The following is a 126,640-nucleotide window of genomic DNA, read 5'->3' as shown; positions in this document are numbered from 1 at the left end:
ATAGAAAGATTCCAGAGATCTTGCTTTTGCTGGCAAAATACAACTAACAGTTACTCACAACATCCTGATCTGTGAACTGCCTTTCACGTGGATCCTAACGAAGATGCCATCCATTATTGGCACTTCACTCATCACTAGCTACACACTGCATGCTGCACCACTGACCACAGTCCTCTGGGCCTGGCCGTTCAGTTTCTGATGCACCTCAATATCTGCTCATCCAGGCCATACTTCCAATGGTGTCATCAGGAGGATCTTAAGGAGGACAGCATCGAAGGCCTCACCGAAGGCTAGGACTGCAATATCCATTGTTCCCATTCATCCGTCAGGCAGACTTGTGTTGCGTTCTGTAGCTACCCTTACTTTAAGCAGAACAGCTTTTCCCTTCATGTTAAAGAGGATGCCTTCTCAGTTACAAGCTAGGTTTTAACTGATGCTCTCCCCATTAGGAAATGCTGAGCCCAGAACGCGCTCTGGGTGAGCAAAGGTACCTGGCAGTAACATTCAGCAGCCTCTCTATCCACAGTCTGAACAATACAGGAATACTTGTGTTTTCTTCAGTCTCTTACAATTGAAAAAGCAGGTATGCTTAGGATTATTTCACTTAGAACAGCATAACTTCAAACCCTGGAGGTGCACGTTTGTTATAAGACCACCCATTACTTTAAGACTGTCCACAGACTTTTTTCTAGTAAGTCTGGTAGTAATAACTGCAATACAAACGTATGATAGCTATTTCTCATCTCACGCGGGGAAAAGCATTCTTTATAGGCTGATACGCTGTACAAACTGAAATTAAAGACTTAAGGAGTCATTCTTAGTTCTTCCACATATGCTAAAGTGACCCCTCTCAAATGTTTTATTTTAAATAAACGGCTCATCACAAATGTTCTCTAAGAGAAACGTAGTTCTCAGTTCTCATCCGCATTCACTCGTGTTCTGGCATCCATCATCATCTCCCCCTGGTCCCTCATCAACACGTAGTCATTCTCACTCTCTTTAGGAATGGTGATTTTGTTTTCTACTCTTCATCCTGATTTAGGCAAGCTTAAACTCTCAGAATCGGATAGCTTTAAATGTGATTTCTTCTGAAAGCAATGCCAGGAAGAAGCAAACTAACAACAAGAACCCCCAAAGAATGTCTTAGCAGAAGAGCCTGTTGGATGCATAAAATCTTCCTGGATGCACCAAATTTGTCTGTTTCAACTGTGCATCTTTTCCCACAGCATGTTCTCCTTCACTTTCACCTTTGCCAATAAACCTTTAAGAAGAAGCAAGGAAGCATTCCTGTCCTGGTTGAAGCTGGGACAGTTGGTTTTCCTCAGAGTGTCTGGTACAATGCAACGTTTTGGCTTTAGGAGAAAAACACTGCTGATAACACACCAACGTTATAATTGTTGCTTAGCAGTGATGTGCAGAGCCAATGATGTTTCAGCTTCTTGTACTGTCTTGCCAGTGAGGGGACTGGGTGGAACCAAGAGCAAGGACTGAAATGGCTCAAGGCACATTCCATGCCATATGACATATAACACTACAGGGTGATGGAAAGCACAGCAGGAATAGCTACATGGCAAAGTGAGGATAAGCACAAGTGCAGAAGCTGCAGACACAGAAGCAAAGGAAAAAAGCTACTCACTCTTGGAAGGACTCAGGTAGGCGGGGATCTCTAACAAGAGACCCTCACCTCCACTGCCAACCCTTAAATGAGGTCTGGGAAGCGATGGATCCTGGCTCCACCCCTTCCACCATTCAGGTACATTGCATTGCATTGCATTGCATGCACCTGAGCTCCCCTGGGCTGGCTCTGCCTTCCCACCAGGTGCTCCATCACTGCTTCAAGCCATGAGTTAGCATTGCCATCACATGACATCATGCATAAACTATAGAACTGTGGGGATATGACCAGAGGGGGTAGCCACTGCTCAGGTACTGGCTGAGCATGTTGTCACTGCTGTTATTTATCATTTCCTAGTAAATTTTATCTCAACTTACGAGTGACCAAAATAATACAATTTTGAGGGACAATAAGGAGCTTTTCAAAAATATCCTGACATCAAAAGGAGAACCAGAGAGAACACTGGTTCGTTACTTGATGAAAATGGTTCTCTTACAAACAGGGACACAGACAGGGGCATTTAATAACTTCTTTGCATCTATCTTCAACACCAATGATAGATGCTATTTCAGTAGGATATAAAATAATGTGCTGAATACAGGAAAAAACAACAGTGAATTTTTGAACTATTGTCAGAAATAAGAAGAAGAAATGCTAGCATTTGTATGGCATGAGCACACTCAGAATGTGATGCGGTAAGCAGCTGTAAGAAAAGGCACAGCAGTACTTTGTCAGACACACGCTTCTCCAGTTAAATGTTTCTGAGTAAGAACTTACAGATTAGAACAAATTCACTCTAACTTCATGTGATCACAGACAAAAGAAACCTCTTATTTAAATAAACTCTGTTTGGAAATACACATTATGTGATGTTGAAGCAGCACCAGACAAGGACTCAGAGACACTGGAGACTACACATCCTCAGGTAGTGGACCACACAGACTTTGAACTCATATGTTAAATGCTGTGTGATTCCAAACACGAGTCCACAAAGCTGCAAGCCACCCCTTTCTGGAGAATTTCAGTCTCTCCCTGCTCTTACTGGTGAGTCTCCCTGACTCCAGCACATATGTTCACACACCGAAACTGCAGCAGAGATAGTATGGAAAACAGGGTAGGACAAAAGCAGACACACTTCCTTTATCTTAAAACTAGGATTAAACTGTATCACCTTGCAAGAGAGCTCCTGCAGAGTAGGTTCTGCAAAGGCCACCTGAGGAACTCAGAGACAGATCCCTGTCCACATTTTACTTTAAAGGTCTGTGAAAGCAGAGATGTGCAATGCAAAAACTCGGACACATTTAGATGGAGTCATGAGGGTCAGACCCAGCTTTTTGCATGTCAAGAATACGCACAACTCCAGCAAAAATCTGCTCCTCACATTGGAATGCGTTTCCATGTGATGGAAACAAAACCGTGAGGTTTCCAATAGCACTTTATTTCATGGGGCTAATTTATCTTCCTTATATTTTAATGAAAAGTTCATTCATCTCTCCCAAAATGTGATTTTAAGGAAGAAAAAAAGAAGTGGATGTATGATATGTATAATCAAATCTGTAGAAACCTTACTTTCCAGCATACACTTTGATCTTCTGTAAGTCTTCTGCAGGAAGCTGCATAGCCTTCTCGGCTGAGAACTGCAATAGTAAGACTTACTCCATGAGACACGCAGTTATTGGTTTCTTGTCATTAGTGCATGAAGCACTGCCACCTCTGGACGCCACAAACCAGTAATAATAAACATACAAACATCTACTTTTCTAAGCTCCTATGACCCTAGGGAGGTGATTGTCCCTCTCTACTCGGCTCTTGTGAGGCCCCACCTGGAGTACTGTGTCCAGGTGTGGAGCCCTCAGTACAAGAAAGACATTGAGATTTTGGAAAGGGTCCAGAGGAGGGCGACTAAGATGATCAGGGGGCTGGAGCACCTCCCCTATGAGGACAGGCTGAGGGAGTTGGGCTTGTTCAGCCTGGAGAAGAGAAGGCTGCGGGGTGACCTCATTGCAGCCTATCAGTACCTGAAGGGAACCTACACCCAGGAGGGGAGTAAACTCTTCAAAAGGGCTGACAACAGCAGGACTAGGGGAAATGGTTTTAAGTTGAAGGAGGGAAGATTTAGGTTGGATGTTAGGGGGAAGTTCTTTACTAGGAGAGTGGTTAGGCCCTGGAACGGGCTGCCCAGGGAGGTTGTGGATGCCCCGTCCTTGGACGTGTTTAAGGCCAGGTTGGACGGGGTCCTGGGCAACCTGATCTGAATGTGTATGTTTGGTGGCCCTGCTAGGCAGGGGGGTTGGAACTACATGATCCTTGGGGTCCCTTCCAACCCGGGTGATTCTGTGATTCTGTGATTCTGTGATTCTGTGACCCAGAACCCACACAGTTGGGAATTACATCACAAGCTGTTTAACTGTTTTGGACCACTGTTAGCATTCTCACAAAACAAAAGATTCGTGAAACACACCAGTACGAACTATGAAGCTCATGAGGTTTAAAAAGAAAGAAGTGAAACAAAAACAAACTGCAATATGTTTTTTTTTTTTAATTATCATTTGAAGCACATTAAATGCACAACTTTCTCCTGAGACTACTTGGATTATTTTCCAGATAGCAAGTCTGGGCTCTTAGGACTGCAGAATTAAAATAGATCACCCACAGAGCATAGCCAAAGCAAGAAAAATGAGAATTTGGGACTCGATGAAATGAAAGTTGATTCGACACAGGAAATTGAGTTGGTCAGATGCGTTGAAAATGATGGCAACCAGAAACTACATTATGAAGCACTGTATAAAACAGTCCCTTCCTTTCCAAGCCATCTGCAGCTGTGCGGATTTGCAGCAGCATGCCAGGTCTTACAAGAAAACACTCTAAGAGCAGTGTTCATCTGCAAAGTCAAATTGCAAAGACATCACAGATGGTATACATCAAACACTGGCCAAGACAAAGGGCAGAAAAATTTCGATCCCATGTTTATGGCCAGAGTCTGTTTTGCTACAGCAAGTCAATTATGGCATCATTTCCTTCTTCAGTAGAAATTTCAGTCAGTTTGAGCCACTCCTCCTGGCTGCATCACCACTCTGATCAGCGCAATTGCAGCACAGTTAGGATGCACCACACCCACAGCAAGGAGGGCAGCCAGGAGCCTTCTCCTCCCATTTCCCAGTGCAGCAGCCATTGCAGAAGTGCCCTGAGCAGAGCTCTGCACTTCCCCCAGCAGAACAGTACTGCCTGAAACCAAGAAGCCATGCTGTGTCCCACCCAGTGGCAACCCGGGTTACTGGCTGGCACCCCAAACCTACATTGTACGAAGCTAACCTTGAGAGGCAGCAGCTGGAAAGACTAACCACGAGCTTTGCAAAATAGGATCCCTGGAAAAGAGTGGAATCCTGGTACACTCCAGAAAACCAGGCTCCATTTTGAACTCATCTGGATGGAGGTTAAAGTTTCTATGGCCTGCAGCCGTTGGTAGATTTAAAGGTAATAGGAATGAAAAGAAAGTCTGTGAGATGTAAAACATGTCAGTCTGAAAGCACACTTTCAAGGAGGCAAAAGACAATTTTGTTAGTAAGCCTGACATTTTCTGAAGAACTACAAATATATAGTGTTCCAACAGATGATGTGTGTTAAAAGGAGATACTGATGTAGTTAAAGCAAATTTAATTAAAGTAACTATGTACATATGAGACACATAGTAAAAGTCCTCCCTTCTCCAACATTCCCTTAGAATAATGCGTATATCACAAGTGCATCTTTTGGCAGCTGAGTACACTGACAGGTTCTGCAGGGCTATACATCATCACCTGAACTCAGATAATGGTAGCGTGGCTTTAACAGACTAAATTGCATCTGATATAATATTAACCAAAAATAAGCACATTTTCCTTACTGTAGACTTACTGTAAAGCAACAGTGTCCTTTCCTCTTCTGAGCAGCAGAGAAGTCATCCTTTTCTGCAGGGCTCACTTCTCTGCCCATGTCGGCTCAGCTGCTAAACTGGGGTCAGGAAAAGCCAGTGTCCTTTAGGGGATGACTTTTAGAGTTCATCTTCTACTATATAGCTGGAACTGAACTTGAGCACATCCAAACTCGTGGGGCAGACTCACTCTCTTCTCCGTAAGCATTTGCCTTGTGACCACCTTCATTTCACTCTTTCCCTCTGAGAGTCGTAGAGCAGAGCAGGGTAGAACTGCTGCATGCTGTGCCATACCAGCACCGCTGCTCACCCACCACAGGTTCTGGCTGGCAAGGACTGCGCAACACCGACCCACTGACAGCCCCATTGGAACTGACAGCAGTTACCTCTCTAAGCAACCGTATCTCTTGCTGCGAGCCCTTATGCACCGAACGCGTAGCTTTAAATGACATAAGCTGCAACTATGAGAGGAACTCCTATGTACCCATGAATCTGCTGCCCAGTCGCCATGTTCTCGCTCACTTGCAGAGAAAGACGAACGCCTCCTGCCAGCACAGCCCCGCTCTGCAAGGTGCCAGCAATGCCCAGATGCCTGCAAGCATCGCTTCGTTTTTGTGTTAACTCAGAAACTCTACTGCGTGGTTTCATCGCAGCGACAGCTCGAGGCCAGAGCGCCCTCGGCTGCACGACGGCACACAGCAGCCTGCTGCGGCTGTCGGCACCCCGATGGAATTCTGCCTTTGTCCGCACAGCAGCTCCAGCGCTGCTGAGCCGCCTCTGCTGAAATTCGTCCTCACCTCTGAAACACTTTAGCACTTTTTCAAAGGAATTATTATTGTTTTAACTTAATTTCTCCCTTCAACCTGGAAACACTGCACTGCAGGCAGCAATGCTGTTCCTCTTCCTCCCCTTACAGCAAAGGCCGACACGGAACGCGGCACGCGCCCGCGCAGCTGCAGCCCTCAGCACCTCCTGCACGCGCCGAGCGCCCGGCGACCCGCCAACACGGGGCAGGAGGAAAGCACGGCTTTGGCCGAGTCTGCGGAAACCAAATCACAGGGCAGGACTGCGGCTGGTACAAACTCGTCCGGCAAAAAGGTTTCCGAACAGGTCCGACTAAAAAGCCGCGGTTGTTCCCTACGCAGTCGAAGAAACACAACGGCACCGCCAGCGCCCGGGCCGCCACCACAGCGCCAGCACTCCCGGCCGTTAAGCAGCAGCCGCGCGCCGCCCCGCCCCGCCCGCCCGCGCTCCCCTCACAGCGGCCGCCCCCCCCGCCCTCCATCCCGGCCCGGGGCCGCGCACAGCGCTGCACGAGCACACGCACTCTGCTTTGTATCTAAATCTTTATTAGAACAATCCCCAAGAGCTGTAAAACAGTGAGCAACAACAGAATTAAATATTAAACGCTTCAGTTACCAAAGGTGTTTAAACAATACGTTCCTATTTCTGCATAGCAGAAGCGAACAGGTTTTAGAGCTCAAGCTGCCATGCGCTCGTGTTAACTTGGTTTTGGCACGATAATAACACACCTTTACCAATCACATAATTATTGAAACAGACAGTAATTTCCATTTCTCAGTCCTTGCAGAGCCTTTCTGTGATCTTACACCTTGTTATATGGGACAAATGCCTGTGGGCTTTCTGTAACGTCACGTAACAGACAGCTGCAGTATTAGTGCTAGTAGTATTAACTAAACATGAAGAAACAGTTGTATTTCCCACTTGATTACAGCGCAGTACAAATTACTTATTACCTCAAAAAATCATCACCTGTATCAAAAGATAAAAAATCTAGAATCGTTTATAAAACACCTCCAGAATAGCAAACCATCAGTCTTAAAATGGAAACGACTTTACGCTCGTGAGCAACCAACGCTCTGCGGCAGAACCACGTGCATTTCCCAGCTGCTTTTACTCCAGCTGTGCCCCAATGCTCCCCGCAGCCATAGGGCACGGTGCTCGCAGACGCTGTCACGGGAGGCAGAATTGGCCGCACGTGGAAGTCCACTATCCATAAATCGAAGGTATAAAGAAGTCTACCGCTGAAAATTGAATGCTCTGACATCATTTTTATGTAATTGTTTGCAACAGCACAATTGCCATGTGTTTTCTCCTGGGCCAAACGGCATGCTCTCATGATCTGACAACAGCAACAGAAAAATTGTGCATGTTGCATTATGCAATTCAAATACATCTGACTTTTTTCCTACAATTAAGCTCTGTACCAGTTAATTTCAAATAGAGAGTACTGCTTCTCCTAGCTAGCCTTTTCCGTTGAGTCATTTATGTGACGCGAATCAACTTCAGGATATAAGCCAGGTAAAACAACAGCCAGGTAAGGCACTTCGTCAGAGGGCACAGGCGTCCAGGCTGAGCAACAAGCGACTGGTCGGAGGGACGTTCCACGTTACAGAGGACAGTCTCCTACAGTCACTGCCATGGCAACCGATTTTAGAACACTTACTGACCTCCCACAGGATAAGCCTGACATTATGGCTGCCAATCACCGCACCGGCCTACTGCAGGATGTGTAACAGCGAAACATTTCATACGTTTAAATACTGACGTTTGCAGGACTACTCAGCATCCTTACAGCACCCGACCCACAACAACCAACCGCTGGATACTACTTGGAAAAAAGCCTCAGTAAGGAAAATAATCTCACTTCACTTTTTTTTTTTTTTTTTTTTTTTTTTTTTTTTTTTTTTTGTGAGGGGGAGTTGGAGGGAGGAGGTTCCTTTTTTCGTTTGTTCTCTTTACAAAATTTGAAGGCTTGACATTAAAACTTTGGTATAAGACATGCAAATAAAAGCCATCCATTAATATATCACAGGGAGACACAATGAATTAAACCAGAACTAAAGCAAGCTTATTGCATGGATATGATACTGGCTATTTTCTAGTATCTCTTAGCTTCTACATTCTGCTTGTTCAAGAACTCCAAAGAAGTCTGATGCACTTAACAGGGCCTTTCTTCACAGCCATCCCACTTCTGCAGCTCTTCCACTGGCCAGAAAAACGCGCAGCCCGGGGCTGGGCAGGACGGCAGAAACCCCCCAGCACCGCTGGGTGCCTCGCACACAGCAGCAGCACCACGGGCTCCTGGGCTTCCAGGTCCCCAGCCGTCCCTGATTGCCTGCAGCACAGCCCCTCACCGCCCGGCGCCGCGCAGGGCTGCCCTGCCCTCATGAAATACTGAAAATTTCATCACTGACTCTGGTTGGCTCAGGATCAAGGAAAACATAACCTTTCACTGCCTTACACTCAGTCACACGTTCCACTCCACAGCAAAGAACGGAACTTCAAATTTGGTTCTAACTCAAGCAACAAGGCAGATGCCCAGATCCACAGACGCTGGCACTGGAAGCTGTGGTGCAAATCTCCGGACACGGCTCCACAGGACTAACTGGGCCATGCTCACCAGCCTAAAAACTCCTAAGTGAGTGTTTTCCAAGTAAATACTTGCAATAATTTCTACTTATTTTATTAACAGTAGTTTATTCTTTTTAAGCCAATGTTACTATTAAATCATTATTACTTATTTATTCAGTTTATTGATGACAAAATTAATATGGTATTGCTTTTATTTTCACAGTTCTCTTAGTTATATCATAAAGAAAATGGCTTTTAAGTTTTCTTCTCAGAAATGATGATCGCTTACATTCTAAATAATTTATTTTCACAAAATAGTGAGTGGAGCAATTTATAACATTTATATATATTTACTGTATATAAATAATAATGCAATTTAAAACTTTCGCTTTTAGAAATTCCTTTAGTAAATGCATAGGTTTGTTACAAAAGTCCTCTAATCAAATAACTGTATACTACTCTGTTACACTTCATTCCTAATAATCCCTACGGTTACATTCATATGATAAAAAAAGCACACCGTATTCAGAAATGAGCTTTTTCAGTTGAGGTCCCAGAAAGAGCCTGGGGTCCAGTAGCGACATACAGATTACCTAATGCAGTTTCTTTAGCTGCAAACTAATTGCATGGTAGTTAAAAGATGGTAATAAGCAGAGCATGGACCGTAAGCTCAAATCTCGCAGACAAGTGAGATTTCTATTAACAGTGACATATGCCCATGATGTTATTGGCTTAATTCTCTCGGACGACATCCGAGTAATAGGGGTTTCAATATTCACTGCCACACGTGTGATGAGAAAGGAAAGATGATGAGGACAGAAACCATAAGTCAGTTTTCAGAAGCTATATTTCTCAGCCCTTTCTGTAAGTCAAGTTTACAGTATCTCAAGTGAGGTTCTCAAAAACTGAAGGTGCCCAGTCACCAGTTCAGTTGGAAACTGTATGCCTTTATTTTACATTATCTAAGTCCAAAAGAGAACCACTCATTTATGCTTCAGGGGGAAGAGCTATGGTGCCTGCTGGATCACAGAACTCACACCAGCATCCTGCTACTCGTACTTCCACTCACAGGACTCCACGACCCCATCACGGCCATGACTCCAAGCAGGTGGGTGACAACACTCGTGCATTAGCTTCACCCCAGGCCTACTGCATAAAGGATAGTCTGTCTGTCCTTGTTGGGATTCAAGTGATCACAAGCTGAAGCCGTAAGTCAAAGAGCAAAAATCATCTTGGAATACGTGTTGTCAGTAAATTTTCCCCAGAAATAAGAATTCAGATCATTTGGAAAAGAATTTGCCTTTCTCTTTGTGATAGCAAGAGACTCTTTGGGCTAGCAAAGTATTTCCAGCGGCCAAATTCCTGCCATGGATTTAGAAGAGGTATGTCACATGCCAGCTCCTGAAAGTGGCAATGGAATACCTCATTTAGTACTGTGGAATCCGTGAAAACTAATGGCACGCCTCAGAACCTTTTTAGTTCAGCTCATGGCAGTAATGGACTCTGTAGACAGAGTATAAGATACTTTTTATGAGCAGAGCTGTAACTTGACCCAGTGACAGTTCTACTAAAGGGAGGTTCATAGGCCTGAACAGAATGTTAATATGCTTTTCCAAAAAAAAAAATAATAATAATTTCTAACAACCAACAATCTTAACGAGTCTCAAAGAGGACACCAAATCTTTTGGAGTTTCTTCCAGTAGCTAATTAATGCTGCATCATGAGGAGACTCCAGTCCAATATCTTATTTTTGAATCTTACTGTATAAGCCACTGAGAGACCAGAGACTGCAGGAGGTGCACGCCTTGGATCTCAGAACCCACGCTGCCATTGCAGTACCTACTGAGAAGCCTTTCTGAACTAGGCAGATGCAGCGGAGGTCCCGTGTACATATACAGCCAAAACTTCCTTGCAAGGAAAACAAAATATGGCATTCCATTTTCCTCTCAGCGCAGCTCAACTTCCTCATAATGTAGAATACAAAGACTCACTGAAGATGGGATATTAACACAAGCATCTGTCTTTTACACATCAGCTAGGAAATGATATCTTTGCCAACATGGATCAGACAGAACTTCGTCTGTGTGAACCACAGATCTCTCTTTGAAGCACCATAGGATCCTGTCTCAATTATATCATCTTTCAAGCACAACTCAAAGAAAACTTCACTTTAAGCAGCACCAACAGAGAGAGTAGTCTTCTCAGATTGCTTTCTTCAGGACTACACGTACCATCATTTCTTAGAACACACACTTGTCAACGGGATTAAAACGGTATTACATTTCAGTGTAGGGAACCATTAATGCATGTATAATCACAGTTTAAATAGCTGACAACCAGCATGTACAAAAAATACAATCATAGCACCATATTTACAGATTTAGTAGCATCTCTGGTTAACTAGAGACTCCCAAACTATCTTTTTTATGGCTAATTAGGTTACATTTAGTGCTTTCAAAAAATTGCCTGAATATCTTTTACAAATATACACTTATAAAAAGAAATGCTATCAAAACTGCTGTCATTTAAGGCAGCACCTTGTGTTAAAAAAGTTATTAAAACATTATTATAGACTTACAAAAGCTTCAAATTTACATTTTTTTCTTTCCATAGGCACTCTATAGACTAAAATGTGGCCTTGTTTCACAGCTGTTAGCTTAAGCTTTTAAACTAATAAAACATTATCAATGCTGCTGATTTTTTTAAAGATGTAAGCAAGAGGAAAAAAGAATCACCCATTAACTAGAAGCATCATTTACAGTATTTACTTGTGCCTAATTTACACACATTTTGCTTAAAAGTGACACTGTTTTGATGCTGAGGTTTATTGCATGTTATCCTATTGCCTTCTTAGGGCTTAGCTCCTTCTTCCCTAGAATTCGGTGGAGGCTAGCTGACATGAAGTAGGGTTTTGCTGTAGATCCATCATTTCTTTCCAGGTCTTCACCTGAATTTACACAGCAAAGCAGCAAACAGCAGCACACCAAAACACACACATGAGAGAAAGAGAGAGAGTTGAGGAAGGGAGAGAGCAAAAGAATCAACATTTTAAAAACTCTCAGGGAAAGTTCTGACTCGTTAAAATGCTGAAGGACACCACAAAACAACTTTTTTTCACAAGTCAGACATTGTTTTACATAAAGCAGAGGCATACACCTAATTATTTTAAAGTGACAGCCACGCATCCCTTTTGTTCTCCACTCCTTTGCTCTGGTGCTGTAAGTGAGGTTGTCAGGAACTCACAATGCCTCCACAATGCTGGTGGCCACATTTTTTCTAAAGCAGCCCGACATTTTGACCAGAGGTAGCTTTGGGTTTAAGCATTTTTTTCAACTGGACCTTTTTCACTGCTTGAGATGAAGCTCTCCAAAAAACCTAGTGCTGCCAGTGCACAACATCCTACAGTATTTCCTATTGTATGACAGCAAATGGAAGCATGGGAAGCAAAACAGAACATGGATTTAAAGTAACGAGATGGGCGTATTCCTTGTTTTCCTACAGAAGGTTGTGTGTACATCACTGGTCTGGGTTCAGCCCAGCGTTAATGCCTCGCACAGACAGGTGAACAATCTCACACTGAGGGGCAGTCTGGAAAGAGTGTGCAGTGGAGAAGGGTTACTGCAACTGCAGCCTTGCAAAGGCAGGCAGCTGCTTCTGCAAAGCCAAACAGAAAGCACTAGTTGCATGGAACGGCCACAGATGTCAGAGAACGCAAATCTTCACGACAGCATGTCGTGACATGACAGCATGTACTGCACATATAAATTAACTGTAGGCCTCTGGGGTAAACTAAAATGAAAATCTGATAGTTTTGAGTGTGCCAACCAACTTCCTAAACTTTATCAGTTTGATTAATTTGCATTTTATTCTCAACTTCTTAACTATAACTCAAGTTAATATTCTTAACTTGAGTAACCATTTACGTGCTTGTTTTCACTTTAACTTATTTACTGGATGATTATTAGTAGTGTTAGGTGGATATCTGCTTGTGCCTTTAGCGCTGACAAAATGTCTTAGGGCATACTAACTGCATGTCCATAAGCTCTTTTAAGAACCCCCTATTGTTTTACACTAGCCTGGTATTATCTCACACATAAAACAGAGATCTTTCAAATGTACAGGGATAATCAGTCATGAGAAAAGAAGGAAATTCCTACTATATTTTGTCTTTTGCATAAAACACTCTGCAACACATGCTGAGAAGAACCAATGGTATGGCCTCAGAATGACAGGGCTGCACAGAGTGTTGCTCATTTTATTTCAGCCTTCACTCAGTGAAGTTCGCAATAGTTAAAGAACATCTGAAGAAGAAAAGCCAGATATCCATGTGAGCTGCAACTCCCTTCTCTTTAAGACTGAGACACACTTCTGCACACAACCATGCATCGAAGAGTGAGTCTGAAAAGCAAAGTAATACTTTTCCTCACTCAATCTCCAAGCACGTGAACAGAATTCTGTAAGGAACAGAAAAGGTGCCTTTGTACTCCTCCTGTGACTCGCAGGTATTAATGAAAGAAAACTCAGTACTTACAAAAGCAGAGGAAAAGTGTATCAACACACATTGCATAGACACTGAAGAACCCGTGTGCCACTAGGTAGGAGCCAATAATGACAGTCTACAAAAGACAAACCACAATAAAACCCCAAATGTTAGCTCGACACCAATGTGGCGATGTTAACACAAGTCAGATGCCTACTCTGCTGAGCAAGTTTTGGAAGATTTAATTGCATCTCCTTAATTCTATCAGATGCTACTGATGTTGTGGAAAGGGATTAGACATTCAAGACACTGCATGCAGTAGCCACCAGTTTTTCAGCTGTCAAACTGAAGCCATTTCAACCTCCATGGAGAATATCTGTAAGCACATTCTGAGCTCCTTCAGAAGACAGTAATCTAAAGAATCACTCATCCTAGAGTTGTTTCACAGTCCACATGGGCTGCTCTGTAGCAAGAAAAGGGACATCACAGACTTTTTCCATTAGAAGCCACAGTGTCACTGGTGCTTCACCATCAGCCTTTGCTGTTTGGGAAGCCTGAGCAAAGAAAACCTGTAACCCTTTTTCCCCAGAAGGTGCAGAGTTACTGCAGTGTGACTTCTGTCTGAGCAACCCAGAGGAGCGGAATATAACAGATCACTCCTCACTGAAGAGCACGACAGCAGCTGTTACCAGAACGCACCCTGACTAATCTGAACACCTCAAACTGCCTTCTGTGTTCAGGGGGTTAGACAGTTGCCTTACCAACAATGGTACCCAGTAGTAGTTTAGTGCTGGTGCTTCCTGGGCAAAGACTGGTATTCTCTGTGTGAAGAAGAAGAACGCGAGAACACCTGCAAGAAGCACAAAAGATTAGCAATTCTTGGGTACCTGATTTCTGAACACCTAAAGGAGGGATGTGACAAGAGCAACATACAGTAGGCCCAAGGCTGGTTTATACAAGAGACTGTGAATAATACATTTCTCCATCCTAATTATCTCCTGGATCTGTATTCTGAACAGAAGAGAGATGTACATGCATCAGTTACCATAACGGTATTCATAGGTCCAGGAAGACTTCAAACAGTTGTTTTATTTCACCACTTTACTGGATTTAATTTCAAAATGATGATGAATAATAATGAAGACAATAATGCGGGATAATAACAAAGATGAGTGGGTGGATTTTTTTTCCTAAAATAAAAGCAGTCAGCAAAATCCAGCTTTAGATTCTATTGCTCGAAGAAATTCTTAACTATTTCACAATAAAATAAAAAGAAATGGCAGTGCTAGTGAAGTACACAACAGTAGATTTAGAACAGAACAGCTCAGAACAGCTCAATGGATTATGGCTGATCTATGGGGTATGAATTTGGTTTGATCCAGCTGCAATGCTTTGGCTGCAGAAGTCCTTCCATTAGCAACACCTGCCAGCCTAACAAAAGCAATTACAGAAAAGATGCTGTACAACCACACAGGGAATAAAGAGGGGGAAAAAGAAAAAAAAATAATAATTCAATAGTCAGACCAAAGAGAACCTCTTAACTGCTAAGTAAGCATACATGAACATGGGAGGCACACTTGTAGGTAACAGTAAATAGGAATTTGGAAAAAAATCAGTCATCTTACCTACACCACCAGCTACGAGAATTTTCCCCAGGAATAAAAGAAAGTCTGTGACTTTGTCCAGAACTGCAACTCTGTTCAGCAAAGGACAAAGGATACATAGTTATCACAAACCTTCAATTTGTGTTCTTCTTCATTACACCTACTGACAAAAGCTGGTTTCACAGACTGACAATGTAACAAAAGCAGCACTGAGACGAACTTCATTACAGCCTAATCCAACGAGGCAAAAAACAACCCAAAACACAAAAACAACCCGAGCACCTTGCTGAATTAGGCCTTGACAAGGCAGGCCCAGTGAATTAGGCCTGCAGACTGCCTATTGCCCTTGGTAAAAAAAAAAAAACAGAAATAAAAAAAATTTAAAAAGTGTCAAAATATCCTTGTTTCAAACTTTCCGCTAGGGTCACAGACAAGCTAGCCCCAAAGAGGCAAAATAAACACCACAACAAAAAGCAAAGTTTATGCAGACTGTTGGTAGGTTCTCTTCTCTCTTGGTCCCATCTGGCCACATTTCGTGACTCCATGACATGCCAAATCCACATCACTATTTTAAGATACATGGTAACACTGAAGGTAGGAGCTCTCAAAGCAGGGGGACAGTCACTGATGAACGAATGAAGGCAGGCAGACAGAAAAACAGTAAGTCTGCAGACTTCACTGAAAGCAACAGCTGCCACCTTCTGCTTGAAATCCTGCCAGCCTGTCTTATCAGAAACTGCAGGTAAATAACAGCATGGAAAACGAGCTTCGCATCATCAGCCTCATGCCAGCACTGACAGCTGTGCATATGGTAATATACTGTACTGACTGCCACGATGGATGAGCATTAACAAATATTAAAGAGAAGAAATCATTATTAGCCCACGGGAGATCAAGAACTGAAAACACACAAAATAAACAAAACAATAAAACTGAATGTCTGCATTTTAGCCATTACTCCTATTAAGAGCAGAAGCACAAAGGACAGTGAGGTGGTAGTTCTGAGAGGAAACAAAGGCACCTTCTTTTTCCTCCTGCAGAGGCAGTACCTGATACAGACACAGCACCACTGTTCTGATATTAATGCAGGGTAACAGAGTGGATGTATTCCATTTTCCCATGTCCAGTCCATTCCTCCTCTATTTTAAGCACTGGTTCCATTTCGCTCTCTTTCAACATCCCCTTCAATTCCTCTCTTCCTCCCAGTCCTTCACTAAATAACATAAACTACTTTCTGAGCTGTTTGAGCAGGTCCAAAGCAGGGACACGAGGGTGCTCAGAGGGCTGGAGCACCTCTCCCGGAGACAAGCTGAGGGAGATAGGCATGCTTCAGCCTGGAGAAAAGGCGGCTCTGGGGAGACCTCACTGTGGCCTTCCAGCACAGCAACAGGATGATATGCACTGGATGGGCTTTAGGCTCCCTCCCAACCCCAGTCATTCTATGATTCCATGATCATCCCATTGCTTTTTATGCACAGATCTTCTCACATAGGGCTTCCATCAGTTACTTACAGGCAGAATTACAATCTAGTATGTGCTTAGGATTCTAAAAGAGCAACCTAAACGGAACAGTTACATTAGATCAAATTTGCATAGGTTACTATGCCAGACAGCTCCCTTTTACAAACTGGCTACTAGAAGTGATGGCCATGTCCCTAGACAGATCCGTTAATGGTCGGAGCGGAGGTGGAAGAGGAAGGAAGTGTGTCTTCACAGAGCAACAGCAGCAAACACCGACATTTCCAAGGACTGGAGACGGCCCCTTACCTCACCACATTTCTCATGAGCAGAAAGAATGCCTCCTTTGCCGAGGTGCAGAAGTTTTTACCATATATGGCAATCTGCAAAACAACAGCGCTGGTAAGGACTCCAAAAGATCAGGGCGCCCCTGCACTGAGGATCACGCTCCCGTAACGCACAGCTCCCCCTAGCGCACGGCCCGGGAACGCTCCGTGAACACAGCGCTTCTCCCAGCCACCTCACGGCGCTTCCCGCCAGTGTGCGGCACAGCACCATTCATCTCTCTTCCAATCAGCTGACTTTGAGCATGCTACCCTCACAGATCTGAAAGGGCACAACTTAGTTTTCCAAAGACAGCAAAAAATGCTTCTTACTGAGGGATTCTTCTCCTTGCTAGCTACCCACGTGAGATTCATATCCTCCCCTAAGCATCTCATAATTCTTAGGTGGAAAAGGAACAGGTGCTTGAAGAGCAGAAGTGAGTTAAGCCACTTAGATAATGACTTGGACCTGACTGTCTCAAGAAGAAATCAGCAATATCAGTATCAAAGTCAGTGGATTTACGTCAGCATGAAGTATGGCCACTGAAGTTACAGAGGAACAAAACCATTTCATCTTTCTGGAATAACGTCTACAAAGCGGGTAGTGTTTAGAGAGCTCTTCTGGAGTGCAGCCAGTTTGCCAGCTGTAAACAGGATGTTCAAAAACAACAACATGGGTCAAAATGGACCTCTTAGTCCCACTTACTTTGAGATAATGCCTGCGACTAGCATTCAATCACTTAAATTATTTCAAGTCAGAACATCCTCAGGTGAAATACATAATCTATTTATTCAGATGACAATCTGGGATTTCTCTTTCAGAAGCCAAAATAACAGGATTTATTTTAGAGTAACATCACTGCTGCTGCTAATAGAATTTGTGCTTTTGTCTTCCTAGACAAATACAGACACCACACACCTCCTGACTTCCTTATTCAAACACTGCCTCCAAGCAGAAGTGTCACATCAACACGCAGTAAAAAACAAGTCTGCGTTCCTGTTGAAGTAGGACTCCTGCTGCTGAATCACAGGGGGAAATTAACCAGTGCTGCCATTCCCTTCCACTTCCTTTGTAGGGCAGGGAGAAAGGACAAGGACAGGCAAGAAAAGGAAAGAACTTAGAAGAAGAAAAAAAACCCTTACTTTTCCATTGTAGCACCACATGCACTTCCTGAAAACTCCCACAAATCACTTTATTTATTCAGCAGATTCTAGTACTGCTGGCTGTTTACCAACTAGTAGCTGCTAGGGTATTTTAGTGTCTCACACAGGGCAGACCACATGCAAAGACAGCACATACCATGATGTAGGCATTTCTGTTTATAAATTTTAAGAATCTTTCCAAACACCAGAAACAGCATTTGAGGCAGCAGAGTAGAAATCTAGTGAAGGAGTTCTGTGTACCTGAAAAAAGGAGAAAGCACATCATAGACGGAACTTAGGAACAGTCTCCAGAAAACAGAAACATGTTGAGAAGAAAATCTTAAAACTGTGGCGAAAGTAGAAATGTTCTTCTTTTCTCCTGGGTACAGACTCTGCTTCCTAACCAAATTTAGCTCAATAGCTTTCAGCTAGATGAGATTCATGCCCCACGTGAACTCCACATTGAAGATCCAACTCACTCAATTTCAGCAAATCATCACAAATTCCATGGCTGTCAAATAGAACTGCAATGGCTAGTGCTAATGTGGAAGTCATCTCTTTTCATTTCTGAAAAATCATCTGGAGAACGGAAGGAAATAATTTACCAAAGGAGCTTTTAATAACCCAGTGCCGATTCATAAATCCCACCTTTCAGTTTGTGATCCAAGTACTCCAGTATTACTCTGATCAGCTGGACAATTGCAAGAATTAAGGCTCCAAATGCCAGTGAACCAGTATGGTATCTAAAACAAAATAAATGCTATTTGATGGTTGCATTCACATTAGTTAGTTCTGTCAAAACTTTATCTTAATCACAGTGGCACCGAACACGCATTCCCTGTCAGCACAACCCTTTGAGCAGTGCTGGAGAAGACATAACTTTCAGAATAAAGTCAGCCCTAGTCTGGGCAGAGTATGCATAGGAGATGTAATTACAGCAACCTAGCTGTAAGCCGAACTGTCAGCCAGTTATCTCATCAAGTCAAGAGAGGCTCTGAGTATCAAAAGATTATTATGAGCTCACTAATCCTATACCCAGGTTTTTAAAATGTGCCTATTCCTTACTTTCTATTAGTCAGCTATGCACTTATTGACTCAGTGCATCCTCTGAGCTGACAGGAAGCATCATGCTTTTAATGAGAAGAACTAAGCCTATAATGACAGTAGTTAGGGCACGGGACACAACACAGAGCAAAAATAGTGGGATGCACATCCTGAACAATGCTCTGTCTTGCTTCACCCACACTCGTAACAGCAGAAGGATTGTCCTACCAAAAGCTCACCTCTGCAAGCACAGAGGCACAACTTCAGGGGGATCCCAAAGGAGGCACTCAGAGGAAAGGACAGCCAACCCCAAGAGAGCCATCAGTCCCTTAGCTCAGATGTAAAGCCCATCAAGGTAAGTCAACAAGAATTGACTTCTTGAGCACCTTTCAGACTGGAGAGTGTTAATGACTTGGGGTACTGGACACATTCTGGGTTGCAAGGGAAGAGAATTATGAGATGCTTAGGGGAGGAATTAAAGGCAAATGAAGGGAGGAATCAAGCTTGAGGAACAAGCATGGTTAAAAATGAGGGATACAGGTAGGTACAAAAAGGGCCAGCTGCATATAAATAGCTACAGGTCAGCAAAGTTCTCTGGCCATGCACTGCATTTGATCAGCACAGTCTGACCTATCTTATTAAATTCCACCTCCAGCTATTTTTCTTAGTGAGGGACCTGCATGCCAGAAGCTCAACTAAGACCACAGGTTAGAGTGCCTGTGCAACTGTGGTGCCAGTAATTGGAGCAAATGAGAGTATGTGAGTGTGACTGTCAGCAGATATTAAGGTTAATTAGCTGGTGAGTAGCTTAGGTAGCTTGGGAGCCAAGTATGTGCATATTTCCCTAAAGCTGAAACTACAGGATGAGCTGGCTACTAGAGGGACCTGAGGGTCCTGGTCAACTGCTGGAGAGATTGTAGCATCTGCGATCGGCTGAGACCTTTTTGTGTATTTGCCTCCAGGAGCAAGGCACCTGGAGAAAGAGGCTGCTGGAGGAACCAGGGGTTCTGAAAACTGCCAGAGACAGATGTCCAAGGGTTACTGAGAGGTATGTGTGCGTACGAGCGTGTGTGTTTGTCTGTCTGCCTGTCAGTGAGGAAAGGACTGTAGGAACAACTGGAGCAGGGCTGTGAGCCTCAGGGATTCGTACATCCAGCTGCGAGTAACTGGGGCGTTTGGGGATCCAAGCACCAGCTACTGCACTAACAAGTGTCTAAGGCTACTGGCGGGACATGCGCCTTAAACATCTGTGTGCATGTACAATTATATATTCATAAAATTGGATAAAAGTGTAGGGGATGGCGGGAGTTACATACACCAGCAAACCTTCAAACTGATCAGTAAGGGACTCCGTAGAGGGGAACAGGCTGATGCCACTAGGGATGTTGGTGTTCATGCAAACACTCTGTGCATGTGCAGGTCAACCTGCATGGCCGGCTGTGTATGTGTGTGCTGCATACATGCATTTGGGTGTGTGCGCCTACTGGGAATAGCTGCTCAGCTTTTGCAAGGCTGGACCTCGCAGCATCAAGATACAGCTGCCTTGCCCTGCTGGGCTACTGGATTCATGATCCCCCTAAAGAATACACTTCCTGGCTAATCATTTTCAGTTTATATTCTCCATCTGGCTTCCTTAACTTTAAAAAGAGCACTTGTTGAATAAGTTACAAGGCTCACACAGAGCTTCACAGTCTTACCGTATTGCCCGTCCAAATGAAGAGAAGAGCGGCCACAGTGGAATGTCAGCTGGTTTTCGAGAAGCCCAGTAGTAAGAGGCAAAGGCACCAGCAAGGGTACACTGACCCAGTGCAATTGCAAAGTTTACCAGCCACAGAAAGACAAAGGCATTGGCTAACTGAAAGATGAAGATGTACTTATGGTACAGGCTTTCTCCTCCATAAAAAGCAAATGTACATTGAGCACCTGGGCATAATTTTGTTACATTGGTTGTATTAAATGTCTGCATAGAAAGAAAAAGAAACAACACAGTGAATTCTGTATAGAGTATCTCTAGGTCAGTGGCAATACAGCATCGTATAATTCTGCTTGATGTTTCCTTAACTTATCCAGCACTGCGTTCCAATAGTACATGAGCTTTCTACATACTTCAGGATTTATGCTAATGTCTTATGCAAAAGCTTGACTTTAATGTAGTTAGCAAAAAGGGCTGTTGATCACTTGCCTGAAACAAAAATGAATGGAATTTGAATTTCAGGAGTATCCTTTTAAGATACATACATTGCTATGGTTTCATTAAGGAAAACACACCCAGGTACATACTATTTATTTGAAAACAGTAGACCAAATCAGCACCTTGGGTAAATCACTCATTTGAAATGAAATGAAGCAAAGACAATGAAATAGAAACTTTACAAATTCAAAAACAACTTTCCAAATAAATCTGTATTTTTCTCTCTTTCTCACCCTGTAAAATAGAACCACTAATATCCACCTGCCTTATAGCACAGTTTAGAAGAAAAATTAGTTTATGTTTGTAAACTGCTCTGAACAAAGGAGTGTTATCTGAAGTATACTAGTTGCAGATTTAACATAAAGAATAATTCTTTTAAAATATGCATGTTTCCTAGCATTGCATTTAATAGCAATTAAGAAATGCAATTAGTGTAATTTTTACTAAAGGTAAACACTAGTTACACTTACCTCTGGGTCACAAGTCAGGTTTGCATACTTGCAGAGTGTTTGATTAGCCATTACTTTATACACAGGTTCTCCTGATGTAGCTAGAAAACTTAATGAAGTGTTTTAAGGAGGAATCACAGAACTAGGCTTTGAGCAACTTAAGACTCTGCAGTGGGGAACAACTGGTATTAAAGAGCCTGTGTAGATAATAGGAACATTATTTTTGCTATGCAGATATGTACACAAGGGTCTGAAAAACATGACAGAATATTCTCATTACTCAGAGAACTAAGTCAACCTCTATCTCTGAACTATAAAGCCTGGCCAGAATGGGCAAGAGGAAGTGTAGGGGCTGACCTGCTGGAGAGGAGCTAGGCCTGCTGGGGGGCAACAGGTCGGCCATGAGCCAACAGTGTGCCCCTCTGGCCAAGAAGGCCAACGGTATCCTGGAGTGCATTAAAAAGAGCATGGCCAGCAAGTCAAGGGAGGTGATCCTCCCCCTCTACTCTGCCCTGGTGAGGCCACATTTGGAACACTAAGTACAGTTCTGGGCTCCCCAGCTTAAAAAAGACAAGGATCTCCTAAAATGGATTCAGCAGAGGGCCACAAAGATGAGACAGGATCTGGAGCATCTCCGCCACAAGGAAAGGCTGGGTGACCCGGGTCTGTTCAGCCTGGGGAAAAGAAGACTAAGAGGGGGATCTGACATGTTTGTAATTACCTAAAGAGAGGTGGGAAGCAAATGGATGAGGCCAGGCTCTTCTTGGTGGTGCATAGGGATAGGACAAGGAGTAATGGCCTAAAACTTCAACACAGGGAGTTCCATACTAACATGCAGAAGAAATTCTTTTCAGTAAGGATGAAGGAGCACTGGAAGAGGCTGCCCAGAGAGGCAGTGGAGTCCCCTTCTCAGGAGATATTCAGTACCCATCTGGACGCCCACCTGTGCAACCCACTGTAGGGTATCTGCTTAGCAGGGGGTTGGACTCAGTGGTTGGACTCAATGATCTCTTGAGGTTCCTTCCAACCCCTGCAATTCTATGAGTGTGATTCTGCAATGACCTTGAAGGTAGCCTCAGTCTCTCCTGCACACCTACTATGGCAAGGCCGTTTATGCAGTGGTTCTTTGACTACTCTGCTTTGATGAAAGTAGACACAGCACAAGGATAAATTCACATTGTCCTGAACAACCACGTCTGAACATTGTGGTATGCGAAAGAAGAAAACTTTGTTTTCAAAAAGCAATGCTCCTGTTTCCAATACCTTGTCAAATCCCTGCTTTTCCAGGAACAAACAGTGGTGGCTGAGAGAACTCCATGCACTGTAAGTTCTCATTCCTCTCCTACACTTCTCTGAATAAAGACCACTTGGAAATTCCCCAGCTAAGAGACCATGGGCCTGTAGAGCAAGCAGCACATTAAATGCCATATTCCTTCTTTGCTGAGGACTTTTTTTCAACTGTTAAAGTCAACCTTAAGTAGTACACAAGGCCTTACATGATCCTTACTGCCTTGGCAGAAATTAAGACCACTGTCCAAACTATACATTGCACCCAACTATGCAGTGAGAAACAATCTTGCATCAATGCAGCAACTGACAGGTGACTAAATAGGCTTCTTGATACTGGCTTGGTTAGGTGATATCACAGAGCACGATCTTCTCTTTTAGAGCAGAAAAACACTATCCACAGAGGTATACAGGCAGAAGGATACACAGCTGTCACAGCCCAGTAGGAAATGCAAATTGCAATGAGTATGAAGGTGACAATTGGGTAGAACAACGTAGACATTATATAGCCAATAGCCCTGTAAAAGAAATAAAATACATCAGTAAGTTACAACAATTTAAGAAACACGCTTTTTATCAGCTCCTAATATAACCCTTTTTAGTTTGAGCTACTTGTTGATGGTGGTAGCATAATCTGGAGCTAGGACCTCAGAACTCTGCAGGCACTGTGTTCACATCTTTACTTCAGCATTTCTACCACTCCACTTCATTGGCACCAGTTGAAGTCATCTATTTGCCACGTTCAAGCCTGTCTTCTACTTTCTCTTTCTTCACTTCTGCTTCACTGATCCTGCCCTTTCTGGGCTGCAGACATCTGAAGACATTACCCTCTACTGCCACATCCCATGCTGCTCAGATCCTATGCCTTCTCTTCAGACCCAGCATAGCCTGAAATCACTCCTTACTACTTTGTATTTGAGGACTTTGTTCACAGCCCCTTTCCCGGCTTAAGTATTAGCTTGTTTGGGTAGGCATTCAGCTTGTCTTCAGAATTCCAGGACATTCTGACACCTTCCTGTGCATGTGCCATAGGAGAGCTGAAGTTTGCTGAAGAACAGTAAGCCTTGCACTGTTGAGCCCTTGAGCCCCTTTTTACATCAGGCCTGTTAGAGACTAGTAATCTACCAACACTTCCTGAGGCTAGAATGAGCACAGCAGATGCTATTGCTTTTCTGGGAGTTAATGGATGCAGTCCCTCTGGGTAATGTGGTGTTCCACAGACAAATGCCTTCAGCTGGGCATGAGACACTGGATGCGATACTGCAGAACACATTTTTTGTTCACTTAAGCTTACAGACTGGTTAATTTTACACTTGCACACCTATTTCCACTCCTTCAAATCTTCTTTCACTGACTCCATAAGCTTATCACAAGCCTATTAGTCCCTACAGCCAGTCATTTTTCTTGTATGACAGGTGGTACTTCAGATCCATTTGTTCTAGAGGAGGCAGTTTTCAGAACATAAAAGGTGACAAATTTACTCAGCTTTTGCTGCCAAACCAGAAAATGCTGTGGGGGAATGCAATAGAGCTGTTTCATGCACTCAAGAGGTACATGCCAAGGTCTGAGTCTTTAAATACAGAAGTACATTAAGAGTCACAAAGGAGGACATAGCTTTATGCTGTCTGAGAAATAATCACTAGGTATTAGCAGAAGTTCAGTGCTGTATTGTTCAGTAGTTAATGGCAGCTCTGTTAGTTACTATTAAAACCACAGACTTATGCAAAAAAACTGCTAACTGTCTCCTACTTTGGATTTCAAGTCAATTATTAGTATTGTAATCGTTATACTTTTAAGAGAATAGTTAAAAGGTATTGAAAAACATAATTTGATTTCCAGTCATTAAAAAAATATATTCTTTTTCCTCCTGAATAAACTGCACGGTCAGTTACAGTAATTACAGAGTGCACCTTGTGTTCTGCATGAGAGCAAAACCATTGCCCTCCAGTGACCATGCTGCTGAAAAAGTGTAGAATGGTGCTACTTCTCAGCAGAAAGTTTATAACATTTCTGAAATCCTTGTAACTGTCATGGCTATGAAGAAATTGTTATAGACAGTTAAAAGCATTCCTGAGAAACTGATAAGTATAATTTAGTTCTGCCCATTTTAACTGCTATGCCCTACTTGTACAATGACATAAGAAAGAAATGAGCACGTGACTGAATGCAAAGCTTCAGCATTTCTTAATCACAAAAATCCCAAATTCTGATTCCTGAGGACCATAGTGCCAATAGGGGGGGCAGAAAGCGCACACAGATGCACTCAGAGCTAAGTTTATGAGCTCTAGTAACAGAGCTCTGCTGCCAAGGAAGATGTTTTCAGTAGTTGTCAGTCAGAGCGTAGGCCTACCTGTAATGAAATCCAAGGGTCTGATTTTTCAAGCCCTTTTCCCCTTTTATAACCAGTTTTAAAAGAACTAAGCCTAGGCGCTGTATGAAACAGCAACATTGCAAACAAAGTCTATGCAGATTTCAGGAAATGCAAAATGAAATCTCCCGGCCTTTCAGCTAACACATCCTGCTCTGCTTTCCCTTTGCTCAGAGTTGAAAAGAAGTGTCTTGGGCTGAGCCATTTTACAATGTCTGGTCACAGAAGTCTCTTCAGATTCATTCTTGTCCACTTAGAAGTTCCACTGAAGCCAAAGAATCCAGTCTTTCCAGAATAACAGCCACTGTAACACTCCACCACCAGTATGGCACTTTGGAGACAATCAGTGACAGAGCAAGGTTGGCAAATATAGGTTCCCAGGCTCCTATTAATACTGTACCACACTCAGCATTTCAACCGATGCACCCTTTTACACTGAGAACACATAGTACCACCGTGTATGTACTCCTAAGGCAAGGAACTGAGATAAGAAACATCCTATTGCAAAACAGAAAGCAAAATCTCACCAACAGAGAATGAACATTCCATATACTATCCATTATTCTCAACAAATCCAGTATTGCACATTCACTCCCAACATTGCAGTACAAGATGAAGCTCAAGAAGATTATACCCTAGAGATCATTTTAATAAATTTTAAAAGATTTTAAAGTCAGACAAACATACCTACTACCTTCCTTTAACAGTGCAATAGCAATCCGGATCCTATTTCTTAGGAAGATCAGCATCAATATGATTATGATCTCAACAACACAAAGTAATATCACTGTAGGTGACAACAACAAAAAAAGATCAAATTTGTCAAGAATCAAACGAACACACTGCCTTTGCAAATTGCTTTTTTCATCTCGTCTTCTATTTTACACTACTGCTCATGAATTCCATGAGCTTCTCTGCTAAAGCAGATCTCCTTTCGTGTCACTGCTGCTAATTGCCAATTTCACGTCACAGCTTTCTGTGTGGCAGCACAGGGCAATTCTACATGTAGGGAATTAGTCAGAATGTAGCACCCATTAGCATTTCTAGTTTTAGAGGAAAAATGGAAGATAGCATCCCAAGGCAAAGATAATCATCCACTTCAACATGACTGCAACATTTAACCTTAAAAACGGTTTATCCTTAGCAAATTATATTTTTCATAAACAAGCATTTTCCAAGTTAATGCTTTACTGCTACTAGTTTGCAGCATCTAGATGCAATAAAATAAAAAGATGAGTTAATTTTTTCATGTAGAGCATGTTTTTGTGACGCATATTGTCCTAGCATTTAAATGCACTTAAATCATTAGTTTTGTTTGTGTATTAACTTGGTAGGAGCTTCTTTCATTTCACACTAGAAAAAAAAAAGAAAATCAAAAAGAAAAAAAAAGAGGCTAGGATAGAACACTTGGGCAAATTATTTGCAGCTTCCAGTCATGCTGCTGGAATCTTACAAACTGCCTCTGAGTTCTGAAAGCAGAGTGGCATGTCCCAGAACGTTTCTTCTGTTAGCAATGTTTGAGTCATTAACTAGATCTGGTTCAAAGAGTCTGCTTCAGTCTAATTTCTATTTATGTCAGTTCAAAACCTACTTTTACAGTAAAAAGAAAAAAAATAAACCTGGACTGCATGTTGGGTAGTCTGTGTCCTGAAACACATCTCCTCTGACTCTGAGACACATCTGTAAGTTTGGGTGGTTTAAAGAGCTAGATGACATCTAAACCAGCCCTGTGGCTGTGAGAACTGCAGTTGGCAAATAATCACTGTGGTGCTCAGAGCAAAGTTTTTGTTACGTGCATTTCAGTATCTATTTCGATACAGGTTTCCATGAAATAAAAGATTATCAGGTTTCACTTCTCATTTCATTTCAGTTCTTTTAAGTTAATGAGACTTGTCCCATTGTAAAACAAAAAAGAAAGCAATGTTAATACATGATGAGCTCTAGACTAGGACTGAGAAGGCCCACATTTTCTTCAAGGATATTTAAACTGCTTTGCTGGGTGAAATAATTTAATTCCTGACCACCTCAGTTCACTAATCTGGAAGTGACATTGACCTCCAGATAGACTCCATACTAGCTGCTAAGAGTCAGGCAGGACAAGAGATAGGAGAACTACAAGAGGTTGGAGACATAATGACATAAGATCCTCCAGAGATAGCATACTAGAAGTATTTGCCTCAATAAATGCATAAAGAGATGCCTCACGATCTTGACAATCCACAAAACAGAGAGAGGAGATTAACCTCGACACTACCATTCTATTAGTTCAGCTACTCATAGGGAGAAGAAGAGTTTTATCTAGATTGTATTCCATTCATCATTCCAGCTAAAGAATCTGCACGCCTGTTAGTAGAGCAGTAACAGCAGTGGAATTTATATCTTCCACACATTTGTTCTCTCTTCTGTCCCTTCTTCCCCGGGGAGATGTGCATGCTGCAAGCTCTCTTACTCCAGTAGAATTTTGTTCTAAATATATGTGCACATGCTCCTGTAAGAGAAGGCAATGAAGCACTCCTGAAAACAAAGCTAATCTAATTTGTGAAGGGTCATTCCACAGTCTTAGAGCAGATTCCAAAAAAACCTGATCATAGTGAGCTCTACCAAGTTCTTCAATGACCTGATCATAAGGAGTTCTACCAAGATGTGCCGTTATTAATCTTATCTCTGGGGCTCTCAGAGAGAATAAGTGGATTGGGAGAGAAAAATGCCCTTTCGCAACTTCATCAGGACTAACTTCTTCTTGCTCATTATGAAGACAGAACATACGAGAAGTGTAATACACAAGTATGTTTTTCACTGCCATCAGCAGTGTAATTGCACCATCTTTTTTTCCAAATATACTATCTTCCTTGCAAAAAACAGATATTTAATACAATACAAAGAAAAAGAATTCTTCTTACCTCTCTGAGGGACGTTTAGAAGGCAGACACTGTAACAAGACACTGATTCATTTTCCTGAATATCCATTAAGTGATACCAGTTTTAAAGGGCACTTACTAAATGCTAGCCACGTCTGCCTCAGTTGTAGGTACACGCGGAAGTCTGTCTGGAATCCAATGTCGTAAACAGTGAGGTCAGATCCAGGTATGCCTTTGAGATGATCATACTCCCAGTAGCAGTGCCAGATGCCTTTTAAAAAGCAATCAATATAAAACGTGTATTTCTGAAGACTGCGAAGACAAGGTTTTTTTTAAATAATCTTCTACAAGCCAAGTGTTGTAAATGCATTACTGTGAGACCAGTAGACTATGAAATAACATATATAAAAAGAAATATCAGTACAAATGAATAGAAAGTGCACCACGGGTAGATAATTCATGTAAATATATCGGCTGTTGTGACAGCAGAGCTGAATTTTTACTAAGTTTTGCTGCCATTTAAGCCCTTCACTATGAACCATGTCCAAAACCATACATTACTTCCCCCTGTTGTAAAATTTATATAATTACTGACTTTCCTTGCCCAAGCGTAAGGAAAAACAGCCTCACAAGCTAGATTACACTTACCATAGCCTATAATTCCAATCACACCAAATATGAAAATCCAGAAGAGAACCCCAGCTGTGAACCTCAACAGCACAAGGAAGAGCAGGCTCACTATCATTGCAATGAACAGCCCGCTGCAGAGATACAGAGATAAGAGACAGAAACAAAAAGCAAGACAAGTGTGAGAATCTTCTCTATCACACACATCTGTGGTGCCAAACAAAGGTCACTTCAGACAAAAGTCCCAGGCTGGATGGGACTTGGAGCAACCTGGTCTAATGGGAGGCAATGATCTTAAAGATCCCTTCCAACCCAAACCATTCTATAACTGAATCCAATTATTTTAAAATTGCATTATATAAGCATCATATTTGAAATGTGGAAACTAGCTTTCAGAATGTATAATTTCTGTCCAAAAACCAGTCATTTCCCTCTCCAGCCTATCTATGACATATCCTATGAAAGAACATGCACCATAGACCTGATTTCAATACACGATTTAGATAGAAGTGAGCTTGCTGAACATCCGTCTGATTTTCTTGCCACTGATAATTGCGAGCACAAAATAAGACAATGAAAAGCTGTCCTCCCACCAGTGGTGAAAAATCTTTAAAAGCTGATAATTTATGTTTCTCAGTTGTTCTTCACATGCAGTTCATTAGCCAAAGTTTATGTATTTATTGTTTTACAAGAGGATTTTCATTTAGGTTTGAGTAATATGTGCTTAGGGAAAAAATTTAGCTCTTGTTTTGACAGACCCAAGTCCTTCAAAAATAGCATAAACAGGCTAAGAATGCACATTTACTGACACTTTTGCTTCAGACAAAACACCCACTTTTGTTTCGGTGCTATTTTTATTGATCAGTGAGTATGAATTGCAAGATAAAGCTAATGCTGTTCAATACTTTTTGTTCTTGGTTTTGCTGCACCTGTTGCATTGGCACTAGCAGATTTATAATAGACGTGGCCATATACTGTGAGCAAGAACTCACAAATAGTTCTTTCTCTCTCCCTCTCTCATATTGACACTTAGCAAGCATAATTGTTTTGAAAATCTTTAAGAGTTTCAGTTTTGAAATTACCACACAGTTCTTGCAACACAAGATGTCCCCCCCTGTTTTTCCTGGTAGGATAACAAAAGCTGATTCCAAATCAACTGACATTCTACGCATAGAATCATAGAATCACTAAGGTTGGAAAAGACCTAAAAGATCACCCAGTCCAACCGTTCACCTATTCCCAATAGCTCCTACTAAACCATGTCAACAGCCACAGCATGTGTGCTGTGCTGTCCTTCCCTCATGTCCAAAATCATCACATTGCTATAATGTGATGAAAGAAGTTACCGTTGCTCCTTGAGTTTAAATGTAGAATTGGCAACAAACACATCCATGATCTACTCTTTCATTTCTTCACACTCCCAAGTGGCTTTGGAAAATTTACAATCACTCATTAAAATCTTACATTAATATCCAATACCAAGAAATGGCATAGTCTTCAAAAACTTTCATTCCAACTGATCTTGCATCCAGGACATTGTTGATACCGCTGAGAAAAGACAAACCCAAGAAAAGGTTGCTTTGGGCAGACAAGCAGAATTGATTCAAACAACGGATAGCCTCCAGTAAACAGATCTGAAATATCGTTGCTAATCATATGACTATATGACTATTACTCAGCTTCAGTTCTGTAAGCAAGCCAACATCAATCTTAGGTATGTCAAAGAAGATTCTAAGTTTAAAAAACCTACAAAAAATTCAGAAAAAAAGTCTACACATCTCGTGATACAGCTTTATTTTAAAAGCTCAGTAAGTGCTAATTATTACTAGTCATAATTGCTTATTATGTCACAAGAAAATCATGTATTGTTAAGCATGTACTAAAAGACATCACTTGTGACTCCAGGAGAGTCTACCTGCAATGTTATCATACATCACTTTTTGACCATTAGGCACATATTAAAAACAGGAGTACTCTTATGAGATGAAATGCCTATAGCACTAGAACAGTCCATGTCAGCAGAAAGGCTAAGCACAGGAAATAGCACAGCACATTAGGGTTTCATTTTTAGCCTTCTTCAACTTTCTTTAATGCTTTCCTTTATTTCTTTTGCTAGGGAAAAACAAACAAACCAACCAACCAAAACATAAGAATTATTTAAAAGCTGACAATTACTTTGAGACAATCAAACTAAAACTTTTACTTCCCTGCTCATTTCTGTATTCCACGGTGTTAGTTTCCCGTGCTGGAACTGTGCAGTTGCTCAGGCACAAAGAGACCATCCATTAGCAAATCTTGCATTCTGAGATTGTGAAATAATTTAGGCTGAAGATGACCAGGCAACAAATGAGCAGTAAAGAATGGTAGAACCTACTTTGCAGCTTCCCTGAGATCAGTTACATTTCTTGTTTTCCCTCTTCCATCTTTGAATGTAGTCTGGTTTGCCACAGTTAAGACACCATTCTTTGTGGAGAAGTCTGGGAAGCATCTCTTGAGAACTATTCAAAATACCAAAACAAAGCATACACATCACATTTCATGACAAGCTTCACTTTCATCCTCTAAAAGCAGATGCAACAAATTCTACCATATTTAAATTGTTTCAATTTTATTATGTCCGTTGTTTTTCACTTTATGATCTATTGTTATGTTGGCTTTGAAAGATTTTGGAAGAGTCAGTATATACAATATGATATTTTTTCTACTCTGGGACATCTTGTCCTACGTTTGCACAAGTTCAGGCATAACGGAAGTATTGCTTTCAACAGGAGATTCTAGGTGCTATCAAAAAACAACAGTAGTGTTTGTAGTAGTTGCAAATTTTGTAAAAAATGCAGAATTACTCTGCCAGTATCTCAGCAGCTTACAAAAACTGCAATGTCTGAAATACGTCACTTACGTGGCAATAATCAAACCAGTCTGCAGGGACAGATTCAACAAAACTGGTCACTAATGGTATTGAGACCCAAACCAAAACATAACAGCAAGCATCAGTGCCTCATATGGAAACTGCAACAGCAGTTACTGTCACTAGACATTCTGGGAGAAGAGGCAATGGAAAATAAATACAGAAACAATTTGTTAGATGAAAGGAGGGGTGAGTTGTAAATCAGAATAAAAAGGAGAGATAGGCACATGCTTTGCTTTGTTGCCCGGCTTTTTCCTGCAAAATGTTCAGATTTTCATTTGGAAAAGGAAAGCAGATCACTCCTCCTACACATCCGTTTTTTATGTAACAATTCTGTGCTATCCTTATCTGGTTCCAACACAGAATGAGACCAGGGTTCAATATTCAGTCTGGAATATCTGTCCTACCAAATATTCTGAGAGTATAATCAATACGCCCCTCTTCCTCCCTCTGGAATCTTTGCTGCATAATGTAGTTTGATAGAAGATACTATCTCTACAAATCACTTCTCTGACTTTTGGGTCACTATATCAATTTTTTGTAAGAATTCTTAACCTTTTCCTAAGTGAATCTGTGTTTTTTTTGTGTGTTTTTTTTTTTTTTTTTATTAAACACCTGCCCCTGGTTTGCACAACGTCTACATGAAAAAGCAAACAGCAGTTTCTCATTTTCGTGCAGTGGCAGATACTCTTGGTACTCCACTCCTGCAGCTGAGACCAACTCTGAGGTCTATCAGAAATACCTGCTAGCCATAGAGACAAAAATGTCTTCAGGCCTCTTTATTACTGATCTCTATTCCTTACAGAGCCAGCATTACAAGTGAAAATTGAGCTGCACTGTAATCAGGCTCAAGTACCCTCTGAACTTTAACAGCTGTCCACATGATCCTTTGTGCATTCACGGTGTTTTCTTGGAGCCAATGGGGCTGCTTGCCCATGTGCTTAACTTGAATTGTAAATTTTTTCAGTATTAGTGGTGATTCATGAGGAAGAAAATGCTCAGCTTGACCGGAGCACAGACAGCAGTTAGAAAAAAACCATCTTTATACTTTTAGACTTCACAAATGATTGGCAGTCACTAACAGGTAACAGCTCCTAGAGACCTTGCCACAAAACATTCTTCAGATCGGAGCTGTGCTTTACTGTGAATACTAAAAATCATCTAAGATACGTGTAAGAAGTAGAACCACTCACAAGGCCTGCTTGGAATGATCATCGAAGGACAATCTTCATCACGTAGGACTTGAGCAACAGACTAAAAAGGGGAAAAATAGGAATGCTGAATACACAGCAGAATAACAAAATGCCTCCAATTTCTCACCCAGTCTGAAAAAATGTCCCAAAATGGGATTTGTAGCCTCCTCCCTGAATTTGACTGGTGGAGCTACAAGAATTATTAATGTTGTGAGAATCCGTACTGTCAATGTGATTTTGGAAAAGACTGTTCTTACTGCTTTTTCTATTAAAAAAATTAAAAATAAAAAACCTTCTCACGTTGGGTCTGCATCTGGGTCAGAGGTGACTGACAAATTGTTCCTTAACTCCTCTTGCTTTTTTCTCTTCAGGAGGAGTAAGAATTTAACACAATTAACTGAGTTGATTTGCAAAGTGTTTTAAAGATGAGAGAAACACCTACAGCACCATTCAATGCAAAATAAATTTTGTTAAAGACAGATCAATTTTTCTAGCTACAAAATAGACTAAGTAGCATTAAGAACTTGGTTGAGATACTCTGCTCTACTGCTGTGGTGCACCTGAGTACAGGAGAACACTGCCTGCCACAGTCCTGCATGCACACGGGTAGCTGCAGATATCTTTGTAAGCAGACAGCAATCACTGAAAGAGGGAACTCGGTGTGCACAAAAGATCTAAGCCGTGAGTAAACCAGTGCCCAACCTTATACATGGAAATGCTCCTAATACGGTGACACTGGAATAATCTAAAGCTCTAATATAGTTCAGTAAAATCAGGCACATTGCCTGAAGAATGAATGCATGCCATCACCTTTCGATACATACACACCTTGCGAGGATTGTTAAAACCAGGTTTGCAGTACTGCCTGAAGTAATTCCACTGATCTGGCCTGTATCTGTAGGAAGCTTGAACATCAATGTAGGTTGCAAACCTGTCTGGGCACTTTGAGACACAAAGCTGCAAAAAAAAGAAAAATGCATACATAGAATATCTCAAGTTGGAAGGGATCCCCAGGGATCACTAAGTCCAATCCCTAGCTCCAAACAGCACCATGCAAAACCCAAACCATGTCTGAGAGCGGTGTTATCTGTGGATCCCAGTGAGCTGCAATAGCAAGTTTGTAAACGCGCAGTCTTACTTTAAAACTGAGCCTCTTTACATGGTGGTTCTTGTTTTTCACTCAAACTAATTTGACATGAAAGGAGCAGGAATTAAAGATCTTATTTGCAGTTTAAAAGAGGCACTGTCAAACTAAAGTCTATTCAGCATTTTCACAAACAAGCAAACAAACCAAAAACAGGGAATTAAACCTCTGCAGCAGCAAACAGGATTTAAAAACATACTCAGTTTTGGAGATGTCTCAAATAAAGTAACTACACACCCTCCCCCAAACTCTGGTTCAACAAACTGTTTCATCTTTCTTGATCCACGACCACTGCCAGCTTGAACACAGTACCAGTCAAATCCCTCACAATGATCTCAGTATTTGTGAGCAGCCTGAACTGTTGCAATAATAAAGTCCAAGGACTGCAGGGCAACAGTTTCTGTGTCTTGAGTGTGAGTAGGTGGAAATTCCAGAAACAAATCTGCTGCTGATGAAGTTTCCATTCTATCAGCAACTGAACAGAATTACGACTCCTGCTCTCCCTTCCCAGAGATTTTCATCACATCAGCTGTGTCAAATAATCTGTGCAGTCACAGCAAATAGGTGAGACAGATCTGGCAAGAATAGGAATCGGGAGAAAGCACAAGTTGGAACGGGAACCACTTTTCAAAGACAGTGAAATAAATGGACAGTTGACATCTAGAATCAGTAAACTGGTCACCAAAAAGCAGCTCTCATCCAAAGTAAGACTATATTTCACCAAACATTCTCAAGATGACTGAGACCAAACTATCGTCTGATTATTTACACAGAACAAATACTCTGGTAGCAAGGGTGGATCAGAGCAGTCCTGCCCCAAACTCCTCTGACCCACCTCAGGCCATAATCTGTTGCTTTCCAAGATGAACTGACATCACTGTTTGCACAATTGCTCAGCAAACCAGACAATAAAATGGCCTCACGTACAGAAGATCAGAAGGGTAACTTTAATCCACATGAGTTCAGGAACTGGAGTTATTGCACAGCTTCACAATCAGTTGCAGCACAGATAAGGGAGATCTCAGATTTTGGCATTAGTCTGAAACAAGCTTTCTTCAATTTTGAAAGTGCCATAAAATCCAACCACACCCAGAAACTGCTGCCACTGGGGATATACACACTGCCATGTACATGCCCAGTTTGGAAAACCCTAGCTGTCAATTAAAATGATTGTTTGTATACACTTATTAGTACTGGACAGCTGCCTGCAATCAATTAATGAGTAACAAACTGCTGTATTAAACTAGACTTTTTTTTCAACTCTGACCTAAAATACACAATCTGATACGTTTCCATTTATTTTCTCTGATCATAACGGAACACAGATACTTTATGCTATGTATGTAATCTATAAAACAACTGTATGGTATTTAGCTGGAGATGAACAGTACTTTTAAAATCCAAACAAATGCACATCTAGTTCTTAAGCACTAAGTCTACAAGGCAGAGAAAATATCTCTGTATTTCACTCACCTGTGTTGTAGGGCACTGCAGGTTAATTAACACTACCGGACTGGCACATTTCAGAATGTTAAAGTAAAACAAAATGCTCTTGTTCCTACAGGAGTGGACATAAGATAATTAACGTTATAAGTATAGGTGCTTGCATATCCTACCACATCAAAATTCACAGCATGCATTGGTATTTTAATTCTATTATTTTAAAGTCTTAATACAAACAAGAAAAAAAATATCACAGATACTGAATGTTCTACAACAACATATCCTTTAAACCAGTTTTTGTTCTAAAGAATACTAACTTTGAGCAGTTCTTCCACAGCAAGGGTTTAAATCCTCGGCACTGTTACATGGTGTCTCAACTGTGCCCCTAAGAAATGCAAAGCTATCTAGTAAAACACCTGCAAAACACTGCAGCCCCTTTGCTTGCACTGAACATGCTGAGTACTGCATACAAAATTACTATCAACAAAATGTACATTGTAAAATCTGATTATTTTGCTGATCAGAAGGTGGCACCAAAATCATAAGCTTTTCATGGATGGAAACTGAAAGCAGCGAGCCAGGAAGCAGAATGATCATGTCATCTTACAATCCCAGCTCTCCCATGGTATCGATAAAGAGCAGTCTAAGGGGTTTGTGCCCATCATCCCACAGCTCCTGGAAATCGGGGCCCTAAGGTCCCGCACTGGGGGCCTCCTCTATTTGGATTTCTTGAGAACTGATGACTCCAAGATCGCCAGATTTAAACACCTACTGTTCAAAATGATCAAAGCGTGCTGGTAAAATTTTCTATCTCAAAATAATTATCAGCTATCTCCAGGGAGGATGGCATACCAGAAGTCCTGCCCTATCTATATGACTTCAAAGTCAGCCAGCCATGCCAGGACTGCTCGGTGCCCCCACGGACACAACAGAGCACGTATCCCATGGCCTGGGCTGCACAAGAGAAGACAGCACAGCAGCCCTGAGCTCGTGCAACTGGCACAGCACTGACACACCGCAGTAACACAAGTGAGTTCTGCCCTGGGAGGAGGATGGTTAAGCCAAAACCAAAGTGCTCTTGGAGTAGCCAGGCTGCTACTGTCGTAGCTCTCGAGCATCCCAGTGCAGGACACGTACTCTGATTAGCACTGGGATTCCACCAGCTGCTTAGTCTGGCTAGATCTTCAAGACCATTACATTCCCCTGTATATATAACAATTACATTTCATTTTCATATATTCATTTTCAAGCTCAACTGCCTGATATTTTAGAATGCACATTTCTTTTCACTGGGGTATGTTCTACTACGTGCTGTTTTACAAAAAACTCATACTGGCAAATACAATTCATTAACTGCTACTTCTTCAAATAAAAAATATAAAATTTTGGACTTAAATGTCACCTTTCTTCAACAGGTAGATTCCCAATATTTTTTTCCTCATGTCTTAGCACACTCACTCGCTGATATTAGAGCAGAAAATAAAGACTACACATGTAGCTAACACAAGAATAAATCTGTGTCCTTTATAGAGAAACTGTATCGTATTCCATGATTACAAGTATGTCCTGTAGAAGGCAAACAGGCTTAGAGATTACATGGAGATTAATGGATGGCTTACAGGGAGGCACAAAGTGAACTACAAGTGATTCTCATAACAACATAATCTCATTAAGTCTCCAGGGACTTTGGAAAATCATCACTGTGAGTTAGCCTTTCTCACTGTACACGGTATCCATTTAGGACATACAAGCACATTCCATACCTGCACTTTTTCTGACCAGAGGGATTTGTTTAGAGGTGCCTTCTGGCAGGCCCTAATGCTAATGTTGCCATGAACAATTCTGCCTGTACAGTGAATTTTATTATGTACCTTTTGACTAAATTTTTTGGTAAAAAACCTCCTCAATGGCAAATGAATGCCAAAATGCATCCTCAGTGGCTGTATTATTCCCTGGCAATGACAGGGACACTTCTACACACAAATTGGAAATTACGTTGTAAGAAATAACTGAAGACTTGTGTGACAAAGAGAAATCAAGAATGCGAGTGGGTGACAAGAATCAGACAGAATGATCTGCCTACGTGTCACACTCAATGAGCAGATGCTGTGTGTCTCTGATCCCCGAACCTATTGGCCAGTGCCAAATAGGAGGCAAATGGAGGAGTGGGTGAACAGCAGGTGAGTGTGCGCAGCGCCATGGAACACACAGCATTACAACTCTTCACAGAGAAAGAGGACTCCTAAGGCCTTGCCAATAGCTGCTGTCGGGAAGCACAGTCAGAGAGTGGAACAGATTTTGTCTTCTTACAGAGCCTAGCCTGCTTCCCCTGTAAAGAGTTTGAGAGTAAGCATTAGCTCTTCCTCTGCCCCCTTCTCCCTTCCTCTGAACTGTCCTTTGGGCAGTGGGTTCACCGTTTTTTGCCCCAGAAAATTAAATGCGAAAATAAAGCAGCAGCAAATACTAGCTCTTGTTTAGATTCCTGCACAATTTCCAACCTCATGTAGTCAGCAAGGGCACAAAAGCTACCAAACGATTACTTTTTGAAAGGGAAACAGTAAAAATATTTATTAATTCTTTTTTCATTAGACACTCTTAGATTTTCAGAGAAAACAATTATGTGACATCTGAATTCTCAAAAGTCCAAATATAAAATACTAGGAAAACAAGATAAGTAAATAGAGCACTTGGGGGCTGATATCCCCAAGAAAGGTATGGCTACAGCTGCCTGACCACGCCGTCTCCCCTCTACATACACTGGATAACCAGCAGAAGAAAATAGGAGCTTTACTGCGTTTTCTTTTATGGCATTTGTTTCATACAGAGGGAAACCAAGAAACTGCAATGCTCTAGAGACTACTGCTGCCCCAAGATGGATAGAAGAGCTTCCCTAGACTTTGCTGTTAGAAGATGTGCCAGCTAGTCACTTCCAATGCTATCAGTGATGCAACCTTATTTACGTTTATACTTAACTAAAAATGTTCTCTGAATGATGACAACTGCTCTACAGTAATAATCTGTGTTTAGATTTCCTCTGAGCAACTAATCTAGTTCTGAACTTTATTTGGAATACATGCAGTAAGAGGACGTCAAGTGTTGATGTCTCTTCAACTTTGCTCAAGAACCACTTGCAGGCAGAGGATGTGAAACCTCATTTTTTATTCATAGTGCACAAGTCATAAAGACAGGCGTTCAGGTTTAGTACTCACTCATTGAAGGTGTCCTTCTGACCACAGAACTGCCCATAGCTGTCAGTTGGATAAATCACTTTCCTGGGATCGCCATGTACCCAAGCTGCAAATATACAAATATTTTAACATTATAGTCAAGGAAACAGCAGTAATGGTAATAGTTGAAATTCACCTCTCACAAACAGTTTCAATTTTTGTTGATGGCTACTGAAGGACACTGGTTTGTATATTTCCTAATAAAAAGCAACAACACAAAACAAACAAACTGAACTACAATACAGATAAATCAGTAACAAAGGAAGTCAGTTCACTTTTTATCTTCAGGGCAAACATATCTGAGTTGGATCCAAAATCTGAAGTAACAGACTTTAAAAAACAATAGTTTTCAAAAGGTGAAAGAGGAAGTACTGCAAAAGTTCTGTTGGCTTACAGCCACAGAGAAACAGGGAGTTGACTAAGCAGACAGATCAGAGTGTTCACAAACAACTGCAGCGGTACTGGAATCCATGGGATTACCCAAGCATGACAGAAATACACCAGTTGTGACTGAATCCAATGGACTCCACTCGCAATAGGAATGTAAACAAAAGCACACTATTTAAATCAAAATATTTCCTGTTCTCTCACTTGGTAATTATCCCATTTTTCAGTTATTAGGTCCGTACCTGGCAACTTACACATATACATAGCTCATATGTACCATAGGCCTGAATGGGAAAAGAAGTTTATCTTGAACTTCCTTCCTCCAATTTAAAACGAGCCTTCTTTTTCAAGCCATTTTCACCCGCGTTGTTATTTCCGGCTGAGAATGAAGTGCACACCATGCACTAGTATCATCATTTCTAAGCTACAGTCTGCAGATCTGACTAAATTCCTTTTATGACTAGCCAATGACTGGTCTTTGAATTACTAACTACTAACTGCTGATCTGCAATTTAAGTAACAGAAACTTCATTTTTTGAAGTATCATCTGGAAGTGAAATATGTAGAACATACTTCCATATCAATACCCTGAGCTAAACTTCTAAAATCAGGTTGCTAAAGAAGTGTAAAAAGAGGCCACTGATCATCTTCAGGAAGCCAAGACTTCATAGCACAAGAACACGATTCAGCTAGAGACTTCCAGCGTTTCCTTTCTGTTTGTCCAGATACAAGCACTCCAGAACATCGCCTGTCTGCACAAAAGCAGGCCATCAGCCACTAAAGCATTTGTACCTTCAAGAAAACAACAAATGTTCCTCTGATCTGAGTCCAGCCCCTTCAGTTTTGGCTTTGTGTTTGAATCCTGACAGAAGGGCAGAGCAGAACATCAATGAAGAATCAATCAGACAGAAAGAGGACAACAGCACAGACACCTAGAACAGGTTGCCTAGGACCATATCCAAACAGTTTTCAATGTCCCCAAGAATTAAGACTGTGCAACCTCTTCTCTGTACTGAACAGAAAATGATAATACAGAATAGCGAAGAAAACTAACGGCTTTTCTTAAATCTAAGGCAGAGCTAAAATGATGTTTACAAGTAAACTGAAAAAGTTCAGGCACACATGCAGTTATGCAATTCTCTCACGCAAAAGGATTATTGTGGATTAATAAATGTTCTGACACGCAAGTAACTCTGGATCCCAAACTAAATGAAGTTATCACTACTCACTGCTCACATACGTTCTTTTGGTAATTAATCTTCAGAACAAAACCCTCTTAAATATCAAAGTATTCAGTTCTAACTTTTGCTGTCAGATTAATGGCAAATGAAAGGATTTTTCCACAACAGTTACTATGATTGTAAAATTATCAAATCATCTTTGTTTTTGGACACATTTCATTTCAAAGTTTCAAACATTTCATCAGTAAACACATCTTTTTGAACTTCTCTCTAATTATGGCAGACACTGAATGTTAATTCACAATTTGATTCTAGGCAAGGCAGTGTTTATTGATCTGAAAGCTTTATGTAGGTATAAGCAGAACGACATGCCAGTTAAAAGTATTCAGAGTTGCTCATCATTGGCATGAGAATGCACTACTGTATACTATACCTGTGTGTACTTACCTACAATTCCTAATGCAATGTAACCCAGAATGACAACTATGAAGATTACACAGCAAATAACATCTGTACAATGCCTAGGAACAGAAAGGAACACTGTTTAAAAATAAGGGGTCTAATACAATGCTTTGAAAACATTGAATGTCCCACTCTTCCCACATCTGAATATACCACATAAACATAGCTGCATCTGCACTTACTGTTTTCTGAAGTCTTCCACTAAGTCACATTTGAGATGCTAAGGTCCTGCTTTCACTGCAAGACGCTCATAAACATCCTCAGTGTGTCCTTTAAAACTGGTATCAAGTTTTAGAAACAATGTCTTGAGATGATGACTCAATACAGCTTACCTGTATTATAAGCAGGTTATGAACGGAAAAACAACAGTGAAACTAAGAAATACAGCCCATCTGCAACTATCCAATCCGTGCAGGAAATTCTTATCCAGCTGCTTGACCTCACCTAGTGCAATCAAAATAAGCTCTACAGAAGGAGAAAAAAAGACTTGTGGAGAGGCGTATCTCCATTTGCAGACAAGCAAAGAACAGCATTCTCTGGACTGAAAACTAAGACGCAAGTATCCAACTCAACTCATCCTACACTGAATATCTATTCAGCTTGTGCAGGCAGAGAAATAGAGATGTGGACTAACACACATTTTTCTCCAGTGTCGGACCTTGATGAGAGGCATTCCAACAAAGTAATTAATAGGAAACATGAACTCCTAAGAGGGTAGGAGAAAGGCAAGCATGCATTTACGGAGACAACAGGTTCTGGTGAGCAATTTTCTCCTTCACAAGCTAACATCACAAGCCTTTGCTTCTGAAGACAAGCAGCAGCATACCAGTTCATTTCTCATAAGACTCTGCAGGTCTCACTCATTAAGAAGTATTTGCGATTTCTGTCTCATGAGTCTACGTTATTTCATTAGCAAAGAAGCACATTATTCACAGAAGGATATACTATCTTCATCTCCCTCATCTGAAATACTTCGATCTCTGTTACTGACAACTTACTGCTTGGCACAGTTTTGGTGACGAGCATTATGGATAGGCTAAAGGTATGCAAACTTGGCAGCTACTCTGCCTGGGCAAGTTCTGTCTGCAGAGGCTGCTGCTCTCCGTTCTCCTCTGGTAGTAATAAATGGCTTCTGTACTGACCTGATCAAAGTTGTATTCCAGTTTTCCATGATATAAGACTGAGCAACAGTCACTCCAGAAAGTGTAATGCGTGCTTCATTATAAAGTGAAAGTAAAGGATTGCCTTCATAAACACAGCAGTGTTCAGCTCTCCTTGCAAGTCTATGCAAGGAGCCGAGAGAATGCAAGCTGAAGCCTGAGCATGAAATCTCATAATGCAATCTCCAATGAAAAACAGTAATTTTTAGTGTCTATCATTCTTTCCATTTTCCAATCTATGTTCTCCTCTTATAAATAACCATTATTCTGTAGTATAAAGGAGCTGACATTTGAAACAACTGCAGAGCTTTGGAAGTGTTTTCAGGTGTGGAAAATAAATGAAAAATCCTGTATCTCTAGGGAGATAGTTTCACCATCTCACCGAAATAAACGTGCAGTAAGGCAAAGCCGGTACAGATTCAGGGTCAGTATAACAGTTATCTAATGAAGGACAACTGCCTTGTTCAGACACTCTGTTGAAGCTTGGCTCTCACCCCATAAGAGAAATTTTTAAGAGACGGAAGATTTAACAGAAGAAATCTCAGGAGAAATGAGCCACCATAAATATTCTAATTACAACTTATAGTGTCTCAAAAATCTCTTCAAGTGTATTTCTCAGAGGTCTCATTTTACGATAACTAAATACAATTAACAGTTACATTTGTTTGTGCTGGATCTTACTTTGAAGTTTTGCAGACCCATCATGAACAAGTATCCATAAACAACCAGAATGCAGGACGTTCTGTTCTTCACAGAACATTTATAGGACACAAACTCTTGTACAGTTCCCAGCATGTCTTAAATGTGCTGGGGGCCCCAGATCTGGAATCTGACATAGTGCTCCAAATGGGGCCTCGTGAGGGCAGAGTAGAGGGAGACAGTTGCCTCCCTCACAGCCACTGCATTAATTCCATTTTAATAAAATGTTTGCATGAAATATAACCAAACTTCACACACAAACCCTTCAGAATTATGGTACCAGCAATGTACCATACGTACTGCCTCACTGAACACTCCTATTAACCCCACTGCTCAGTACTTCAACCACTGGCAACAGCTCTGTTCTCTTCAGAAAGAAAAATCAGTGCAGTCCATATAAGTGTTTCTCCTTGCAGAGTAAGACTTCGCTTTCTGTTCCTCAGGTTTTCAGATCTTTAGCGGTTTGGAGGATCATTTGGTGCTCAACAAATTGTGAACATTTATACTCCACCGTACCTTGAAAAGTACATTAACTTCAGCAGCCACTAGGATAGGATGTAACTGTTCTCCATGCACCTTCCATCACTGACATACACAGCTTGCAGCCTGCCCCTCTTGATATCCCTCTTCATTTTCAAAACTGAAGAGAAACTTAGTCCCTGATTACAGAAAGTTGGCAGTAAGGTTAAGAGCAGCTCAATTTATTTTATCAGCTGAAAGCAAAGATAGGTTTATCCGCACCCACACCATACACACCTAGTTGTCCTGGATTTGGCTGGGATATTTAAGCCATAGAGGTCTGTATGATGTTGCGTTTCAGATTTACGGTGAAAAATTGCAATGAGAGCATGTAGATGCTTTGGCTGCTGATGAGTAGTGCTTAAAGAATCAAAGACACCTCAGCTTCTCAGGGTCTGCTACAGATGAGGCCGGAGGCACACAAGAAATGAGCAGGGGCCACTGTCCCCAACTGATGAAAGGGACATCTGTATAACCAAGATGTTATAACCACAATATAATTGTGTATAATCAATAGATATCAAGGTGCTATAATCGCAATATAATCAAGAGAGTAAGGCAAAGCAGACAACGATCACAAAAAGAGAATAAGTGGAAGAGCTTACCCTTGGGTTGAGCTCACCAGAAGACACCAAAAGAGGGGATCTCCAGAAGAGATCCTTCCCCTCTGGTAGCCAGCTCTTAAATAGGTCCAGGAGGGGTGCAGCCTGGCTCCACCCCTTCCGGCAGCACAGGTGAATTGCCTTCACCTGTGCTCCTCTGGCTGACTCATGGCTCACCTCAGGTGATTAATCAGAGGTTCAGGCCATGACTCAGCAGTTCCCATACAGACATCCTACACTGTTTGATGCAGTGAAAAAGGGGGAGGAAGGAAAAGAGGATGTTACCAATGCCTTTGTTTTGTCTTGTGTGCGCGTGCAGCTTTTGCAGTACTTAACAAACTGTTTTCATCTCAAACCACAAGTTCTCAACTTCTAGCTGTCAGATTCTCTCTTCTGCCTTGCTGTGGGAAGTGAGTGAGTGATTGTGTGGTGCCAAGCTGTCTGGGGGTTACACACTCTAATGCCTCTCCTCCTACAGAAATCTCAAAGTCAGAAGCAAATTCAGTGCAGAAGATTATTTTTCTCCTCTTCAACTCTCGGGAATATATATTCTGAGAAAGCATTTCATTCATCAAAACTAGCTGATCCTTATGTATAATTGATGGATATCAAGATGTTACAATCACAAAATAAACAAGAGAGTTCGGCAAAGTGGACTATGATAACAAGAGAGAATAAATGGAAGGCTTACCCTTACACTGGGCTCACCACAAGACAGCAGAAGGAGGGATCTCCAGAAGAGATCCTTCCCCCTTGGCAGCCAGCTCTTCAATAGGTCTAGGAGGGGGGGGAGCCAGGCTCCACCCCTTCCAGCAGCACAGCTGAATTGCCTTCACCTGTGCTCCTCTGGCTGACTCATGGCTCGCCTCAGGTGATCAATCAGAGGTTCAGGCCGTGACTCAGCAGTTCCCATACATCCTTATTTACTTTATTTTACTTAATTGGGAAAAGGAAAGTAAAAAGAAACATTAATTGTCTTAAAAAAGTCTAAAACTGCTTCAGGGGTTCATGTACTGCGCTGAGTGCACTGATGACTCCACGTGGTTAGACAAGTCATTTGGGGATCTTGCAGCAGCAATAAGTTGAATCTGAACCCAGGTGCACCTTACTGCAAAGTAAGCTCTCTAAGCAACATTTTAGGAATCAGTGCCAGATGGCATACTGTACAGTGGAGCAACACCTTCAGTGTTTAGTGAACTGTTTCCAAGAACACTGTCTCACCAGACATTAAAAATGCACTTAACATATGTCGTATACCAGTTACGGGTCAGTTTTTACTTTACTTTGCTCTTAAGAAGCTGCTGTAGAATGTAGAATGTACAATTAAAACAGCACATACATACCTGAAAGTGCAGTCATCGTCACAGCAACTGTGCATTACTAACAGCAAGCCACAGCACAGAATGGTTTGGGACCTCTAAAGATCAACCACTTCTGAGCCCTGTGCCACAGATACACCCTCTCAACTCTGCCCCTGCGAGGCTCCATCCGGAGTACTGTGTCCAGATCTGGGGCCCCCAGCACAAGATGGGGCTATGGGAGCAGGTCCTGAGGAGGCCATGGGATGCTCAGAGGCTGCAGTACCTCTCCCATGGAGACAGACAGAGAGTTGGAAGTGTTCAGTCTGGAGAAGAGGTGGATCTGGGGAGACCTCATTGCAGCCTTCCAGTACTTTACAAACTTTATAAACTTCCAACACATTATAAACTCCAAGGGAGTTTATAAACATGAGGGAAGTGACTTTTTACTTGGTCTCATAGTAATAGGACAAGGGGGAATGGCTCTAAACTTAAAGAAGGGAGACTTACGCCATTTGTGAGGAGGAAGCTCTTAACCCAGAGCTGATGGGGCACTGGTATGGCTGCCCAGAGCTGTGGGTGCTCCATCCCAGGTGCTCAAGGCCATGGATGGGACTCTGGGCAGCCTGAGCTGGTGACTGGCAACTCTGCCAGGGGGTTTGGAACTAGATGATCTTTAAGGACTAGCCCAATCTAAGCCTTTCTATGATTGCATGATTCGATACAAACGATGTAAAGTTCACAAAACTGGCATTCACATTGAAAGAACTTAAAAGCACGCACGTAAGTGTGGGAAGCCTTTTGGATTAGGGAACTTCAGTATCAAATTCATATGTTTTATCAATCAATTTTTTTTCCCTTGCTCACTGCAAAACTAACAGAATAAAACAGAATGACTTAAGATATTTACCTGTTATGAATAGGTCCTCTGAACTTTGGGTCAAATTTCCTTGGTTCACCTGCATTTAAAATGAAACAACATAAAATCATGTCCTTATTAAAAATAAAATCTATACATAAGGGTTGTTAACAACAATCTTTGAAGAACATCTTCCATACACCCCCATTTACTCAATTGTGTGCAGGCATTAGCAGTAACTCACCAAAACAACTACCTGGTTTCAGTAGTCAGGATCAAAGTTGTTTTTCCTCAAGCTTAAGAAATTGGAGGGTGTCCCTTTTACCATGTGATGAAGTTAACATGCATCCTAACACTGCATCTATCCACAGTGTTGACAACATAAGTTGCTGATACTCGAGAGCCAACAACTGCATCTCACAGTCACACACTGAGAAACTTCTTGTTTGGCAGCAACAAGTGAGTGAAGTACCTCTGTGGAGCTGCAAGCTAAACCCTTCTGGTCTGATTCTTCTATCAAGAATCGCTCTGTATTCTAGAACAACGACGCCATTTTCCCCTTTATTTATAACTGGTGAAATCAGGTGTACAAAGCTTTCCCACAGACTGTCAGTGGAATGAAAACAACATTTTAAGAGATGTACTCCTGAAAATGTGTGGAGTTTACTAGTCAGACAATACTTTGCAAACTCTGCATTTTCCTGATATGGAGAGCACAGGTCAGCTAGTTTTGATGCATATTTTTGGATAAATGTACGCGATACTTTAATCATATCAAACATGATACTGTAGTAGTTTTAAGTATTCTCAAAGCGTTTAGATTCGGGCAATTAAATCTTTTTTTCTGCTTTTCTTTAAAAGCAGTGTGCTGAATTGCCTCAATATCCCACAGCAGTGTGCTGCAAGTGTTTCTAACAGGCATTTCTGGAGCACTTCCAACAAGTATGATATGGAAAAGCGGGTAGAGCGAACTGCCTTCCTATGTAAAAAGCTAAATTGCAAAAGAATAATATTTCCAGTTTGTTTTTTGAACATAATGAAGATAAAAGAAAAACACTAATTGTGACAAACACAAAGTCAGGGAAAATTGAAAGAGTCACTTTCAGCTTCTTTGGTGCTGTTTACAAAGGCGTGCCACCCAGCAACGCCCATACTTGCAATTCCAGGAGCTTCCATTAAAACAGCCACAACCTTCCCGAGGCACCCGTAAAGCACAGTCTCAAAAGAAATGATGTGGAACTGCTTTCTGTAACAGACGGGATCTGCCTTTCCCATTAGGGAGGAAAAAACTTTTATTATGTACATTTTTAAAAGATACAGAAACACGGAGAAAACACAAAAAGTCGTGGGCATTGTTTACTGAACACAGACACTGCTCTGACGATTTATGAACTAGCATTTGTGTCTACTACATCCAACCAAACAGAGCAAAATGAACCCCCTTTTCTGTGGCAATTCCTACCAAGAGTCCATGTTATTGCAGCAAACAGCCTAGTTAGACAGCTGAACACTGCAGCAATGCATGCTTCAGTCTAGTGTTTGTAAAGCATTACATTGGTAGCTCTCAGACAGAATTCAGCTTTTCCAACTTGACATGGAATAAAATGTCTCGCACCAGCACGGCGCAGCGCCTCCCGTGCCATACAGGATGGTTTGCTCACAGTAAGCCGTTACACTGCCAGCACTTCTACTGCTTCTGTAGCCTGTGCTGTTGTGACCGTAAACTGTCCTTACATTTCACAGCTGGCAAATCTTTCTTCCTCTATAGCCCTCCCACAGTACAAGTTATGCAAAGATGTTAAATAAGATTTCCTCTGCCAAGTCTCAGTCTGAAATATAAACTATCTGCTGTATACTGATTTTTCATTCTTGTCTAATGGGACATTTACCTGTGGAAGATGTAATCATTTACTAAATTATTTCCTCAATAAAATGTACGTTTCAGCTTTCTGCATAGCAGAGGTGCAGATGCGTCAGAGCCAAAAAGTCTTTGCATTGCTGCTTTAGACAGTATAATGCCTAAGTACTGAAAGGAAACACAAGCATTGCATTTACTGTGCAAAACCAAAACGCTGAAGCCTTTTTTCTTAATAAACCAACATCTCTCCTTTCATCTACAGACACACAGAATGCCCATGTGCTGATCTTCACCAGCATGAAACTTTCATTTCCTGAGCAATATGATTACGAAACCAATTACAGAATTCTGTAATGAGACATACATAGGCATTCCTATGGCAAATTTTAGAAACTAAACTACATGCTGGAATAACAAAGAGAATTTCTAAGTAAACCCTGCACTACACAGTGACAAAAAATACATATATCTAATATTACAACTCACAAATAATGCATGTCATACAAACATACAACTCACTTTGCTATTACAGAAAATCAGTGTCCTCCAACGTCTACTTCTTTGAGATACGTAGCATAATCAGTATCAGTAATACAATATGATGAAGACATGACGGATCATCTCTAAAATATGAGCCATCAGTTGTGCACTCAGCTACCTCCTGGGACGAGGCTTCCTATCACTGTACTGTGCTGAGGCTGGAGGAACGGCCTCCAGCTGCACCAGGGGAGATTTAGGTGGGACATGAGGAGAAGTTTCTTCTCCAAAAGAGCAGTTAGGCACTGGAACGGGCTGCCCAGGGAGGTGGTGTCCCTGCAGGTGCTCAAGGAACATTCAGAGGTGATACTAAGGGACGCGGCTTCGTGGGGAAACGTTGGTGGCAGGTGGATGGTTGGACTGCATGGTCTTGGAGGTCTTTTACAACCTTGGTGACCCTATAAGTATCTTCCATGTCAACGATTTGTTAAACATCTTTTTCAAACATGTTTACTCATTAAGTAAGATAGGATTTTTTGTATTTGATTACTAGTATCTGACATGATATTTTAATACCAAAATATCTGGTTATGCTTTAGACTGATTACAATGTTAGGCAAAAACAGATCTGTCTAGAAAACAACATCGAAATTAAAAAGCCTTGTGTTAATTCATGTGCTATTCTCTGTATAGAAACAAACACCCTGTAGCAGAATTCTTAAAGCAAAAAAAAAAAACCAAAGAGAAAACACCAAACAACCAGAAACCGTAAAAAATTATATGAAGAAAGCCATTCAAATAGAGATCTGGTGACTTGTGGCTATTGTTGCTTTACTAGAGACTAAAATTTGTCTATATGATTTGTATAACGCCATACATAAGATGATGATGAATGCCTGCTTACTTGAATGTAGCTAGTCTATAGTACGATGAAAGGAGCAGCAGCTCCCATGGCTGTTTTTGAACCATTAGATACACGGTTACAAATGGAGTTTGTAATATTATGCTAATTAGGCCCAGTGCTTCAATGGACTCATATTTTCAGTGCTTCTACCTTCAGCTCTGACACTGCTGCTATTTACTGTCAGACGTGCTCTGCCAGCAACGGCTCTGCATCCGGAACAACGAAGGCATTCACAAAATGATAACAGAGGCAGATTTAATTTAAGAATTTATTTAAACAAATAAATAACTTGCAGTTGACCAAAGGCAGTCAGAAGTGACCTCTGTTCTGAGCTTCTTCTTCTTAATACAGAACAGACTTCAAGTGCATTCTCTATTTTGTCTTTAAAAAAATCCCTCTTCAATCAAAATCTTGAGTTTAAAAAAGTAAAACGTGCCCTTAAACAAAAGAGGGCAACTGTCACTACTGATGTTTCTGTCTCTGGAGACCCCTACAGACCCCCTGTTGTAGTTTCCATGAAAATAACCAGGAGGCATTACTTTCACAGCAACCTATGTACATGAATGCCTCAAGAAATGCAATAACCAGCCTGCCTGAAGAAAAGAAATACATTACCAAAGTCACAGTCATTTCTATTCCCGTTACCTAACAGACAAAATTATTTAAACAGTCTGTTTCCCTCACTATGATTTGAATCTCTACCCTGCTAAGCCCTGTTTTAATCACTATCCAGCTAGTGATGGAACACCAAAGTAATTCTGTGTTCTCACAATTAGAATAAAAGACAGCATTCAGATTTAAGAGGGGGAGGAGAAAGGAATTAAAAAAAAAAACAAAACAACAACAACAAAAGAATGACAGAAAGAAAAGCTTTTTCATTATTTCTTTGCCCAGATTTTTCTCCCTTAAGTATTTCCCACTCTCTAGAGAATTTAAGCAAAAAATCTGGTCCAGAGTTCACATTCCATCCTACTTATACTCCCACTGTTGGAGCCATTTTGATTGCCTTCCACAGCTCATCACCAGCAATGAAGTGCCTCCCACAAAAAGTTCTGACCATGAAGTACTGGGACACTGTGGGATACCTCTGATATTTTGTCGGAGATGGCTGCATACACACAGCTGCATTTACAGTTACTTTGGGAGTATTACTTTTTCAACAGACTTACTGGAAAAATGGTCACGTTTATCTCCTGAAGTGTGATTTTCTTCTTATACTTTCTGTAAGTTTTTCAGTGTTAGCAACATACAACCCACTAAAAACTAACTGAAAGAAAACAAAAGACGTCCTTGATCTAGTAAATGTTTCCTGATCATTAACTGCACTGGCTTTATGTGGTGAGGTTTTGGCAGCAGGAGGGCTGCAGGGGTGAATTTGGCAAGATGAGCCCAGGCAGGTCGGTGTGTTAGGTAAGAGCCAGCTCCAGATGGAACCGCAGAGACTTTGTTGGCTGTGCCTCCAGTATAAGATATTTAAAAGAAAGGGAAAAAAAGAAAACAAAAACCACGCCGTTGAGCAGCATCAGTGGGACTGGTCAGAAGACGTCAGACAAACTGCCCCGCAGACACCGAGCTCCGTGCATTAGGAGGCTGAGGAGCTGCCCTGTGCTCTGCGGAAGCCCACGTGGGATCAGTTTGGTAAAGATGGCATCAACAGGAGGAACTCATGTGGAGCAGGGGAAGAATGAGGATGAAGGAGCAGCAGAAACAAAGCATCACAGACTGACCGCATTCCCATCACCTCGCACCACTCACGTAGGTGGTAGAAGGATAACGGAGAGGAAGGCAGGTTTGTTTGCTTTTGGCTCTGACTGCTTGACCATTATTAACTGCCAATAAACTGATCTTCCCCAAAGCCGAGTTCGTTCTGTCCGTGACTGTAACCGACCAGAGATTTCTCTGCTCGCCTCAGCCTGCAGCAGCTCCCGGTGCCTCTGCATGAGCTGAGGGAGGCGGCAGAGCTGCAGGCGGGCACCTGGCGGCCTGACAAGGCCAAGCGCCACAAGAAGCAGCGCAGCTGGGAGCGCCGGCAGCCGGGGACCGCGCCACTGAGCGGCGGAGCGGGAAGATTGCCTCCCGCACTGAGTGCTTGGTTTCACACACGCAGCATCCGTCACGAGTTGCGGATGAGATTCGCAATAACTCTGGAGCAGGTTTTCTGTACAGCTGAATGTGCCTTCCGCATACAAGTGAACAAAATCACCTCTAACGACTCGCTCGTCCATGTCTGTCAGCAGTGAAGTTCTGCCAAAAGTAAATGGCGGTTTTCCCTACAGGGAAACAAATGTGCATTGTAGAGAATTAACAGCTAGAAATCAAAGGCAAAGTCATGCTGATAGAAATATTTTATTCTTGCATTCACTCTGATCTGTGATGTTGAAACCACTACAGCAAGGGTCGGTAGGAAAACGTATAAAATTCCTCTACAAGGGAAGAAACAGTGAAAGAGCAGGCAATAAATTACAGCTGATCTTCAAAGCAAAATAATTCTTTGTAGCAAGAAGGTACAGAACATAGAGAGACAGAAAAGAATAAAAGACTGAGCAAACAATTCTGATTCAAGGTGCATAGCGGCTGCAAATTAAGCAAAAATTGGTATTCGTAAATGACAACTGCTACAGTACAGGAGCTTGTCGTCTATAACAATTTCACATAAACATTTATCTAATGCAGCAGCACAAACTCATGATTACGTAAAAACGTGTATACTCCTAACATAACCAGCACGTGATTGAAAGTTTTCAGCTCAAATGATCAGCAGGAAGCTGTAGGTAATCACAGTGCAACGCAGCTAATGAAGCTGAGAAAGATAACATACATAAGTGCACAGCAGCGCACAAAACTGCGAGTTACTTCATCTCCTAATCATGTAAGCACTCAGCTTTCATCTGCTTGCAAAAAGGAAAGTTCAGGACAAAGACAAAAACAAACCAATCCACTCTATGGAGCAATCATGTAAAATACAATACTGCAAAGTTGTACATGTGAGTGAGGGGAAGCATAGAGGTATTTGACTTTGCCCTTTATTATACTAACAATCTCTGATATCCAAGTTGAACTGCACTAACATGAGGAAAACATGTCTAGAGATACTGCCCAGCTGTCCTAAGGGCCTGCAAGTCCTTATCAGATTTATACGAGCAGGTGGGCAGACACAGCAATACCAACATGCTCAAAACAGCACAAAAAAGTACAGCTACATAGATTAGTCTTATTTTTTCCTCCAGTGTTCCAATCACACTGAAGAGCTTGCAGAATAAGAACAGAAACAATTTTCTCTTACAGTTTCACTTATTACACAATCTAGAAGTATCAGCTATATTTGCTAAATCTACAGTGACAAGCATAGAGAAGTTATTTATCTGTGGCACACTGTAGGCAATCTGCTTCTTCATCTTGCCTGAAATAACATTCTCAGAAGCGTCAAATCTAAGAAGTCCATTTTCAGTTTTGTGGGCTTTTAAGGAGAGCTTAAGAGGGTTTGAGACACTGGCTGGAATTCAGAAACTTCAAGTTGCAAATGTTGTTTTCTAATAGTTGCAAACTGAAGAGGTGTTATCAAAACACTGCTTCAAAAGCCATTCCTTCTTGTAGTTTAGTTCTCATTTCACTTTGGTAACTCTATACTTTTCTGTCTTACATAACTGTACTTCCACTGCCCTTGATTTTTCCTGTGCATTTTGAAGTAACGTGAGATGAGACATTTACAGTGCCATGCCACCTTTCAGTCTCAATGCAGTGAGCGGTCAGTATTAATGAAAGATATTTTTTTGTTCAGTTTGAATTGATGGAAACACAAGACCACTTCCACAAGACAGTGCCCGTGTTCAGCTGCTCATGTTTTCTGCTCTAGTACTGGAATTTTGTTTTGCAATGAACCCAAAACAAACCTAAATTCACTAAAATCCTGTTAGAGTGTAAAGAAAACCTGACGTCGTACCAGCTGTTATTAGAAAAACCTAGGATTGTCATATGCATTGTATTAGTACAGCAGGAGCAATGGCCTCAGCCCTGCCAAGCTGTTGTACATAATTCGCTACATAAACAAGTGAAAATGTTTTGAGTGTTTGGGTCCACAGCTTTAATTTCACTGCTATTTGCAACACAGTTGTGTAGTGAATATATGATTTAGAGAGCTATCAAAGAGTGGTTATAAGCAGGCTGCAGATCACTACTAACAGCTCAACCATAAATTGGTGAAAAAAAAGTATTCGTCTTGAGCTCAGTTCCCCCTTCATAGATGCATCACCCAAAGAATCGATTGCTATATTGACACAAATGCTTTGATATCTCTGATTCTGCAGAACATTTAAAAAAAAGGAAGATGGACTAACGCTCTTGGGTTCATCACTTCTGAGCACAGAGATGTGCCCTTCTTTTGAGAGAAGTACCGCACAATTAAGTTACTGCATTGACTTTTTGTTTTATTATATCACCATCTCCCTGGGAGATCAGTAAGCTGTTAGGACAAAAAATTCTTCATACAGAAGCTCCGTGTTTTGAATTTCTCAATTTGCTAGAAGCTAGCAACAACCTGTTGATTCAGTTCTAAGTTCTGATTAAGTTTCTAATGCAATCAGAACTATCTGAAAATATTATATATCTACATAGGAAAGATGATAATCTCGGAGTAGTCCACAGTATTGCTTTCCTAAACCACAGGTAAGTATTCAGAGACAGGAAGGCAATGTACAGACTAGGAAAAGCTTGGCAATGTCTTCTGAAGACAAAAACAGGTATGAGAATAAAATAACTAAGAGGCAGCTGGTATTTCACTACCATCTTTACCAGAACAGAATCACAACATGAAGCAGCTGTTTACTTCCCAAATTACTCCTCTTTTTGATCTGTATTGGAACGTGGTTTTTACAATGTTGGCACAGTTTTTACAGTGTTGCTAAATCTGTAGCGAATTGAGAGCTTTGCCCTTGGTATCACTCAAGCAAGACAGGTTTTCTCATCGCCCTTCTCCTGGCATCCTTACAATAGCCATGCTGGGCAGAAGTCAAGGAAAAGAGCTCTTGGCAGCTGCATGCTTTCATTCCTTTCACTTGCAAAGCCCCATTTCTAGGTATAACATGTAACTTCCTTGATCATTCTAGGGATTTCATTTGTTTGCTACACAAGAAAAGTGCAACAAGATTTACTTTTTGTGGACTAATGTTTGTTTTTTAAGAAAGTTTCATCGATTCCTCCTTCTTCACTACCGCAGGGTATGGCTTCACTACCTACACATTAAAAAAATACATTCCTTCCCTGCATGGGAAACCCTTCATTAATAGCGGATAAAAAGTAAATCCAGCACTTTTTAGTAGCTCAGCTTGTTTTTGATTTGTTCTTGTTTTCTTAGTAGGGGCTTCTGGTGGTTTTAGTAGGGCTTTTTTGTTTGTCAGCTTGCTTTTGTTCATTTTGTTTTGTTTTTAAGCTTTCTCAAGAAAACTTTTCTCATATGCATTAAACTTCACGACTTCTGCTTCAAGACTGCGCTCAGCTGCAAGTTCTCCTTCAGCCCGCAGCTCTTACACCGTGGCCTGCCTTGAGTTGTGGCAAAATCTGGGCTGGTCTTACAGTATAGAAATACAACGTATGCAAATGCTCCACTACTTGCTTTCCAAAGGAAGCTGTGTTCATGCCTACACTAATTCTGTTACTGATATTTTGTCTCATTTTAGTTTTCAATTTCCCAGAACCTAGACAGATGCCAGAAAAGTGTGAACGAGGAAATGTACATATACTATCTACATATTTTCGTAAAAAATGTAATTGTATAAACATTTTATTGCCACACAAATCTCCCTCAAACATTTCAGTTACTTAAGGGGATAAATAATGCGACGGTTCAAGAGCACTGGTCACAAGGACATCGTGCTCATTGCCATTTTTACTGCTTGTAGCAGTTGTCTGGATGCTAGCACAGATATTGTATTGTACTGGAAGCAACAGAACGGGGTATTCATGGATATAGCTCAGTGCCTTTCTTCAGCTACAAAGCCATAGCACTGGAGCGATTTATCATTCTCCTGGGGGGGAGAAGAGGAGGAACTGTGTTTTTCTATGCAGTTAATCAGCTGCTTTTTAGCAACTGTATCACGTCCGAGGAATTTTCGCATAGAAAAATACAAGTGATGAAGAAACAATTAGCTTTACTGTAGCATCCAGTACAAGTAACATTAAAGAACAAGAATCAGAGCTACTATTCAGCATATCCACTTATTTCAAAGGATAACAATTATGAAAAACAGTAATTCTATCACATTTCACGGTACACCAGCTTGTACAAGCATAGATGCTCTGCGTGCAGTTGACCCAGCAGGAATCTGCTAACCTGAAAAAGATAGTTGCTTTCTTCCAGATATTGGTCACTGTGCAAATAAACAAGTAAGGAGAATTCTGGCCAGCTCATGCGTTAGGGCTCTTCTTTCTACTGACATGCTCATCAGCCAGAACAAGTTCCCATCTTTTCCACGTCAGAAGCACATAGCAGTCGTGTACTTTAACATTATTGTCTAGCTTCTAATTTAAGAAACAGGTACAAGCAGTACCTCTTTCTGCTGGAGAGGTAACCCACCAAAATGCTTTTGAAAGCTCCAGTCATTGGTTCTTTTTAGGGGACAACTCCTTTACACCACGCTTTCTGAGATACTTTGGGGATTTGTTGCCAAAGATGACCTGAACACCCAAGACACAACTCCATCTAACTCAAACGGCTGCCAGGCATTTATTTCCTGTAATCTTTTACTTTTGTTAAAAGTAAAACACTGACATATAATAAATCTGCTTCTTCTCAGTAAGTACTTATGAGGCTCATCAGTGCTTCCCCAGCCTCGTGGAGTTTATATCATTTGCATGACACTGCCTTGAATGGGATCTCGTTTGCACCTTCATGTCACCATATTCCACCTAGTACTGAGGACAACTATTTCCCCTCCTGGCTTGACTACTAACTTTCTCCATCCAAGAGAAAATATGGAATGAATTTTTAAGCAGCTTCCCCTCAGGGCTGAATGCAGCCTACAGTGACTTCATCAGGAGCTGCTACAAACTCTCCCTAGGGTAACATCCCACAAAAACACTTTCTTTTATTACGAGTTCTGGCTCTCTCTTGGACCACCACTCAAGTAAGCGACCACAAAAAACAGAGCTGATACAAACTTTGAAGGGCTAGCCTTTGTCGTCTTCTTTTTTTTGGGTACTGCTGCTTCTTCAACCTCTGACTGAAACATCTTTAAAGTCCCAAACGAACCATTACAATTTAGCAGGAAAAGACCAAATGCAAAAACCTTACTGTCCAAGCTTGATTATATCTTGTACAAAGCACAGCCACTATATTCTGCTCAGCTTTCACTGTAAAAGAAACAGAAAACGTGGGCATCCTTAGAGTACTGAACAAAGCAGAGTCTCATACGCCACCATACGCTGCTTCCCTAACCTTGCAGATAAGATCTTACGTTCTTTGACAATTCTCAGTCAATTTCCATTATCCCACCAGATGTCTCTGCACTGCTGCATTAAGCTAATACAATAGCTAATACAAACACACTACTGCCTTCTTGTCACAATATGCAGATGCTGCAGAAAAAGCCATTCCATTACTTACACAGGCAGATTTTGTAAACATGACTGCCTCTGACACAGGTACTACAGCAAAAAACAGTAAATACAGCTAAGCAATCATGAATGTTACATGCTTTTGCACATCAGGAGTAAGTGGGGGAAAAAGTGTGTTCACATTCAAGTAACAATCAATTACCAAACAAGTAACTGTTGCAAGGTCTACAAAGTAATCAGTGACATCTACCTGTGCCAGCAGGGCGCTCACCACCTGCTGAGTCTTCCACTGACACAGAAGACACCCAGTCGTCTGGCGTGAACAGAAGCAGACTGCTTCACTGATGGAAAGAGGTGTAACAGAAAACCTCAGACCAGCAGAAAAAAATGTTTTTGTGTTTCGGAAGGTAGAATAAGTCTTTATCAAACTGAGTGCTCTCAGATACGCTCACGGAACACAGTTCTATAAATTATCACCAGTTATCACTAAGCACTGACTTCTGGGCCCCAGATGTCTACATGTAGCAGACATTGAATCTGTTTGGTTTTCGGTGTTGTCAGTCGATTCTATTACTTCGGTGACACTGTTTATTGCTTTGTTTCCAATAGCTCTTACACTAAGGTACACTTTGCGTAATTCAAGAGCTTTCCCGTCTCAGAAAGACAAAGGCCAGCCTGTCAGTGCAGCTCCTGGCCATGTCCTGAGAATGGACTTCTTCCTTTTTCAAACATGGTGATAAGCACTGTCTCTAAATGTCCTTGAAATTTATGTCTTGAAAAGATTCCCGGAGTAGCAGGCATACAGTGGCCCTCTTATACAAGTAGGCAGAAGTTTCCTTCTAGAATGGAAGCTCACTGCAGAAGACTTCTTACTTTCAGACTGTCAAATTTTTGCCATTTTACTTTTACAACAAGCACTTTTCCCTAAGTCTTCTACTCTTGGAGGTTTGCTCTTATTATGCTGAAGATAGATTATAAATTACGTTTTACTATTTCAGTTACACTGGAAGTACTTTCTGTTGCAGTAACACTAGTACTACGATCAACCCATCAGTGAATCAATGGGATTCATGGCCCTGCCACATTACTCTATTCTACAAAAAGGAAGCATTGGAAACAGTATCTCAAAAGCCTGGCCTAATTAGAAGAGTTAGTTCATAGTAATGTAAGATATGAATTGTAATGCGATACCATTGTATAATCAATGGATATTAAGATGTACAATTGTATAATCAATGGATATTAAGATGTATAATCAACGGATATTAAGATGTTATAATCACAAAAAGAACAAGAGAGTTAGGCAAAGTAGACTACGATAATAGGAGAGAATAAATGGAAGGCTTACCCTTATGCTGGGCTCACCTACAAAAAACACCAGAAGAGGGGACCTCCAGCAGAGATCCTTCTCCAATGGCAGCCAGCTCTTAAACAGCTCTAGGAGGGCTGGAGCCTGGCTGCACCCCTTCTTGCAGCACAGCTGCATTGCCCTCCCCTGTGCTCCTCTGGCCGACTCCTGGCTCGCCTCAGGTGCTCAACCAGGGGTTCAGCCGTGACTCAGCAGCTCCATGCAGCCACACACAGTGCTTCAGACTGACCACTTGCATGCACTCCTATTCTGCAGAGTATTATACTGGTTGGAATAACATCTTACTTCAAAAAAAGTGTATCCACATAGGAGGTTTGTGATAAAGGTTACTATTCATTATTCCACAATGCCTTTCTTTCTTTTTCTCTTCTACTCTTCCATGTAGACGCACTATGTTTCTGATTTAACTGAATGACCAGAAGGCTCTATTTGCATAGTGAATCTCAGATTACAGCACTGGCGTTGCTACTAACAGGTCTTTGTGCTGTTAGCAAAGGCCCAAGACAGAAGCACACCTGGTCTGTTTTGTCAGAAGTTTTATCAGAGTCCAAAAAATGCAGTATCTTCTGCTGTAACAGTATTTCATTCTTTAGAGACTTACGAAGAACGGTTCATTTATTTTGGACAAGGAAGATCACGCTTTGAAAATAAAGCACTGATTATACTGTAGGCATTCAGAGAGCAAGAATAATATTTCAAACAGATTTGATCAGCAATTAACTTTAAAAGCTCCTATAAGTGGTATAGGCTGGTTAAGCAATAGGTGTCAATAGCTTGAGGACCAGTATATTAGTTTAGCAAAAGGAATTCATGTGTGCCAGTTCTAACACTCTCAAGTTTAGCTCTGCTTGGTATGTCAACAGTCTTGTTTTTCTGAACCATCCCTGGCTCACTGAAGCACTGTAGTCACAATAGACTACTTATATCTTTGCATCCACCAGGTGCAAGGACTTTTTATGGAGTTTCACATAAATTGTTGTGAGTTACAGTGGTTGAAGCTCTGCAGAGTGTTCAGAGAAGGGCAACAAAGCTAGAGAGGAGTCTGCAGCAGAAATCTCATGGGGAGAGATTAAAGGAACTGGAATTGTTTAGTCTGGAGAAAAAGGAAACGTTATGTCATGTTTTCAAAAAAGGGAGGAAGGAGGACCCAGGGAATTACAGGCCAGTGAGACCCACATCTGTGCCTGGAAGGTCATGGAACAGATTCTCCCAGAAGACAAGGCAAATGAGGGATGAGCAGGTGATCCAAGACAGCCAGCATGGCTTTACCAAGGGGAGGTTGTGCCTGACCAAGCCTTCTATGATGGAACGACAACACTGGTGGACAAAGGGAAGGCCATCAGTGTCATCTACCTGCATTTGTGGAGGCCTTTGACATGGTCACTCGTCACATCCTTATCTCTAAATTGGAGAGATACAGATTTGAGGGGCGGACTATTCGGTGGATAAGGAATTGGTTGGGAGGCTGCACACAGGGGGTTGTGGCGAATGGCACTGCGTCCAGTGGAGGATGGTGATGAGCGATGTCCCCCAGGGGTCTGCCTTGGGACGGTGCCTTCAACATCTTCATCAATTACGAGCCCAACTGCACTCTCAGCAAGTTTGCCGACAGCAGCGAGCTGAGTGGTGCAGCTGACATGTTAGAAGGAGGCGATGCCATCCAGAGGGACCTCAAACTCAAAAGGTGGGTCGATGTGAAGCTAACGAAGATCAACATAGCAAAGTGCAAGGTTTTGCACTTGAGTTGAAATAATCCCAGATACAGACTGGGGAAAGAACTCCGTGAGAAAAGCTCTGTGGAGAAGGACCTGGGGGTCCCGGTAAATGAAAAACTGACCAGGAGCCAGCAGTGTGGAAGGCTGATGGTATCCTGGGCTCCATCAGAACAGGAGCAGCCAGCAGAGACAGGGCGGGGATTGTCCCTCTACTCTGCCCTTGTGAGGCCCCAACTGGCGTACTGAGCCCAGGTCTGGGGCCCCCAGTATAGGAAAGATGTGGAGCTGTTGAAGAGGATCCAGAGGAGGGCCACAACGATGCTCACAGCGCTGGAATACCTCCCCTACGAGGACAGGCTGAGGGACCTGTTCAGCCTGGAGAAGAGAAGGCTGCGAGGAGACCTCATTGCAGCCCTGAAGTATTTAAAAAGAGATCATAGAAAGGAGGGGAATCAACATCTAAAAAGGTAGACAGTGATAGGACAAGGGGGGATGGGTTCAAGAATGGAGTCAAATCCAGCTGGCGACCGGTCGTGAGTGGTGTTCCGCAGGGGTCGGTGCTGGGGCCTGTCCTCTTCAATATCTTTATTGATGACCTCGATGAGGGCATCGAGTGCACCCTCAGTAAATTCGCAGATGACACTAAATTGGCTGGAAGTGTGGATCTGCCTGGGGGTAGCGAGGCCCTACAGAGGGATCTGGACAGGCTGGAGAGCTGGGCTGGAGCCAATGGGATGAGTTTCAACAAGGCCAAATGCCGGGTCCTGCACTTCGGCCACAACAACCCCAGGCGACGCTACAGGCTTGGGGCGGTGTGGCTGGAGGACTGCGTAGAGGAAATGGACCTGGGGGTATTGATTGATGCTCGGCTGAACATGAGCCGACAGTGTGCCCAGGTGGCCAAGAAGGCCAATGGCATCCTGGCTTGCATCAGAAACAGTGTTGCAAGCAGGAGCAGAGAGGTGATTGTTCCCCTATATTCAGCACTCGTGAGGCCGCACCTCGAGTACTGTGTCCAGTTTTGGGCCCCTCACTGCAAGAAAGATATTGAGGCCCTGGAACGTGTTCAAAGAAGGGCAACGAAGCTGGTGAGGGGTCTGGAACACAGGCCATATGAGGAGAGGCTGAAGGAGCTGGGAATGTTCAGCCTGGAGAAGAGGAGGCTCAGGGGAGACCTTATTGCTCTCTATAACTTCCTGAAGGGAGGTTGTAGTGAGCTGGGGGTCGGCCTCTTCTCTCGTGTCATTAGGGATAGGACCAGGGGGAATGGTTTCAAGCTACGCCAGGGGAAATTCAGGCTGGACATGAGGAAGTATTACTTTTCAGAAAGGGTGGTCAGGCACTGGAATGGACTGCCCAGGGAGGTGGTGGAATCACCGAGCCTGGGGGTGTTCAAGGAAAGACTGGATGTTGCGTTGAGGGACATGGTTTAGTAGGAGCTATTGGGAATAGGTGAACGGTTGGACTGGGTGATCTTTTAGGTCTTTTCCAACCTTAGTGATTCTATGATTCTATGATTCTAAGTTCAAGGAGGGAATTGGATGTCGGGGGGAGGTTCTTTACAGAACGAGTAGTGAGGTGCTGGAACAGTCTGCCCAGAGGCTGTGGATGCTCTGTTCTTGGAAGCGTTCAAGGCCAGGTTGGATGGGGCCCTGGGCAGCCTGGGCTGGTACCAGATCTGGAGATCGGTGGCCCTTCTCGTGGCAAGGGGATGGGAACTTGATGATCCTTGGGATCCCTTCCAGCCCAAGCCATTCTATGATTCCATTCTACGATTCTGTGATAGTGTACCAAGATAGAAAGGTGCTCATTGTGGCATAATAAGCAAAGGAAATTTCCTAAACTGGGGGAAAATAGCTAAAAGGTCAGCCAAGGACACTGGGAAGAAGCTGATGATGGGAAAAAAAATGAAGATGAAGTAAAGGGAGAGATGACTCCCAAAGCTATCTTTTACGCTTGCCCAGAGGGACATAAGCATATATTAATGAGTTCTTGGAAAAGAATGAATTCATATGCAAATGTATTGTCTTTACTGTTTAAAGGTAACACCTGAACTCCAAGAGGGCGCGTTTGATTTGCCATGCCTGGTACATGCAGAGAGAGTAAAGAAATGCCAGTTTTCCAGCCCTGCATGGGAGCTAGAGGGTTTTCTTCTCAGATTTTTCCAGTGACGTAACTATCTCAGGAAATGAAGCACAACGACCACATCACCTTAGTTACAGTTAGCGTTTATGTGTGTATGTAGTTTCTCACCCATTTTTCTTTTAACAGAAAGGAGGCAACACTTCAAAAAAAGGATGACCCCTCCATATTCATGCATATCTCCAATCGTGTGTATCTTCTGCAGTGAAGTCTAAATGCCAAAATTCATTTCCATGGCAATAAAAAAAAAACTTAAATATTTGCAAGATCAATATGCTATCATAGGACCAAAAAAAGAGATAAAGTTGCATGCTGAGAAAGTCCTAACTGAAGGAGACCTCTCTGTTATGAAAAACAAGAAACATGCTGCAACACACTCCTCCTAAAACTGTATCTTTTTCTCCCCATTCTTCTAAATTTTTTTCTCACTGTGAATTGTTTTATCTACAACTACTGTATTAGCAAATGTGCTGAAGTTCTGCGCCATCAGCTCAAACTCACATGATGCAAGAAGTGATTTACCTCACCCAAAACATGCAGTGCAAGGTCTAGATAAAGGAGGCCGTGTTTTCATCAGAGAAAGAAAGGTTTGATTCATCTGAATTCAAGTTTCACCACTTCTAACACTTCTGAATATATTCAAGTCATAGAGCCACAGAGTCATACAATCATAGAATGGTTTGAGTTGAAAGAGACCTTAAAGATCGTTTAAATCAACCCCCTGCCATGAGCAGGGATGCCCCCCACTAGGTCAGGCTGAAATCTGAATCAAGTGTTCAATATCAAGCTTCAGCTTTAATACAAATGTCATCCATTCATATGAAATTTGAATGTCAGACAGCAAAATTAGTTACATATGATGATATACAACAATCTATCAGCAGTGGCTACAGAGACTTTATCTGTAGCGGTGTCACAGCCCAAATCTTCCACTACATGACACCACTGTGGCTAAATACAGGTCATTCTCCTTAGGCTGAAGATGTCCTTCAACCTGCAAGGTTTGTATGTGTAGCTGGATGAAATTAAGAAACTAAAAATGCAGGCCAAACCACAAGACGTAACATGTACTGATAAGAACCTTCTCAGTTCACCAACAGGCTTTCCAACGGAAACAGAAGAACCTTCCTCAATTGGGAATTTAACGTAGTATTTTTAGTTAAAGAAACCTGACATGACCACTGATTTCAACAATCTCACAACAACAATTAACTGCAGTTAAAAGAAAGCAAATACCACCTCGATTACAAAATAAATAACCCATAATCTCACAAATCTGCTCTAGTGAGAAAAGAAAGTAATGAATAATTTCTGTTCTTTGCTTCAATGGCAATCTTCCTGCCATGTGTATAACCAAGATATTATAATCACAATATAATTGTGTATAATCAATAGATATCAAGATGTTATAATCGCAATATAATCAAGAGAGTAAGGCAAAGCAGACAACAATCACAAAAAGAGAATAAGTGGAAGAGCTTACCCTTGGGATGAGCTCACTAGAAGACACCAAAAGAGGGGATCTCCAGAAGAGATCCTTCCCCTCTGGTAGCCAGCTCTTAAATAGGTCCAGGAGGGGTGCAGCCTGGCTCCACCCCTTCCGGCAGCACAGGTGAATTGCCTTCACCTGTGCTCCTCTGGCTGACTCATGGCTCACCTCAGGTGATCAATCAGAGGTTCAGGCCGTGACTCAGCAGTTCCCATACACCATGGAAGAACTTTCTTTTTTCTTAATCGGAGTCCTCTCCTGGAGAGAGCCCTTCATAAAGTCAGCATCATTGTTCATGAGGAATCTGTTGTATTTAACTCACGTTACGGTTAAATATTGCTGCAACTCCTGGAACCAACTTACAGCTGTTGTGAGGAAGGCTAAACTTAAGTAACAACTGCAAAGTTTGTTTTCAAAGTTGAACTCACAGGTGCATCTAGAGAAATAACAGCAGTAGGCTTCAGAATGCTTATCAAAAGCCTTTACCAAGCCATACCCAGACTAACAGGACAACCGTGCTGTCTTGTATTACGAGATTCCAGTGAGCTCATCTAATAGCATACTTGTTACTTCAAAGAGAAGTCTGAGGTACTGAAGCTATTCACAAAGACTAACACCAGCTGTTAACTGTGGGCTAGACTGTCTCTTCAGAAGAGACAGATTGACACTGATTAATAAAACAAACAAACATAACTACAGTAAGGGAAGGATTAACATTTTCCTTACATACACTCCATGTTTTCACAAACGAAGGTAAAGCAGCTTTTCCACCAGGTCGTAAGTGTGAGAAAGCCAAACCAAGAGCTTTCCTTTTGGCCAGATCACAGTTCAGACCACAGAGGTGAACTGTGAAATTGGGTCTCCTGAGTTGTAAACGTGTCAGCAACACCTATGATGTCAAGGCAAAGGCTGTTTCACCAAGCCATTGCTGCCCATTTGTACATCTTAAGCAGTTAGCAGCGGCTTGTTGGACTCATGGAGAAGAAACCTTGTTTCTGAGGGGTTTGCTCATTCTGCAGATTTTTTATTTTATTTTAGGCCACGGAAATCTCACATATACTTGGAAAACTAAACTCTGTTTTGTAGCAACGCCTTCAGATAGCCTAAGAAGCTTCGCAAAGCCTTTCTCCTTCATCACAAATGCAGAAGTTTCCAAGGAACGACCAAAGCAGAGCTCAAGCACGGGGATGAAGCGCTGCCCCCGGTGACCTTCTACCCTTCGGCTGGCAGGATTCAGGCAGAGCAGCGCTCGTTCTGTCCGCGCCCCCCTCCCGGCCGCGGAGCTCCCGGTCCGTACGCCCCAAACAACAGAGCCCAGAACCCAGCGCTGCCACCGGCACGGCGGGCTCCCGCAGCCCCCCGTGGCGCCGCAGCCCCCAGTCCCACAAAACCGCTCCCGCGCGCCCGGGAGACGCCGAGGCCCGCCCGGCCCAGCCGAGCCTCGCGCTCACACCGCCCGCGAGGCCCGGCGGCCCGAACCCTGCAACGGAGCCGGAGCGGCGCGGCGCGGCCCTGCCCAGCGGTGCACCTGCCGCCACCGGAGCGCGCGGACCGCATCCCGCCGCCCGCCTTCCCGCCGGGCGCAGACAAAGCGCGTGCGGAACGCCCGCTCCAGGAAAGCGGGCGGAGGTTCTCGCCCGCTCGCTCCCGTCTCCGCGGCCGCCGGTTCCCCTTCCCCGCTCCGTCCCGCCTTCCTCCGGCCGGGCAGCGCCCCGGGGCTCCCGCCGGCCCCGGGATCGGGGCGCCCGCTCCGCTCACGGCATTCGCTCGGGGAAGCGAACTCCCGCCGCCGCCTCGCGCCGCCGGACCTGCGCCGTAACCAGGCCGGGGGGCGGCAGGGGCTCAGGCCGCGTCCGTGCGCTAACGCCACAGCCCGCTCCGCCTCGTTCCCGGCCCGGCGCCTACCGTAGGGAGACGCGGAGGTTTCTCCTTTCCTCGCCATCGTCCCCCGGCGCCCTCCGTGCTCCGGCAGCCCGCCGCTCAGCGCGCTCTTTGTTGCCGTGAAGGCATGAGAGGAGGCGGCGGCCGCGCAGCCCCGCTCGGCTCCGTCGCCGGGAACGCCGCCCGCGCCCCGCGCCGACCCTCCTGTCCCGCCGGCTCCGCGGCCGACGCCTGCGCCGAGCTCGTGGGGGCGGTGCCCGAGCCGTGGGGGGGCGGCGGGCAGAGGGGGCGCCGAGGGCGGGCGCAGGGCCGCAGGACGGCCGGCAGCACGGCCCGCAGCCGCCCGCCACCCCCGGCTCGGGCGCTCCGCTCTGACTCCGCCCGCGTCCGGTCTCGGCGACGCTCCGCAGCCACTGAGCGAGCGCGGTGCCGGCCAAGCTCGCGGCGCGGGGGCTCCGCGCTGTCGCCCGACGCCGACGCTGCCGTGAGGAGCGTTGCGCCCCGCGGCACGGGACGGCACGGCACGGGACGGAACGGGACGGGACGGGACGGGACGGGCGGCGGCAGGCTCGGCTCGGCTCGGCTCTCGCGGGCCGGTAAGCGATCGCGCCGCCGTGAAGGGGGATGAGGCTCCCCTGTGCCCAGCCCGTGCCCTGAGGCTGGAGTCTTGTCACGACAGAACTGCGCGGTCCCGGAGCCGCTCTCTGCTCCGACCTCGGCCCCGCCGGCCTCACGAGCGGCTGTGGGGGGCGCTTGTCGCCCTCGGCCCGCGGCGGAGCTGTCCGGGCGTCCGTGCTGAGCGGCCTCCGGCTCCTGCGAGGAAAGGCAGGGAGCTCGCAGCGACTGCTGAGAACCGACGCGCTGTGACGCGTGGATGTACGCGCAGAGATCTGGATTTTCAGCATCCTGACCGAGAGGAATTTTCGCACTTCGGTTTTGAGCGAGGCTGTTTTCGTAATTCTGTCCAAAAACTGAGCTGTGATCATAAACTCCATTCGGTCCTGACAAATATAGACTACTGGCCATTAACTTTCCTTTAGTTTCCACCCACTTCTTGTTGTTTTAACAGAGCAATGATCAAGAGCAAGTAATCTGTTTGCTCAGATTCTTTTTCAGTGTTGGCTCCATGCACTCTTCCCTTCCCTTTTCTACTCTACAAAAGTTCTTACCAGCCATTCTTGTTGTCTCCCAATCCAATTTACTTCCTCTAACGCTTACTCCTATTTGTATTAGTAACCGCCTTGGTCCCTGCTTCCGTTTCTTCTGATCTATTCATATTCACACTTTAACTTCATGTTTTGCCCAGCTGATTAAATCTTTGGTCCAGCAGAGACTTCATCAATCCACTTGCTGGAGTCATGGTTCATTTATCTCTCAAATGAGAAAAAAAGTTATATCTGTGAGTTTATTCATGAATAAGAATCACCATCAGTCAGATTAAGGCCTAATCTCTATATACTAAGCAAGTGCTCTAACCAGTGCAACACTGCAGGAGGTCAAAGATAGTTGAAACTGTTCAGTACAGAAGCTTGCTTCCAGAAAGTACATGGACACACGTCTTGAGGGGCAAGTAGTGAATTTCACTTCAGAGATGCTTCTAGCCTGAGTTAAACTCTCAACAGCAAATTGTAACATGTATTCCTGTCCCAGTTTCCTCACTTGGCTGATTTCAGTCAGCTACTGCCTCAGACTGCGTCAACATAACGGTTTGGTTCTAACGAGGGCAGTTTTGAGGTGAATCTCCCAGGCATGCCCCTGCCTCCTCTAACTATGCTTTGATTTACAGACAGTTTTGAAGGCACGTGAACTGAATTTTGGATTAAACTAACTGGAAGACATGATCTAGGAATGCACCTGAGGTTCTCCAGCCCTTCACTAGGGGTATTCAGTGTAACTCAAAGCAAAAACCCACCCAAATGCTTAGTAGGTCTTGGATCCAACCATTTTACCCTACAAATTCAGCATCATTGGTCTGCACTATTTTCTGAAGAAGGCTTCTATGAAAGAATCACCTGCAAAGAAAGGCTGAGAAAGTTTGAGTTCTTAAGCCTAGAGAAGTCTCTGAGGAGACCTTATAAATGGCCTTCCATTATTTAAGGGAGGCCTATAAAAATGATGGGGAGGGACCTTTTATCAGGGAGCATAGTGACAGGACAATGACAACTGTTTGTAACTAAACAAGGGGAGGTTTAGTTAGGTATGAGAACACCACGAGGATGGTGAGGCACTGGAAGAGGTTGCTCGAGAAGCTGTGGGTGCCCCATCCCTGGCAGTGCTCAAGGCTGTGCTGGATGGGGCCCTGGGAAGCCTGATCTAGGGAAGGCATCTCTACCATACCAAAGGTTGGGTCTGGATGATCTTTAAGGTTCCTTCCAAACCAAACCATTCCCTTGGAGCACTGATTTATTCAGTCTGTCAGACTTAGGTATATCTCCAACACCACTCCAAGTTGTCTTTTAACTCCAGTGCTAATAAGGAGCTTATTTACTTAATGAAGGATTACGGATCCTAGTCTAGAAAGCACCTAGAAATAATGTCTCAATCCTTAGCGCTGCAGAATTTAAATCCTTTCCTGTAGTTAGTAAACATATTTAGTGTAATTTCTTTATGGGTGTTCAGGTAGCTCAGTCAGTCAGCTGGAGTTACCTAAGACAGTGCATGCTAACTATGACATCATCTTATATAGGTTGGATGTTAAGAAAAATTTCTCTGAAAGAGTGGTCAGGCCAGGGAGGTGGTTGAGTCACTGTTCCTGGAGGTATTTAAAACGTCGTACTGAGGGACATGGCTCAGTGGGGGAATATTGGTGGTAGGCGGATGGTTGGACTGGATGATCTTGGAGGTCTTTTCCAACCTTGGTGATTGTATGACTTTGTAATACAATTCCAAGCGCAGAATTTTGCTATGTGTTTAACCTTATTTATAATACTCATAGTCAAATCCATGCTGCTTATTAAGAATAAAACTTTTAAAAATAGGATGAATTTCGTTATTGTCTCACTCCAATTTATAGGAGAAAGAGGAGGTTCTTTGATATCTGCATACCCAGCGTGACATTAAGAAACAACAGTTCAAATGTTGGTCCGACCAGTTTATTACAAATCTTAATCAGGGAGATGGGGAAGGGAAGGACGGACACTATTATGAATTAGGGTGATGGGGAGAAGGGAAGAAGGGTGATAGAAAAGACAGGAAAGATGCAAGGAGTCTTTATAGGAAGCAAGAGGGAGATAGTCACCACCACGGATCCAGCCTGGTTTGTAGTTCACTCATTGATCTTCAGTAGTGGTGGGTTGTCGGGCGTTGCTGTTCTGTTGACGACGACGGTGACCATGGCGATGATGGCGACTTCTCAGTGGTAGTATCCACTTATTTATAAGTCCAAAGTGGTTGAGTCAGCTCTCCTTGAAGTGGCAGCTTCCGGCTCTGGGATCTCAGCAGAAACTCCTTTGTTCCCATCTTCTGGGCCTTGCCAGCAGATTAGAGAGAGCAGGGAGGCGCCATCTTGTATCTTGCCTTCACAGGATACAATGGGATCATCCCGCAATCTTCCATAGCAAGCTGGAGTTATTTGGTCACAGGGTAGATCTTCCACCAGTAAACTGTCCTGAGCACTCCCTTCCGAAGGAAAACAGCTCCAAAGAAATACTTTCAAATGTAAAATTGTCCACACAGTGATGTTGACCGCCACACAGCAACACCCATCACTCACCTCCTAGACAAGTCAGTCTTATCACAAGGAATACCTCAGGAAGCAAGCTTTGAGCCAGAAAATAAAGGATTCATAGTTATATACACAGCTGTGACGATTAATCAAGTTACCACAGAATTAGTGGTATGCAGAAACCATACAAATAACAGATAAATATTACATGCCTTGCAAGTGGACTGTTCAGTAATTAAATCTCCGCACCATAGTCTGAAACAGGACTTATCGAACAAAATCCTACACAGAAAGGAGTACAGAACACACACTTGATTGTTTATTTTTAAAAGCCCCGTAACCACAACATCGAATGACACAATGTACTTGAAACTAGATTCAAAACAGGAAGAAAAGCTTTTCTACTTTTATGAAATGCTTAAGTAAAGCAAGGTCACAAATTATGCCTGTATCTTTTATTCAATTACCCTTAGAGTACAGGATAAATAAAATATTATTTACTTTCAGAGAGATCAATAGTGTGACATCTTGGTTAAGAATGGACGTACTTAAAAGAACAACAAACCCTTATTTCTGACTGTTCTTTGCATGCTAGCATCATACACGTTCTTTTCTTGGATACTCTCAAGATACTGCTCCAGCCCAGTACGGTTTTGCCTCCCATGTGCGCCTGAGTCAGCGTTCATGACTCATAACACAGTCATACCAGTTTTAATTAGAAAGAAAAGTGGTTTTGTTGTTGCTTGTTCATTGAATTAACGGAGTTTTTCTTACCTGCCCTGTACTAATCCAACTCATTCGCCCGCCGTTCCTTAAAGACAACGGAAAGAAACGCAAGGCGTTTCTAAACAGTTGACGTCTTTAATACGACTCACGAAGGCACGGGGTCTCAGCGTAGGTTACACGCGCTCCCCCCGTTTAAATTCAGCGCTTGACTGCAACGAGCCCGAGCGCCGCAGCCCAGTAGGACCCAGGGCTGCCCTGCGCGCCGCCGGCCGGGCCGGACCGGGCAGAGCAGAGCGGAACGCGGCTCCGCGCCCTGCGCGTGGCGGCGGCCTGAGCTGCCCGCCGGGTCCCGTCCCGTTCGCGGCGCGGCAAGGAGGGACGGGCGGCTCCCGGGCAGCCATCGCGAGGCCCCGCCGGGTGCTACTTTTTGCCCCGCCCGGAAGCGCCTCGCTCTTTCCGGGACGGGCGGCGAAGATGGTGGGTGCTGCGCTCCGCGTGGTGACAGCGTTGGGCCCGGCCCTTCCCGTGGGCCGCGATGGCCGTGATCGCAGAATCCCGGAATGGCCTGGGTTGGAAGGGACCTTGAGGGTCGCCGACCTCCACCTTTAATACCAGACCGGTCCGTCCAGCGACGGCCGCGATGACCGTAACCGCGCCGGTTCCGAGGCGCTGCCAGTCCGGAGCCGAGCCTGCCGAGCTGGCCGGGCCCGGCTGCGGCGCGAGCCGAGCGCGGGGAAGTGTGGTGAGGGGGGCCTGCCGCGCTCCGGGCCTCGGGCACCGCGGGGGCTGCGGCGGGCGCTGCCTCGTGGCGCGCGGCTGGGCCCGGTGTGCGAGTTGTTGCGGCGCGTTGTTTGTAATGGCTCGGCAGGGTCACGGCTCGTTGGTGCTTTTACACAGGGGACACCACAGAAGGATGTTGTAATAAAGCCGGATGCGCCAAGCACGTTGCTTTCAGAGAAACATGCAGACTACATCGCCTCGTACGGAACGAAGAAAGACGATTACGTGGGTATCACTTTTGCTTCAGCACAGCTGTGGTTTTATTAATAGTAGCAGTAACCCTTATTTACTTCTTCTGTGTATAAGAGGAAGTATATGTGTATGTTTGGAGTATAAGAGGAAGAAGGCTTTGTTCATTTCCTTAGGTCTGTGATGAGTTTTGGCATGTATTATCTGAGCATAAATGTGAAGATTACCGGTTTAGCTCTAGAATTACTCTGAGACCCTGGAAATAAACTACTAGTTGTGCCTTCATCCACTAGAATGCGTGAGCACAGCTGTATTCATATGTGGGTGCTTGGTAGGGCAGCACGCTGAGGTGCATTGCAGCACTGCCCTATGAGTACTGGGTGCAGGAAATGCTTCTGTCTGGTGTCATTTGTGTAGGTGTGATGGAGCACGTGGCAAACAGAGTTTACTTGGTGAGAAATGTCAATAACTGCATGTCTGGGGGGGGGGAAAAAGTTGTAGTTATCCTTATTGTCTGCATTGCTGTACCGGTGGTTAAAACCTTCAGCTGTAAGAACTGCTTGGCACCAAATAGTGCTTATTGACAGCATAGGTGAAGTAAACAGCATTTACGTGTTTGCACATGTGTATATATATGTCAATTTACTTCCTTGTACACCACTGGATTGTGGCAGTTCAGTCACTTGTTAGTGAGTTTCATTAAATGACCTTATTTTTGAGACTGGTTGAGGTTGTAATTTGAGTGGTAGTTTGGATGCTGGGACAGTAACGGCTGATCTGAAATGAGCTGGTGGCTTATTGGTTGCATGCGTTTAACTTGACGTTTAGATTGATGCTTCTAGAACAGGTAATACAGCAGAGGGTGGGAATTTAGTGTGTGTAGGTATGTGTGCACATACGTGTGTTTGCATGGACACGCGTGCATAATACACAGAGTAAGGGTGGCTAATGCATTTTAAGTCATTTATGGGATTGAAAATATCTGACATGTTACTAACAGTAAATAACGTATTTCCATTGCTTTGCTTCGGTGGAATGTTTATCTGAGACAAACTAAAATAATGCACTTCTTAGGAGTACTGTATGTCTGAGTACTTGAGGATGAGCGGTGTTTATTGGGGGCTGACAGCCATGGACCTCCTGGGACAGCTGCACCGAATGAACAAAGAAGAAATTCTGGCATTCATCAAATCGTGTCAGCATGAATGTGGTGGAATAAGTGCCAGCATAGGTCATGATCCCCACCTTCTGTATACCCTGAGTGCTGTCCAGGTAAAGCTAATGTCAAAACAACCATTTGTGTGTGATGACTTTAATGATTGCAGATATCCAACACTGTCTGGTTTGGATGCTAATAGTAAACACTCTTTCAGTACCTCACTTAAAAAAAGAATAAAATAAATCCGAATGGCAAAACTTTAGGGTTTAGCTGTGTCAATTCTTTAAAAGTGGTCAGAATTAAGAATATTGCACTTGTAATATACACTTAATGATGAATTTGCATTCTTGATAAATTTCGTAACTCTCCTCTCAAAACATTTCTCAGCTGTAGCTTTTACTGGAATCTTGCGTAATCCTGAACTTTGTTGACCCTTCTTAGTATGTATTGAGGCGAGAGGTGAACGTGTTCAGAGTAATTTTATGTGTGTGTGCCTCAAACACTTGACTCTTATTAATAAATGTGCATACATGTATGCAGTTACTATGTAAAATAGTTACATAGGATTAGATAAATCCACGGCTTATATTTGTTGTGTAGCATGTTTGCATTCTGGTATCATACAAACGGAACATCACAGTAGCCACTTCTTGTTCTGTTCCTCAGATCTGTTTTATTTCCGTGTGCTTAAAATGATACCAATCTCCTAAGCATTTTCTTATTTGATGTTTACTCCTTCCCTGAGAAAAATGAATTATTTTCAATTGTGCTTTTTCCCCATAGCTATCTCTACTGTAGATTTAATGTTTCACTGTCTAGTCTGTGTTTTTTCCTAGTTATTGCACAAACTGAGGTGGAAAAAATACATAGAAGCTCAAATGCTTGTAAGCTATTGCTTGTTCGATTATGTAGTGTATCTCTAATTGAAGCTCATGGAAGTACTGCTTAGATGGTGTTACAAATAAATAAGGTAGTATTTGGTTTTAGAAAGAAAATGTTGGATTTAAGGTGTTAGTTTTGAAATCCTTAGGATGGGAAAATGTTGTTTTCTTGGGTCAGTGATGATTGCTGGCATGTATTATCTGATCTAAAGGTGATGTTTATCAGCACAATAGCTCTAGAATTACTCTGAGACCCAGGAAACTTAAGTTTCTTTAGACAGCAGCCTTTTAGCTTTACCAAACACTCCAATCAAGTTCCTTTCATGAAGTCTGATTAAATATACAGAGAAGGAAGACAATTTGAGTCTTAAATTTTGTAAGAGGCATACAGTTCTTAGATTAATACTTGATATTATTAGGAGATATTTTTGTGTCAACAATGCACCTCTGGATATGTAAAGCTGAAAAGTGTTAGCCATTGCTGATGTGAAGTTTTTAAACCTACCCAGTGTGTCTTAATGAGCGTGCATGTCCTCCATTCACAACACCTGCTCAGTCCCATCTAAATCTCCAGAACGTTGGAAAGGTAACGCTGCATCTTCCTTTGCTCTCAGTTAACAGTGATGTGTTCAGGTTAGCTCTGGAAGGGCCCTGCTGTGGTTCTGGATGTTCTGTTGGAGTTGCTTTGTGGATTTATTTTTTTTTTGCATTCCCGTAAGTATTTTTAAATTAAATAATAGCTGGTAATTAAAATACTCCATCTTCTTAATTGTAGGAATTCAAAGTCATAGCTGTTGGTAGTTCTTAGGCTCAGTTTTTCAGTGTTCCTTAGTTTCAGTTCTTTCTATTTTCAGTTGTTCTATTACTATTTGTAATGAGCTGTCGGAGCTTATCGCAGTTATGAGTGAAAACAGGAAGCCAGCTGGGGCTCAGAAGCAGCACTGTTGTGTTCACGTGACATTGCAGCTGCAATTGACTGGCTCAACTCAGTGCTGATGGAGAACCTTTGCACTCCTTGTTCTATGACCTGTTGGTTCAGAGCATGTTACTTTGCACTTTGTGTCTAATCACGTTGTCTGTACTTTTTCTTGAATAGTTGCAATTTGCTGTTGTACTTCAAATTTAAATGTTTAAAATAATATATTTTGTGATCACTCCTGGTGGACTTTACCTGTAAGTGGTACTAGTTACTATCTGCTCCACTTACAGGTGTGCAAATAGCAGCAGTGCACAGACTGCAGATTGAAGTTCTGGAATGATGCTATCGCATTGCAGAATTCACCACAACCAGATCTCTCGAGTTGTACGTGATGTGAGTGTAAAAGTAAGGGAGCCAGATGGGGCCTTTAAGAGGAGAGCTGGAATGTTGGAAAGCAGCAGAACATGGCACAGTCCAAGAATTGTCTGTTCTCATGTGAGACACTTTTGGGTAGTGATAGGTGAACTTGAGTGAATCAAATCTGATTTCAACAGAACTTAGCAGGCACCAGCCAGAAGCAGTTAAACGAAGTAGCTTACAAATTTGGATTTTTTTATTTGCTAATAAGTGCATCTCAATAACCTTTGCTTCTCTTTGATTGTTACTGTGGCTTTCTGTTCTAGATTCTGATCTTGTATGAAAGCCTCCATGTTGTTGATGTAAATAAAATTGTTGAGTATATACAGAGCTTGCAGAAAGAAGATGGATCATTTGCTGGAGACAAATGGGGTAAGTTTTAGATTGTAAAAATGGTTTGATTTTGTTGGCGCATGTAAGTCTATGAACTGAAGTTTTCTTGGATGGTGGTTTTGTGTATCTTCTGTATATAAACACTTAATTCCTGGGTTGTTTCATAAACAAAAAAAAGGAAAGAAAGAAGTTTTGTGGAGGACAAACTTTGGTTTTCTTTCCCATCCAAAATATTTTAAGATTTGTTCCTTTTTTAAAAAATAAATTGTCCAGCTCTTAGAGAAAAAAAACTTTGTGCACTCGTAACTAACAGTGCTTTTATGTGGTAGATGCACTATTTTCTGGGATTTTTTTTTTTTTTTTGCTTGCTGTTTCATGACCTTCCTTTTATGATCTTTCTCCTTTGGAAGGCAGCTTTCACTACATGGAAATGAGGGAAAAATACTAGCTGTTCTTTCACTCATCAGTATCTATTAATGCTTATTTTTGTTTATGCATGTAAATTCTTCATGAACAAAAGCAGTAATTTTCAAGCTGTAGAATAACACACTGAGTCAATAAAAGTACTTAGTGCTGTGGAAAGCTTCGTTTGATAGAATGTATCGTGTCACGTCAGTATGTGTGGGCTGCTGGATGCCTTACCCTGTGCTTTAGGAGAGCCATGTTATGAACTTCCTCAGCAATCATTCTGCTGAGGTTTTTTTGGCTTAGCGTGGAGGTGTAAATGTGCTAAAGAAAACCTGCAGTTCGATTTCCTCTTGATCTGATAACAAAAGTGGGCTCTATTCCTGCTCAGGTATCAAAGAGCCCGAAGCATCAAAGGCAGACCTGCTTCAGGTGCTTTATTGATCTGTTTTTAAATACCCACTGTTCTGCCTTTATCCAGTAGAGTACTACAGATCAACTTGTACACAGCTGTTTGCAAGTTGCCACTAGTTGGATTGCCTAGAATGTACGTCTGAATGCAGGCAGTGAGTTGTTTGCTTTACGTACAGTCAACACAGATCATTTGAACTGTAGTGTGCACTTTGTAAATGGCTGAGGAAATAACTGACAGATTGAAAAGTGAGCTTTTCATTGTTGCCATACAGGTTTTTTTTACATTTGTTTCATATTTTCAGTGGTGATTTAAATGTATTGTTGGTTTTAATGAAAATGATAATTCATTTCCTGCCCTCTGTGTTTTAGGAGAAATAGATACAAGGTTCTCCTTTTGTGCTGCAGCAACTCTTGCACTTCTAGTAAGTTCCAAAACATCACTTGAACAAGTACAGTATTTTTCGTTGGTGTATAGCTGAAGTTAACCAGTTTGGCTGAACGTAAAATATATTGGTTGCCTTTTTAACTTGCAGGGAAAATTGGATGCTATTGACGTGGGGAAAGCAGTAGAATTTGTTTTGTCCTGTATGAACTTTGATGGAGGATTTGGCTGTAGGCCAGGTTCTGAGTCACATGCAGGACAGGTGAGTTTTACTTTCTATGGAAATCCTTAAATTATTAAATACCACAAACTGCCTCTGAATGTTTGTTTTTGGCATCAATCAGGGATGCCAGTTGATGGAAGCTTTCTTGTTTTCAAAATGACAACTTCCAGTCTTTTAGTTACAGGGCAATTAGAGGATACATCTGGGAAGCTGGTTAGGAACTCAGGAGGCTACAATCTAGGAAAGAAAAAAAAATAAGGGAGCAATTTGTAGGACTGTATTTCAGATTACCAGTGTGGGCTGAGTGACATCCAAATAGTGGTGCCAATAGTTGGTGTGAGGTTTTAAAGATAATTTGGAATTGGTATTAGTAGACAATGGAGAAGAAAACCTTAATTGGGGAAAAAAAAATCCTTTGTGATGTGTTGCAGTGGTTACCACAAATTCTAATGAAACGTGCAAATGAATTGTGTATGTTTGATATTTATCAGATGAACTGAAAAATAAGTGGCAAGTAAATCTTTTAATCTCTCAAATTGCAAGAATTAATTATTTGAGCAGGGTAAATTATAAGAAGTGGTGATTCTTGCATGGGAACCTCTACAGTGTTTTGTTACAGGTACTGAAGAGTGCTGATGGCAATTGATGAAAAATGATCAGTAAGATTTAGTTGAGAAGAAGGTGGAGTAGTGTCACTGAAGGAATTTCAGGGGGTTATCAGGAAGAGAAGCTCTTCTTTCAAGAGAAAAATTACATGGGGAAAAATAACTTCCTATTTTTTTTTTTTTGCATGTAGGGGATTGTTGCACTGAACTTAAATTTACCAGTAGGCACCAACCTTGGTGAACGGTTTTAATGGCCTGTTTGTTCTGCATAACTACAGTGAGCAGTACCATAGCCAGGGTTTGCTTATGAACATGGAAGTAGTATCAGTTCCTGCGTTGAGAACAGGGGTGGTGGTTTCCCCAGCTCCCACTCTCTCCCCCTTATCCTTGTGGGTTACATCTCGAGCAGCATTGTCTGAATGCTGAATGTGGTGTTCCAGGAGGTTGTCTATTTGGGGGTGTTTTTTCTGCTCAGGAAGGGCTGGTTATAAATAGGCTTCAGCTGAAGTTGTTTCTTGTTGTAGGGTGCTTTTTTTTTTTTTTTTTTTTTTTTCCAGTTTGTGTCTGGTTCCCTTTTCAGTGACTGCCTGAAATGTCGTAGCAAATGGTAGTTTGCTGTCGCACTGCATGTCTTATTTTAGAGGTAAAATAGGCAGGGATTAAAACTACATGGCACTTAAAAAGTAAGCCTGCTGAGGCCATGCTTGTACTTAGGATTGCCTGCAACATTTATGATTGCTAGTAACCCTTTTCAGTCAGAGAATTCATTCGGTCTGCAGTTTGCCCTCCATAAGCCTTAGAGAAAGAGAGGGTTGGTTGGTGGCCTGTGGCAGGGGGCTGGAGCTCGGCCCTTGAGGAGCCTTCCAACACGTGCCGTTCTGTGCTTCTGCAAATAGGTGTGAACATAGGCTGGCCGCAGAGCTGTCAGAAAGGCGATGTCTGACCTGTGGAAGCAGTTTGGGTGCTCTAGCTTTAAAATAAAGTATTGCTCTGCCTTTTCAGCTTTTTGGAAATCTTAGTCTAGTATCTTATATCAGTAAGAAGTTTTATAATTACTGGAGCTCTTTAACCAAAAGCAACTGTGATTAATATCTGCCTGTAAGGAAAAAATGAAATTAGCTAAAAGGTGAAGTGTGCTTATTTTATATCCTGTTTGCAGGACTGTGTTCTTCGAGATCTTCCTGTATTTAGTCTCTGTTTAGTTTTTAAATACACAAAACATTTATGTCTGTAATTTTAGATCTATTGTTGCACAGGATTTCTGGCTATTACAGACCAGTTGCATCAAGTAAATGTTGACTTGCTGGGATGGTGGCTTTGTGAACGTCAGCTGCCTTCTGGAGGTCTCAACGGGCGTCCGGAGAAGGTATTAGATGGCTTATTCTGTTCAAAGCTTAATGTAGAGTATTTTTTTTTTTTTGGAATACAGTGTTACTTTGATGAAATGCTTAGTAAACTCAAGAGATTCAGGCCTTCATTTTGATTCTTCATTTTGTTGTAAGCACTTACCTTGCAGTTCTTGGCTATTCATGGTTTCATGCCTCAGTTCAGGAAAGTATGTGTACTGAAATATGTCTTGCTGGCCAATTCAACCAGTGTCCTATTAAATCAGGCCTTGAATATTTTCTGACAGTGGGAATGATCATCCCTTCTGTAGAATTTGTGCAAATATTGTTTCATTTGATCTGCATCCTGTGCATAATAGTGTTGTATGTTACAGTAAGAAATTGTGTAACTTGCAATAATCCCCACTGGCAAATTGACAACTAATCAATATTCAAAAATATATTAAAAAAAGCTTGTTTTCTTTCTTTTTATTTTAATATGAAACTTGTCTTTGCTCATGACAAAGGTGATGCAGATTTTTAGCCTGTCTGACATGAGATGAAGGTTGTTTCAAAACAACATTCTTGTGGTCTCGCTTCTTGAAAATCCCGAAAGGCTGTCTATAAAGAAACTGCCTCCAGAAGCTTGCTTCCTGTACCCCAGAGAAGCGTTGTTTCTATGCAGCGATGTTATGGCCACACAGCTGGGAGTTCACAGAACCACAAATTCGTGATGTTATGTTAGCGATGAAATCAAATAATACTCTGCTTCTCTGTTTGCAGTTACCTGATGTATGCTATTCATGGTGGGTTCTGGCATCTCTGAAGATGATTGGTAGGTTACATTGGATTGACAGAGAGAAACTGCGCTGCTTTATTTTGGCTTGCCAGGACGAGGAGACTGGAGGATTTGCTGACAGACCAGGAGATATGGTAAATAACCTTCAATTAAGTCAAGTTTGCGTAATAGAAATTCTCAACTTGGAAAGTATGTTTCATGTTTGAATGTAAGACGTGATCCAGATACTGGTGTTCTGCAGAACTGCAGCATCTGCAGCTTGGAAGGAACAAGGTACAGTTGCTTTGAAAGGCTCACATAGGAAGCACGTGCAATGTTGTATGTGCACTATAGCAGCTGACTTCAGTGTGGGATTCCGTCCCCAAAATGCACACCACACTGCTTCTCATAAGACTGCATGGAAGATCGAGGTGAAAACACTGACAGTTCAACAATTTGCAGGCATTTTGAGGTTATCACAAGTTAAGTAGTCTTCAAATCTCTTGGTGCTTTTGTCTGGTCTGAATAATTCTTGAGTAAATGCTCAGAACCGTTGCCCACCACGGCATAAATCCTCTCACGGCCTTGGTGTAAATGAGGAGGAAGCTTTTCTGACAGTGTTATGAAGAGGCTGGTGGTATTAATTTTCTCCTTGACTGAGAAAGTAGTTATAGTCTAGTTGTTGTATTCCCTATGGTTTGAAGCATAAATAATTGATACTGTTCAGGGTTCTGGTCAAATAAATATATTATGTGATCTCGGTGCAAATACCCTTAATCACATGGCTGCTTATTTGTGAAAGGTTGGAAAATGGTGGCTCTAACATCTAAGGACAAGGCTGGTTATGGCAGTGTACTTGTAACCATTTAGGCTGTGATCTAGTCGTTGGATTTCATGTATGTGGCTATAACGTGATGATCCAGCTCAGTTTACTGCAGTGTAGAACCTCTGTGAAAAGACTTACAAATTCCAGTAATACAAACAGGGTGTATGCTGCACCAGGTAATTTTGGGTAGGATTTTGTAGAATGACTAAGGTCAGTGACGGGATGTATGTGCCGTAAGAATTTAAACAGTCTGCTGCAGATATGTGATGATACAGGCTTTCAGGGGAAATTTGTAAAGTGTACCAGTGAAAAAGAATACTTTGATATAAAATAAGTGGTGATCTCTTCTGTTTCTTTTCTTGTTCTTTAGTTTGTTTTTACTTCTCGTTTTAACAGCAGGCTGTTGCTCTCCTCGTAAGATTGTACAGTACAGCTCTTTATTCAGAGACCATTAAGCAGCAGCATACTGTTGCTGAAGAGCCAAATGGGGAAGTGATATACTTGTGGATGATCATGTTAGCCTACTAATGTTATTTCTGTAATTGCTTCTGTTGTCTCATGACACTGTATGGAAGTGGAGATGAATGCTTTTCTGAGTGGATTATATGCTGTAAATTCATGCTGTGGGAGTTGCCTTGCCTGTGGGCTTACACAAGCTCAAAAGCACAAACGGAAGTTTTTGCGGTTGCAGTGTTATCTTGAGCTACACCGGTTGTATTTCTCTTGGTAACAAACAGAAGCTTCCGTACCAGTGGAAACTGATTGTTCTTCTGGAAATGAACACTATCTTTCTGTCTTCCAGGTGGATCCATTTCACACTTTGTTTGGAATTGCTGGACTATCCTTACTTGGGGAAGAACAAATTAAGGCTGTTAATCCTGTCTTCTGTATGCCAGAAGATGTCCTTCAAAGAATAAATGTACAGCCTGAGCTTGTGAGCTGAGTCTCATGGAGACAGCAAATTGATAGACCCTCTTGGTTTGGTTTTACTGATTGGAAGTCATCTTTGAAGCTTGGAATATTCTTAATATTCTTCTTTGAGATGTGTTTACATTACTACAGTAAAGCAGTAGCTTTACAGTGGGCTTTGTCACTTTGTGAACTGTATTGTAACTGGGTTGTTGTAGTATTCTGAGTGTAATATGTTCTTTGGTTGTACATAAGAGATGTAGAAACATTTCTAATCTGTATCTAAAGATCTAGGCTTTTTTTTTTTTAATAACCAAGTTGCAGCAGTAGTGTGACTAGCTTAATTTTTTCTATTCCTGCAGTGTCAGCCGTGGTAGCATCTGTCATTACGCAAGTGTGTTCTGATGGTGTGTCATGCACAGCACTTCAGAAGAATACAGGAAGAAAAACCACCCAAGTTAAGCCGTGCACTTAATGCCAAACGCTTGTCTGTGTAATTATGGCTGTTTTCACTTCTATATACTCAGATGCAAGCAACTTCTTTTCATAGTAATTGTTACCAGTAAAAGCAACAAAAAATATGATTCTATTAAAGACAGGAATGTACTCCTTATTACTGCAAAAGTTCCTTTTGACGAAATTCCCCTGATAGTTGAAATGGAGCATACCTTGAGTGTATCTGCACTGAAAATTGCTGATGTTAATCATTATAGAGAAATTCTTCATAGGAAAGCGACTTGCAGCTGAATATAGTGCTGACCGTAAATTTATTGCTGGACTGGAATTGGCTTTGCAGCTTTTAAGACAAAAATTGCCAGCACTTCATTATGCTGTAGTTGAGAGTTAAATTAGCCGTGGAAAACACTCATCTGAAAGATGAAATCCTTTTGTCTTGACAGAAGCCCTAAAATTGCATGTTTCTTCACATCCTCTTGCACACTGTCTGAAACTGAATTTCACTTCACAGTGAAATGTAGTTGGGAGGGGGAAGAAGTTCTTTGATAATTGCTGTATGTATGCTTAAAGAAGGTCTAAAAGTATTTCAACACTTCTGATCACCAGCGGCTTAGTTTTATCCAACCTATTCATCCTAGTAGAGAATAAGGTGCAGCAACTTCTTGGGAAATTCAGAGACTGAAGGCTCAAATACTACGTTTGGGATTTTTTGTTTTTTTTTTAAACTTTTATTTCTCTGGAGGCTTTTAGATGATTTTTTTAAAAAAAAATCAAAGTGGTTCCCTTCTAATGGCTCAGTTTCCTGGTGAATTATTTGGTCAAAGCCTGGAATTTATTTTTTCAAGGTTTGGAATTAAGGCTGACTTTTTGTTGAGTATGGGGGAATGAGAGCACTGGTTAGGTTTTATTTATTTGTAAAAAATACATAGAAAGTTAAAAATTAAGAAGAAATAACCTCACATCCGGGTTGCCTTTGTAAGTGCTGCTTCTTTATTCAGAGCTTCACTCTCCAGGACGTAGGCATTTACTGCTTTTTCTGTGTTATGTAAACATAACAGAATACGGTTCAGAATTTCTAGTTTAGTATAGACTGTGAGACATTCTGGGAATTAAAATGTGGGTGACAGTACACGAGAGAATAGAACACAGCAGGTTGAAATCCTGTTCATGTTATTGAAACTTGTCGGAAGGAGGTCTGGTCACCTTGGTTTGTTAAGTCAGCTGTAGTTGATAAAGACCACATTATACAGATTGCGGGCTAAAAATGAATGAATGTGTGTCCAAATGAAACACTTTTAAATTTTTTTCTTCCGTTCTTTACCTCTTAACTTATTATAGATACTGTGTGTATATATATACAAAAAATCATCACTGTTTTTTGTCATGCAAACAAAATCAATTCTTTTCAATGTACTGTGGAAAAAAATTAGTTGGCCCATGTGCATCTATTAAAACACTTCAATATGAGATTTTGGTGCAGAGTGCGTTGTTATAAGTCCGTCTGTGTTTCTTTTCAATGTTTCTCTTTTTTTCCCCTGAGTTTATGTACTTGCTGTGTTGCAATAATTAACCTCATAGGTGCAGTTCCAAAGGTGTCCTGTCTGTGACAGCCTGGTTAGACAAAGTCTGCATTATGATTTATGGACGTAAGAAATGGGGGTCATTGGGAAGATGTAGCTTTTGTTTCTGCTTTTCGGTCTGTGCGCTTAGATTTGTGTCTGAGGAGGTCAGTGTCTGAAGTTCAGCACTGGACTTAGTTAAGGCAACAGCAGCTGTGGAATTGGAGTTCTCCATCCATTGCAGTGAAGCTCAAGTTTCAGACACCAATGTTTGTCAGGAATAACCCACTTGGCCAGGGAAACCTGCTGATAAACCTGGGGAAGCCCACCGACTCAATATGAGTGAACCGCTTCGTTTATTGTAACCACAGCAGACCTTATATAGATACAGAACCTGAAACCATGGTTATAAACAACTCTATAAATCACATACCTAGGGTACAGTGTTTAGACAAGCATATCGAAGGAACAAAGGCAAGCATTCCAGAAATCCATTCACCAAGCACGAACAATCCTAGATACAATCTAAGGGTACAATCTATGCTATGTTCCAAGCATAAACCGTCCCTGGCTCCTAAGCCACGCAAGCTAGTTCGAGCATCTTTTAGAAACTCAGATTCAGATACAGATTAAAACCCACTGCAAATGTTCTCAGAACAGTGCCTGGTGGAGGCTCGGTGCTGAGGCGCTCGCCCCTCTGCGCTGGGCCGTGGGGCAGTGGAGCAGCGCTGACAGCTGCTGCAAATTGCCGCAGCAGGGCCGAGCAGCCGCAGGCCGCATCCTCTGCTCAGTGTGGTTTTAGGTAAGTGAATTAGAAGCGCTGTGATGATGTTTTGTGTAAATGAAAACTTCCATGGCGGTAGCACCTGCTGGCACCCAAACTGATCTGTGTGCTCTTGAATGTAAAGCAGCGTCTGGATGCAAGACCTGCTGTGTGTGTTTTTAATTAACGGTTTCTGTTAGCTCTGCAGGTCACGCCGCCTCTGAATTCCTGCTAAAAACAGCCTCTGGTTGTCAAGTCAGCTGAAGAAGCACGTTGGACAAATGACGCCTAGGTGCCCTGCCGTTGTTTCAGGAGGCACAGCAGCCCGCCGTCATCTCGGCGACACACGCGAACGGAGCCGCCGCCTCGGCGGGAAACCGCTGGGCGGCGGCTGGGGGCAGGTGAGAATTGTGCGCATGCGCGGCCGCGCTGAGGTCAGCGCCATTTTCAGCCGTAGCGGCAGCGGGTCGCTTTGCGTGGCTGAGGCCGCGATGTCGAACGGCAGTAGTAAGATGGAAGCGTGCAGGCGAGCGGTCGCCTCGGCCGCCTCAGAGTCCTACACGGGCCGCTGCTCCTCCTCTCTGTCAGGGTTGGGCGGGCGCTACACGCTGGGCCTGCTGCAGACGCCGCGCAGCACTGAGGACAGCACGGGCGGCTCGTCCGGCGGCGGGGCGGGGCTCGCTCCCTTCAGGGCTGCCGGCAGGAAGGAGCCGCCGCCCTCCGGAAGGGGAGGTAGGGAGCGGCGTGGCCTTCTGCGTTCGGGTCGGTGCCGCTCCTGCTGCCCTCGGCTTGCCGAGCTGCGGTACCGCAGTCTGGTCGGCGGGTGGAGGCGGAGCGCCGTCTCTTCATGGTAGCCGTCTGTTTTGGTTCGGCTCGTCAAAATGACGGCGTTCCTCGGGTTTCTTAAAATAAATGCTGCTTTCGCCCGACGTTGTGGATAATTGGCGCGTGAAGTCACTTGGCTGACCTGAATTGCCCCGCAGCGCTGTAGCAGTTCCAGCTGGCTCTGCTCGCAGTCCCGGCCCCGCGCTCCATCCGCGCGGTGCTGGCAGGGCGCTGGGATCGGCGCAGTACTGCCGGCCTTGAATTGGCAGACTGGAAGCAGTGGCTGGGGTTGGTTGGTTGGTTTCTTTGTTTGTTTGTTTTTCCTCTTCAGTGAAACTACTATAGCGGTAACAATGGGACGCTCGTTGAAATGTCTTGTGAAGTACGCGCGTTCCTGTTAGGTGTAAATTGGGATGAAAGGTGTGTGTGTGCTTCGCTAAGAGGTACGCGGTCAGTCTTGAATCCAAGACAGAGGAAAGCTTGCAATACCAGCCTGAGCAAAGCATAACTTAATTGTTGAATTTTTATTGTTAAAATAAAAGATGCTGATGGTTTGGTTCCTCTGGTCTTTGAAAAGCAGTTATCCAGGCTGTATTAAGGATTTCATGTTTTTACTCATCTTGAGAGCACTTGAGATACTAAAATTAGTATCTCAATTATTAGATTAGCAAAATACTGATTAGTAAAGAAATTACTAATTTACTGAATTTAAGAGTGATCTGAGGAAAAAAGTATTTTGCCACATTTAAAAAAAAAAAAAAAAAAGGTAAATCTTAAAATATATCTGTAGAGAAAATAGGAGATAACATAACAAACATGTTTCAGATTACTGTGTCATTTCTGAGGGTTGAACCTCATAAAATCAAAGGGAGATCATGTTCATGTGGAGGGTATTTCTGAGCGCAGTTCTTTGCACTTTTGCTGCTGTTTTCTAAAAGGGAATGTGCATGTTAAACAAATACTATTGTGACCTTTTCAAACTTTGAAATTTTCATAAATGTAAGTATGTAGTCTCAGCTATGGATTTTAAAGCCAATGGGAAAATGCAAGGTGGAGCTGTCTGTTATAGCATTTTTTCATAGATCTGGAACTCATAGCATAAAAATTATGCGTAGTAAAATTATTTCAGTTATATTGTTTCAGTCCAGCAAATTAACCGGAGATTTACTGCAAGTAAAGTCATTATGGAACTGTCAATACATGCTGGTTTTTGAAACAAACTCATTGTTATTTCAGGCCAGTACTGTTGTAGAGAAGGATATTGGGGGTGGATTGCTGGGACATCTCTACTTCTAGTACAAAATACAAGGTTTTCTAAGATGTGTATGTGCTGCTTTCAAAACAGAAACTGACTCTTTTTTCCTTCCCTTTCCCTTCAGAATCATATCTTGGGGACAAAAGTTCCTGTGCAGAAAATGGGAGTGCAGTGAATTTCACAAGTGGTTGTTCTGCACGAGGCCTCAGTAACACGTGTGTGGGAAAAATACCCTTTTCTACCAGTAGATCTATTGGCAGAAGCCATACCCCCGTTCCTGGATATTCAGGTGAATTGACGGTGCTTAAGGGAAATAGTTCAATATATATCTCTAACATTTCATTAAACATACTTTATTTTTTCACGTGCTTATAGTGTGATAATGAAAGATAAATCATAGTTGTTTTTATACCTAAGCAGCCTAGATCCAAGGGAGGCTGTCTCTTCAGTGGCTGGCCCTTATGTGAGTCCAGAGTGGCTCCAGCCTGGATCCAATCTTCTGGTCACACTGCTTCACCAGGTGCCTAAACGGCAGTTCAAGCTGTGACCTAACAGTGCTCCTGCCTTTGTGAACAGCGTTCTTATCATGGTTTCTTTTTAGGCTTATAAAGCATTGTACATCATTGTAAGGTATTATTCTGTTAACATCAGTGTCTCAAAGTTTGCTGGGGACACAGATGGACTTGAACAAGTTCAGGCAAGTCCTGGGCAAGGATTGTGAAATCCTTTGTCTGGGGGACACAGATGGACAAGGCTAGGGGCAAGGAGAGAGAGATGAGCTGCAGCTAAATGGCTGTGAAGTGCTCCTCTGTGTGACTTATCTCAGAATGACAAATCTCCATCTCAGGGGCGCTCAATGACTCTTGCTCAAGACCCATCCTTGTCACATGGGCAGGAGAACAAATAGGATAAAAGGGGAATCGAAAACCATGAGGATAGGTTTTCTGGCAACAGATTCCTCATGAAGAAGAGCAAGGATTTCTGACTAACAGGCTCCTCACGAAGTGATGCCTGCATGCTGACATACTCTCCTGGGCTGCTGCCTGAGTGCTGCTGCTTCCTCCTGCATTGGCTCCGCGTCTGCCTCCTGCTGCCTGCTTGCTGCCCCAGGCCGCCATGCTGCTCCATGCTGTTGCTTCTGCCTTGGACCTTCAAACGCCATGCAGCTGGACGCTGCTGGATCCTGGTGGTGACCGTCCTCCCTTACGCAATTCTTGCTTCTTTCCTATCTTTTCTATCGCCCTCCTTCCCTTCCCGTCTCCCTGATTAGGATTTGTGATAAACTGGTTGGACCAGCGTATGAACTGTTGTTTCTTAGTCTCATGGCAGGTATACAAATATTAAAAGAACCTCCTCTCCCTCCTATAAATTGGAGCGAGACAATCATGTATCATTGAAGTAATTGGAATTTCTTGTGAGTTTCTTACGCATTTTACGTTGTTGTTTTCAAAGGTGTAGGTGAGTCGATCCTTAAACAACACCCAGTAGCTCACTGGGTGAAGTTTTGCAGTGCTGCTTACCAGCAAAGCCATCTTACAGGTTAATGTTGTCTTGTGTCATTTTGTGTTTTCTGGTAGTGCTAAAGTAGTAATATTCAAAGTCCATCTTTTCAGTCTGAGTTAAGCTCTGTCAGTTCTGTTTTCAGTGATCCTAATGTTATTTAATGGTAATTCTCTAAACTAGTTACTTAAAGATTGATTCTTAAAAACATCCGTATTTTAATTAAAAAAAAAAAATCCTGATAAGACTACGAATTGACTCTCTACCTGAAACTGAATTGAATTCTTTGATTGTAGAAAGTGAGCTAATATGAAGTTTGTCATTTCTTACAGCTGTTGTGATCTGCTGTTTTCTTTTTGACTACTCTAGGAATTGGGGTGTCTATAACTTGGAAACCCATGGAGCACATTTTTCTAACCTCTGCATGTCCTAGCAATTAAAACCATATTTTTCATCTCCTTTTAGTCTACAAGTGTACATGTGTTTGTTTCCATGTGTCTGTATGGTTATTTACACTTGCTGAGTTGTATGTGGAACTTTGGTCAGTTTCGTTTGTATTGAAGACAACATATCCAGCATACCATATTATGAACAACATTGGTTGATCATTGCATCTTTTTAAATTTTATTTTTGTGTGTGTAGCAAACTAAACAAGTAACCATCATCAAAATTGTCTAACGACTGTAACCTAATTTAAAATCATTATTATTATCACCACCTCTTAGTTGCTGTTTAAAAAAAAAAAAAAAGGTAATCAGCTACTGATATGGGGGGGAATCATGGACTGTCCTGGGTAGATCAATCAGAGTAACAATTAGGTTTTCAAAGCAGGCCTTAGATGAAACTATGTGAATGTCATTGCTGGCATCCATCAAACTTAGAGTAAATGAAGGTTCAGACTCAGCTGTGTGCAGTATCAAAGACTGCGTTTTCTTAATGCTTAGGTAGCAGTTAGCTGGAGATCGAATTCTCTCTTCCTGGATAAATGTTTTTATTTAATTCTGGTTGCTTTTTGAGATTTCTGGTGGGGTTAGTTTTGGTTTTGGGGATGCATATTGAGTGTATCCAAAAGGAAATGGCAAGTTTGGTGTATCATGCCTTCTTGACAGAACTGTTCTGAGAACATTTGTATTCCAGTCTTATTTGAGACCTGATTCCCTTTTGAGGAAAGTAGTGCTGGAAAAGAATACAAATAATTACATGAAACGAAAAGAGATTTTGGTATTTCAGGTTGTATATGCTGTCAAAATCCAATACTGAAGAACCTGTTCAACTCAGCTGCTGTAAGGTTTAGTTTGACTTGTGTGTGAAGGTTAAGAAGCTTGAGATCATGAAGTGACTCTATTTCTGGAGTGGTAATTGTTTTAGTATTGGTCAGCAAGTTGCATTGTAGCATTAAAAATTTATTTCAGTTTCTTATTGGCTACTTCAGTGAAATTAATAGGTAATCGTTCTCTGCATTTGTTCTCAACAGAAATTCACATACAGATATGTATGTCTGCCTTATTTCTGCAGTGTTTGTCTTCTCATTTCAATAGCCTACACTCACAATCTGGGGCTGCAAATTTTGGAACAAAGTGTTGTTTGTAGCTTCTTCAGAACGATTTGAAGGATGTAACACCAGAACTAGCAGAGATGCCAGAGGAAGCACTATATCCATATTTTTGGTGTTTCATTGGTTAAAAAGTTCAGTACCCCAGAGAAAAAGGTCTCACCCTGGTTAATTAATCTCTTCTGTGGGAAGTGCAGTGATCTAACAATTAATAGTGCTTCCAGGTAATACAGCATAATGCTTTATATGGGGGCTCAGTAACTGCTGCCTGAGGCGTATCGTTGCAGATCAGTATGACAGATGCCCTAAGAAAATCAGGGCAGAATTGTGAGGGTCAGCTCATTTTGTCTGACTGCTTATCCCCCAGTTCTGACTGCAGATGAAAACTCATCTCCACCAGTCCTCCTTATTGCCTTGCTGTGTCTAGGTTTTAGGCACTGAAAACAGTAGTGCTAGAAAGATAGAGAGAGGTGCATTATTAGTTTCTAAAATCAGTGCTCTTCAAAGTTCAGTACCATATGAGGAGGTTTGGGAGGAACAAGGAATGTGTTGAACTTTGGCACCAGCCAATTATACTACAGTAATAACTGAACAAAAAACACCTTCACAATCCTCGGTTTGCTCGTTCTGTCACAGCTTGTCCAAGCTTGGAATGTCAAAGTATGATTTTGTGAATATAAAGAAGTGGGTTATAACTGAATATGTGCAACTGTTCTACAGTTACGTCGTCATCTACAGCCTCTGCTCATACTGCTGCATCAGTTATTGTAGCTGTGGTAGAAGGAAGAGGCCTTGCCAGAGGGGAAGTAGGAATGGCCAGCATTGACTTAAAGAATCCTGAGGTGATACTGTCCCAATTTGCAGACAATACGACTTATGCCAAGGTATTGTTGCATAGTGAACTACTGCATAGCTGACAGCTGGGTGCAGTGGATTGCTTGCTTGAGTAATCAGGAATGGAAGATTCAGTTTCTAGGAAAAAAATCTCAAAAGGGGAAGTAAGAATTTCTAGAAAATTTGAAATATTTGTTGAAGGAGCTGCTATTTCCTGTGCTGTGCCTCAGATTTCAGGGGAGGAGGAAAGAATGCTTTGCAAAACAGAAAACACGTTTCTGCAAAGAATAGTGCATTGGAACTATGTGAAACTCAGATGCCTTGCACTGCAGAGCATTAGAGGGAATGCATGGTAGGAGAATTTGCAAGTATTTTTCATTAGGCAAAACATCTTTGAGAGTGGCACTTCACAAGGGTGACTTTTATTTGTTTTAGGCAGACTGTAGCTTGGGATTTGTGTAGTTGTGTGAATGTTTGTTCTCAGTTATTGCCAAACAAAATGTATTCAGCTGACAGTAAAGTGTTCTGTCTACCATTGCTGCATATTTTAAGATCAGGAAAGTAATCCATCTGGTTGATGCAGTTCTAATATTAATAAAACTGCTTTCTTAACAGTTTTGTTGTGGCTATGTGTGCTAGGAAGCAGTGTAGCTTGCAGTGTATTTACAATATTCAGACTAAGAAAAACTAGATTTTGTTAGTATGATAAGTAGATACGACTAGGAATATAAACGACTGCTGAATCTATTTACTAAAATTTCTAATATTGTCAGGTGTTTGTGGGTTTTCTTCTTTTGCATTTTATTTTTTATCTGATTTTTTATTTTTACCATTAGTTAATTTAAGGCTTATCTTGGTCTTAACAGGCACAAGAGCTTATGGAACCTGGCAGGTGTGTAAATACTTCTATCATGCAGAGTAGTAGGATTCAAAGTGGCTGTGGTTTGAGAGTGCAGGTGTGAGAGAGGTTAGGTGTTCAGATGGTGATGTGACCAATGAGGGCTCACTTGAAAGTTTGTGAGGGAGAACTGAAGATCACGGATTGAACAAGGCGTTTGTTTTCTCACCCTCCCAAGTACTCACAGAACCATGGAGTGTCCCAGGTTGTGAGGGACGCTGTGCTTCGGACACAAACGTATTTTTGTATTTAAATAACTGTTTAAATAAAAGATAACTTCAATTTTTTAAAATAGTTTTGTGTATTTGTATCTATATAGCTGCAGATCTATTTAGCTCACCAGTGTATAAGCATAAAGTCTGGTCATTATTTACAAGATAAATGTGATTTTAAAATATAAGAATTCTATAATTCTTTATTCCTGATACGTTATAGTGTACAGCTCTTTTAGATATGGATTTGTATTGAATTACTCAAGATTTTTTTTTTCTTTTTCAGGTTATTACTAAACTGAAAATTTTAACACCTCTGGAAATAATAATGCCAAACACTTCTTGTGAAGCAGGGAACACAACAAAATTGTTTGCTTTAATAACAGAGCATTTCAAAGTAAGCTCTTAAATTTTATTCTGCATTTTAGAGCTCTTGTTAATTGCATCTGCATGATTGTTAAGTCTTCTACAACTTCTGAAGCTTTAAATGCAGTCAGATCTTGTGTGTTTTCTGTGATTTCTGGCCCTTTGTTTGTTTTTACTGTGGTGCAGGACAATCCCATTGCAGCTCCAACATGACTCGTTCTGGTGCGGAAAATTATGGAGACAAATATATTAGCTAGTTAAAGCAGACAATTTTGAGCTTGGCTTATTGAAGTCATGTGCTGAAGCCAGTTGGTGGACTTTCTTGGGAGCAAAGATCCTAGCAAAAATAGAGAAGTCTGTCTGATGAAAAAATTATCTGTGACTTTAAATTATTTGCTTTTTTCCTCTGTCTTCCCAGAATGTGACGTTTACAACTGTCCAAAGGAAATACTTCAATGAAACAAAGGGTTTGGAGTATATAGAGCAATTGTGTGCGTCTGAATTCAGCACTGTTTTCATGGAGATTCAATCAAAGTATGTTGAAATAAGGAAAAATCATACTGTGTCCAGATAAGTTTTTAACAGCTTCATACGTGCTCAGTACAAAAGCCAGTGGCTTGTTGCATTTTTTCAGAAGTTAAGAAGTTCTTAACATAACTGCTTATTTTGCCTTCAGGTATTTCTGAGGTACCCAGAAACTTAAAGATTTCTGTGGGTTTTTAGAACTTTCCACTTCCCTCTTTTCACTCTCTTCTTAAATAGGCAATTTAAAAGCTATGAATGCCTTCCAGTTTGACCTCTGCGAAAGATTTCCTTGTACCAGCAGTTTTCTGTGTACATTGTGCAGAGTCTTCCCTTAAGTCACGTATAACCACAGAAACACGCACGCACGCGGTACGAGGTCCATGATGTGGGACATCAGGGGTACAGAGACCCAGATATTCACAACGACTTGATTTCAGTGATCATACTGTACACATTGTATGCTTGTATCCTGGGGTGCATTAAAAGGAGTGTGGCCAGCAGGTTGAAGGAAGCAATCCTCACCCTCTACTCTGCCCTGATGAGGCCATGTTTAGAATACTTTTATTCCAGGCTCCCTCCCCAGTTCAAAAAAGACAAGGATCTCTTAGAAGGAGCCCAGGGGAGGCCACAAAGGTGAGGCAGGGCCTGGAGCAATCTCCCATATGAAGAAAGGCCGAGTAACCTGTGTCTGTTCAGCCTGGAGAAAAGAAAACTGAGGGGGGAGGATCTGATAGATGTTTATCAATTTTTAAAGAGAGGTGGGAAGCAAATGGATGAGGCCAGGCTCTTCCTGGTGGTGCATAGTGATAGGACAAGGAGTAGTGGCCTAGAACTTGAGCATAAGAGCTTTTGTACTAATGTGCAAGAGAACTTCTTTATGCTAAGGGGGACAGAGCAGTGGAAGAGGTTTTCTAGGCAGTGGAGTCCCCTTTTATGGAGGTGACTTATTGTAGGGTACCTGCTTTATTTTAGCAGGGGGTTGAACTCAATGATCTCTTGAGGTTCTTTCCAACCCCTGCAATCCTGTGATTCTTAGATGTTTGTGCACTTGTTAAAAGTACTGCTTTTTCAGTGCTCTAAATCCCAGTAGCTGTCAAGCAGCAAGTGTCAAGTGTTAAATGTGATTTCTTTGGTATACCACTTGATTTTTGGTAACTAAGTAGCACTATTCTACATTTATTAAAGATTCTTTCTTTCCAAGGTACTACTGTCTTGCAGCTGCTGCAGCTTTGCTGAAATATGTCGAGTTTATTCAGAACTCCATTTATGCTCCGAAGTCACTCAAGGTCCATTTCCAGGGGAGTGAGAAAACAGCTATGATAGATTCATCATCAGCCCAAAATCTGGAACTGGTAACAAATAACAGGGATTCTCGGTAAGGGCGTTAAGATTGCAGCACCTAAATCAAGTTTTTCTCATAAGTGTGTTTTACTGAAAATTACCCAATTTGCATTTGATTTCAGATAATAATATTTGTCCTTTTGCATGGCTTGTGTGCTAATTCAGATAGCTCAGTTGAGAGGAAAAATGTAAAATGCAGTAGCAATGGAGTAATCCTAAAAAGATGAACACGTTCTGAATGCAAGGGTGTTTCTAAGTTTTGATAAATGATAAAATGGTGGCTAATATTATATAAAACTGCATCTGACTTGGTAAACTGCTGTAGTTCATAAAATACACCTGGCAGGTAGGAAGGTGCCGAGTACTCTGAAAGCATGCCTTGAATTTGCTGGGTACTTTTCCTGGAAATGTCGTTTGTTGTTTTCCATCATTATTTTTATGAATGCATTCTTCTTGTATGTTTTGTTCTAACAGGAATGGACACACACTTTTTGGTGTCCTAAATTACACTAAAACTCCAGGGGGAAGTCGAAGACTCAGATCCAATATCCTGGAGCCACTTGTTGATGCTGAAACAATTAAAACAAGACTGGATTGCGTTCAGGAATTTCTCCAGGATGAGGAGCTGTTTTTTGGTCTTCAAGCAGGTAGTAATTTATTGTTTAATACTTATACTATTCCTTTTTAAGCTCTTTTTTCTAATTTGTGACTGTGCAGTCTGATTCAGTATGTTTGAAAAGTATTTTCTTACCATCGCCAGCAGACGTTTCTGTAGCGGTCATTCATAACTTTTGAAGCCAGCTTTATTGTGATACTGTGACTTTTTTTTTTAAATATATTTTGCAAAAAAAGTGAACTTACAAAGTAGATAAAAGTCAGTAAGCCAGTAGCTTTCTCATGTAATTGGAGGTTAGCTCTTGCAGCTTGATACAGTTTTGGAAGTGGTTTATTTGTTAAAAACAAATTAAGGCCTTGTTTATGTTTTTGTTTTCTTTTCCTTTGCCTCCTAAAACGTAATGGTCCAGACAAATATGAAAATAATACAGTCCCAGAGAGTACAAGTTAGGCTGCCTGAAGGCATATTGTGTGAGCTTAATCCTTATCACAAGAGAAACATGGAGGAGGAATTATTGGCAGTCTTGCACATTTGAGGTTTTCTTTTCCTCTATTTTTATTTCTATCCTTCCTTTGACAGTTAGACTGTTCTTGTAGTTGTTCTCTAGCTCATATATACTTTGGAAGTTGCTCTAGGAACAAAAACATTACTGAACTGATACAAGTCCCCCTGTACAATAATCACTGTGTCTTGGATACAGTAAGTGTAATTGTGGCTAAATAACCTAGCAGATATTTTTGTCTTTCGTTGTGTTTTTTTTTCTGGTAAATAGGAAGCTAGGATAAAAACAAATGGATTAGCATAAATATTAATAAATAATTGTGTACATTAAAAAATGAAAGAAGTGCAGGTTGTTAATATGATTTCCTTGAAATTTGTTACATTTCTGAGCTGGTTACTTCTGTTTTACAGTTATCTCCAAATTCCTGGATACAGAACAACTGCTTTCAATTTTGGTACAAATTCCGAAGCAAGACACAGTATGTTCCAAAACACAATTAAGAATAATGAGTTATCTGCACATTACATGCAAAACGTAAAATATGTGTCTATATCTAAAAATCTATAAGCAAAGGCTGCACCTTACAGATTCATGGACTGATGTTATCTCAGATTGTGAGTACATCGTATTTTACGACAGGAATTTTTCTAAAATTCCTCTCATGTAAGGAGAGAGATCCTTTTCTTCTTTTTCAGAGCACTACCTTCTCATGTTGGTAGAGTGAAACACATAAGAATTCATGGCTTTTTATCTTAGATGTCTCTTTTGATCCATCTTCAGAGGCTCTTTCGCATACTATTTGATGGTAACAATAGGGAAATCAGCAAGTGTGCATTTCCATGAAGAAAATAATGATACTAATTTTCACAGTAACTGCTGTTACTCACATTATATTGTGTCTGTATGCATGTGAAAATCCTGCACACACGTATTATCCCAGAGATAACGTATGAGAGTAATTTTTGTGTGTGTGTGTGTATATATATATATCTATATGTATGTGTATATATATATATATATGTGTGTATATATATATATATGTATATATATATGTTTACCAACACACAGATGCACTGTGCATGTACTTTTTTCTGCTTCCTTTTGTAAGATATCAGGATTATCATATCCTTTATTTCTCTCATCTGGAATTACAAGAGCATGTAGTGCAGTGTGTATTATATATGTGCTATTGGCAACAGCAAAATTCTTTATTAGAAATGTAGTGGGACGGGCATACAAAGTAAGTTATAGAATGTGGTCTAAAACTATTGAAGAGCAAACAAAGCGTTTAGCATTTACTGCCTTTTATTTATTGACTTTATGTGTACGTATGCTGAAGGACTGTCAGAGCAGATTAGATTGGGTGCTGTTTAACAGCGTTTATGGAAAGGAATGAGCACCTTAATTGTGATATGTTGTGTAATGGCTTTGAAAAAGTCTGTACTGATAACGTAGAAGACTAAAAGAAGTTTCCACAGCTTGGTTTAGCAGTTATTCTCAGAGCTGATCGTTATCTGTGCAGCCGTAAGAAAAGGGCCACTTACTGCTGGGCAGCTGACCGCAGCTGGCAATGCAATTTCTGTAAACATTTTTATGCAGTTGCACACCAAGTTGTCAACGTGAGCTTATGAAGTATTTCAGCAGTCTTCACTAGAAGTTATCAGTACAAACCTTTAGAGTCGCAGTGTGAATTCTGCTAGTTACATACTTTCCTTAAATAAGCATTCAAACACTTCCTGTATTTGTAAAAATTCTTCAACAGGTTAAAACTGCTGAATCAAAAATAACTAATATAATCTATCTGAAGCATACCCTGGAGCTTGTGGAGCCTCTGAAAGTAAGATATGTCTGTCATTTTTGGGGTGTGAAGTAAAAGCAGTTAGTCCTTCCTACTTGGCGCATCTCGTGAGATTTACCATTGATCTCGCAGAGCGCAGTGCTGCCAGCAGAGTCTGTTCTAACTTTCTGCCAAATGAAAAACAGTTATTTGAGCCAGTATTCCTAAGAACTGGATTCTTACGTTATCTAACAAATATTGAACTGAAACTCCCACTCAGGTTCTGCGGGCTGCTTAAGCAACCACTGATAAGCTTTGGTGGATTTAAGACCTTCTGGTCCTTTAAAAGGGCTGTGAAAATAGTTAACTATGTGTGTTCACATTTTACTTTCTTAACAGGCTGCTTTGAGAAGCTGTAACACGTCCCTGCTAAAGGCCTATTACAATGCTCTTGAAGATAGAAGGTATTACAATAATTATTGTGAATCTTTGCTTATTTGTAGCAGCAAGCACAACTATTGTTTTGGCTAAAAGCTTGACTTTTGTGTTAAAATTCTAATTTTCAACTAATAAACAAATGCTGGAAAAACCAAAGCAGAAGAATGGCGATGAACAGCTATTAACTGATGAACAAACTGTACTCTGTTAGAAATGATTGTAAGAAGGCAGTAGCAGTAGTGTCCGAGGAAACTAACGCAAAAGTAAACTGTTACTTATGTACATTAGGGTATCTATATCTCCCAAAGACTATCAGACGGCATTTTTTATCAGACATATTTGTGCTATGTTTTGAGATGAAAATGTGCATGAAATTTAATGCTTGTTTCAAAGATACAGAATTTGCTACGGTTATTTGTAATTTCAGGATAACAATACAGATTACAATCATAAAATATCATGTGGCTAATATGTGGCACTACTAATATTGCAGGTTTGGAATTATACTTGAGAAGATTACAACTGTGATTAATGACGATACGAGATATGCAAAAGGATGTCTGAGTATGAGGACCCAAAAATGCTATGCTGTTAAGCCAAACATCAATGAGTTCCTTGACATAGCTCGTAGAACATACACGGAAATTGTGGATGACATAGCAGGTATTTCCAAACGGAGACTTTCATTGTCTTGGAGTTCCAAGTACATCTGGCATACGGAGGTCGTGTAATCGTATGCTACATAACCTTTTGATGTGGGAAACATCTTCACTGTTAGTATAAGCTGTTCATCACTGATGTGTAACTGAAGTGCTTATGATACTAACGTTCAGGTTCTCCATTTGTAGATAAAAGTTCAATTTCATTTAAATGAGGACGAGCAATTATATTGTGATCCCTGTATTTAAAACTTTTTTCCTCCTTTCTTTATCTGACGCGTTCAACCTGTGTGAATCATTTCCACAGTTTGTACAGGTAAATGTTTGTCCGTATAGTTGATTTGGGTCAAATTGTTATTTGTGGTATGTAGGTATGATAACACAACTTGCTGAGAAGTACAACCTGCCACTGAAAACGAGTTTCAGTTCTGTGCGTGGATTTTTTATCCAGTTGAATGCTGATTGTTCAACGTTACCCAACGGCCAACTTCCGTCAGAATTTACAAAGGTATCTGGACTAGTTGCATTTTGTTAATAAATTTTTGTAGGAGTAATATATATAAAATGTATAATACAGTAACAAAGCGTATTATACAGCAGTTTAAACAACACTTAAAATATTTTCAGTGAACATACCTAGAAGTAAATGAAGGTGTAGTTGGTACAGCCGCCCCATTTCTCATGCAACTGCATGTGACTACATTGCTTGTAATTGTAAAGCTGTGTATCTTGCGGATAACTGCAGTCTTTTGTAAGGATTTGTCATGAAAGTCTATTTAGGAAAGTGGTAATTTTTCCTTCTTTTCCCCACATTTTTCCTTTTTTTTTTTCCTATGTTTTTCCCAGATAGCTTTCTAGAAACTCCTCTGGCTTCTGGTCGTGGCAAGTTCTTACTGTTGGTTTGAACTTCCCATAGGTCACTAAAACGAGGAACATGTATAGTTTCACTTCAGCAGATTTAATAAAAATGAATGAAAGATGCCAGGAATCCCTGAGAGAAATATATCACATGACCTACTTGTAAGACCGTCTAAAACTATTAAATATTTCTGCTAACTGCATTTATTTTGTCCTACTCAAACTATTTACGTTTGTTTTTTTTAAAGCCACCTTAGTGATGAATTATGGTTTCTTTTGGCAGTAACCCATGGTGAGCACTGAGCAGTGTCATAAGCGATGTCGGTGATCAAATGCATTACCTGAGAGAAAAGCAGTAACACAACATGTGTGTTGCATTAAACGTCATGAAAAGGACGTGGAGGTTTATTAATAACAGAAGTCCTTGTCTTTAGTATTTCTTCGCACATGACTTATCTACACAAAACGATACAGGGGATGTATTAATTTTGCAGTGCGGGATCGTTATCGTTTGAGCTAACAGCAGAGCTGACTATGTATTTTTGACCCTGCTGCATGTTGTGTTAATCTCAGAAGACCTGCTAGGTGTATAATGAATTTTTGGAAATTTCTTTTTTTCTTTTTAGAAACCATGTATGGTTTAGTGTGTGTTTTTGTTTGATGTTTCGTTTTTATTACATGAAGGACTGAGGGGATTTAAGAGGCACCCTGAGGATGTTACTGAAACACATTTGACTCCACAGCTATGTTTTCAGTTAATTCTGTGTGTGAAGCTTTTGTAACATGCTTTTGGTGTTTGAGCTGTGTCTTGTATCTGATGTAATAATCGATCTGAGATTACTGTGTAAGATCTTAATATACTTCAAAGAAGCTCAGATATTCTCCTGCATTTGGTAGAGGTGATGGTGTTTTATGAAGTAATCTCCCATCCTGATGTATGCAGAATGAACATAATTAACTGTTAATTTTTTTTTCTTAAGGATAGTGTGTAAGCTACTGAACGAGATCTATGAACACATTCATTGTCTGTACAAGCTGTCTGACATTGTGTCAATGCTGGACATGCTGCTTTCATTTGCTCATGCCTGCACTATTTCTGACTATGGTAAGTTTATCTTTTTCATTCTGTTAAAAACTAAATGAAGCCCCTCCAGTTGAGGGATATCCAGGCTGCTTTGTTTGGTTCTCAATTGCTAAGCCCATGTCATTTATCTTTTTGGGTCTCACTAGGCTCTAAGTGTCTGTGGTCCATCCTTGCCAGGTTTGTGCTGGTACTCCTCCTGTTTCTGTGCACTGAAATGCTGTTCTTCCATTCAGCTGCTGTAAGGCTTCATATCCAGTCTTTTCACGACAGTTCCTTCAAGCATATTCGTTTCAAGTCTGTGAACATCCTGCATTAACTTTTGTGTTCTGAAAGAACGCAGTGTAATATAAACAGGTTGACATTAAGCATATATATAAATAAGCAGCTATCTATTTTTCAGCTTCAATTTTTGTCGCACCTTTGTGGAGTGCTTTTAGGGAGAGCTGAGGAATCCAGGATCATGTGCTGACTGGTGTATTGTTATGTCCTGTGTCAACAATTTGGCTGTATCTGCATCGCTGCATCATCTGGCTTCCTTAGCCTGGTTCTGCAGTGTACAAACAAGCACACAGTCTTTAATAAATGCTGATTTGAGCTACCTGTCTCTACAAACAATGCAGACATGAGGTTCCTAGCTAGAATGCACTGCTGTGTAGATACCAAATAAAAGCTGGTCTGGAAAGCCATCTCAGCAGCTGTATTAGCTCATCACTGCTGATGCTGCTGTGACATTTCCAGCTCAGTAGCAGAGTTAGGTTTGCAGAATGACACTGATTCTTCGTGTTCAGATATTTCAAACACAGGAGTAATGATAGGCTTGAGTTGTCACAGTCTTTTCCCACTGGGTGAATCAGAGCAGTTCACATCAACAGTTCATGACGAGACGGAAGCTGCTTTGCTTCTGCAGTTTGCGCTGCCAGGCCTGAGTGCGTCTCCACCCGGAGAAATGGGCTGCTTTCGTGGCTGTCGACCCGTTGCCGTTGGAGTCTGTCCTGCCCGGACACCTTGCTGTGCCACCTGGTGCAGGGAGCCTGCTTCGGCAGGGGGTTGGAGCGGATGATCTCTGGAGGTCCCTTCCGACCCCTGTGATTCTGTGATTCTCTCTAAAAGCTACCAGGTAATTTGAGTTCCTCAGTGTTGGAACCCAAAGAACTGCTTTGGCGCTTCTTTCTTGAAGGCTTCAGTGTTTAAGCAGCAGTTTTAACAACAGTTGTTAGTCTGCAGTGGTGCCACAGAAATAGAATGGTCCTGGCTTGAAATAGTCGTACATGGGAGCTGTAGGCACCCTTATTCTCCGTACAGCAGTGTATGAACAGAAATAGAAAGAATGTTACTTTCTAGTTCCCCGTGCTGATACAGTAACAAACTTGTGTAATAGTTACAGGTGGAGTTCATGACCTCTGTATTTTATATGGTTATAGCAGTATAAAAATAAATGACAAAAAGTACAGTATGTGCAAAAATGCTTCCTGTTTTCCCATTGGATTTCTTTTGAAGCTTCACTCTGTATTTTTCTGTATTACTAGAGTTCTATGCTGCTTACAGGGGAACACAAACATGTTAATTTTGAAATGTAATGTTAGTTTTGGGATTCTTTTTCTTTTTGTAAAAATAAATCTTGAGGACGTGCCTGATGGTCAGAATCCATAGCTGAAGATAACTGGTAATTCTTCTAAGTGACTGCAGGAAAGTAAAAATTAGGGAATCAAGACCACAGAGTTAGACTTCTGTTCTGCAAGAACTTCATTTCAGAATGCACTGGTTTAACAACCGAAAGGTTTCTGTACTAATTCTGTGAAGCTTTATTATATTCTCCTTCTCTTTCAGTTCGTCCAGACTTTACAGATACTTTGGCAATCAAGCAGGGATGGCATCCTATTCTTGAAAAGATAGCCATGGAGAAACCCGTGTCTAACAATGCATATCTGACAGAAGGTAGCAATTTCCTCATTATCACAGGACCAAATATGAGTGGAAAATCAACGTATCTAAAACAGATTGCTCTCTGTCAAATTATGGCGCAAATCGGTAAGACTTGACCGTATTCATGAACTTCCACAGCACTTCAATTAGTTTCTAGTTAAAAATGTTTTTGCAGGCTAATAATTCATCTTAAAGAATAAGATTCCATGTAAATAGTAAAATACAATTTTAAGTACTTTTCCTTCTACCAGTGCCTATGTTGCTGAAGAGGCTACTGTAGAATTTTGGGTCTGCCCCTGGAAGCTTATGGAAGCTTATGCCTCTGGACTCGTCTGTGTATAAGAAAGCCTGGCTAGTTTCAGCTAGGAGAAATACAGTTGGAGGCCTTATTTTATTTATTTGTTTAATTTTTTGGGAGCATCCTAACTCAGTCCAGCACCTCGTGCAAGCTTAATAGTGAGTGTCCACAGAGTAGGCCCACCAGGCTGCATATATATTCGTCATCCAAAAAGAAGAGATGAACTTGAGAGGACACCTCGATTATGTGGAGTAACCTGCTTTCAGCCAAGCAGAATGAATAGATCATACAAAAGCAATAAGTACTGCAATGCTTTATCGCTAAAATTATAAAAGTGAAATACTTGTAAAGTTTGACTGTCTAAGCCTTGTCCTTATCCTTAGGAATTCTTTGTGATTTTTTTATCTCAAAGATAAAGGAAGATAAGGCCAGTAGCTCAGGAGAGAGGATCTAATGGGCTGAAATAAATGGTTGAAATTACTTGGTAGTGGAGAATAAAATTTGTCCAGTATGTGTTTTTGGATCCAATTCCAAACAAGTTCTTCAGGAATTACTCTCAAAAACATGAATTTAATATGGATAAAGGAGACAGTAAAATTCATGGATGATATAAAGCTTCCTTTTCTTTTCAGTAAAACTAGTAATTCTCAGAGATTGGTGAGGCAGTATAAATTTGTTCAGTGGAAATCACGATTCCTTGGCTTAGTATCACAGTGGCTGCAAAAATGCAGATTAATCCAACAGGTCATTCTGACTTTTGCATCCCTTCAGACTGACATAGCTTCAGACATGTGGTATGTTAAGGTTTTACTGATTGTTCAGGTATAGCATCAATGTAATATTTTTTTTTTTAAAGCAATGGTAAAATATGTTCTCTGAAGTTGTCCAGAACAAGATACGTTCTCTGCAATGCAAGCTGGTGTTTGTCATGCTGATATGAGAAAACTTGTGTCTTGCTTTGTAGGTTCTTATGTCCCAGCAGAGTATTGCTCTTTTCGAATTGCAGAGCAAATTTTTACCAGAATAGGAATGGACGATGATATAGAAACAAATGCCTCAACATTCATGAAGGAAATGAAGGAGGTATTAAAGATAGATAATCTAGGGCCACGTGTCTGTTGTTACATTGGACGTGATTGAAATTGTACTAGTATTTTTCCACTGAAAGAATGTACTTTGAATGCTGTTTAAAAAAAATCATCCTTCATCTTTTATCTGAAATAGTGATAGAGAACACACATCCTGTATAATGATGCCCCAGTCTGAGTAAAAATCAGTGTTCCACTGGACAATAATTCCAATGCTTTGTTACGTTTTGGAACCTGAAGGATTATTTGGCTAAGCGTAAGCACTGTCACTGTCTTCTCCCAAACTGATATGCTTTTGAGGAAAGCAGTTACAGAATCATGAATTTTGGCGACCATTACGGTCATGGAGTCCAGCTGTCAACCACCACCCGCGTACCCAAGTGGCCGTGTCCCTTAGTGCTGCATCTGCCCTCCTCTTGAAAACCTCCAGGAACAGGACTCCTCCACTTCCCTGGGCGTCCTGTTCCAATGTATTACTGCTCTTTCTGAGAAGAAATTTTGCCTAGTATCTGCCTTGAACCTCCTGTGGTGCAACTTAAGGCCGTTACCTCTCATCCTTTTGCTAGTAACCTGGGAGGAGAGATGAAGTCCCACCTCGCTGTCACAGCCTCCTGTGAGGGAGTTGTAGAGAGCAGGAAGGTCTCCCCTGCGCCGCCTCTTCTCCAGGCTGAACAATCCCAGTTCCCTCAGCCTGCTCCCCATAAGACTTGAGCTCCACACCTGTCACAGCTTTGTTGCCCTTCTCTGGACACTCTTCAGTGCCTCAATATCTTGTAGTTAGGGCCCAAAACTGAGCAGTACTCAAGGTGCAAATTCACCACTGCCAAGTATGGTGGGATCATTTTCCTGGTCCTGTTGGCTGTGCTATTTCTGATAAAAGCCAGGATGCTGTTGTGCTTCTTGGCCCCCTGAGTACCCTGCTGGCTCATGTTCAGCTGGCTGCCAAGTAATCTCCCCAGACCCTTTTCCTCCATGCAGCTTTCCAGCCACTCTCCCACAAACCCATAGCGTTTGATAGGGTTATTGTGACTAAAGTGCAGGACCTGGTACTTGGTCTACTGAAACCTCATACAGTTGGCCTCAGCCCATTGATCCAGCATACCCAGATCCCTCTGCAGGGCCTTTCTGTGCTCAGGCAAATCAGCACCCTCCCAGCTTGGAGTCATCTGTGAACTTAATGAGGGTGCACTCAATCCCCATCATGCAGATCATCAGTAAGGACACTGTACAGTCTGGCCCCAGAACTGACCCTTGAGGAGAACCACTAGTAACCAGATACTGCCTGGTTTAAACTCCATTTGCCACCATGCTCTGGGCCCAGCTGTCCAGCCAGTTTTTTACCCAGCAAAGAGTACATATGCTCAGTGGAAAAGAAGAAGGGTTGTAGGGTTAACCCATTGGTGGGTTAGAATTTACAGCCATTTGGAAAGGATGAACAAGTAATGCTTACGGATCATCTCTGATTTTTTTATCTGGATAACACAAGTATTTCAATTAGTAGCAGGATTTTTAAAAGCTGCTTTCCTAGGAATGATAACTAATAAAATATTTTCCTAGATAACATACATCATACAAAATGCTAATGACAAATCACTCATCATCATCGATGAACTTGGCAGAGGTACCAGTGCCGAAGAAGGTATTGGCATTTGTTATGCTGCCTGTGAATATCTCCTGAATTTGAAGGTAATTCTGAAAAAAAAAAAAAAAAAAAAAAGTGTAAACTTTTAATAATTATTTTATCGTTCTGTAGGTATTGTGGTTTCATACAATTTAAATTTTATAGAGATTTCTTGCCTAGAAATGACATTTTTTCATGGCTAGTGAGCAGTAAGAGTTACAGTGACAGACAAAATGCTGACATATTCTGCATTCTGATCACGGGTCACCATCTTTTTTGCAGCTTGCTTGGTAACTTGCTTTCTTATCCTAGATAAGAAAAAATGCTGACCCAGCCTCGTGCTGTTTGCACAGTCAGTGCTTTGTGTGCTCGAGCCCTGGAGGGTGGAGGTTGCTCACTCTGAGGTGCTCGTTGTGTAGGTCAGAGGTTTGTTCTGAAGAGTGGCACAGTGTGGATCAGAAGTTGCTGCTCTGTTCCAGTTACGTGGTTGGCTGTAGCTTCTTGTCAATTCATAGGGGTTTATAGATTCAGTTTCTTGTCACAGTTCATGCAGAGTACTGTTGTGGTTTTATAGAGGAATCTCACCTGTTGTCTGCAGCTTGTGCCTCAGGAAGAGCATCCCCTGAAGAAAGTGAAGCACCCAGTGATTCGAAATGCCCCGTCACACTTCAAAAGTGTCATGGGCTTCCTGTTCTATCTGCTGTTCCCCTTCTGTTGAGAAAAGAGCTGGGGAGCCCTAAGTGGGAAAACACACGCTTGCCAACGTTAGAACTGATCACTTAGGTTTTTTTTATTATTATTTGCATTATTCATACCTTTAGTAATTTAAATACAGCTCTTCGGAGTTGTGGACTTGGAGAGCTGTGAGACCGTTCTTCTTACTTGTTGTAATTTATCAAAGGATCATTTGAATCCTGAATTTTGTTTCTATTTTTCTTACTTAGGCATTTACTTTGTTTGCTACTCATTTCCTGGAGCTGTGTCATATGGATGCTTTGTATCCCAATGTGGAAAATTACCATTTTGAAGTGCAGCATGTGAGAAGCAGTGCTGGAAAGAAGGAGAAGATTACGTACACTTACACACTTTCTAAAGGATATACAGAGGAAAAGAACTACGGTAAGAGATTCCACTGTGACTGACTTGGTAGAGTGTGCAGATTAAAGGATTATGAGTCACTGAGCCATGAGTGACAGTAAGGTATAACTGCATGTTTTAAAGAAGTGTAGAAATCCATATTTCTGAATGCAAGATTCTGTAGCTGAATCTGTGATTTAGATGAGATTTAATAGCTGCACATGATTATTGCAAGTCAGTGGTGACTGAAAACTACAAATTAGTCCTGTCTGGCTTGAGTTGATGAGACTTAAGATGCCTCTTTATCAGAATTTCAGGTGTAAGTTTCTCTGTCGTTAGCAGAACAAGGTCTGTTTCAGATGCTGCAGCCCTAACTCAGAAATACCATGTTTCTGGAGTCCCCAGTTCAAAAAAGACAGGAATAGACAGGGATCTCCTAGGAGTCCAGTGGAGGGTGACAGAGGTGATGAAGGGCCTGGAGCGTTGCCTGTACAAGGAAAGGCTGAGAGACCTAGGGTGTCTTCAGTCTGGAGAAGAGAAGGCTGAGAGAGGATCTCGTAACTGTTTATAGATACCCAGACTGTGGGAGTAAAGCAGATAGGGACGTAGTCTTTTCAGTGGTGTGCAGCAATAGAATAAGAGGCAACAAGCAGAAACTGGAACGCAGTTGCATGCAAACACAAGGAAGAGCTTCTTTACTGTTAAAGTGCTGGCACACTGGAGCAGGCTGCCCACAGAGGTCATGCAGTCTTCTCTAGAGGCATTCAGGCCTGTCTGGATGCCTACCTGTGTGACTTGCTGTAGGGAACCTGCTTTAGTGGGGGATTGGACTTGATGAGCTCTAGAGCTCCCTTCCAAGCCCTGTGAGCAGCAGACCTTTGCTAGATCTGCTGACACAGGAGTCCTGCCTCACTGTCCTGACTTTGTCTTAGTTGAGCAGCGTTGTATTTAATAATTAAAAAAAAGTGCAGGGGCTTTTCTTGGCCATTTCTAACGGTACGTTGTTGGAACTTCTCCTGAAGCACAGAATTTCCTCTGCGCAGCCAGAGTCACAGACAGCAGTTAAAAAAAATCAAAACATCGTGCCAGGGCAGAAGAAGAACTTTTCACGTGTTTTTTTACCCTGAGTATCTGCAGCTTTGCAGCTGGCAAGGAGCAGAAGTCGGAAAATGACGCCTGCGTCTGCTGAGTGCATTTAGCACTACCTGAACGTGAAAGAAGCAGACAAAGCTGTTGATGACTGCTGTGCCGTTTTCTGTTCATCCTTTGGAGCATCTGGTCCTGCCCACTTAGTGCCAGCCCTAACTTCTGTGAAGTGTATTTCAGGGGCCACATTGTAACAAAGTAGACATTTTATTCAGTAACTCTTACAACAGTATTGGTGGAAAAAGAGACAGAAAGATTACATCAAAATAACTTTTTAGATGAATATTTTACCCCTTAAAGTGAGCTGATTGTAGAATAAATAATGTGGAGGGTAGAATAAAATGTTATCCTAAATCCTGGTTTGTGTTTCCTTTGTTTAGGATTAAAAGCTGCAGAAGTTTCCTCTCTACCACCATCCATAATTCTGGATGCAAAGGCAATCACAAACCATGTTGCTAAACAAATTTTGGTACGTAGCAGTCGTTTATAAATGTATGCTACTGCAATTATCAGTTTTTGTAAAATTCTGCTTTATTTTAAATATTTCTGAAAGATTATAGCATAAGCACTGCATAGGCTTTTATGATGACAGATGTCATCAAGAAAGTAACATTTTGATTTCTGAAACTAATGGTAAGAGATGTTTGCTACGGGCCGCTGTTAAGTGACAACAGAAAGCAGCCTGTGGGGTTCAGGAGTGCTGGCTGTAGTGTTGGTGTGCCAACCAAGAATCAGCAGGTCAGAAGTAGCGTGCAAAAAGCCAGTAGTGCTTCTATTTTAATAATAGCAAGTTATTAATTTCCTACTTAAAGTGTGCGTGTGCTTTTAAGAACAGCACAGACAGAAAACCACTCCTGAGATGATGAAGCACAGAGCTGTGTACCACCTGGCAATGAGGTTGGTTCAGACTGCTAGAAACTCGCGATTGGATTCGGAGAGTTTGCAAGTGTATTTGAAAGGCTTGAAGAGAAAGTATGCAGCCAGTTGTCCTGCGCCGGAACGGAGCGATGAGCAGCACTGACTCGTAACAACACTGTTGAAATAAGTTCTGGCTGCAAGATGATTTCATTAGTTTCCATAATATTTGAAAACACTGTTTTTCATGTATTTACAACTTAATTTTAGTTGAAACTATATCCATTAGTAAAAGAAACTGTTTCTTCGTTCACCAGAAAGGAGATCATTTACTTCCTATGCAAAACAGCTCTTTTCTTCTGATAGTGAACATATTCCATCCCTTTTGTTGTTTTACAGACAAAATGTGGGTCGCTAATAGTTTGTGCAGCAGATGTGGTGTTACGCTGCTGAATAAAAAGCAGTCTGGAACAGATGGTCCACTTGTCTTATATGGGCGGGCTCTGTGTGCAGTGTTGGATGTTCGTCCACAGACGCTGCTGTTTCCTACTCACAGAGGGCTCTGGCTCTCTACATCTCACGTTCAATCCAGCAGCAGGCAGTCCTGCAAAGGGGCAGCAGCCCACCTGTCAGGGGGTCCTGGGCCCTGTGGCGCGGCGCTCCTCTGCCTCTCCTGGGGCACCAGCTGTGCTGCTGCTGTGTGCTGCAGGAGGTTTGCAGAGCGGTGCCGCTGCAGGGGCAGCACGAGGGCTGGCGATGAGAGGAGCAGCGTTCCGCAGCAGCGGCTCTCCAGAAGTAACGCTTGTGTGCAGAGCTGGAGGGCTGTCCCTTTCTTCTCACTGCTCTGCCTGCGCTCTCTGGTCCTTCGGGCAGCAACAAGCGCCTGCAGTGAAGGAAGAAGCAGTGTCTCTTCTCCAGTCACTGCACTGAGTCCACCTGTGCCTACAGGCAGGAGTCTTACGTGCAGTAACACGTGCACAGAAACGTGGAAGCAGCTTCTTTTTTCTCTAAGTGCTCTGTTTCATGAATCCATGGTCTGTTCTTCCAGTAGTAGTGCAGGATCAGGTAGCAATGGCTTCATTTGCACTAAGCACTCGAGGTCTGGGGCGCCCGCTCGCAGCCCACAGCGTTCTTCCTCTGTTCGCTCTGCACCTCACTGCATTTTTGGCCCCCGTCGAGCCCTGTGAACGGGCCGTCTCGGCTCCCCGCTGCCCCCGTGGCACGCAACTGGACTCAACACAGCACAGTGACATGTGTTCACCCCAGCGCCGTGTGTGCTTGTGCTGCAGGGCAGGCTGGTGCTTCCTGCAGACTGCAGTCTGGTTCTGGGGTGCTTCTCCACGTGCTGGGTGACATGAAACAGTCGGGAAATGGACTGCTGCCTTGGGGGAAAGAACGATGCTTTGTCTTGTGCCTCAACCCATGATTGTCCAGTCTTCTGGCTTGCCTGGACCATATTGAATGCACAGGAGTTGCCTTGGGCCGGATACATAATATGTATGAGCAACAGAACATTGTTAATGTATTTTTTAGCATTCCTTGATAGGCGTTGAATTTGGCAGCATGTTTCTGCATATAATGTCTTTTCAAGTTGTATTCTTTGAAAAATAACACAGCTTCCTTGCAAATTAAGCATAGTGCCGCAGTACCTGATCTCATACTTGATCTGGTGGTTGGAACCTGATCCAACCTGCCTGTGGCAGAGGGGTTGGAACTTGATCCTTGAGGTCCCTTCCACCCCAGGCCATCCTGTGATTATTTGTCAGCGCTGCTCTCCTGGTGTCTTGGGGCCAGGCGGGCCAGGCTGCTCTGTGGGGCAGAGCTGCCACCGTGATGACATGGCAGCAGGGGGTGTGAGCCACAGCGCAAGCTGAGCTGGGCCACGTGGCCTGCAGGTTGGCTGTGCATGACTTAGCCTTACGTGCAGCAATGGAAAACTCCATTTCCTGTGATGCTCCAGAACTCAGCTTTGCTGACCGACTGGCTGCTGTATTCCCGGAGGTCAGAGCAGCACACACATCCACCCATACATCACTGTGTGTAACGGCACCAGAGTGCTCACGGAGGTTCTCAGTGCACCCTAGAGTGCCCTGGAGTGGCCCAGGGAGCTCAGAGATTGGTCTGGTATGGCCCTGAGTGTGCCAAGGGCTACTTGGGCTACAGTGGAGTGCACGGAATAGCCTTTAGGGCACTCTAGAGGACACGGAGAAGTTTGGGGTGTATTGTAGGGTTCCCTTGCGTCCACTTCAACATCATTGGAAGCCTGTAGAGCACACTAGGAGGACACAAGCTCTGGGAGTCCATTTGTGTGCCTTAGAATACAACAGAGTCCTCTTCTTTGTTAAGGCCTCCAAGAATGACATTCCTTTACCTGACTCATACTGTTTCATCTTCCTGATCTGATTAGGTTAGGCTCATTTGATTTTTTGCAAAACACCTTTAATCGCCTTGCAAGATCATCATTACAAATAGAATCACACGTACATTTTCAGCAATCTGAGATTTATTTTTGGCTTTTTCTTTAATGCAAAAAAGGCATTTATAAAAAAACCTCATTAAAAATAGCCAGAGGCTGAGACAATGTCAATACAGTCTTGTGCTTTCTGCCAACGTGCCTTCACTCTATTACCGTTAAATCTGCCTGGTGTAGTTGGACTTTGGTGCATGACTATTTAAATAAATGCAACTGACGCTAATAAAAAAAATGCAACATAACTTCGGTCATTGTTTTCACATACATTCATAAGCAATTAACACAGGCTTCCTGGCTTTGCAGATTTTTTCCTTTCTTGCTTTCTTCCCTCTTCCAACATTGCGTTCACCTGAAGTCAAAAGAATAAAGCAAACAGCGCCGAGCCCCGTCAGCCCGATCGCCGAAGCCGTTTCCTGGGTCTCTGCTGCCACCGCGTGGCCAAAGCGCGCGACTGCACCGGGGGCGGACGAGTCTCGGGGATCGGCGGGAGAGGCGGCTTTCTGGAACGGTGAGGATCAGAGCAGCTCTGGGAGCACACCGGGCGAGTCCTTCCTAATTGTGCTGCGCCGTCAATCCGCCAACGCCCGTCATTATAGGGAGTCCCAAAATGCCGATAGCGGGACCGGTGCACGCTCAGGGCCATGTCGGGCTGGCACGTGGTACTACCGGGTCCACAATGCCACGCGCGTAGTGCAGCGCAGCACTGGCGCATGCGTAGTTTTCTTTCTCTCTCTCTCTCTCTCTCTCTCTCTCTCTCTCTCTCTCTCTCTCTCTCTCTCAGGAATGGCGCATGCGTACTACTAGAGCTTGCAATTGCGCATGCGATTACTGTCTCTGGAATCGCGCATGCGTTCAACTTCCCCTGTAGTGGCGCATGCGTAATGCTGGACCGGCGCACGTAGAACCTGGAACATGCGCAGTGCTAGCCCCGGGATGGCGCATGCGTAGTACTCCTCAGTATGGCGCATGCGCAGTGAACCATCAAGCATGGCACATGCGTACTAGTCTCCAGAATTACGCATGCGTAGTGCTGTGTCGAGACTGGCGCATGCGTAGAACTCCGTGCGGACGCTGCGTTGTGGCCGCCGTCATGGCGCTGGTGTCGGCGGACTCGCGCATCGCCGAGCTGCTGGCCGAGCTGCAGCGGCTGCTGGGGCACACGCAGGTGTGGAGGCGCGGGCGCACGGAGGGTCTGAGCCGCTTTGCTGCCTCCCGCGAAGTGTCCGCGTGGCTCCGGGGGCGGGCTGAGGCTCTGGCCGTTTGGGTTTGCGCTTCGTCGCGTGGCTTTGGGGCTGCGCTGATGGGTGCGGGGCTGGCGCTGCGGACGCGGAGGCGGAGTCGCGGAGCGGGAGTTTGCGCTGTGGATGCGGTGACTGGGGGGGGGCGGGCGCCGGGCTGGGGGTCCGGGCTTGGGGGCTGTGCGAGCAGCCCCCGCCGCGAGCCTGCCGCCTTACAGGAGGAGCGCTCCCGCAGCGAGCACAACCTGATCAACATCCAGAAAACGCACGAGAGGATGCAGACCGAGAACAAGAGTGAGAGCGGCGCGGGGCGGAGCGGGTGGCGCCGGGAACCGGAAGGGCGCTGCGGGGCGGGGCTGCGAGGAGAGGCGGGCTTCTGGGGAGGGAGCGGGGTGATGCGGAGAGGGCGGGGCCGTGGGAAGGGGGCGGGGTTTGAGGAAAGGGGCGGAGTTGGGTGAAAGAAGCGCGGCCGCGGCAGCGCGGCTCAGGCCGTTCTTACGTTCCCCTTCAGTCTCGCCGTACTACCGCACCAAGCTGCGCGGGCTGTACACCACTGCCAAGGCGGACGCTGAGGCTGAGTGCAAGTAGGGCAGCCCCCGCATCCCCACATCCCTACACCCCCACACCCCGCACCCCAACAACCCTAAGCGCTGCCCCGTGCCCCCCATGAGTGGCAGCCGCCCTGATGGCCCTCTGCAGCATCCTTCGCAAGGCGCTGGACAAGATTGCCGAGATCAAGTCCCTGCTGGAGGAGCGCCGCATCGGTACGAGCCTCCATTGTGCGGCTGTGTCCCGGACCCCGTGTGTCCCTGGCCCCTGCTCGTCCTGTACATTCCCTGTGCGCAGCCAACCCAAACTTTCTCTGTGTGTCTCCCCAAACTCTGCTTGTTTTCACCCTAATTCTCCCAACACATACTCAGATCCTTTTGTATTTTTTCTGTATTACTTTGAGTTTTAAAAGTTCCTGTATGCACCTCCTGATACTATGGTATTTTGTATGACTTTTTTTTTCCTATTTTTGAGTTGGTTGAAACCCCAAATTTCCTCAAACTGTTCCTGCTCTTCCAAACTCTGCTAAATTTCCCCAAATGTCCCTAGGTGCTGCAGTTCCTTCCCACATCTGTTGTGTGTGTTTCTGTTTTTCTTTCTTTCCCCCAGCTTTTCCGATGTGAGCTCGGACCCCAGTTTTCTCAGCTTTCACCCCAAATTCCTCTCAAATTCTCTTAGTATGTTCTGTTACATCTTGTCACACCACGCTGTTTTTCTGTTTTTACGCCCCAAACCCCTGGCATTGCTCCCAAATCTTCCCCTGCACACCCCACCTCCTCCCCTACTGACCCCCAGTCTTGGTGTCACCGTATCCCCCCACTGTGCCACAGCCGCCAAGATTGCAGGGATCTACAGCGATGCAGAGCCGCCGCGCAAGACGATGCGCCGGGGCGTGCTGATGACACTGCTGCAGCAGTCGGCCATGACGCTGCCGCTCTGGATCGGCAAGCCAGGCGACAAGTAGGTCCTCCCCGACCCCACAGTGCACCCCTCCCCACAGGTTGCCCTGAACTCCCAGACCCACACCGCACCCCGCCCTCCACTGTGCCCTGAGCCCCCAGTTGCGCACCACACCGTAACCCCATCCACTGCTTCTGGACCCCGACTCCAAAGCATAGCCCTAACCCTACATGTGACATCCAGACGCAGCAAATCCCACCCCTACACCATAGGCCTCCAGCTGCCTCCAGCCCCATCCTGGGAAACTCAACCTGCCCAGACCCCACTCTGACCATGCCCTTGCCCTCTCTCCCCTTGCACCCCATCAAACCCCAAGTCAGGGTCTGTTCCCTGACCCCTGTCCTGGATTGCCAGCTCCCCCCTGACTGCACTGCAGAACCCCAAATCCCATCTGAGCTTCACCCCTCCCCCTAACTCCCACCTGCCAACCCGCAACCCCCAACCCCAGGCCGCCCCCGCTGTGCGGTGCCATGCCGGCAGCCGGGGACTACGTGGCCAAGCCTGGGGACAAAGTGGCGGCACGCGTCAAGGCGGTGGATGGCGACGAGCAGTGGATCCTGGCTGAGGTGGTCAGCTACAGCCACGCTGCCAACAAGTGTGTGGAGGGGGCGAGGGGGTGGGAGGTGGGGAGGGAAAGGGGCAGGGTTGTGGGGGGTGGTGGAAAGGGGTGAGGAGGCGGTTCGGGCATTCTGGGGGGGAATGGGGCATGGCGCGGGGCAGTGTTGGGGCATTTTGGGGCACTGCAGCCACTGCTCCTTGTAGGGCTGTGGGGTGCTCTGGGGTCACAGCACTTCCCCACGTTTTGCTGTGGTTTAATCCTTTTTTCTTTTTTCTTTCCCCCGCCCCAGGTATGAGGTGGACGACATCGATGAGGAGGGCAAAGAGTGAGCACCCCCACCCCTCAACTGTACCCCCAGCCCCACAACTGCTCCCACATCCTTGCAGCCCCCAGCCCTTCCCAAAGCCCTCCCCAATTCCTCCAACTCCCTCATGACTCCCTAACTCTCCCCAACTCCCCCCAAACTCCCACCTCAAACCCCTCAAAACAACCCAACTCCCCACAAACTCCCTTCCCACGCCCCCCATGCTCCCAGCTCCCCACAAACCTCTTCTAGTTCTCACCAAACCTTCCCAAATCCTCTCCACACACCTCCCCAAAGCCCTCTAGCTCTCCCGAACTCCCTCTGCACAACCACCATACCACAAAACTCTCCTCAGACCCCCAAACCTGCTCTCCAGACCCCTCATCCGCTCCCAACCCGCACTCATTGCTCCTCCCCACCATCCTGCAGGAGGCACACGCTCAGCCGGCGCCGCGTGATCCCTCTGCCGCAGTGGAAGGCAAACCCTGAGACCGACCCTGAAGCGCTGTTCCAGCGTGAGCAGCTGGTGCTGGCGCTGTACCCGCAGACCACCTGCTTCTACCGCGCCCTCATCCACGCACCGCCGCAGCGGGTACGACCCCAGTGTGCCCTGCAGATCGGCCCTGCCCTGGGCCCAGCACTCGCTCATTACTGCTGCTGTTTTTCACCCCACACTTGCAGCCACAGGATGACTACTCAGTGTTGTTCGAGGACACGTCGTATGCTGATGGTTACTCGCCGCCACTGAACGTGGCGCAGCGCTACGTTGTCGCCTGCAAGGAGACCAAGAAGAAGTGACCCTCACAGTTTGGGGTACTTTGGGGATTTTGGGCCATTCTGGGGATTTTTGGCGGTCTGTGGGTCTGTGAGGGTTATGTCGAGTTCAGATGCTATAGGTTGTGCTGTTTTTGGTGTGAATTTGGGGCGTTTGGGGTATTTGCTGTCATGGGTGAGGGGTTGTATGGACCCCATAGTGGCACTACGAGAGCCCTAAAATCACAACATTCCACCCCAAAACACACCCCATAGTGCTGTAAAGGACCCAGAACTCACCCCGTTGTGCCCCACAGCAATCCACAGGGAACCCAAACTCACTGCCTAGGCCCCAAAGTGTCCACCATGAACCCAAACTCACCCTAATGGGCCCCAGAGTGAACCATAGGGATCCCAGGGACCCTGGACCCACACCATAGGGCCTCAGAGTGACGTACAGACCCCTAAAGTGTCCATCAGGGACCCCAGACCCACCACTAAGGACCACAGAGTGACCCACAGGACCCCAGACACACACTACGTGAGTCCATAGCATCCCTCAAGGATCCCACTTGGCCTGCAGGACCTGGAAATGTTCACTGGAAGATTGCAACGTCCCTCTAATTGACCCCGAAACACCACAGGGGACCACGAAGAGCTCAAAGCGACTGACCCTGTGGGCCCCAAAGTGACCTTAAGACCTCAAATCCATCCGAACGGCCCCCATCTGTCCCCAGGACCCCATTCCCTTCCAGGATCCAAAAGAACGATGCTGGGAGCGGTTCCACCTGTTGCTTTATTGTGAATAAATTAAGTTAGAAAGCCGCTGAGGGGGAGGTGGCTTCACTCCGGTTCCGCCCGCTGGCCCTTCAGCAGCTCATCCGTCCAATGGCCCTGTGGGAGCAGAAGTCAGCGGGTGGGCTCAAAGATGGGACGGCGTGCTCAGGGCAGCGGGGCTGCGGTCAGAGGCCGGTGGGAGGGGCTTACCAAGGTAGGGTCTCCTAGCTCCGCCCACTCATCGTCGCCATCCCCGCAGCCAATCAGCTCTCCCCACAGCACCTCCTGCTGGCAGCTGGGGGTGGGGCTTAGCGCTGATCACGCTCAATTGGCCCCGCCTTCCCTAAGCCCCGCCCACTCACCTGGGGCAGGTCCCACCCAGTGGCAGCAGTTCCTTCGGCTCCGCCCCCAGGAAGTGTGGGGCAAGGCAGCGGGCGTGGCAGCGGGCGGGGCAGGGGGGGCGGGGACAGCGGAGAGTGCGGCCCTGGGGGTGGAGCCGCATCGAGAAGGAGGGGTCACACCAGGCCACGCCCCTTTGTAATGCACCGCTTCAGAATTCCCGAGTGTCCCAAATGGAGTTGAAAGGACCAGGAACTCGGCAAGATGACCCTGAAGCAACCATGGGGACCCCAGACCCGCCCCCCCGGGACACCACATCCATCCCATGGGCACCAGGCTGACCCTTGACATCCCCACGGGGCCTCAGAACCCCAGTGTAGAGGCCGGTCATCAAAAATAATGACTGCGCAATACCGCACCTGGACCTCAGAGCCCATAGCGTGACCCCAAATCACCTGTTTCAAACCCCCCGACCCCTCGGAATGACCTCAATGTGCCACAGGGGCCCTGAGCGCCACAGATGTGCCGCACAGCATAGCAGCATGACACAGGGGAGACCCCAAAATACCCCATGAACGAACCGCTATTCCCTTCGACCGACCCCCAAAATGCCTCCAAACGACCCCAGAGATTCCAAGCCCCCAGCCTCACCTCGCAGGGCTCCAAACACAGCGTGCACGCAGGGGGCGTGGCCAAAGTGGTCGCGGGCCGCTTCCTGGGGCGTGGCTTTGGCCCTCCCGGGTCCATTTCCATAACGACGTGGGGGGGTGGGGCCGGGTGGAGGGCGGGGCCTGGTTGAGGGCGGAGCCAGCGCAGGCGCAGTGGGAGGCGGCGCCAGGGCGGGGCCCAGAGCAGGCGGGGCAGCATACGAAGCGCGAAAGCGATTGGCTGCTCACCGGGAAGGGGGCGGGGCTTAGCATCCTGGAGGCGGCGGGAAGCGGCGGGGTGCTGCCACGCCCACTCGAACTGCACGGAAGGCGCGGCTCAACGAAACAGGGCGGGAGCGCAGGCAGCGCGATGGGGGAGTAGCGGGGCTTAGGGGAGGTGGGACAGCGCTGGTTGGGCGGGGCTTGGGGGAGGTGGGACAGCGCTGGTTGGGCGGGGCTTGGGGGTGCGGCAGCGCTGGACGGGCGGGGCTAAGGGAGGGGGGCTTGTGGCGCAGCAGATGGGGCTCAGATAACGCGCGGCGCATAGAAAGAGATCCGCCTAATGTGCGAACGGGACCGGGGGACCAGTGGGGCTTCTCGAGAGCGAGGCGCTGCTCGAGGTCTGTGGGGGTGTGGCCGAAGGGAGACGTGTCCTACCCGGAGCGCCGCTACGTCGGACGGAAAGCCGTGCACGTAGAGCTCCATCCGCCTGCGGGGAGAGAGCGGCCGTGACGTGACGCCCGCCACCCCCCGAATCGCCCGCGCTTCCGGCCTTGGACCCCCTCCTCGGTTACCCACCACGGCCCGCGGCCGCTCGTGCGCCGCGCCCCACCCTTCTGCCGCCCCGCGTTGTGCTGCCGCAGTCGCCGCCAAGGGTCGTGCGTGAATCCTACGTAGGTGCGGGGCCGGCCGCGGGGGCCGGGAGCGCTCAGGAGGTACACAGCACGCAGCGGCATGGCACGAGAGAGAGCGGCAAATCCGGCGCCGCGGCCCAACCGATTTCCGGTCCCCACGCACTCTCTTCCGCTCTATTCCATTCAACTCTGCTCCCGTCCAATTGCTTTCTTGTTAATTTACACAATTCCGGTCCTGTCCTGTTACCTCCCTGACGGTGCACTTCCGCCACGCTACCCATAATCCCTCGCAGCCCACGGAAGTGCTCGTCCCGGAAATTCCCTCCTGCTCCCGTTCTCATGACTGGTGCCTTGCTAAAGCGGCACTTCCGCCTCGCTACCCACAAAACTCCAGGGCTGCTGAGATGTTTCTCCCCATTTATCCCGCCTCTTCCGACTCTGCTCCGGGCTCCGATTGGCCAAGTGGCCCCGGATGGGCGGAAGCGGTGCCATAGTTGAACCGGAGTAGGGAAGTCGACGCGGAGCGGGGTCCTGGTTCTGGGCGAGAGGTCCTGAATATGTCCCACATTCGGATGGGATGCGACTCAAAATCGCTCCCTTTAGCCGGGCCCCAAGCACCAAATCCACCCCCCCGCCCCACATCTCTCCTGAAACCCAGACCTAAATCCGGCGATGGTTGTGGGTTCAGAATCCGGATGTGGGGTGTAGGTTTGTGATGTGGATCCCGGATTCCTGTTGTGAGGCTCGGGGTATGGGGTCTAGATGTAGGGTTTGGGACCTGGATTTGGGCTCTGAGGGCAGGTTTGCGGATGAGATGTGGGACTTGGGACTAGGTGGGGGGCAGATATGTGTGGGGTCAGGGCTGAGGTTTGCCCCAAAATAGCGTGGGGAGGGTCGGGGCATCTAATGGGGGGAGGTCCGGGCGACTCCGTGTGCCTCACTCCCCCCGCCCCCCCAGCAGCTCTGCGCTCTCGAAGCGCCCCGCCCATTCACTGTTCCCCCCTCCCCAGACCCCCCTGTGCTGGCGGTACCCGCAATGCGCCCAATTAATATGGCCCTAATTAGTACATGCCCCAGTTTATACATCCCCGCTCATCCTCACCGATGAATTCCCCCCATTACTCCCCATTAAATCTTCATCCATGCCCCGCTGAATAAACACCCAATTCATCGCCCGTTTATCCCCATTAATACCTTATTAACCCTCCTTGTTCCCCATTATTTTCTCTATAATTATTCCTCCTAAAAACTCTTCCACTAATTAACACTGCACTCATTATGTACCTAGTAATACTCTCTTAATTACTGCTCCCCATCACTCCCCCACTAAAGGGTGTATAATTAATGAGTTACTTCATTACTACCCCCCCTTAGTGACCCCACTAACCTCCCCTTGAGTTCCTGCACTGATGACCACCTGTCCCCCCCACACTAATGATACATAGCAAGACCTAGAACAAGACCAGTAGAGACCAAGGAACCTCATAGTGCTCCCTAAAGACCCATAGCAGGACCCAGAGCACCCCACAGAGCCCCATCTGTTACCCTCAGCCTCCCTACCTGAATGTAGGGTGGGGGTTACACTGCAGCAGTCAGCATCACTGCATCCCTCCATGAGGTCCCAGGGGGCAGTGGAAGAGGTGGGGGTGCTGTGGGGGGAGGTATAGCCCTGGAGAGGTGGGCCTCATGCCCCTAAGTGAGGTAGAGTGACCCCAAAGTCACTCTAGGTCCCAACTCAGCCCCCCCAGCCCCATAGAATCCTTCCCACTCCAACAGAATCCCCCACACCTCCCCTACTCTATACCTGCTCCAGGCCCTGCTGCAGCCCCGGTTCCTGCTCTTCCTCCCTCTCATCACACTCAGCTCTATGCTCCTGTGTGGGAGGGACAGTGATCCCCAGCTCCACAGCTAAGGTCAACACTGAGCCCTCTTCACTGCCCCACAAAACTGCTTCACATGGTGGGAGTGAGCACCATGAGAAGCAGTAGGGCTCAGTGCACAGACACGGGACAGCCAGGCCAGGCCATGGGGCAGGAGAATGAAGGCAGTGAGGTTTGGGGCGGGGAGCACCGGGTGGTAGGGGTGGCACCATCTAGATGTGGAACAGAATTGGGGGGAAGGGCAGCGGGGGGCGGGGGGAGGAATTGTGGGGCAGGGGTGGGAGGTAGGATCAGTGGGGCTAGGAGCCATGGGGGAGGTTAATGAGAGAGGTCCATGAGATCAGCAAGGCAGGGGGCTGTGGGGCAGCAGAGATAGAGAGCATTGGGGGGCTTTATCTCGTAGTGGCGCTGCAGCTCTGCACTGTGGGTCTGTCCTGAGGTGAAGTTAAGGTACAGGATGGAGTCCTCCTGCCTGGAGAGATGAGGGGTCCATGTGGGGCACAGGTGTATTCCCATTCTAGGGTTCTCTTTGGGGGTTGTGGGGCATAGAGGAGTCCTGGGGTGAGGTGGCCACCACCTCCACACTGTAGCACTCTATGTCACCATGTTGTCATCCAGCACCTCTGGTGCTTCACTGGGGCTGTGAGGACAGATGGCCAGGTCACATCCAGCATCACCCCGACACTGTCACCCCAGCATACTCCCTGGTGTCATCCCCCACTGATAGCCCAATGCCACTTCCCAGCAGCACCCCAGTATCACCACTCTAGAACCCCCTCGGTATCACCCCATCCATGTTGCCCCCCGCGATAGCCCAACATCACTTCCCAACAACGTCACCCCCACACATCACCCCAGCTTCCCCCAGCATCACACCAGCAATGTCATCCCAGCTTCACTTCCTGAATCAAGCCATGACCCCGCAGTGTCAAGCCCATGTCACCCCCCAAAATTTTCTCCCCAGCGTCACTGCAGTATCACCCCCCAAAATCATCCCAGTCTCATTCTTTGATGTTAAACCCCAGAGCTACCCCAACGTCAGCCCACTGTCACCTAACCAGCACCTCCCCAAAAATGTCACTCCAGCCTCATCCCAATGTCACCCTAGCTTCAGTCCCTGACATCAGCCCAGCAATGTCACCCCAACCCTGGTGTCTCCCTGCAGCATCACTCCTTGACGTTAAATGTAGCAGTAAGAACCCACATGGCCAGCGCGTGGTACAGAGCCCCGGTGGAACAGAACCCCAACCGCCTCACCCCCAATGTTACTCCTGCATGTCCCCCAGTGTTACCCCAACATTGTGCCCGAACGTGACCCCAGTATCACTCCAACAATGCCACCTCCTGGCAGCACTCCCAACATGACACCAGGATCCCAACCCCACGTCACCCCAATGATGTCCCACTCCCCAGCATCACCCCAACAGTGTCGTCCCCAGTGATGCATGAATGCTATCTGATTTAGGTATTGTATACTCGCATAGCAAAAAGATATAAAATGCTTGTAACAAAAATAAAGATTGCTTTTGCGCCACCAGAGCCTAAGCCCGTCTGTCCCAGGCGTCCTGAGCTGGTCTCTGTCATTTGGTGCCAAAACCAGGGAACCACAGTCTCCAAACGACAAAGGCGTCGCTTCCTCCCATGAGCTGCGGTTGGTAAGTTGAAATAGGGAGGTAAGGACTAGGGAATCGGAATTGATAAATCATAGCATTATGGGGCAAGCTGCAAGTACAGAACGAGGTATTTTTGCTGCAATGCTGAAACCATTATTGGTTGCCCGATAAAAGTTACTCGGAGCCAAATTAGTCGTTTTTTAGACTTTATTGAAGAAGTTTGTCCTTGGTTTCCCAGGGATGGAACTATTAATATTGAAACTTGGAACAAAGTGGGTGAAAGACTCCAGGGCTATTATGCTGTGCATGGTCCTGAGAAGGTACCTATTGATACCTTTACGCTTTGGACTCTAATAAAAGAATGTCTCAGAGGAGACACGGGAGATGAGAAGTGGCAGCAGACCACTCGCTCAACAGAAAAGTTATATCCTGCCTTGTCGCGATCAAAATCTCTTGATCATATCCCTTCGTCTATGCCATCGGCACCCTCACCGTCCCCTCCCCAGTATGAGCAACCTTTGATTTGTAAATTAGCAAACGACTTGCCGCCTTGTAAACCTCCTGGCACTAACATAACAAAGGATATTTTACCCCCTGATGATTGGGGAGAGTTAGAAAAAGAGGCTGCTGAATATCACCATAAGGACTTAGCGGCTGTATTCCCAGCGTTACAGGCTGCAGGTGCCGCTGTGCAGACACAACAGATAGTCGATCAGGTTCGATCAGATCCCCTTGCTGTTTTGCCTGCCTTTCGAGCAGGGCGAATGCCTCCCCCGCCTGGAGTAGATGCTTTGCTTATGCAACAATCCCCTATGCAATTAGTGCTCAAAGAAGCAAGGAAAGCTGGGGAAACAACTGATGAATTTTCTGGGCAACTTTTCCCGTCTCAAGTTTTCCCTGTCATACAGCGTCAACTTGCAAACGGTGGCATTCTGAATGATTATGAGCCTATTCCTTTTAAACAACTGAAAGAGCTTAAAGCTGCCAATATTCTTCCCCCATCTGACTGGAAAAGTTTGGTGAAGGCTGTGTTAAGTGGAGGTGAATATTTGCTTTGGACTTCCGAATATGCGGAACGGTTCTTCTTGTGCCCCTTTATTACCAGTTCCTCATTTTGGAGTGAACCCCAGAGGATTAATGCCTAATGATTTATGGCAGATGGATATCACACATGTACCTTCTTTTGGAAAATCATCTTATGTCCATGTAACTTATGCTTGCCAGTCTCACATGACAGTCCTTCCCTTTCAGGAGAGGCCGCATGTTCCCTGTTTGACCCTTTCAGGCCAGCCAGGTCTGTTTTGCTTAACAGTCTTCCTCACAGTGATATCCCAACACCACCCCCTCTGCCACTCCCCAGCATCACCCCAGTGTCAGCCAAGTGTGACCACGCAGCGTCAGCCCGCAGCGATACCCCAAACCACCACCCAGCTCCATTACCTGCTTTCCCAAAGGTGATGCTGAGAGCACGCCTCGTGATGCCTTATGCGTACCTCAGCAGGAAATGGTAAACAGGTAATGAGAGAAATTTTAACTCTTTTGCATCAGGAAAGTCACTGGGGAGTGCAAGCAGTGTGTGATGCTGTACTGACAAAGTGTGTGTGTGTAAGATTGTATACAATAGCAAAGTAGATATGCAATAGCTGTGTAACACATCAACGAATAAACAGAAAAGCTATGAGAAAACAAACTCTGGGTGGAAGGGAACCAGGACTTAGACCTTTCCACAGTATAGAATAGATTTTACTGAACAGTAGGTAAGGTAGGAAGGTTCAAGTATCTGTTACTATTAATAGATCACTTGTCAGGTTGCATGGAAGCTGTCAGTGTCAGCAACCACTAGTGTAGTAACATGGACATTTTTTGGAGCAACAGGCCCTAGATGTGGGATTGTGCAGAACATAGACTCAGATAAAGGAAGCCTGTTTACTTCACAAGTCCTACAGGAGCTGATGAGAACTTTAGAAATGAAGTGGGAGTTCCATACTCCGTGGCACCCTCCTTCTTCAGGGAAAGTTACAGTCTCCCACGTCATCCTGCTAATGAAGTTCATTAAGTGTGGGATAGATGAGTGGATGATGAGGTGGGCTGAGAACTGGTTTACTGGCTGAGCTCAGTGGTGGTGATGGGCGGCGCAGAGTGCGGCTGGAGAGCTGTGAGTGGCGGTGCTCCCGGGGGTTGGTGCTGGGTCTGGTTGTGAAGGGGAGATTGTGTTTGTGCTGTAGAAGCTTTGAGTATTTTCTGTATGTAGTACTGCCTTCACTGAACTTACAACCCTCTTGTGAAAGAGCCGTTTGCCTTCTACTAAGAAAGTTGCTGAGCAGAGTTAAAAAGTTAAAGATTCGGGGTGTTCTGACTGGGGTGGAATTGAGCCAGGCACAAAATAAGGCAAATATGCAGGGTGGAGAGAGAGAGAGAGGGAGCTCAGCACAGGACAGAACAAACGTGCTCACTCTTGGAAATATGGCCCTCGTATCTCCATGGAGAAGTACAAAACGTACCAAAAACAGGAGGTTGGTAATGGACCTTATATGGAACTACATCATAGCAACAGCACAGGTGAGACTGTGAGCCTAGACGCTCAACCAGTGAGTGCCAGGAGAGCATTGCCTGCATTGGGTTTACAGTATAGAATGGAATGAATTTCGCTGTCTGGTGCAGTTTCTCCCTTGCTAGTAGGGGACATGAGCCAGTTATTGCAATAACGAATAAACTTTGCTGCTATCATTAAGATCCTGGCCTCACCTGAAATTTTTGACTTAGAGTGTTTCTCACAAAGTGGTGCTGAAACCAAATTTGGTTAATCATTCTAAGCCATCCTTGGCTTGGCTGCACACATCTATCTGATGGAGACCAGGTTTTCATTACTTCAGACGCTGGCTGAAGAAAATAGAACAATAAAAATCTTGACAACATCAATTTGCTGGTTATTTATTTATTGACAGGTACTCATAAGCACTGAGCACAGGTTTGGTGGGTTTGTCATAGATTCCCTTCATTTTCTTTGTCCGCTTTCCTTTCCCCTTTCTCTTCTGTGCTTTTCCTTTGCCATCAAAAGGCAGAACGGTTTGGTGGTGGCTGTGGCACGGGTCCAGGTCAATCCTATTTGTGAAATTATTTCCGCGGTCTCTGGTGCCATCGCGTGGCCAATTGGAGGAGCTGCATCAAAGTGGTTTAAGCCGTCTCTGGCGCCCTCACGTGGTCAATCGGTAGAATTGCAGCAGCGGTTTTATGTCGCCGCAGGCAGCAGGACGCATGCGCCCTAGCACGCGGAAGTGGCGTACGTACAATCTTCGTTATGCCTGGTCCTCCAGGAAGTAGTGCGCATGCCCTGTAGAGCTTTTAAATAGCATATAGTTCTTCGAAGCCCTAAGATGCAGGTGAGCAGTCAATACTTGGATCGCCAGCTCCTTGGTACTTTTCTCTCTTCCAGTTAAGAATGCTCCTTGTCTATTTTTTCGGGTGGCTTTAAACCCCAGACTGCTTCAAGAACATACTATGTAGGCAGACCTTACACCTGTCACGTAATGAGGCATCAAAAAAGCCAAATGCGTAAGTGCGTACCCGAAAATGAGCATGCATAATAATGCATGCACAAAAAACACATGCACAGTGCCATGTCAATGTGGGCTGTATAATCAAAGAATATTAGGCTGTTATAGGCACAAAATAAACAAAAGATTTAGGCAAAGTAGACTATGATAACAAGAGAGAATAAATAGAAGGCTTACCCCTATCCTGGGCTCACCACAAAACACCAGCAGAGGTAATCTCCAGAAGTGATCCTTCCCTACTGGTAGCCAGCTCTTAAGTAGGTCTAGGAGGGGGGGAGCCAGGCTGCACCCCTTCCGGCAGCACAGCTGCATTGCCCTCCCCTGTGCTCCTCTGGCTGACTCATGGCTCGCCTCAGGTGATCAGTCAGAGGTTCAGGCCGTGACTCAGCAGTTCCCATACACGGGCACACGGCAGTTCGGTGACGCGCTTGCCGCAAGCGCAATACAAACGGTGGCGCATGCGTTTTGCAGTCCTGCAGTAAGTGCACGCGACTTGCGGTGCTGAGGCTGGCGCATGCGCAGAGCTCTGCAAACGGTAGCAGATGCGCAGTGTGTTGTCGCAGCTGGCGCATGCACAGAGCAGGGCCAATCTTGGCACGTGTGCATTGCGTGGCAGAGATGGATGCACGCACTGTGCTGGGTGAAATCCGGCACATGCCCTGTTCGGAGCGGAATCCGGTGCGTGGGTTGTACTTTTTTTTTTTTTAATCCACTGGCGCATGCGTTGTGCTTTGTTGTGAATTGTGCGTTCGTACTGTTGTCTCGAGAATTGCTCCTGCATAGTGTGGTACAGAGACTGCCACGTGCACACACTGCAGTGCCTGGATTCGCATGTGCGTATTGCTTTCTCGAGACTTGCTTTTCCAGGGATGCTGCGGTGCAGGGCTGGGGCTGGAAGGGGACGTTTGCTGCTACACTGGGGTGGTGAGCAAGTTGGATGCCATGAGGCGCTTTCTGTTCTCTGAGTCTCTTGTGATGACGGGGGAAGAACACAAAGGTAGAAGTGGAGGGGTTGTGGGGGGAAAGACAAAGAAAACAGAGGGAAACTACTCCAAACCCAGGAGTGCTTTGCCATGTGCTTATAAATAGCTGTAAAAAAAAATGTGTTTTTTTTTTTTTTTTAGTTTTTGCTAGCATTCATTACATTCTTTCTAAATGTTTAAATACCAAAATGCAACTCTTTGGCAGATTTAATGATAATGAAATTAAAGCCCGTTGGCAGAAAGTGCAGTCCCATATTAATGTTTGCTCAGCCTCTGTCATGTTTATACTTTAATGTTTTTTTTCCATGGGCCTTTCCTCAACTCAGGTTGAGGTTTCATTTTTGGCTTTTTGTGACCCCACACATCAACCCCATGTCCCCACATGTCCCCTCATGTCTCTTGAAGTCCCCCCACGTCCCTTGCCCCACTTCGCTCCATGCCAATGTCACCATGGGGTTGAGGAGGGGGACAGGGATGTCTGTGGGATGCTTGGAGTCCTGGGACAAGTTGATGGCCATGCACAGTGGGGTGATGGTGTCCTCGGCGCATGTCTGTGACAGTGGGGTGGGGCTAGTGCCCCACAAATGGGGGTCTTTGCCCCCAGAATGGGGCTGGTGCCCCATGCATGTGGGCAAGTCGTACAGGGAGTGCTTTCTGGAGATGACCTGTCCTTTCTCCAAATCTACAGCAACTTCAGCAATCCCGCGTCGAGCCGCAGCAGCAACGGGGCACTGCAGTATGTCAGCGATCTCTGACTCAAGGAGCGCAGGGGCTGTATGAAGGATGCGCTGCAGCCTCCCTGTTTCTTTGGTGTTTGGGATTGATGTTGGAGCCAAAAGACCACACGCTGCCATACAGGCAGGTGCCGGGTTCACCCACTGAGGACACCAAACCCTCAATTTCACAGTGGTCTTTAATTGCTGTGCGAGGAGATGACGCACGTTTCTCCCTGGGGAGCCATAAGCTGAGCCCGGCAGGTGGGCAGCCAGTACTCGCTCCATTTATACCGGTAATCTCAGCCCTCTTGCTGCACGTGCAGCTTCTCAGCATCTTGCTGTACAAGTATTGAAATCTGTGCTCCCCTATCTATTAGAAATGTCACCAATTGCCATTGAGGACAGACTGGAAGCAAAATATGTGGGCCATCATAGCTCATCTGTTTTTTTACTTTATTTTTTCCTTTATGTTTTTAGGGGAACTTTGAGATCACAGCCTGAAGCAGTGATGGAGCACCTGGTGAGGGGTGCAGCCCAGCAAGCACAGCTGGAAGCAACGCAGCTGTGGGACCAGATGGGGCTGAGCCTGCCTCCACCCCTCCCTCGCCTCATTTAAGGGCTGGCAGCCCCACAGGCAGGGTTTCTTCCTGGAGATGCCTCCTGTGGATTGCTGGGTGAGCTCTGGTTCGTGGGAAGAGGTCAGTGATTCTTTCTTGATGGCTGTTGGGGTTTTGACCTCTGCTTTTCTGTGGGGATTGTAAGCTGGTTTTTGATAGCTCTGTCAGCTCTGCCCCTGATTCTGATGCCTTCCACTTGTTCAATGAGGGCAGTCAGGGAGTTCTCTGCCTTTCTCTGAGCTGGTAATGGAGGGACTGATGTACATTTCCTTCTTTTGCTCTCATCTTCATCTGACTGAATGCTTCAGTCAGCCCCAAGGTGATGCTGCTTGGGTGACTGAGCATTGTGACTCCAGAAATGCCTGGAGCTGATGCACTGTTCTGTAAAGGGATTCTGTGTTCTTCAGAGTTCCTCTGCAACTCTTTCGAAGCTCAACACCTTCTTGTGACGTCTCTGTGCCCTCTTTCATGATTCCCATTGCGGGATCTGCAACCTGGGCCTCCAAACTCAGTTTGTCTGCTCCCACGTTGTCCCAACCCATTTTATGATGCATTCCCTCTGTGTCCTCATGTCCTGCTTGTGTCTTTGTGTCTTTCCTGTGTCCTCTGCCCGTGTCCCCTCTGCGTCTCCTGTGCCACGTAATAATTCCACCCATGCTGAGTATTCTTTAAGGGCACATATTTAAATTATGTTCTGCATCTCTTTGGATCTCGTTCTGCTTTGCTGCACGTGTCTGTGAGATTGACTCTGGGTTTTTCATCACCTCGGACACTGGCTGAAAAAAAGTAGAATAAAAAGCACGACAACATCAATTTTCTAGTTATTATTTATTATTATTTATTGACAGATATTCATAAGTACTGAGCGCAGGTTTGGTGGCTTTGTCGAAGTTTTCCTCGTTTTCTTCCTCGCCTCCCTTCCCCCCCAATTTCTTTACTGTGTTTTCACACAATCGAATTTCATTTCGCGGTCTCTGCTGCCATCCTGTGGCTAATCGGCAAAACTGCAGCGAAATTTATTCCACGGTCTCTGCTGTCATCGTGTGGCCAATAGGCGGAAATGCAACGAAGTTTTTTCCGCGGTCTCTGCTGCCCCCGCGTAACCAATCGGTGCCCAACAACGAGCATGCAAAAACAGATTTGAATTTCGCACCAAAAAGAGTCCAGTGTGAACTTGGCGCATGCGCGCTGCGGCCGGGAAAGTGGCGCATGCGCGCTGCGGCCGGGAAAGTGGCGCATGCGCGCTGCGGCCAGGAAAGTGGCGCATGCGCGCTGCGGCCGGGAAAGTGGCGCATGCGCAGTGCACTGCCGAAAAAAATCGCATGCGCACTTTGTGCCAAGAGTTGCGCATACGCAGTGGAAAGCGAACAGCTGGTGCAGGCGTAGAGATGATTTGAGGCGAAAGCATGTGCGGTGCTTCTGCGAGAGCTGCGCATGCGCATAACGATGAAGAAAGAGACGCATGCGCACTGTGTTGGCCAGACAGGCGCATGCGTACTGCAATGACGAAAAAGGCGCATGCACACTGCGGAAGCGCAGCTCGCCCATGCGCAATGCCGTGATGAACACTGCGCATGCTCATAATGGCAGCGAGGCTGGCGCATGTGCAGTACCGTATGAAGCAGGGCGCACGCGCAGTGCAGTGATGAAATGTCACGTGCAC

At 44.0% G+C, this 126,640-nt stretch overlaps 5 protein-coding genes and 2 non-coding genes across 13 annotated transcripts; 5 read left to right on the top strand and 2 right to left on the bottom strand.

The window, feature by feature from the left end:
- Positions 1-6,858: 6,858 nt before the first annotated feature.
- On the bottom strand, positions 6,859-65,432 carry SLC44A5 (solute carrier family 44 member 5). The gene is made up of 22 exons (XM_048947066.1): positions 65,222-65,432; positions 45,866-45,914; positions 40,663-40,736; positions 38,630-38,714; positions 35,451-35,535; positions 33,662-33,790; positions 32,834-32,894; positions 31,107-31,230; positions 30,197-30,280; positions 28,754-28,866; positions 28,245-28,376; positions 25,935-26,034; positions 23,305-23,397; positions 21,614-21,701; positions 20,650-20,912; positions 18,557-18,651; positions 18,066-18,169; positions 16,752-16,825; positions 15,006-15,076; positions 14,142-14,230; positions 13,432-13,516; positions 6,859-11,847 (listed from the first exon to the last, which is right to left on the bottom strand). The coding sequence occupies exons 1-22, from the start codon at positions 65,256-65,258 to the stop codon at positions 11,735-11,737; spliced, it is 2,148 nt and encodes a 715-aa protein (XP_048803023.1). The 5' UTR covers positions 65,259-65,432; the 3' UTR covers positions 6,859-11,734.
- A 4,622-nt stretch (positions 65,433-70,054) lies between these two features.
- On the top strand, positions 70,055-81,310 carry RABGGTB (Rab geranylgeranyltransferase subunit beta). Its single transcript, XM_048947075.1, has 9 exons — positions 70,055-70,064; positions 70,485-70,592; positions 71,631-71,828; positions 74,199-74,304; positions 75,454-75,506; positions 75,618-75,728; positions 77,535-77,660; positions 78,403-78,552; positions 80,026-81,310. The coding sequence occupies exons 1-9, from the start codon at positions 70,062-70,064 to the stop codon at positions 80,164-80,166; spliced, it is 996 nt and encodes a 331-aa protein (XP_048803032.1). The 5' UTR covers positions 70,055-70,061; the 3' UTR covers positions 80,167-81,310.
- LOC125694271 (small nucleolar RNA SNORD45) lies at positions 70,732-70,814 on the top strand. Its single transcript, XR_007377479.1, has one exon. It is a non-coding gene; the product is annotated as a small nucleolar RNA SNORD45 (small nucleolar RNA).
- Positions 72,769-72,853, top strand: LOC125694270 (small nucleolar RNA SNORD45). Its single transcript, XR_007377478.1, has one exon. It is a non-coding gene; the product is annotated as a small nucleolar RNA SNORD45 (small nucleolar RNA).
- Positions 81,311-83,317: 2,007 nt separating the features above from the next.
- MSH4 (mutS homolog 4) lies at positions 83,318-106,649 on the top strand. 3 transcript variants are annotated; one of them, XM_048945710.1, is made up of 20 exons: positions 83,318-83,642; positions 85,115-85,279; positions 88,764-88,927; positions 90,274-90,384; positions 90,772-90,887; positions 92,080-92,253; positions 92,694-92,866; positions 93,748-93,815; positions 95,100-95,174; positions 95,514-95,578; positions 96,046-96,215; positions 96,583-96,719; positions 97,128-97,231; positions 98,050-98,174; positions 99,981-100,181; positions 101,339-101,457; positions 103,020-103,148; positions 104,028-104,202; positions 105,687-105,775; positions 106,142-106,649. In XM_048945710.1, the coding sequence occupies exons 1-20, from the start codon at positions 83,327-83,329 to the stop codon at positions 106,325-106,327; spliced, it is 2,862 nt and encodes a 953-aa protein (XP_048801667.1). In that variant the 5' UTR covers positions 83,318-83,326; the 3' UTR covers positions 106,328-106,649. The 3 variants fall into 3 exon arrangements, with proteins under 3 accessions (XP_048801667.1, XP_048801669.1, XP_048801668.1); XM_048945712.1 differs by having other exon boundaries at positions 106,137-106,284; XM_048945711.1 differs by lacking the exon at positions 95,100-95,174.
- Positions 106,650-109,665: 3,016 nt separating this feature from the next.
- SGF29 (SAGA complex associated factor 29) lies at positions 109,666-113,822 on the top strand. 4 transcript variants are annotated; one of them, XM_048946263.1, is made up of 10 exons: positions 109,667-109,799; positions 110,091-110,166; positions 110,384-110,456; positions 110,572-110,636; positions 111,252-111,381; positions 111,830-111,976; positions 112,230-112,265; positions 112,674-112,836; positions 112,926-113,057; positions 113,581-113,822. In XM_048946263.1, the coding sequence occupies exons 1-9, from the start codon at positions 109,683-109,685 to the stop codon at positions 113,040-113,042; spliced, it is 924 nt and encodes a 307-aa protein (XP_048802220.1). In that variant the 5' UTR covers positions 109,667-109,682; the 3' UTR covers positions 113,043-113,057; positions 113,581-113,822. The 4 variants fall into 4 exon arrangements, with proteins under 4 accessions (XP_048802222.1, XP_048802220.1, XP_048802221.1 ...); XM_048946264.1 differs by having other exon boundaries at positions 113,468-113,822; XM_048946261.1 differs by having other exon boundaries at positions 112,926-113,822.
- Positions 113,779-115,968, bottom strand: LOC125693869 (structure-specific endonuclease subunit SLX1-like). Of its 2 annotated transcripts, none has more exons than XM_048946267.1 (6): positions 115,559-115,968; positions 115,418-115,469; positions 114,765-115,001; positions 114,137-114,258; positions 113,985-114,069; positions 113,779-113,891 (listed from the first exon to the last, which is right to left on the bottom strand). In XM_048946267.1, the coding sequence occupies exons 1-6, from the start codon at positions 115,714-115,716 to the stop codon at positions 113,841-113,843; spliced, it is 705 nt and encodes a 234-aa protein (XP_048802224.1). In that variant the 5' UTR covers positions 115,717-115,968; the 3' UTR covers positions 113,779-113,840. The 2 variants fall into 2 exon arrangements, with proteins under 2 accessions (XP_048802224.1, XP_048802223.1); XM_048946266.1 differs by having other exon boundaries at positions 114,765-115,079; positions 115,559-115,964.
- Positions 115,969-126,640: the final 10,672 nt, after the last annotated feature.

This window comes from Lagopus muta, chromosome 5 (assembly GCF_023343835.1).
Source record: "Lagopus muta isolate bLagMut1 chromosome 5, bLagMut1 primary, whole genome shotgun sequence".
Lineage (NCBI taxonomy): Eukaryota > Metazoa > Chordata > Aves > Galliformes > Phasianidae > Lagopus > Lagopus muta.
Note: the sequence above shows the minus strand (reverse complement) of the source record. Positions and strands in the feature narration are given on the sequence as shown.

Excerpts from the sequence above, each read along its gene's own strand:
- LOC125693869 (XM_048946266.1), bottom strand. The coding sequence starts at position 115,716 with ATGCCGCTGCGTGCTGTGTACCTCCTGAGCGCTCCCGGCCCCCGCGGC. Across the intron at positions 114,259-114,764 it reads TGTGTTTGGAGCCCTGCGAG|GGCCGCACTCTCCGCTGTCC; the intron begins GTGAGGCTGGGG and ends CTCCACCCCCAG. Across the intron at positions 113,892-113,984 it reads AGCTAGGAGACCCTACCTTG|GGCCATTGGACGGATGAGCT; the intron begins GTAAGCCCCTCC and ends CTGCTCCCACAG.
- RABGGTB (XM_048947075.1), top strand. Across the intron at positions 75,507-75,617 it reads CAGCAACTCTTGCACTTCTA|GGAAAATTGGATGCTATTGA; the intron begins GTAAGTTCCAAA and ends TTTAACTTGCAG. Across the intron at positions 77,661-78,402 it reads TCAACGGGCGTCCGGAGAAG|TTACCTGATGTATGCTATTC; the intron begins GTATTAGATGGC and ends CTCTGTTTGCAG.
- SGF29 (XM_048946263.1), top strand. The coding sequence starts at position 109,683 with ATGCGTAGAACTCCGTGCGGACGCTGCGTTGTGGCCGCCGTCATGGCG. Across the intron at positions 110,457-110,571 it reads GACGCTGAGGCTGAGTGCAA|CATCCTTCGCAAGGCGCTGG; the intron begins GTAGGGCAGCCC and ends GGCCCTCTGCAG. Across the intron at positions 111,977-112,229 it reads TACAGCCACGCTGCCAACAA|GTATGAGGTGGACGACATCG; the intron begins GTGTGTGGAGGG and ends CCCCCGCCCCAG.
- SLC44A5 (XM_048947066.1), bottom strand. The coding sequence starts at position 65,258 with ATGGCGAGGAAAGGAGAAACCTCCGCGTCTCCCTACG. Across the intron at positions 32,895-33,661 it reads GTTTTAACAATCCTCGCAAG|TCTGTTGCTCAAGTCCTACG; the intron begins GTGTGTATGTAT and ends TCCCCTTTTTAG. Across the intron at positions 28,377-28,753 it reads GATTGGAATTATAGGCTATG|GCATCTGGCACTGCTACTGG; the intron begins GTAAGTGTAATC and ends GCTTTTTAAAAG.
- MSH4 (XM_048945710.1), top strand. The coding sequence starts at position 83,327 with ATGCGCGGCCGCGCTGAGGTCAGCGCCATTTTCAGCCGTAGCGGCAGC. Across the intron at positions 93,816-95,099 it reads AAATTCCGAAGCAAGACACA|GTTAAAACTGCTGAATCAAA; the intron begins GTATGTTCCAAA and ends ATTCTTCAACAG. Across the intron at positions 96,216-96,582 it reads AATTGTGGATGACATAGCAG|GTATGATAACACAACTTGCT; the intron begins GTATTTCCAAAC and ends TGTGGTATGTAG.